We start from the raw sequence: 127,378 nt of genomic DNA on the forward strand, positions 1-127,378 counted from the left end.
TGCAGCACTGTTTACTCAACTTTTACAGTCTATATGTATGTTCACGCGAAACTGTCTTGAGGCGAAACTGAGCACGGGGCTACATTGCGCATGCGTCGAACCGTGCGACGCACACATGAACACATGGTGGTTTTCCATGTACCGTGCCACCCCTAATATATATATATATATATATATATATATATATATATATATATATATATATATAATATGACCCGTCGTTTTGGTGCAGGAACGAGGATCCGCTGATCTAAACATGTGGTTCATTCAGTTCCCCAACCTTTTAACAGGAAGAGAAAGAGGAGAAACAGTGCATTTAAAACTTGGGTACCTGAAAGACTAAGACAAGCCTTGTGCTGTTCATAAAATAATCCGCATAACATACACATTTCATATACAAAATATATCAAATAATGTCTTTTAAATTATATTATGCACCAAATAGTCTACTTCATGTCCAATAAGGCACCGGATCAGCGTCGGAGCGCTGACGTATTTGCACTTCCGGTCTGCTGTAGAATGAGTTGTTGTTCTCAAAATGGCGCCGCTGGACCTGGACAAGTATGTTGAAATCGCAAGACAGTGTAAATATCTTCCGGAGAACGATCTCAAGGTTAGTTGGACATTTCCGCATGCTGGGCGTTTTATATTAACTGTATAGCCATTCAAATTCAGCCTTCAGTCTAATCATGGGGTAAAGCATGCCAAACTGCTAAGTATTAGCTAGGAGCTAGTTAGCTAACCGAGCTAACAAAATGCTAGGGTAAGACCGCTTTCGTATTTTTTCTCACCCGTATTCTTATACAACACCGCCTCTATCACTAGGCGTATAAATGCCTTCGTTCTCTTATTGGATGATGTTTCCGAGTAGCCAATCCCACCACAGGGGCGGGACACTTACAGCCAATCCGAAGTAGGAGGTGTTTTTTCGGAATAGGGTTGGGGTGAAAAGCAAGTTAGTAAGCGCTTTTTTTAATGGTTGTTGTTGCTAAAACATCATTCCATATGACAGTACGCCTACAAAATTAAAGCTTTAAAAAAAGTCTTAGTTTATGAAATGTTTTTACATTTGTAAATAGATTAAGCACGTTTAAATAGATAGCATTAGCTAACACTGTTACAGGATAGCTAGTTAACCAGTAGTAAACCATCGGATCCATGTGTCTTTCAAATATATGACCACACAGCTGCCTGGTTTTGTGTTAACATTGCCGCTTTTTGTGCTTATCTACAGATAAACCAGCATTGTGCTTTTGGCTGTCTAGGTAGCTAGCATTAACTGTATAATGAATTACCGACACACCTTTCTGTCCCCTTTCTGTTCAGCAGCATCACTGACCCTAAAAAAGTCTGGGCAGTCCGCAGTGTAAATACAACCACAATTGAAACCTGTATTTGGACTAATACATCTGTGATCTCGCTAATGCAACCCATCGTTTATATAGTATTTACAAGGTGATCGCACATGAACGCCAATATAAAGTCGTAATTACAACGTGTCTTTTTCGACGAGCTCTGACTTACTGAGTTAGGCGCGGGTTAGTCGTGCTGGCCAGAGGAATTGTGACCTGATAATGTTGCGATTCCCCTTAAAAAGAGAGAATTGGACAATTTTTGACTCCCCACTAATATAGACAACTTAGCTTTCCAACTCCTGCTCGGAACGTGAGTTTTTTCGACAGCTCCGATTTTTCTCAATTGTGAGTCCGTGACGCCAATTCAAGATGGCAGCGCTCATTGAAATGCAGAGCAAACACAATCAGACTGATCTAACTGGCTTTAAATAGACTTTTTTTGTTATTAGTAATAAAGCAATTTGCCCCCTTTCGGTTGTTGGATATTTGAAAAGGGTATACAATCTAACGGAAGGCTTCTTTAACAGTATATTTCCAGTTACAGCACTTCTGTGGTCTGGTGTTTTCTGCTACTGTTAGAGTATAATAACACTTATGGAAGATTATAGACTGATATTGCAGTCTATGTTCAGATTTAACCAAGTACTGTATATGTATATTAACTAAGCAATAGCCATTTTTGTTGAACATAGTTTACACTTAACAAGTTAAAATGATTGTACAGTGTCCACAGTGCGCTGAGACGAGATGGGCATACAGAGGGCAAGTTCATTGCACGAATGACACATATTTACATTTTCATTCACACCTACCATCTTGGTGTCTTAGATTCTTCTGACCTGCATATTGTTTTATTATGGGGGAAACGGATGATTTGATCTCTGATTTGATTAACAATTAATGTAGCTACAGATGCTGGTTGCATGCTGACACTAGAGCCTGCTGCGAACACAGGCTAGAGTTTTAAATCATTCATAGCCATTTGTGGCTTTGCTATTTCAGTTTAACGTCTATTAATTGCACCGCATTACCCCATCGATGTCTCAGAAGTCAAACTGTGGCAATTTAAATGCCCACTAAAGGTATTTGTTAAAGATTTAATGCATTAAATGTTTTTCCATAGTCATCTAAATGCCACTTTTAAAACTCTCACATTTGTAACAATGATTTTTCTCATAATTGTAATGGGAAACTGAAAGCTAAATAATTTTCTCAATTTCTTTTACTCCATTGAATAGTCTTGTAAGAATTCACATCTCGTATTAAATTATTGTATTTTTAAGACTTTTAAACAATCTTTAGTTGCAGTGACTTATACCATGATGTTTGCATTCTACTAACTGCAACATTAAAATAAATGACCATGATCAAGCTTAGTTATGCAAGACAGTTATGCTAACTTTTGTGCTATTTGTGTTATTGCTATTGGTTTGTGCATGTACAGTGGGGAAAATAATTTGTGATCCCCTGAGAGAGACAGAATATAAAACATATAACAAGTTGTAATGTATAAAGGTTATAAATAATTTGTATATGATCGAGTAAAATAAGTGTTTCATCCCTGTACCAAATTAACAAGAATTCTGATTCCCACAGACCCTAGTTAGTCCTGTCTCTTTAAGTTCTTCTAAAATCAACTCGTTATGTGTATAAAAGACACCTGCCACAGAATCTACCTGCACAAGGCTGGAATGGGCTACAGGACCATCAGATTGTTGCCTTGGCTGTATGTTTTTGGTCATTGTCTTGCTGGAAGACCCATCCACGACCCATCCTTAGTGTTCTAGCCAAAAGATTCTCATCCAAGATTCTACAGTGCATGGCCCCATTCATGTGGTGAAGTCTTCCTGTACCCTTAGCAGAGAAAGACCCAAAGCAGAATGTTTCTTCCTCCATGATTGACAGTGGGGATGGTGTTCTTGGGTCCATATTCAGCATTTCTCTGCCTCCATCTGACCACATCACATTCTCCCAAGCCTTTTCTGAATCATTCCGTCTGCAAACTTCAGACGGGCCTGTTCATGTGCATTGAGTAGAGATACCTTAGTGTGTTACCAATGGTTTTCTTGGTGACTGTGGTCCCAGCTCTCTTGAAATCATCAACAAGTTCCTCCTGTGTAATTCTGAGCTGATCTCTCACCTTTCTCAGGATCATCCTTACCCAATGAGGTGAGATTTTGCCTGGAGCTCCAGAGTGAGGGCAAATGACTAATCTTTTATTTCTTCCATTTTTGAATTATCGCTCCAACAGTGGTCTTTTTCTCCCCAAACTTCTTGCTGATGGTCCTGTAGCCCATTCCAGCCTTGTGCAGGTCTACAATCTTGTCCCTGACATCCTTTGACAGCACTTTGGTTTTGCCCTGGTGGTGGAGAGGTTTGAATGAAAGAGATTAATTCTGTGACTGGTGTCTTTTATACACATGACTTCTTTCCTTAAGGGACAGGACTAATTTTGGTGTGTGGGAGCCAGAAGTCTTGCTGGTTGGTAGGGGATCAAATACTTTTCACTTGACCAAATACAAAATAAATTATATAAGATTCTTTTATTATTATTTATTAAATATTCCTTCTCTTTCTGTTAAAATAAACCTACCATAACAATTCTAGACTGTTCATTTCTTTGTACGGGGGTAAATTTACAAAATCAGTTATCAATATAAACAATATTTTGACTGCAAATATCATGTTAGTAATGCTGGAATTGAATGTAGTACACATTAGAAAGCTAGTGTTTGGCATCAATTTATACAAATTTCTAAAGTAACTTTTTTTTTTTACATTTTGCCCTTTTCAGAGATTGTGTGATTATGTATGTGACCTGCTACTAGAGGAATCAAATGTACAGCCAGTATCCAGTCCAGTCACTGTTTGTGGTGACATCCATGGACAGGTGATCACAAGAAATCTATTGTATTACATCTTGCTTTGATTTTTTTATGCTAATTTGTGTGTTTAATGATACTTATGGTGAATTCTCTCTTTTTTTGCATCCCTTAGTTTTATGACTTATGTGAACTTTTCAGAACTGGAGGACAAGTACCAGACACAAACTACATTTTCATGGTATGATGTCAAGGGAAATAATTTCATAATACTTCACTTTATAGCAAAAACTAGAATTCCCATGAGTTGTTGCATTAAGGGAAATAAATGTTGCATTTATATTTACCATAAACAACAAACCCGATGGACTATTACATTTATTTTAAAGTGTATGATGTAAACTAAAAACTTACCTGCAGTGAGCTGTATTCTAAAGATGTTCTGCTTATTAACTGTGCAGATTTATATTTGGAAGGTTGTATTATTCTTCACTGCAAAAATAGCAGTATATAAACTAAAATGAATAGGGTGTGATGCATTCTTTTGTATTTATCAGGAAATATGATGCAGTGAATTATTGCATACATGACATGTACATACATGATTTGCATGATTGCAATGTCACTTTAACACTGGACTGGCACAGCATAGTGCCACTTCAATACCAGCACATGAACACTTTAATACAAACACACTGGAACACTATAATCTGTATTCCTGTCTAATTTATATATATTGTATTATTCTTAAACTGATCATTATACTTTAATTATACTTATATTTTTAATATACATACATTTTTTTAATTTTTATTTTATTTTTATATTCTATTTCTATTTTCACGTTTGCATGTTGGAGTTGTAAAAAGCATTTCACTACATGATGTACTCTAAGAATGTGTATGTGACCATAAAATTTGAATTTGATTTGATAAATGTCCTTTGCTGATGTTATCTTTTTATAAACCATACCTTAGTTTCTGTCTCATGTCAGCTATGCACACCTTATTGAGCATGTTTGATAAATACATAATCTTATCGATAATCTAAGAGATTGCACAATTGTGTATAAATCATTATGGATAATTAATATATATCTCTTCTTTACCAGGGAGACTTTGTGGACAGAGGGTATTACAGTTTAGAGACTTTCACATACTTGCTAGCACTTAAAGCAAAGTGGCCCGACCGCATCACACTGCTTCGTGGGAATCATGAGAGTAGGCAGATTACACAAGTGTATGGCTTTTATGGTAAGTATTATAAAAATCTTAAATATGCACTTCAGAGTCAATACATTCTCAATACATACTCAATACTTGTTTCTTTCTACAGACGAGTGCCAAACTAAGTATGGAAATGCCAATGCTTGGCGATACTGCACTAAAGTGTTTGACATGCTGACTGTTGCTGCTGTAAGTACAAAGTTTTCCTGTTTGTAATTACCTGGATATGTAAAAGTTGTATAATCTTTACCGGGGCTTGTAATGACAACTAGATTACATCATAAAGTGCGTCTTCTTTAAAAACTATTGTCACTTTTAATAAGCTGATAGTAAACATGGCTGGTCATTTGCAATGTCAAATACCTCTTTATGTAAAAGTAGCCCATGTTGAGTAACTAAAATGACCAGACCATGTAGTGACAGCTGATTCTGGCCTGCAAGAGTGGAGGTTATAGAAGTGCATGTTTTTTTACAATTCACTGCACAATACTGACAAAAGTTCTTGCAGTTATATTGCTATGTGTGGTAATGTAATATGCCATAAACCTTAAAAAAAAAAAAAAAAAAAAAAAAAAACTTTTCTTTAATGCAGCAGATTAATATAACACAATAACCAAATGTAGCGGTATAAAAAATACATTAGGTAATAATGTTTAAATGTATTCATTAAACAGTGTAGAGAAGCAATAAACTTTATGCATGTTGTTGTTCTTGCCAAATTTTCCAGACGTTTCTCTGACTTCTTGTGTAGTCTAAACTGTTCAACAATGCTCCTGAAGTTTAGCCCATCTATGAGAAGTAGCATTAATTACACAAAAAGAATGTGGAAATATTTGTTAGCAATGGTTTAAGAAAAAAAACAAAAAGGTGTCACACAATAAAAATTGTCACCGTAATTCCCGGACTATTAAGCACACCCAAATACAAGCCGCACCCACTGAATTTTACAAAGATTTTTATTTTGAACATAAATAAGCCACACCTGTCTATAAGCCTACATTGAAACTAATGACCTTTACACAGGCTTTAATGAAAGACCGAAACTAACACGGTGTAACGGGTAAAATATGTTGTGGCTCCTTTAAGAGCAGAGCTGCATTTTTGGGAATAGCCTTTTTCCGGTATTACTGCATGTGTGCAAGGCCGAGGAATATGTCCTTATTATTTTCTGATGCTAATTTTTAATTTTCTTTGACTAACCCGTAACGCTGTTGCCAAGAAAAATAAAAAAGCACGAGTTTTGGAAACCTGTCTGTGCTTAGATGATTTCTGTTGCAACTGGAGTTAGCGAGCTCTCCCTTCACCCAGACTCAACGCGTTACAACGGCTTGTATCTAAACAGTAGCCTACCAAGAAAGTCATTGTTCACTGTCTTCCTCCTTCCTTTCACAACTATTTATCTCTTTAGTTTATCTTTTGGCATCGTCGTGCGTTTAAAAATCATAATCAGTGAAGCTTTTCCCCCGATGCCGTGCAGCTCAGAACACAGGTGAAGTGGGGTTTTTTTCATGCTCGGTTGTTTTCAGCGCGACGAATGATTCACATTTCCTGTTGACAGTCCAAATGAGCGTCAGGTCAAACGCCAGAAGAACATCATCCATATTTATGTGGTGGGAGCGCGATTTAATGAGTTTCATTGGTTCACCTGGCCCCGTTCGGCAATTTCATTGGTCTAATGTTATGGGGTTCAGTTTTTTTTGGCTTGAAGTTTGTGAAACCGGGAAAAACCCAGGAAAAATCCATAAATTAGCCGCTTCGTTGTTTAAGCCGCGGGGTTCAAAACATGGGAAAAGGCGGCTTATAGTCCGGAAAATACGGTCATTTTTTACCACCCATTTTCTATCCACCCTGTTGTCCCCAATTTTCGCTTATTCCTCTTTATTGTTTCTGATCCAAATAGTGACATCCACAGAGTCACATGACAGACAGTTCCTGGTTAATAAATTATCAATTATCAATCAGCTAACCCTGGGCAAGTATATTGTTCTCAAGGATTTTTCCAATTTATATTGTCTGTAAATCTCACATTAAAAAAAACCCTTAAAAATAGACATTGAAAATTAAAAGCATTACAAATCATTTAACTGAATGATGCAGTCATAGGGAAAGAATGTAAACTCTCATTAATTCTATATTTTTTATTTATCAGGACCTTAATAACAATTGAATGGGTTTCCCAAACTCTATAATAAACTTGCTTAGCTCAGATGACAAAAAACAACAGACTTATCTAGTCATGTTTTTCCGAAAAGTAAACCAACTCTTATACAGGTTTTGCAAGTCATTTCAGGAGGTCATCAAATTTAGTTTTTTGCTTAGAGATGGAAGAAAAAAAAAAGAGCGACATTATTTGATCTGCATGACCCTGCAATCACAATAAATGTTTGTTCACTATAGCACAAGCACAGAGACTAAACAAGTATTGCTTTTATAAAATGATGGCAAGAAAAATGTCCTTTCTCTCCACAAAGAATAAGCAGCAGTAATTAATTTGCTAAATTGTATCTGAATAAAAGTCAGAAAAGTTCTTTGGTATGGATGTTTGGTTATAATGCAGACTACCAAACACAGTGCAAAATCATCAAAACTCTCATGGATCCTGTGGTTGGGGTGAAGTTTTTTGCTTATTTTTAAGACATTGACCCCAAGCACCCTAGCATGCAAACATCTAAATGACTAAATGAGGGCTAAAAATGATGGTGGTTAGAATGGCTAATTCATTTCCAAACCGGAGCTGTTTTTGGATCTTAAGAGAGCTGTAAATAAACAATTATCAAATTTCAACGAACTGAAGCATTGTTATAAAGAAGACTTGGCTGAAACCTTTGGAAAAACTAAAAGATCCACAGAGAACTTTGAAAATGTTCCTCTGTTGTTTTCTAAAGATGGTTTTACATTTGACTAAATTATAAGATGTAATTATACCCACCTGGGTTTTAAATGTTGGGAAAAAAAACAGCTGTTGTATTTTTGCATTTTCACGTTATTTGTCTACAATCTCTGAGCTTACAAATCTGTTTTCCCCTCAATATATACAGTATAAAGTTTATAAAGTAACTTGAGTGCTAGAAGAATCTATCAAGTTGCATTATAATTTCATCCCTTCACAAAAGGCCGTCTGAAGTGAGTGAATGAACTGATTTTCCTTTAAGAAATGAAACAGGTTCGGAAATATGTATTTTTCCAAACCACTATATACATTTCCACTGTTTTGCATTGATTATGTGCTGCTCTTAATCCACAGTTAATAGATGAGCAGATCCTTTGTGTGCATGGTGGCCTTTCACCTGACATCAAGACTTTGGACCAGATTCGCACCATTGAGAGGAACCAGGAAATCCCTCACAAGGGGGCATTTTGTGACCTTGTCTGGTCTGATCCAGAAGATGTTGACACTTGGGCTATTAGCCCGAGAGGTGCTGGATGGCTTTTTGGTGCCAAGGTCACCAATGAGGTAAGATTATTCACTCCATCTTTAATGATAGTACCTGATTTCCACTAATATATATATATATATATATATATATATATATATATATATATATATATATATATATATATATATATATAATATATATATATATATATATATATATAATGTCACTGTTCAAATATTTCTGGGCCTAACATATCTTTATTATATTTAGAAAATACGTGTGTGTGTGTGTGTGTGTGTGTGTGTGTGTGTGTGTGTGTGTGTGTGTGTGTGTGTGTGTGTGTGTGTGTGTGTGTGTGTGTGTGTGAGAGAACGACAGACAACATTCCTGCCTGTACGAGGAATGAGGATGAATACACACGTGTGTGTGTGTGTATGTGTGTGTGTGTGTGTGTGTGTGTATATATATATATATATATATATATATATATATATATAAATGATGTTTCCTGATGATTTTATGGAAGTTAAAACACCACAATTACTTTAAAACATTTTGACAAAAATATTTTGTCTTCATGTTCTATGTTGAGGCTGGATTCACTAATAATAAACATGCATTTGCTGAAAGCATTTGTTTGTCCATGCTCATGTTGTTTAGACCAGTGGTTTCCAACCCCCAGGCTGTGGACCGGCACCGGTCCGTGGGCCAATTGGTACCGGGCCGCACAGAAATAATAATAAATCATTTCCGTTTTATTTATTATCTGATTCTGAACAATGATTTATTTTGGAAAATTACCGGATTTTCTCTGCCACATCTGTCTACGACTCACTCTTGACGCATGTCAAGATGCTTGCCTTGGTCACATGTTTTACCTACACCCACTACCTTCTGAAAGGGGCCGCGCTGGCCGGTAACACATAATACATTACTGCTAAATTAAAACCCCCAAGCTAGCAAAATGAACAAAAAAACAACACAGTGGATTCACATTTAATATTATATTTAGAAAATACCAGTTTTATGCCACACCTTAAAGGCCGGTACCTGAACATTTTGTCTGACATTAAACCGGTCCATGGCACAAAAAAGTTTGGGGACCGCTGGATTAGAGTATTAAAAACTTGAAAAGTCTATTTATAGCAGGGCAGTGTTTGATACATCTACTTTAAATACGTATTTCAAATATAAAAAAAGGATTTTGTAATTTGTATTTGATAGGGTTGGTGAAAATGGCTTTTTATCGTATTTGTTTCAAAATATTTTATTTTTGTAGTTTTAAAATACTTTGTAAGAAATCTACATGATATCATAAAAACGTGTTCCCTGATTGGTGCCTACTCAGTAGTTTGCCCAGACTTGTTGAGATCAGAACAGGAAATTGATCCATATGGAAGAATGTGGTGAAGGTAAGAAGCGTGCAGGCTGCCAGCGTTCAAATAGTTGTCCAATGATTGTTAAATAAATATTTCATTGCCAAATATTGTACCCTAATAGAAGTAGCTGTTTAGTAGGATCATGATTTTGTATACCATGAATGACTGCATGACACATTATTATATTTATTATTACAATTAAATTATTAATTAGTTAGAAACTAGTTGCTATGAATACGGGTGCCATCTGTTGTCTTCTTATGAATGACTTGTTTGTCACTGAGTTAGTGTTGCTGATGTAAAGTAGCCCTTTGTTACCAAACACCAAGTAACTAAATTAGGATACAATTATGAGTCATTCACAAACTATTAAACATTAAACTGTTGGTTACTTTAAAAAAAACCTTTATATGGGAGATCACAGGGAAACATCAGTGTGATGATGAAGTGGATCAAATAGGCCAATAGATTAATTGTTTTGTTATGCTAAATTGTAAATTTTTTTTAGTATTTTTAAAATACTAAAATACAGTGGTTTTATTTTGATACACTTAAAGATAAGGTACTTAGATTTTATTTTAAAATACATTTTGATGCATCTTTGCCCAACCCTGAGTTAAGGTACATTTAAAACAGATTTTAAAAAATGTGATTAAGTTGCGATTAATCATAAGTTAACACATGACAATCATGAGATTAATCGTGATTAAACAAGAATTTGCAGAATTGGGACTAAATGGCTTTGGCCTGTTGAGTTGATTTACATCTCCACTCTGACCAATGTTTAAAGAAAAACCTGTATTGTACAATATTAATACTGTTTGCACTCTTACTACCATTTGTCCGATCTCAGGTTTTCTGTGCTACTAACAAAGCAAAAAAAGAGCAGATAGTCTCCGTTTAGGCAGTGCACATGTGGCATGTGTGGTCACATGACTTTTTTCGGTTTGCAGTGCGGAGACCAGGTGAAGATGGATGTAGCAGACCGACACCGAACTGGTAGCCAAAAAAAAAAAAAAATGCTACCTCTTATGTGGTGATATTTTAGCTTTAAGATTACCAACACTGAGCAGAGAGAAGTACTGTGCAAGATTTTGCTAAATTAAAGTTGCTACGTCATGTAGCAATATGACAAATCTGTAACAGGTTTTACTGATTCTGGGTCAAAGAGACAATTTATTTTCCATTTACTTTTGCCCCACAGCTTTTCTTCCCTCGGGACAGCTAATATAGTTTAGCAAAACTATATGTATATATTATATAATATCTGGTGTCTGTTAAATCCAGTGTAAACAGGACCATTTCTAACCATTTGAAACTGCGGGCAAGATCCCCATTGTCACCCCCCAGTGCTCTGCTGTCCCGTCACAATGCTCCACTCACACCATACAAATCATTATTTATTTTTATATAGAGATAGCTAAAGGTAAAACTAATTTAATGATAATGAATGGAAAATTGCCTGAGATCCATGTATATAAACATATACTGTATCTTAAACTTCAGCAGAAAATCGGGTAAATAATTGAAATTGTCGAGGGCAGCGGCAGGGCGTTCCCTGTTTGTTTGGGCATAATGTTTCAAATATCTTACTTTTATGAATATATATGTTTTTATTTATTGCTTTATTCAATTCAGCTGTACCTTGGAGAATTTTTTTTTTTGTTTTTTTTTACTTTTTTTACAGTTATGCAAATGTTTTTTCATTTTTTTTTAAACCTTTTATAGTTGAACAAATACACGTTTCAGCATTATCACTAATCTGTGCAATTTCCTTGATAACCAATCAAATGGACTCATGATAACATTTATTATATTGCTATCGCAATAATGACGACCAATAATCGTAATAAGACATTTTTCCCAAAATCGAGCAGCCCTACGCACACACATTTAGTTACACACCCTTTTTGCTTTGATTACGGCACACATTCACCATGGCATCGTTGCAATAAGCTTATGCAATGTCCAGATTTAATTTCATTCAGGGTTTTAATAATGTGTTGGACAGTTCTTAAACCAACTTAAGAAGCATCAGAAATCTGCTTAGTTGTTTTCCCTACTTGATGCAACGCCCATAATTTGTCCCTTCTGAAAGAGTAACATCTTTTCTATGACCACAAGATATGTCTTCCAACATGGTTGTTTTAGAACATAAGAAGCTACTCACTGTATCAGTTAGGGTAAAATGACTTGATTATATATTATTTTACAATTATTGCTTTATTTTTATCTGAGGTTTATGCATTTAATGTTAATTAATTACTTTCTTTAATTGCACATATCGCTTAATTGCATCTAAATTTAGTTTTATAACGTCCATGTTTTTTCCCTCTGTTTTTGCAGTTTGTCCATATTAACAACTTGAAACTAATTTGCCGTGCACACCAGCTGGTTCACGAGGGCTACAAGTTTATGTTCGATGAGAAGCTTGTGACCGTGTGGTCAGCGCCCAACTACTGCTACCGCTGTGGCAACATTGCCTCTATTATGGTGTTCAAGGATGTGAATACACGGGAGCCCAAACTGTTCCGTGCTGTGCCTGATGCAGAGCGAGTCATTCCACCCAGAACCACAACGCCCTACTTCCTCTGAGGGCAATGCTTACTGTGTCCACCCTCCACTCTTTCTCATCTTGGTCAACCTCTCTTTGTTTGTTTGCTTTTGTTAATGAAATTTTTTTTTTTCTTCAAAGAATATGCATGCCCTTTCACTACCCCCCCACTGAAATTAGATTATGAGAAACCTTGAAAATATTGCTAGCCCTTTTCATGAGAAGTGCAAGCTTGTCATGTAGAAATTTGATGTAAAGTAAGCAGTACTCCTTTTGGTGCTGTTTGTTTGTTTGTAAAATAAACATACATTGATTTTATTATATGTGGTACTACAACTCCTTAAAAAAAAAGTCCACGACTATATTAGACTAAGAGTGTAGGCCTTTTGACTTAAATGGTTTATTCTGGCCCTGTTTCCTTGAAGTCTGTGTAATGAAATTACAAGATTGGGTGAGGTTGGACCAGGTGAAGACATGGAGGAGGCTGTGATTATTTTGTACATTTAAAATTGTATTGATAATTTCTTTTTTTTCTTTTTTTTTTTTTCTTCAGATATGTTGTATTTTATTATTGTAGAGATGGTGACCCACATACCAATTAAATATTGAAAAATAAACCCCTTTATTATTAATTTAAATATTTAGGAACCTGTGTGTTTTTTCTTGTGTGACATCTTTTACCAAACCTCAGATGTGTCATATTGCGTGTTGTGTGTTTGTAAGAAATGACCCAAAATGGTCATAAGGTGGCGTGCGTGAATATACCAAAATACGTGTGTATTTGCCCCGCCCCCTGGCGGGTCATTTGTTTGCCAACCCAAACAGCCAATGAAAAGCTTGGCTGTATGCGACGTCATCGAGTTCGGTTGAGAAGCACGTTTGTGTGAGAGGTGTTTTTCAATGGAAATTGTACAGAAACGGCGAAGTCACCGACAGCGGTAATCACACATGCGCCGACGGAATAACCCCAAAAATAATCCTCATTTTGTGATTGCAAGTAAAGATGAATTAAGTGGCTGGTAAATGCCGCAGACGGATCGAGTGTGCATTGGTATTTCTAAGATTTCATACAACTGCATCAACGCAGAACAGCGTTTCCCCCCCTTAAGGGCTCGAAGAAGAAAATACAATACACAGGTGATGTAACGTTAGCGGTTTTCTCTCTACCTGTCAGAGACAGGATTTTCTTAGAGCGGGTAGCATCTTAAAAAAATCTCATCACTTCCGCTTGTACAGTTGTTAAAACGTGTCTGTCCATTTAGCGAAACCTGTGCACCATAACTGATCATTAGGAAATCATTTCTCCCGTTAAACCTGCACGAACACACTCTTTTATGACCTGCATCAATACCGAGCGAGCGTAATATACTGTAGCACAGCCCGGAGACGAGGCGTTATAACCGCGACAGGAGAAGCTCGAACTAGTTAAAGTGACTTTAGTTAATTCCCTATTGATCGATTTCTTCTCAATGTACAGTTTTCTTCAATTTAACTTTTCCGTTTTTGACAGATCCACAATCTCCGGGACATTGCCGAGCTGTGAGATCTTTGCAGGCGATTTGAAACAGGTATAAAGGTAAGTGCCTTGTGTGAATTTTATTTATAATCACAGTCATAGTGTTTAACTGTGAGAAGGCACATCTCCGTGTTGGTTTGTACCCAGCATTAGTGTGCCATTGAAAGAAAGAGCTCTGTAATATAGGGTCAAACGATTGTTAGAGCATTTGTGTAAATGGAGTAATTGTGCATGTGCCTGTATAAAAACAGAATTGTACATGTGCATGTTGAGATTTGAACAGCCTCCTGACGGGGCCACTTCCAGACAGTATACTATTAGACTAAAATAATGTAAAATAATACGCCACATAAGGCACAAAGCATTTAGTGTAATGCTATTCATAATGTCTAATCGCAGACTCATTGATAAATAGTGACGTCCTTTACTGTCTTATTGGTTCAATAGTATGCAGTCACCATTCAATAAGCAGCGGATGTGGGATTCATCAAACCCAATCGGTTACGTCTAGTAACACACTATTTCGACTATATTTAGTACTCTCATGGGCAGATTGGGATGTTGGATTACTTCATGTGTCCTCTGTTTTGATATCAACACGAAAAAACATTTAACCTTTTAATGAGACTCATTAAGGTCAAGGCACTGAAATAGCAGGGCAGGATTTGGAGGATGCTGAAGACACTATAGACATATTCACTATACACAGCATGGTGTTTATCTTTATTTAAAACCAACATAAGTTAGATATGGTTTCAGTGCCATTACTAGAGACTTTGCTATGTGTGTGTGTATGTGTGTGTGTGTGAATATTTGTAGCAGAAAGTTTCCAGCATGCTTATGTGACTTCACCCATTCTGCTTATGTTATTAGCTTAATTGTCACTGAACATGACATATATTGCACCTAGGAATAAAAGATTGGTGAAGGGAACAGAGGTGATGAGGAGGTGATGGGTAGATATGGCCTTAAGGAGAGGAATGTGGAAGGGCAGATGGTGGTAAATTTTGCTAAAAGGATGGAAATGGCAGTGGTAAAAAAATTTTAAGAAGAAGGAGGAGCATAGTGTGACATATAAGAGTGGAGGAAGGTGCACACAGGTGGACTATATTTTATTCAGTAGAAGCAACCTGAAAGAGATTGGAGACTAAGATGTTGGCAGGGGACAGTGTAGCTAGACAGCATCGGATGGTGGTTTGTAGGATGGCTATGGAGGTGAAGAAGAAGAGGAGGAGTGTGAGGACTTTAGGAAGAATAAGATGGGGGAGACTGAAGGCGGAAGACTGTAGTGTGAGATTCAGGGAAGAGGTCAGACAGGGGCTCAGTGGTGGTGAAGAGGTGTTGGATGATTGGGGATCTACTGCAGAAGTGATAAGGGAGACAGTTAGAAAGGTATTTGGTGTGACATCTGGGAAGAGAAAGGATGTAAAGAGACGTGGTGGTGGAAAGAGGTAGTGCAGGAAAGCATAAGGAGAAAGAGGTTGGTGAAACAGAATTGGGATCGACAGAGTGATGAGAAAAGTAGGCAGGAGTACAAGGAGATGTGACAGCAGGTGAAGAAGTTAAACATTAAGGAAGGAGAAAAGGATTAATACCGATTGGCGAGGCAGAGCGACAGAGCAGGGAAGGATGTTCTGCAGGTTAGAGCAATAAAGGGTGCAAATGGAAATGTTGACTAGTGAGGAAAGTGTGTTGAAAAGGTAGAGGGAGTATTTTGAGAAGATGATTAATGAAGAAAATGAGAGAATGTTGGGTGATATGGAGATGGTAAAGCATAGGTGGTAGATGGTAAATAGGATTAGCAATTAGGAAGTGAGAGCAGATTAAGAGGATGAAGAGTGGAAAGTCAGTTGGACCAGATGACATACCAGTAAAACAATAAAGATGTTTAGGAGAGATTGCAATGGAACAAAATTTGGTGCAGGACATTCATGAGGACAGTGTGACAGCATTGAAGTGTGCAGTAGAAAAATAACAGACTGGTTCAAGGTGGAGTTTGGATTGCATCAGCAATGATCGTCTCTAAGCCCTTTCTTGTTTGCAGTGGTGATGGACACGTTGATGGATGAGGTCAGACAGGAGTCTCCATGGATTATGATGTTTGCAGATGATATTGTGATTTGTGGTGAGAGTAGGGAGCAGGTGGAGAAGAGCCTGGAGAGGTCTAGGTATGCGCTGGAGAGAAGGGGAATGAAAGTCAGTAGGAGTAAGACAGAGTACATGTGTGTGAATGAGAGGGAGTGCAGTGGAGTGGTGCGGTTACAGGGAGAAGAGGTGGAGAAGGTGGAGGAGTTCAGGTAACCGGGGTCAACAGTGCAAAGTAATGGAGTGTGTGTTAGAGAAGTGAAGAAAAGAGTGCAGGCAGGGTGGAGTGGGTGGAGAAGAGTGACAGGAGTGATTTGTGATAGAAGAATATCTGCAAGAGTGAAAGGGAAAGTTTATAGGACTGTGGTGAGACCTGCGATGATGTATGGTTTGGAGACAGTGGCATTGAGTAAAAGACAGGAGGTGGAGCTGGAGGTAGCAGAGCTGAAGATGTTGAGGTTTTCGTTGAGAGTGATGAGGATTGACAGGATTAGAAAAGAGTTTATTAGAGGGACAGCGCATGTAGGACGTTATGGAGACAAGGTGAGGGAGGCGAGATTGAGATGGTTTGGACATGTGCAGAGGAGGGTATATGGGGTATATCAGTAGGAGAATGCTCGGGATGGAGGAGCCAGGCAGGAGGAAAAGAGGAAGGAAAAAGAGAAGGTTTAGGGATGTGGTAAAAGAAGACATGCAGGTAGTTGTTTTGAACAGATTGGTATGAAGACGGATGATCCGCTGTGGCCACACCTATTGGAAGCAACCGAAAGAAGTGGTCGTCACTGAACATGGCATATTAACATATATGCACTATAAGTATATAGACAGACTCATCACTGGATACCTTATCTTTTTTATCCATATGTGCTTGTTGAACAACCCATGACAGAATCAGCTTCCTATTTGCTGTAGTCATAACCACCACTATTCTGAGAGGGCTTTCTAGATTCTAGACTAGATTTTGTAACATGTCTGGGGATTTGTCCATTCAGCCTGAAAGCATGCGTGAGAAAAGTGTAGTCAGAGATCTAGTTCAACCTAAACGTGTATGATAGTTCTGGGCTTTGTGGAAGCCACAACTTTTTGTTGTGTTTATGGATGCTTTAGCACAGGGGCATTGTCATGTTCAAACAGTTTTCGGCTCTCACTGTAATTCCTTTGAACGGAAAGTTTAATGCTACAGCTGAGAAAGACATTTTAAAGAATTGTGTTCTTCCAAATTTTGGGTATGGGTGTAAGGGTTGAGTGTTCACATACTTTTACCCATATAGTAAAAAAGTATTGGGATACACCTCTTAATTATTTAGGTGTTTCAGTCAGACCGATGGCCACAGGTGTATAAATTCAAGCCTCTAGACATGCAGTCTTCATTTATATTTGGAAGAAAAAAATGGGTCGTTCTGAAGGGCTGTTAATTCATGTGTGACACTGTAATAGTATGCCACCTTTGCGATAGATAGATAGATAGATAGATAGATAGATAGATAGATAGATAGAAAGAAAGAAAGAAAGAAAGAAAGAAAGAAAGAGAGAAAGAAAGAAAGAAAGAAAGAAAGAAAGAGAACTTTATTGTCATTGCATTGTACAGGTACACAGCAACAAAATGCAGTTTGGCATCTACCAGAAGTGCAAAATGTAGAAATAGTGCAGATAAATATGTAGCATATTTACAGCATGTGATATATACAGTATGTGAGCATATGTACAGTGAATAAATATAAAGGCTAGTACAGTGCAAAGATGTGTGGACATCATTAAGAAGTACAGACAAATGGTTTTAAGGCTATGGCATTGAAGAGCAAATGTGCAGAAGTGAAAGGTTATAAGATTATGGCTTTTAAGAAATGTGCAAGCTGAATAAACAGTAATATGTGTACACACATTATATACACATATACATGAATGTGAAATGTTGGGCAGAATGTACAGTAGGGATATAAAGATACATAAAGATAAAAAAATAGTGCAGATGTAATGAGGAGTAAAAAAGATATACTATGTGATATGTACATGTATGGTACAGAGGTTATTTACAGTGTTTTGTGGGCTTTTTTTTTTAGTGATCTAGCGGTGTAGTGTAGAGTTCAGTGGTGTGCACTGCTGGTTCTTGTGCGTAAGTTCCTGTATCTCCTTCTTGATGGAAGGAGGTTAAACAGTTTATAACTGGGATGTGAAAAGTCCTTGATAATTTTGTGAGATCTGTGCAGACATCTGCTGTGGAGAAGGTGTTTAATGGCAGGTAGTTTGGTGCCAGTGATGCAACGTGCGGTTTTGACCACCCTCTGCAGGGCTTTATGTTCACACACAGTGAAGCCACCTTACCATATAGTGATGGAGTTGGTCAGGATGCTCTTGATGATGCAGCGGTAGAAACTCGTTAAAATCCCTGGGGACAGATGAGATTTTTTGAGAATTCTCAAGAAGTACAGGCATTGTTGTGCTTTCTTAATCAGAGCTGAAGTGTTCTTCTGCCAGGACAGCTCCTCATAGATGTGAACTCCCAGGAACTTAAAGCTGGATACTCGCTCTACTTCAGTTCCATTGATGTTGACTGGAAGATGTCTCCTGCTGTTGGATTTCCAAACGTCCACAATGAGCTCTTTAGACTTTGTGGCTTTGAGGGTCAGGTTGTTGTTGGCACACCATGTTGTCAGACTTTGGATCTCTTCCCTGTAGGTCGATTTGTCATTGTTGTCGATCTGGCCGACCACGGTGGTGTCATCTGCATACTTGATGAAGATGTTGGAGTTTTACAGAGGAGCACAATCATGGGTGAACAGGGAGTGGAGTAGTGGGCTCAGAACACAGCCCTGTGGGATGCCAGTGTTCAGAATGAGGGTTGAGGATATCTGGTTGCCCAACCTAACAGATTGAGTTCTGTTGGTGAGAAAGTCCAGAATCCATCTGCAAGTGGAGGTCACTGAGCTTAGTGATCAGTACAGTGGGGAGGACTGTATTGAAAACTGGCAAACTGGTGTGGGTCCAGTGTAGGTGGTAGGTCCGCAGTGAGGTGATTCAGGACCAGCTTCTCATAGCGATAGGGGTGAGTGCAACTGGGTGAAAGTCATTCAGACATTCGACAGCTGAGTGCTTAGGCACAGGTATGATGGTTGTGGTCTTCAGGCATGTAGGAACCGTGGCTTGGGCCAGTGACAGGTTGAAAATGTCAGTGAAAACCTGTGCCAGTTGTCCAGCGCATGCTCTGAGAACACGTCCTGGTATCTCATCCGGGCCAGCTGCCCTGCGTGCATCCACTCTACTAAATGCTGAATAGACGTCCTTTGTTAAAAGTGAAAGTGGGCTGTAAGCAGTAGAAGAGTCCGTGGTTGAGGTGAAATGTCCTATGCCTTGATCGAAACAAGCAAAAAAGCGATCGAGTTCGTCCGGTTGGAAGGCACTGCTGGTTGTTTGAGCTGTAGGTTTGTAGTCTGTGATGGTCTGGATACCTTTCCACATGCGTCTGGGGTCAGAGTTGATGTCCCTCCTCTGCACATGTCCTAACCACCTCAATCGCACCTCCCTCACCTTGTCTCCAAAACATCCTACATGTGCTGTCCCTCTAATAAACTCGTTTCTGATCTGTTTATCCTCGTCACTCCCAACAAAAATCTTCAGCTCGTACAGTAGTGTAATTACCTCTACCTTCAGTGAAGGTAAAACTCACTGTTTCAGCATGCCAAGACATTTTGGACAGTGCTATGCTTCCAACTTTGGGCTAATAGTTTGGAATTAATAGCTATTCCAGCATGACCGTGCCCCAGTGTGAAAAGCAAGGTCCATAAAGACATGGTTGAATGAGCTTGGTGTAGAAGAATTTGACTCACCTGCACACAGCCATGATTTAACCTCATCAACACCTTTGGAATGAACTGGAACAGAGAACCAGGCCTTCCTGTTCAACACCATATTAATGTCTGAGTATTTAGAATGCAATGTCATTACGGTCCGTGCTGGTGTTAATGGTCAGGTGTCCCAATACTTTTCTTTTTATATAATGTTGTCTAAGTATATACTGGTTATACTTCATATGGTTAGTGTTTCAAAAGCAAATAATGACAAATTGATCTATATTCTATATATTCTATAAATCTATATATTGATCTAAATTATAGTATGGACATTTTAATAATGTTTGATTTAAGAACAGAAATTCTACTTCTGCATGATGCACACAATTCACCTGCAAGAATTTCACTATTAGAATTTGATCATCTTATTGGTGACTTTTGTGCTTTAGTTGCTTAATACTATGGAGATTTTTTTTAAATACATGTTTTTGTTTAGCTATTTAAGTATGCATATATTGAAATTTAGATCCGTTAATATTAGTAATGTAGCTCCATTTAGTTAATTGCAAAAATAATTTCATATCTTTTCATCATTGCAGTGTTGGTGTTTTTTTGTTTTTGTTTTGTCTAATTTCTTCACATTTTTTAACATTAACTGAAGCGTTTGATCTGCATCTGCATGATATTAGGCATTGCAATACTGCCATGTGATTTTTTTTTTTTTTTTTTTTCTTTTCTTCTATTGAATAAATGAGTTGTACAGATGATCCTGTTCACCTCATTTAGCCATGTTTTCCTTTTTTCTTTTTTTCTTTTTTTTGAGAAGACTTGTGCTGTGAGATCTTTGAGCACTTTCTTGTGAATATAGTAAAGTAACAAAAATACTTGTATGTGTTTTTTGTATTTGATAATTGCCTTATTATTATTGTTTGTTAATCTTTCCCTTCTTCTTTGTCCATCGCCAGAACTGTTAATGTAGATTCTACAGACATAAAATTTGACCAGTATGTAAAAGAAAAAAAAGAGCCTTTTACTTGCCACATGTACATTAAAGCATGGTCACATTGTTTGCATATTCCAGCTGGGTCAACCTTGATACAACATATTTGGAGCATAGAGGATTAAGGGTTAAGTGCTTGGTCTAGAAAAAAATCCATTGATGAATAAACCTAGTCATTCAGTACATTCAGTTAGTCAATTAACTAACTGATTATTAACTAAACAGTTTAGCCTCACTAGTAAGCAGTTTTCTTAAGACTTACACCACTTTTTAGTCCCATTCTCTTTAAGTTCTCTTTGCATTATATGTGTGGAAATGTGTGGAAATTATCGTAGTTAATAATCATAGTTCTACTGTTTTTGTATTGTTGTAATTTGATTTGACTAAACAAATTAATCTCCAATTATGATCATTTTTATGATCAAGATTGTCTTCTGGCCTCATTTCTTCCACAAAGATCCTTTCAGGTTTTAATAATGTGTTAGTGTTTGATAATGGGTTCTTAACTCAATTTGAGTAGTTTCAGCAATCACCCTAGTTGTTGGAAAATAATTGGGCCCTTCTAAGACAGAGTAATATTGTTTTCTTGACTGCAGGACATATATACCAACAAAATGAGAAGCAAAAAAAAAAAAAAAAGCCCAAAAAAAGAGTCAGTTTGAATTTTTTTTCCAAACTCAAGAAACCTGATCCTAATGTGTGACCTGCACTTGTGTGTTTGAATCAATTAAGATTTTACTTGGGTTTAATTGGGATTAGGATCTACTAGCTCTAAAAACATAGCGGTCATGAGCCAGTAACATACACACGAACACACTTCCAAGTTTTGGCTGTAAGCTACCTTCATGAAATTTTGAACGTTTTATGCAATAAAGTAAGAACTGGCTACACGTGGTTTGCTCGGCAAATGGTGCGGGCACATGCAGATTGCTGCTTGTGACATTGTTTGTTTGAGTGTTGATTGATTTCTCTGTCTGTTAAGGAAAGATACTGACTAGCTAACTCATGCTTTAATTCAGGTTTTGTCATTAGAAACAGTCCATTAACTCCCAAGTATATTGTTTGAATCTGTAAGTACATTTTCAAGTATTTTAATACTGTTAATACAAATTGAAAATGCATTTTTCTTTTAGGTACAGCAATTTTTGTCTCATTAACTTTTTCCAGTTTCACCTACATTTATGAGCTGATAAGTTTTTACTTAAGTGGCCGAGCCTAAAAACCTCTCGAAACCTTACTCCTTCATACCTGTAGGTCCTGTGTGAAGCACTTTTAACTTTGGACATTGTCCCAAAGCAGCTATCCCAAAAAAAAAAAAAAATAGGTTATTAAGTTGGAATGTATAAGTTTAGTTTGTTTATTATACTGTAAGTTTATACCCAATGAGAAAGCCAGTGGTGACTGTGGCAGGGAAATACTCCTTGACCACCTTGAAAACCATTCACTGTGGTTATCTCGGGTCACAGCTGCTCTTAGAAAAACCTTTCATTGTGCCAGTTATTCAGGCCACCTCTAAATGCACAAACAATGCCATTTTTCATGAATCTATAATTATTATTATTGTTAAAAATGATATCTTGAATGAGTAATGATCAGATGGTGTGATGAATACAAACTAGTTAACTGAAATAACTAGAAATGGCTAACAGGAATATAGGACATGCGGACATACAGACATGCAGAGTCCCTTTTAATGTTAAAAAATAAGGTGGATTGAAGTGGCTAATGAATTAAAGGAATGACTGTACAGTACTGTGCAAACGGTTTTGGCAGTTGTGGACAAAATGCTATAAAGTGAGAAAATAAAAACAAATCAATATTTGTGGTACCCACCCTTTGGCTTTCAATTCTTACTGTTGCACACATTGTACACTTGCACAAATTCAGGGATTTTGTTGGATTAGATTCAGGGATCTTCTTTTGGCTGCTCCCATAATGGGTCGCCACAGCGGATCAACCGTCTTCATACCCCCCTGTTCTCTATATCTGCCTCTTTCAAACAAACTTCCTGTATGTCTTCCCTCACCACATCCATAAACCTCCTCCTTGGTCTTTCTCTTTTCCTTCTTCCTGATGGCTCCATCCTCAGCATTCTTCTACTGATATACCTCATATCCCCTTCTCTGCACATGTCCAAACCATCTCAATTTCTCCCTCACTTTGTCTCTAAAATGTCCTACAAGTGCTGTTGCTTTAATAAACTTATTTCTAATCCTAATTTATTGCTCTAACTTGCAGCACATCCTTCCCAGCTCAGTCCTTCTGCCTGGCCAGTCGGTACAAATCCTTTTCTCCTTCCTTAGTGTCCAACCTCTCATACAGCTCCTCATATGCCTTTTCCTCAGCTTAAGCTACATCTCTCTTCACCTGCTGCAGCATCTCAATTCATTTTTATTTGTATAACGCGTTAACAATGAACATTGTCACAGATAATGCAGTGATAAAGAATGAATAAGATTTTCTTTATATATATATATATATATATATATATATAAGTTTGTCCCTGATGAACGAGCCGGTGGTGACTGTGGAAAGGAAAAACTCCCCAATCACTTTGTACTCCTGCCTACTTTTCTCATCACTCTGTCAATCCCAATTCTGTTTTGCCAACCTCTTTCTCCTTATGCTCTCCTGCACTTCCTTATTCCATCACCACGTCTCTTTGTCTTCCTTTCTATTTCCAAATGTCACATCAAGTACCTTTCTAGTTGTCTCCCTTATCACTTCTGCAGTAGTTGCCTAATCATCCAACACCTCTTTACCACCACTGCACCCCTGTCTGACCTTTTCCCTGAATCTCACTGGATTAAATTCAGGTGTAGGATAAAAAATACATAAAAATTACCCACATATTAAATTGATGAACATAAACAGCTGCTTTGTATAATTTTGTATAATTCATGTATGATAAAAAAATTATAAAAAGCAGCTGCAGATGATCATTAATTTTATATGTAGGATGAAACACAGTCAACTGAAACAGAAACAGCCAATGGGGCCAGTGAGGTTGTGGAAGACATGTCTGGTTGTGGAAGTTTCATGTCACTGGTCACACAATATCAAGACTGATCACAGCAACAATACATAAAGTAATTATACTGCATCAGCAAGGTCTCTCCCAGGCAAAAACAGACTGGGGTTTCAAGATGTGGTGTTCAAGCTATTTTGTAGAAGCACAAAGAAAGGTTGGCAATGTTGAGGCAGACCTATATCACCATGATATCTTTAGCAGAAAACGAAGTTTGAAATCTGGTCTCTGAGACATTTCTGTGTTCATTCGAGTTTGTTCATTGGTTTATTCAGTCACAGCAACCTACTGATTAGCAGGTGGCAGCACTGTGCCTTTCTTCTTTAGTGCTGCATTGCGGAGATGGTTTCCTTCAGAAGAACTCTCTTAGTAATGAGTAGCAGAACTGCCAGCTCCACGATTCACAATTCACACTTTTTCCTTGCTGCTTTACTGAGTGGATTGTCCTCAGAATAGCATTTTGAGTGAGTACTCAAGGAATTGCAGACCCCACTATTCATAATACGGCTCCACAAAACTAAAGTTTAATCTGCAGAACTATTTAATGTGTACAGTATCTAAGCTTTTAGTTGTCTAAATAAACATTTTATCCACATTAAAGTTGATACCAACATATCACAGTTGCCAGTTTGTAGAAGTGAAAGGGTTTTTTCCTGTTTCTTATCTGATGAGAAGATACTTGCTGAGCCTGTCAAAAAATCAAAAGATTGCTGTGGCATCAGAAGTGGCTTAGTCAAAAGTATCTGTTGGCGGAGAGCTCAGTATAGCAGGAGAACATTCTGTCTCCTGATTCATTCTTTTTCTTCAAGCCTTTCTCCTAGTGCAATGGATACAACAGCTGTTATGGGCACCTTTGGTTACAGACGTGTCTGGTGCAGTTCACCTAAACCCACATGTGCTTATACTTGGCATTGCTTGTCTGTATACCTGACATTGTTGATCACAGCATATGATTTGTGGTTTGTAAAGATAAAGGTCTATACTTAGTCACGCAATACCAAAGCACAGAATTGGCTGTTATACACATCGTGCACTTGCTTTGGAGTAAGTATTATACTCAATGATGAGGCATTGATTGAGCTGATCAAAGTCTCGTTCTTGGCATTGAAATACTTAGGGCAATACATATTTCCACTAATTAGACTTATGGACCGTTAACCACATTTGCTGCAATAAACCTCTGAAGGGTATCTGGAATTAAGCACCTTTCAGAAGTATGTTCAACCTGCAGTTAACCCCAACCACTACAGATGGGCAAATATTCTCATTTCAAGGATGAGAAAGCAAAGGAAAGCCATATCTGCTTGTAAGAATTTAGAGCAGCCTGAATAGCCCCAAAATGTGTCCAAATCTTGTGACGCTGACATCTAATGAGTCATTTATGACAGTGTGTCATTATGACATTATGACTGCCATGTGTTGATGTAAATCACTAGAATAGAATAAGTTAAAAAAAAAACAATTCTGTCCTGGATTTAGCCATGCCTCATACAAAGTGACTTACCCACCAGATCAGTATTATGGTGCAACAGTCTTGATTTTGAAGGAAGTGCATATTTCCAGGAGGGTGGTGCATACATCTTGGTGATACAGCAGATGTGGGAAAATTTCGAAGAGACAACTTTTTCTAAATGCAAGTATGCTTATTTTTAAGGAGACAAAATATGGTCCACAACTCACTTTATGACCTACTGTATGCACTCCCACATCCTTTACTGACTCTGAACATGCTGCATACCATTAGAAAATTACTCTGCAGTGGTCTGCTCAAGGCTTCAAATGGGATAAAATAAATTTGAGCTCTGCTGCTGCTGCTGCTGCTGGAACATACTTGGATTTTTTTCTCCAGCCAGAAATGTTACAGAGGAGCATAAAATTATTGTGGCTTCCCTGAAAAATAAAATATACATGAAAACTTCGGGAAATAAATTTAAATTAGAAAGGAAAGCTATAGAAATGTGTGCATTGCATACATACATTAGATTCATAAGTGTTTGCACAGTGATGCAACACTGTTAATATGTACATCGCCTCAACAGAATTCAAATTGAACCAATCAAGATTTAAGTTTACAAAATATTAAATTAAAAATTGCAGTATTTTTTTTATCTATTTACTCCACAGACACACACTTAAAAGCAAATGATTAACATGATTAAAAATAAATATTACCTAACAGAAGATAAAAATATAAAGGGTTAAATCAGTTACCCTTAGTTGCTTGAGAATTAAATGCCAACATAAAAACGAAACAAGAATTCTTTAGCCGACCAGCTTCTCATGTGAGTAACCATAAAAAACTGTAAAACTAGGATTTTTCGATTAGACCTATTCAGCAGATCATTTTTGTCATTGTTTTGACATGTATTATGCTCTTTAGTGCTTAAACCATATGCCTCACTCTGCAACAAGTCCGTTTGCATGGCCGTCATCCCAGAAAAAAAGCCTCTCCTGAAGCTGGCTCACAAGAAAGCCTGCAAACAGCATGAATTACTTAAACCATGTCCTGTGGTCTGATGACACTAAGATAAACTGATGTGTCCAGCATGTGTGTGTAGTACAGTGGTACCTTGAACTACGAGTTTAATTCGTTCCGTGGTCGAGCTCGTAGCTCAATTTGCTCACACATCAAATCAATTTTCCCCATTTAAAATACTTAAAATGCACTTAATCCGTTCCAACCCTCTTAAAATGCCACCCTATTTTTTGTTTTTAATGTTATTAAATAAGGAAAATACATTTCTAAATAACAAATATTCGGTGCAACCCAGATTAGGATGGGTTCCCTCTTGAGTCTGATTCCTCTCAATGTTTCTTCCTTATGCATCAGGGACAAACTTACTTATAAAGAACATATTCACTTTTCACCACATTATCTGTGTAAAGCTGCTTTGAGACAATGTTCATTGCTAAAAGTGATATACAAATAAAAATGAATTGAATTGGATATTGTATATAAACATAATAGAAAGAGTATGTAAAAATATAATAATAGCCTCTGTTACGCTAGTTCCTGCAAGCTGCTTCTCCGTCATCTTTTCATGGACAGACGTCCGGAGCTTAGACATTATTTTTACACCTTTGGCTGGCGTTATAACCTTAAGCGACTCCTTCTGCTTTAAAATCTTGCAAATCGTAGACGTTAAACGTTCGTATTGCCTGGACAAGTCTTTTACTCGCATACCTTGTTCATGTTGCTCGATAATTTCACGCTTTAATTTAATGGACATCATCCTCCTCTTCTCAGCATTGTCACTAGAACCTAGAACATTTAGAAAAATGAATTTGCACAAAACATGAAGCACAAAGCAAGAAACCGCAAGCACAACAAATCAGTGTTTACTCTACGAGGTGAACACGTGAAGAGAATGAGAGAGCGTGTAAACATAACAAAGCAAATAATTGACGGAGTGACGTCTCGTACCTCGGAAAACTTAATTACAGTAATACATTAATTCACTCGTAGATCAAGATACCACTGTATATCTTCTTATTGTGTCCCATAGGAAGATATACTACAATGGTTGCTGAAATGTGAGGGGTGTACTCACTTTTGTGAGATACTGTAGCTGTTATGTGCTACAAAAGGAAAAATGGAAACGGGCTTTTAGAAAAGAGCTAAAGCATTAAAAGCTAGTTGTGTTGGGGTCAGAAAATCTCCAGAACTACAATCCAGCAAAATCTACATCACCACAATTTGTTTGGAAGTGTTTCAGAAACAAAGCATTCAGCCTGATCCAAAATCAAACATATTCAGCTTGCCAGAGAGTACTGATTCTTCGAACATAGAAGTTTTATGCATTAGACTCCAGAGGCGGATGTATTGGGGATTTTTTTTAGGCGAGGACCCGGATATTTTCTTGGTATACATGGCACCATTTTATTCTATCGATCTATATATACAGTATACACTGCCCGTCCAAAAAAAAGTGGCACCACCTGGATTTAAGTAAATAGGTAAGAGCCTCCCTGCATGGATGATTATGTTTCAGTTGGCAACAAGTAATTTAACCCTAAATGATGCAGTGAGTAGATTCTCATTTCTTAAACAACCATGTCGGAAGGGTCAAATTATTAGCATGCATCCAAGGACATTGCTGAAACTACTAAAATTTGGTTAAGAACTGTCCAACGCATTATTTTAAACTGGAAGAATAGTGGGGAACCATCATCTTCGAGGAAGAAATGTGGTCTGAAATAAAACTTGAATGATCGTGATCAGTGATCACTTAAACGTTTGGTGTAATAAAATCATAAAAAAACAACAGTAGAACTCACGGCTATGTTTAATAGTGAAAGTAAGAGCATTTCCACACGCAATATGTGAGGGAGACTCAAGGGATTGGAACTAAACAGCTGTGTAGCATTAAGAAAACCACTTATCAGTGAGGCTAATCAGGGGAAAAAGGCTTCAAAAGGTTTTGCTAGGGAGCATAGCAAGATTTAACTCTGGAGCAATGGAATAAGGTAATGTGGTCTGATGAGTCCAGATTTAGCCTGTTCCAGAGTGATGAGGGCATCAAGGTAAGAAAAGGGGTGGATTAACTGATGCACCATCATGTCTAGTGCCTACCGTACAATCATGTGGGGGCAGTGCTACGATCTGGGGTTGCTGCAGTTGGTCAGGTCTGCGTTCTGCAACGTAATGCGCCCAAAGAATGAGGTCAGCTGACTTCCTGAATATACTGAGTGATATAAGGGACCAGGATTCTTCAGGCTCAAATTGTGAAAGAGTGGTTGAGGGAGCATGAGACATAATTTTCAGTCCAGACCTTAACCCCATTAAGAATCTTTGGGATGTGCTGGAGAAGACCTTGTGCAGCGGTCCGACTCTCCCATCATCAATACAAGATCTTGGTGAAAAATTACTGCAACATAATGCGTGCCGTAATCAAAGCTAAAGGCAGTCCAACTAAATATTGGAGTGTGACTGTTTTTTCAGACGGGCAGTGAATATTAGGGTGGAAAAACATAATATACAAAAATAATTGTTTCAGAGGTTTTGCTTTATTCATACTAAGCATTATCTTCACACACATAACATCATCCTTACAGGCCTAGGCATCTGGAAACAGTTTAGAATCTTCAGCATCGAATTGAAGTTAAACACACAGAGACCAAAACCATATAAGTCCAGCAAACAAAAAGCCAACCAGAACTCCATGCTTAGTATGTGAATTATTGTTTTGATAACAGCTTGGTAGTGACTCTGCATGCGTCAACAGTTGGCAGTGACATTTTGGTGACAGGCTCTCTGAAAGTGAGGTTCTTTCCTTTAATATTACAGCTGTCATGACTGGGGTGGGAGCTGATGATGACATCCCACTTGGTGAGAGGAAAACTGTGACAGACTTCTGCTATCTGCTGGACAAGTCCAAACAGCTTTTCAATGGCCTAAGGTCTGTATGATGGAGTACTTTATTTCTCTTCAAGTACTTTTTACTTTGAACACTACGTTTGCTTTTCTTTTTGTATGCTCTCTCCTTGCACCTGAAGCGAGCATCCCACTGTTACTGTGACTGAACTATAGCCTTGATCAAGGTGGTGTTGACTTTCCTCCCAGCTGCTTCACACTTATCATTAAGATGATTGTGGCTGTGTGTTGGAGGTCTGGTTTGGGTGGTGTCAAAAGAAAAAAACAATATGGAGATAATATAAATATTATCACTCGCTCTCCCTACTGCATAACAAATGTAGCTCTATTTTGTTATCCTGTCTATAACATAAAATAGTTGTCTACCAGACACTCAATGGCATTCATATATCTCTCAACTGAATCAGATAAGGCTCATTACTTTGGAGGCATCAACTCACCTTGACCATCTGCCAGCCACAGACACCATCAGCCTTGCTGTAACAGCTTCATGTAGCTTCCTCTATTCATTGGTGTTTCAGTGTCCTTGACCTCACTTGGTGCAAGAGAGAAGTCCTTCTACCAGTGCTTACTTGCACTAGAAGGTTCTCCTGGGTTTACTAGGTAAATATGATGCTCTGTTCATTAAGACCAACTGACCACCAAGTGGTGATCAGTAGACAGTGCTATGTCTCTCTCTTCACCTGATTGTCAAAAACATATAAACTGATGTCTAATGATACAATCCCACAAATTCTCAAGTTCTTACACTGCCTCTGTCTCTGTTGCAGTTTTCATTGTGTCTCTGTGTGCTTAAGCCTGTTATCTGTTTTGTGTAAATGTGAGGATAGGTGTATGTGTGTATGTACGCGGATAAGTGACTGTCTAAAAGCATGGATTATTTTAGAGTAATTAGAGAGTTACCATCATTCTCCCTTATATAGCCCTTAAGTGTTTGTCTGTATGCCTCTACCACCCCTGTGATACCAGTGCAGCCTAGTGTCCTAAAAGAATGGGAAAATGATTGAGGTAGGATCAGAGAGAAAGAATAGAAAAGGCAGAAGAGAATAGTAGTGCCAGAGTTACTACATCAATTTTCACACATATCTACCTTTCTTGCTCTTACACTTTCCTCCACATCTGTGTCTTCTTTGTTAGTCTTCTTGCACTTTTCTTCTCTGACCTTCACTTTATTAACATGTTAATCGGACTGATAAAATTGGCAGTTTATGTACACACTCCCCATTAGCCGCTGTATTGCCACATCCAGAGTGCTGTGTATTTTTTATTTATCATGGTGAAAGAGAATTAATTTCCCACAACTGATTCAGAAAATAATTTTAATAAAATAAAATTGATAAGGTAATTTGACACACAGTCTTGATGCCTCTTTTTGTTTATTTATAGTTCTCTGACTTAAACTATATGTTGTGAGACATGATTAATGTTTGTGGTACAAACTAATGTTTTTTTTTTTTTTTTTTCCCCCATTTCTAAAGAGATCTTCCTCAGTATGGACACAAACAATGGCAGTCCTATTTCGGCCGTACTTTTGACGTCTACACTAAGCTTTGGAAGTTTCAGCAGCAACACAGGTCAGTGATTAATTCCAAATAGTAAATAATACTACAATACTAATGAACATGTGCAGTAAATTATTTTTCCAAAAAATTACAAACAGCATGAACATCAGAATATTGAAGACAATTACTAAGCACTTATTCATCATTCTATATTGGCATCCACTGAGCTAACCACCAATTACAGTATCTCACAAAAGTGAGTACACCTCTTACATTTCAGCAACCATTTTAGTATATTTTCTCAAGAAACAATAATATAGACATGAAACTTGGATATATTTTAGAGTAGTCAATGTGCAGTAGAGATTTACTGTCCTCTAAAAATAACTCAACATACAGCCATTATTGTCTAAATAACTGCCAACAAAAGTGAGTACAGCTATACATCGCTTAACTATGTAAAGCCACATGTCCAATTCATCATTTTCGTGTTTTTGTCTGCTTGACAGACCATACAAATTTGTTTATCTTGTGTATTAGAGCAGTTAAAATTTGGTGCTTTGTGTACAATGCTCTCATATTGATCACTGGAGGTTCAATAGGACACCATGGCAAATAACTTTCTGAGGATTTGAGAATTAAAATTGTTGCTCTCCACAAAGATGGCCGAGAGTATAAGAAGATCCATAACACCCTGAAACTGAGTTACAGTACAGTGGTCAGGGCCATACAGAGGTTTTCCAAGATAGGGTCTAGTCCGAACAGGCTTCTCAAGGGTCAATCAAAGAGGTTGAGTCCTCATGCTGTGCATCAGGTTCAGAAGCTGGCTTAAACAGCATCATGAGTGCTGCTGTACTGGGAAACTGTGGTGCATTGAGGGAAACGTACTGTGACATTCTGAAGCAGAACATGATGCCCTTCTTTCAGAAACTGGGCTGAAGGGCAGTAACATAAAAACAACATAAAACAACCCCAAACACTCCGACAACATGTCATCTGTCTTGCTGCAAGTGAAGATGATGGAGTGGCTAAGTATGTCTTCAGACCTGAACCCTATTGAGCACCTGTGAGGTATCCTCAAGCAGAAGGTGAAGAAGTGCCATGTGTCTTAACATCCAGCCGCTCGTGATGTCATTATGGAGGACTGGAAGTGGATCCCAGCAACAACCTGTGCAGCTCTGGTGAATTCCATGCCCAGGAGGATTAAGGCAGTGCTAGATAACAATGGTGCACACACAAAATATAGACACTTTGGACACAGTTTTGACATGTTCACTTGGGGTGTACTCATATTTGTTGCCAGCTATTTTGACAATAATGGCTGTATGTTAAGTTATTTTTAGAGGACAGTAAATCTGTACTGCTATACAAGCTGCACATTGAATACTAAAATATCTCCAAGTTTCATTTCTCTAGTATTGTCCTTGAGAAGAAATGGTTGCTGAAATATGAGGGGTGTACTCACTTTTGTGAGATACTGTAGGTTACATTTGCTAAAGTTAGATTTAACTCAGTATAACAACTGAATAGTGTATCTTTTACAAATGTATAGACATCACCAGCGAAGTTCATACACAATGCTCTCTATATACAAGTTATATGGCATTACTAATATTGGTAAAATAAAATAGAATAACAAAAATGTCACTATTTGCACCCTCAAAGGTAGTATGTGTGTGTCTGTTTGTGTATTCAATGGGAGCACAGACAGGTGCTGGACAATCGATATGGCCTCAAGAGGTGGCAGATTGGTGAGGTGGCCTCCAAAATTGGCCAGCTCTACTACCATTACTAGTAAGGCTACTTATCCTTAAAATCTTAATTTTGTTCAGGCAAGGACTGCAGAATGTTCTGATAAGTGTATTTCTCGTTTCTTTCCTTCCTCAGCCTCCGTACCTCAGAAACAAGCTACTTAAATGAAGCATTTTCCTTCTACTCAGCCATCCGCCAGCGCTCATATTACTACCAGGTCAACAAGGAGGACAGGTGAGAATAGACTTCTTAAAAAAAATCATCCAATAGAGTTATATTTTATATTATATATGTATATATTTTATATTATATTTATATTCATTTTATGTATATAATATTTATTTAAATTATCATCTGAACAATCATTAGCATAAAATACTACCTTCAAACTTTTGATAAGATCCCCTACTGGAGGGTGTAATATTCAATATTATATTGAATATTCAATAATTTTTTATTGGTACAGTGCTATTAACAATAGATATTGTCCCTTTATAGATTTATAATTGTAGATCATAGAATATCCTAGTTTATATTCATATACCCTAATTAATCATATCGCAATCATGACGTATAATCTTGTGCGATTATATGACGGGTTTTCCGCACCGTTAACAAAACAAAAAAAGGCACCCCTGAGATTTTTTCAGAAAAACAAGTATTTCTCACAGAAAAGTATTGCATTAACACATGTTTTGCTATGCACATGTTTATTCCCTTTGTGTGTATTGGAACAAAACAAAAGCAAATTTGACATAATGTCACACAAAACTCAAAAAATGGGCTGGACAAAATTATTGTCAAAAATGTGGATAAATAAGATTGTTACATGCATGTGATGCTCCTTTAAACTCACCTGGGGCAAGTAACAGGTGTGGGCAATATACAAATCACACCTGAAAGCAGTTAAAAAGGAGAGAAGTTTACTTAGTCTTTGCATTGTGTGTGCCACACTAAGCATGGACAACAGAAAGAGCAGAAGAGAACTGTGTGAGGACTTGAGAACCAAAATTGTGGGAAAAATATCAACAATATCAAGGTTACAAGTCCATCTCCAGAGATCTAGATTTACCTTTGTCCACAGTGCGCAACATTATCAACAAGTTTGCAACCCATAGCGCTGTAGCTAATCCCTGGGCGTGGACGGAGGAGAAAAATTGATGAAAGGTTGCAACACAGGATAGTCCGGATGGTGGATAAGCAGCCCCAAACAAGTTCCAAAGAAATTCAAGCTGTCCTGCAGGCTCAGGGAACATCAGTGTCAATGCAAACTATTCGTAGACATTTAAAAGAAATGAAACGCTATGGCAGGAGACCCAGGAGGACCCCACTGCTTACACCGAGACATAAAAAAGCAAGACTACAGTTTGCCAAAATGTACTTGAGTAAGCCAAAATCCTTCTGGGAAAACATCTTGTGGACAGATGAGACCAAGATAGAGCTTTTTGATAAAGCACATCATTCTACTGTTTACCGAAAACGGAATGAGGCCTACAAAGAAAAGAACACAGTACCTACAGTCAAATATGGTGGAGGTTCAAAGATGTTTTGGGGTTGTTTTGCTGCCTCTGGCACTGGGTGCCTTAAGTGTGTGCAAGGCATCATGAAATCTGAGGATTACCAAAGGATTTTGGGGCGTAGTGTAGGGCCCAGTGTCAGAAAGCTGGGTTTGCGTTAGAGATCTTGGGTCTTCCAGCAGGACAATGACCCCAAACATACTTCAAAAAGCACCCAGAAATGGATGGCAACAAAGCGCTGGAGAGGTCTGAAGTGGCCAGCAATGAGTCCAGATCTAAATCCCATTGAACACCTATCGAGAGATCTTAAAATTGCTGTTGGGGAAAAAGCACCCTTACAATATGAGAGACCTGGAGCAGTTTGCAAAGGAAGAGTGGTTCAAACTTCCAGGTAATAGGTGTAAGAAACTTATTGATGGTTATAGGAAGCGACTGATTTCAGTTATTTTTTCCAAAGGGTGTGCAACCACATATTGGGTGTCCACTACACACAAAGGGAATAAACATGTGTATAGCAAAACATGTGTTAATTCAATACTTTTCTGTGAGAAATACTTGATTTTTTGAAATAATTTCAGGGGTGCCAACAATTTTGGCCATGACTGTATACTGTTGGTATATGCAGTGAGGAAAATAAGAATTTGAACACCCTGCTATTTTGCAAGTTCTCCCACTTAGAAATCATGGAGGGGTCTGAAATTGTCATCGTAGGTGCATGTCCACTGTGAGAGACATAATCTAAAAAAAAAATCCAGAAATCACAATGGATGATTTTAAAATATTTGTTTGTATGATACAGCTGCAAATAAGTATTTGAACACCTGAGAAAGTCAATGTTAATATTTGCCTTTGTTTGCAATTACAGAGGTCAAACGTTTCCTGTAGTTTTTCACCAGGTTTGCACATACTGCAGGAGGATTTTGGCCTCCTCCACACAGATCTTCTCTAGATCAGTCAGGTTTCTGGCCTGTCGCTGAGAAACACGGAGTTTGAGCTCCTCAAAGATTCTCTATTGGGTTTAGGTCTGAGACTGGCTAGGCCACGCCAGAACCTTGATATGCTTCTTACAGAGCCACTCCTTGGTTATCCTGGCTGTGTGCTTCGGGTCATTGTCATGTTGGAAGACCCAGCCACGACCCATCTTCAATGCTCTAACTGAGGGAAGGAGGTTGTTCCCCAAAATCTCGCAATACATGGCCCCAGTCATCCTCTCCTTAATACAGTGCAGTCGCCCTGTCCCATGTGCAGAAAAACACCCCCAAAGCATGATGCTACCACCCCATGCTTCACAGTAGGGATGGTGTTCTTGGGATGGTACTCATCATTCTTCTTCCTCCAAACACGTTTAGTGGAATTATGACCCAAAAGTTCTATTTTGGTCTCATCTGACCACATGACTTTCTCCCATGACTCCTCTGGATCATCCAAATGGTCATTGGCAAACTTAAGACGTGCCTGGACATGTGCTGGTTTAAGCAGTGGAACCTTCCGTGCCATGCATGATTTCAAACCATGACGTCTCAGTGTATTACCAACAGTAACCTTGGAAACGGTGGTCCCAGCTCTTTTCAGGTCATTGACCAGCTCCTCCCGTGTAGTTCTGGGCTGATTTCTCACCTTCCTTAGGATCACTGAGACCCCACGAGGTGAGATCTTGCATGGAGCCCCAGTCCGAGGGAGATTGACAGTCATGTTTAGCTTCTTCCATTTTCTAATGATTGCTCCAACGGTGGACCTTTTTTCACCAAGCTGCTTGGCAATTTTCCCGTAGCCCTTTCCAGCCTTGTGGAGGTGTACAATTTTGTCTCTAGTGTCTTTGGACAGCTCTTTGGTCTTGGCCATGTTAGTAGTTGGATTCTTACTGATTGTATGGGGTGGACAAGTGTCTTTATGCAGCTAATGACCTCAAACAGGTGCATCTAATTTAGGATAATAAATGTAGTGGAGGTGGACTAACAGGCAGACTAATAGGTCAGACTAACAGGTCTTTGAGGGTCAGAATTCTAGCTGATAGACAGGTGTTCAAATACTTATTTGCAGCTGTATCATACAAATAAATAGTTTAAAAATCATATATTGTGATTTCTGGATTTTTTTTTTTTTTTAGATTGTCTCTCACAGTGGACATGCACCTACGATGACAATTTCAGACCGCTCCATGATTTCTAAGTGGGAGAACTTGCAAAATAGCAAGGTGTTCAAATACTTATTTTCCTCACTGTACATGATATGTGTATTATCTTGGGTACTGATGTAATATGTATAAAATGTTAAGTCTATTTTATTTTCATTGCAATTATAGAATATTTTCTTTTTTTATATTTTCATTTATTTATTACATTTCACTGCATGTTGAACTTTGTGTGGTTTTGTATGTGACAGATAACATTTGGATTTAATGGTATACAGTAATGAGGAAAAAGAAACACCCTCTTTTAATTCTTTTACATTTTTCTTTTATAACAAATGTTTGCCCCTCACAAATTTCATGTAAAAAAAAATTGCAAAAAACCTCAAGTGACACAAAAAATACATAACAGATCCACTGAATTATTGGGTGTAGAATTTCAGACACAGTTTCAGACAGTTGGTTTACTTTTAGAAAAAGAATAAATTTTCCTTTTTCCTATCCATTTTGTCAGTCCGATTGATTCTGTAAGCTGTCACCTTTCTTTTCTCTTTTTCTTGTCTCTGTCCTTGTCTGTTTCCTTACTCTCTTCCACTGTCAACTTCTCAATTCCTCTCTCACAACGTTTCATTTCTGCATGCTTTTTCCCTCAGGCCTGAGTTAGTGGTGAAGAAGCTGAGGTACTATGCCCGGTTCATTGTGGTGTGTTTGCTGCTCAACAAGATGGACCTGGTGAAAGTTTTGGTCAAGGTAATTTCCCAACTGTGGGGCATTTCAGCATAAACCTGATTCAAATGCAAATACATTTTGCCATCTTGTTCAGCGTTAGGTCAATATAGGGGTGGCGATATATTGGTATGAACGTGACTACCGGTATTATGTTATACCATGAGATGGATTTTGCTATACCGTGGATACTTTTACATATTCATGAATTCTAATTTTGCATATATAATGTTTTGTTCAATTTGGTACTCACTTACACTAATATCCATACGACAGAGACAGAACAAGAACAAGCGTGCACAGGCAACTGCAGTTTGCAAACTCATGAGATTTTACAATTGAGACGGCAAAAGTGAACGAGGCCTCTTTGGTCATATGGAGCTGGTTTGGGTTAGAAATCTCTGACTTCGACCAACAAATAATACTGTGCAATTTGTGTTGCTTGTGTTGTTGTAGCTAAAGGTGGAAACACCAGCAATTTCTTTAACCAGTTGAAAACCATGTCTGCGAATATGGGGAATGCACCCAAATGCGTATAACAGATATTCCTGGAGGTGGAGCACACCCGAAGATGAGCATACTCATTCTTGCCAACAAGCTCTGCCACTGATTCGACATGCAGAATCAGCCAAGAAACAGCTGAACAACAGATTCCGTCCAACCAAAGCCAACGGTGCAGGGAGAAAAAAAAAACAAAGCCCCCCCAACATTCCCCAATGGCCGACCATCAGCTTGTTGTTTCCAGAGGAAAACCCATATCGGTTGACCTCAAGTCAGTATCTATTAAAAGTTGTCTAATTAAGGAATAGTGGTGAACCGGCGACAGGGTCATGGATGGCCAAGGCTGAGATGATGATCACGGCTCCCATTCAGCAATTAATAAGGTCATCCTTCGCTGTCAGTACTCCTTATGACAAGACCAGCAGAAAAGGAAAGGCATAAGTGTAACAACACATGACATAGCGAAGGAATGTTTGAATTGAAGAAAGAAGGTTTCAGAAAGTTGATTCAAACTCTGGAGCCAAGATGTGAGATTTCCAGCATAAACATTTTAGTAAAAAAATTTTAAAATACATATTTTGCCTGCAATTTAACAAAGGTCTATAAAAACTGATTCCAAATTCCCAATATAATATCGATATCATCTGGACAGTGGAAAATATAATGATATGAATTTTAGCTCATATCGCCATATGACGTTTCCTGCGTTTAGACTCCTCCTCATCATTTTGCTCCTCCTTAAACTGTTATTGTTGGTAGAGCTCAAAAGATATTGCTTTGTTTAATGCTTGTACAGGAGCTTTCTGAAGAGATTGAAGACTACACACAGCGATTCAATACAGAGGATCAGTTAGAGTGGAACCTGGTGCTGCAGGAGGTTGCTGCTTTTGTGGAGGTAAAGCTTTTGGATAAAAATGTTTCATAAAGGAAGTTTCTGTTTTATTACAAAAAATCATGTAAAGACAGGTGTAGTATAATTATTATTTATAATTTATCAATTGTAACGAAAAATCTTGAAGTGTATGTAAGTTAAGCAACTGTGGCTAATCTTAAATATAATGTGGGTAAGGAAATAGTTGACATGCAAACTCGTATCACTTCCATAAGTATATGTGTATCTAAGTTTGTGCTATGTTGCTGATCAACGCAACAGCTACAAAACAATAAGGCATATATTTTAAATTTGAAATAATTATAATAATAAAAAGTACTACATTTAAATGGGGGTGAGAGTGAATACTAGCATTCTTGTATAGACCCATTTCAGCTTTGTGTCCTTTTTCCCCACGTTCCCCCATCCTAAGACAGACAGCTTGCATATGGAATTAAAGATTTTTATGTTGTGTAATATAGAATCCTTTGAGACATGTTTTAAGTACAGCTGGAAAATCAGATTTCCACAATAATATAATGTGTTTAGCAGTTATCATGCCATATGTAATGGTTGACTGAGCAAAGTTGGAAAAGATTTGAAATGACATTCTGAAATGAAATTCTGAGATAATGTTAACATAACTAAGTATAACTTCCTGAATGGGTTTTAAGTTCTTTGTAAAGCTGAAATGCCTCATATAGTCATTTATATGTAATGGATTTGATGATGACCCATGTGTGCCATGTATATAGCATTGATGCCATAATGGCATTAAAGCTTAATAAAAAAAAAAAAAAAAAAAAATAAGTATATCTGTATAATCTAAGTATATTTAAATAACGATTATATTAACAGATAAAAGCATATTTTTGTAAATACTTATTTTTGCCTGTGGTTTTCTTCTGTTGTTGTAGCCAGTTCATGGTGCATGTTTTATATTTATGGCATTTGTCAAGCACCCTTATACAGAAGCACTTTGAAGTCTCTGGTTCACTAGGGCTAAAAAAAAAAAGAAAAAAAAAAGAGGAATTTATGTAATGTTATACCTGTTGTTCTTTTAAAACAGTTTCATAACTGGTAATTGTGTGTTTTTTCTATTTTGCTTTTGTGTGCTGGGTGGCCACTGTGCCCTGTGGAAACATTTTATTTGCATGTGCTACAAATCCTAAAATCTTGCAAAAAGTTATAAATGCTTTAGCCAATTCAATAGGTTATTTGTTTTGTATTTTTGGATAATGTGTTTTTTTTTTTTTTTTTTACTTTACATGGTTCGTCAGGCAGATCCAGTTATGATCCTGAATGACGACAATGCAGTAGTGGTCAAGTCCAATCGCATGCAGGAAGGGGGTGTGCCCCAGCTTGAGCCAGGAATGGTGGTTGGCCAGCTGACGTTGGCTGATGCCCTCATTGTTGGCAATTGCAACAGTCAGGTAGGGCTTGAAACATTTACATTTCGTAATTTTTCCATTTGGAAGCTACTCATTGTAAGCAATGAGTTTTTTGACAATGCAAGCTACTTTTATGAACAGACAAATCTAATGCCTGCTTTTTGGCAAGCCTGTCTCCCAGCTATATGACCGAATAAATGACTAATGAAACAAATGGAATGGAATTGCAAGGTGTTGAAATATAGAATGGTTGCCATGTTGGTTCAGTATTATTTTCACCCGGAATAAGTCTCAAACCTTCTCTGCTCTAAAACAAACCCAAACCTTTGAGCTTCAACATCCATGTTTAACTGTGGGTGTGAGATCTCTGTATTACAAGTTATTTTATTAGAGCCAACAAGGTCAGATTGGGACTCGTCTGACCACATAACTTTTTTTCTATTGTGTTTTTGCCTTTACATGTGTCAAAAAGAAACATGCATTTGTGCAAAATAAAAAAAATAGGTGTTTCCAAACTTTTGACATGCACTGTACATTTATGCGCTTATCTCCTTCTGAAAAGTATCTCTACCTTAGTATTCTCATTGGAGCATCGAAGCCTTAATAGGCCTTCTGTTCAAGTGAAAATATTAAACATATGGTCACATCTTTTTTTCCTAGATGCAAAACCTATAACCAAAACTGAATGGCTTTTATACCTTAGGGAGGCAAATGATGATTTTATGGGGTCTCTCGTTCATTTTCAGCCCTGGGGTGCAGTTTGCAGCTGCTCTTAGAAAACTTGCCTGTTATTAAGACATCCCATAACTGCACTAGAAATATCAGTTATCTCTGAACCCATAATTATTTACTATAATGGGAAATGTTTCATTGAATCAATTGCGCAAAAGCTTCAAACATGCCAAGTTATTTGGAATGTTTAAAATAAAGAGGGTGCCAGTAAAGTTGTTTTCGAAGTTGTTTTATGTAATTATTATTTGTATTATGCTCATATAGAAAAATATAGTTTAAATATTTTATAGTTTTCAGTTGATTTTTTTTTTCACAATTTGCAACAAATTACCAGAATGAACTTTTAACATCTTATATTTAGTAGCTTTAAACTTATTTAAAAAAAAAAAATCTTTTTGCTCAGGTGAAGTTCAGCGAGTTGACCATCGACATGTTCCGCATGCTCCAGGCCCTCGAGCGAGAACCAGTGAATCTTGCCACCCAAACCAACAAACCAGGGACACTTGTAAGAGAAGACTCTTGCACTCTCCCCATCTCTCTCACCGTTGAGTGTTCTTTTTCGTCTCTTTATTCCTCTCCCTTTCATCACTTTCACTCTTTCACTCTCTTAGGCTTTCATCTCTCTCTTTTTTCCAGGAGCCCAGTGAAAAGCCAGCCAAGCGGGAGAACCCTCACAAATACCTTCTATACAAACCCACATTTAGCCAACTTTACACGTTCCTTTCAGCCTCCTTTAAGGTCAGCAGTAATTTCCTCTACATATTAAGTATAAACTGAAGTAAAAGATTTCTTTATTTGCTCACAAGTGGAATAAATTAAAATGGACTTGTGAAATCGCTGATGTTGGAATAATAATGTGCTGTGGTTGTACACACTAACGAATGTAACTTGATGCAACATATTTCCAGCTATACTTATCAGCAATCTGGTAATGGTGTGGCATCATGTCAGCCTGTTGCCTCGTGTGTGTGTGTGTGTGTGTGTGTGTGTGTGTGTGTGTGTGTGTGTGTGTGTGTGGCACAGTTGGGTGTGATAGCACATTACTAGCTCTCATCTGTTGTATCCTAACACCTCTAGTTAAAGAGCAGAAGGGAGACTTTTTTCCCCATGTGTGACCCATGTGTTTGCTACTGCTAAGGCATATATTTGCAAATACTGTCAATACATTTCAGTTAATCCAATGAGTTGGTTTCTTTTCTTTGTGATTTGTCATCATTGACAGAGAGCTTGCTCTGTATTTCTTTACATTTTTTTGAAAAAAGAAATTTTGTTGACATGCAGTATGCTTGTAAGATTTTTGTAATAGATCTTTTGTTGGATAAAAATGGATCATTTTTAACTTTTTGCTTTGTTGCTTTGTAATATGGTAATGAAAAGAAAAAGTCAAAAACTACTAAATGGGTACATGGAAATTTGACTTTGCAAATCATCAGAATATTATACATGTATGTAACAGTAAAAATATATATATTTTTTTACTTTAAATATTAAACCAATTTAGTATTTAATTGCTAACAAGTTTATAATTTTAAAACACCAGAGAAAGTGCAGTAGCACGACATTAACTCTGCAGCATGTTTTTCTATTACCAAAATGTCTTAACATTAAAATGGTGTCTGTGTACAGCTGAGAAAGTAAACAGTAACCTAGCGTTTTAACTAAAATAAGTATTTCAGAATCTTATACATCTTGTGATTACTAAATGTTTCAGGGCCTTTAATTGTTGGCTGTTTTAAGATATTTAGGATATTTATCTATACGTTGCTTTTGTATGTGAGAGTTGTAATTTTTGGTTTCTTTTTTAGGAGCTACCTGCCAATAGTGTTCTCCTGGTATATCTGTCAGCAACCGGGGTCTTTCCCAGTGGACGTGTGGAATATGAAGGTATGTTCTTGACACTGTTTCGGTCATTCTGTTTATTGCTTTCTCTGAAGAAACCCTTATTTATATATATAATAATTTAAATTATTGTTGTGGGATCATTTAAAATTCATGCAAACGGTGAGACAAAAAGCAAGCATGATAATATGCTTTGTAACCCAGTAATATTGACAGCTTATAAAAAGTTAATTAATTGTCTATCATCAAGTTTCTCTTTGAAATGTGGCCAGTCAGCCACACAAACACATACACACCATCTCTCACTCACTCATTCAGCGTATGATCAATAATGTTCCCTTGCATATATTAGACAATGTTTCCTTGCATAGAGTACACAATGTTATAATGAAGTTCTGTTCACTCGTCTTACTCGGCTGTTCTATAACATAACGAGGTCAGAGTTTTAAACTCCTCAGAGACCCATCCTCTTTTGTGACCTAAAAATTCCTTTTCCCAAAATGCTGCTCTGAAATTAAGTTCTTATAAGCCAATGGAAGAAAAGTTGGAACAAATGCTTCATTAGTTCCTTATTCTTTCTGATCTCCTCAGGACCTTATGATTTTGGAGGAGTTCTAACCAACACTAATCGTGACGTAGTAAATGGCGAGGCGGGGCAGAAAAGAAACCAGGCCCAGAAAGAAATGCACTGGTGAACAAATCTACCCAATCACTGGATACACAGCATGACTCCTTTAACTATCTTTAATTGAAAATGTGCCCTGTTAACATTTATTAACATGCAGTTATAATAATGCTGTGTGCTTTCATATGTGCAACCGTCAGCCTTCACCCTGGAGACCTGTATCCCTTTACCAGGAAGCCGTTGTTTATTATTGTTGACTCATCCAACAGCACAGCCTACAAGGTAAATTTCATTCATTAATGGCCTACAGAATCATCTCGAAACCATCATTTGGAGTTTTATAAATATTCATAAAGCTGCATTTAAATAAAATGAAATATTATTTAAAAAAGATATCTTAAATATGAAGCTTAAAAATAGTGAAATGATTGTCTCCATTTTTCAGGGATTGTTTTGAGAAATATTGACAGCTGCAGAAGTGTGCATTTATGTGGCTTAAAACCATGATAAAGTTGTTTCAAATATGAACAGTTACTTTAATGTTACAATATTTATTCATGAAATTATTCAGTATAATTAAACAGGTACTAATGTGTGTTTTTTGTCTCCCTCTTTCTCTCTGTGTAGAATTTCTGTAATTTGTTTGGCCAGCCTTTGGTGTGCCTACTTTCCCCCACCATGTATCCAAAGAGCATTCAAGGTCTTTTTCATGTATCCTATTAGTGCAACATATGGGTTTTTTTTGTAATAATACAAAAAAGAACAATCTAGTTTATTAAATCCTAAAGGGAAAATTGGGTAGACAAAGAACATTGTTTACTGAATACAAATAATAAATGCATATAATTACACATACTACACATATTTGGTCATGTAATTAATGCAACATGTGTAAGATTACAGGTTTATTTTGAAAGAAGTTTTGCACTAAATGTGTTCAAAACAAAGCATTAAGCAAAATCTGCTCATTTGGTGTAGTACACATACAGTGTTTTGGGATATGTATATTATATATAATTTAGGGCTGTTAATCAAAAAAATTATTGTCGTAAGTTAACTCGTGAATAATTGCAATTAATTGCACATTTTTATCTGTTTTAAACGTACCTTAAATTAATACTTATGTTTTTAGTACTCAACATGGGCATGGACAAATATAGAAGCTATTTGCCAATGTATATTTATTATTAGTGAAACCCAATTCAACATAGCGCATGAAAAAATATATACTTGTAAATGTTTTAAAGTAATTATAGTGTTTTAAATTACGTAATTTATCAGGACACCAAACAGAACTTTTGCTGTGTTTTCACATGGACAGTTTTAATTGCCGGATTTGTGCATTATGTGGATTTTGGTGCTAATTTGAGACTTTTTGAGAATTTTTTCATATTTATTCATTTATATTTGTAATAAACATGGTCAAATTACATACATGAATATTAATCGCACGTTAATAAAATTAGTGATTAGATAGTATTTTAAAAGTGACATGTTATAATGTTTGTCAGGAATAAATTAGACTGTTTATATTAGAATGTATCAAATTATAATAAATTAGACAGATTGTTTCACGTTTCATTTATAATCAAAGCTCTGCTGTGTAACTAAAGACTAATTTTTTGAGGCAACCAACTTGGACAACTGAAATTATTCATGCAGTTTGATATGTTAAGTTAGAAAAGTAATGTGTCTATGTGTTGTGAACTCATTACCACTTTTAATGAAATGGACCAAAATTATACCATATTTCATGAAACTACACTAAATATCTAGTATATGTATACACAAGTGAAGAACATTTATATATTTTCTTACAAATAAAAATATATATGTTCAAGTACAAATGATTGAATTCCCTCTCACTGCTATGAAAACCCTAAATTGTTTTTTAGTGTAACTACATTTAATTCTGTAATTCCCTACAGAATACACCTCTTCCTAGATAAAAATCACATCTTTTAACCTCCAATTTTAAAAAATTTAATTCATTATTTACAAAAAGAAAAAAAGAGGCTGTCAAACAAGATTTTTAAACTGGGTGATGATACCATTAGTCGTACTAAAGGAACTGTAGTTCCACTCTAAACTAAAATTTGTAAAAGCAAATATTTATTAATCTTTTGTAAAGAGATTCCAAAGCTATACGATGTCATTTGAGAAGGAATTATATTTGAGGTTCAGGCAAAATTTGATTTTTTCTTTAAGACTGATCTCTACATAATTATAATAACTTTTTGAACAACAATATTGTTGTCTGTATTTTAGACCAGTCTCAGAGGGGGAGTCTCTTCACTCTTTTTCTCTACAACCCCTTAATGGGCTTTCTCTCTGTCTGCGGACTGACCAGTGTGCGCCAAGGCTTATGGGAAAAGGCCCAGGAGCTTTTGCACAAAGTTTCTCACGACATTGGCCAGATGCTTACCAGCTCCCGAGCCATAGGTAACTACAGACCATTAAAGTTATTTAGTATTTAACTGTATATAACTGTAGCAAATTGATTAAAATCTTATATGAACATGAATATATAGAAATGTCTTATTATTGTGTTTTCATCCCAGATCAGGCTTTTTTGCAGTTCTATGGTGATGAGTTTTTGAGGCTGGTGATGATCCGGTTCGTGTTCTGCTGTGCCACTCTTCGACTACACAAGCTCTTCCGTGTAAGACAGCATTCCAGTTTGAATATCCATCTGAACACACTTTATTTATCTGTATATTTAGAATATTTATCTGTCTATTTTTCATGCAGTATTTATATCTGGGCCTAAATGTAAGACGTTTTTAGAGTGTTATGCAGCATTTTGTTCTTTAGGATGAAAACCTGGCAAGTTTTCCTTTTCTGTGCTACATATTTCGGCAGATGAAAATAAACCATCGGTCTAAGTGCATCTGAGAGAGATGATCATTATTATGAAGGATGCCATATTCAAAAATGTTAAAATGTGAACCTTTTATTTCAGTATATGGGGTCGACTCATATTAGTAACTGCAAGTAAACAATTCTGGTAACTTTGTCTACTGCTACATTTATGAAGAATTATACAACACTTTTAAGGGTTCACAAACTTTCAAGCACATATGTACAGCATAGATAAGAAAATGTACACAGAGCACTGTAGATTGATTTGCATGTATCGTCCATATTGTTTAGTTTGCAAAAGTAGGTTACATTAGTGTTTATGTATATATAAATAGTACATAATAATAAGAGAATACTGTGCAAAAGTATTAGGCAGTTAACATATGAAACGTGTGAACAGAAGAGAAATCCAAATTAAATCGGTATTTGTGGGACCACCCGTTTGTATTTTGTAGGATCAGATTCAGGTGTATGATTAAACAATTATACCAAGTAGGTTATATGTAGGCTGAACCAGTTATTACCTGAAACAGAAACAGCTGTGTAGGAGGCTTAAAACTGGGTGAGGAACAGCCAAACTCTGCTAATAAGGTGAGGTTATGGAAGCAGTTTAATCTCACTGGTCATACACCATGGCAAGACTGATCACAGCAACAAGTCTCGAGGAAGTTCTACTGCTTCGGCAAGGTCTCTCCCAGGCAAAGATTTTAAAGCAGACTGGGGTTTCAAGATGTCGTGTTCAAGCTATTTTAAAGAAGCACAAAGAAATGGACAATGTTGATCACAGTACTGTATATGCAGTGGTTGACCAAGGAACTTAAGCCAAACAAAAGAGACATAATGCTTACTTCCCAACATTGGAAGATGTCCACAGTGCCATCAGCAAAGAACTGGCAGAAACCAGTGGGACCCAGGTACAGTACATCAATTTACTGTCTGGAGAAATCTGTCCAGAAGTGTTTTTTATGGAAGAACACTTCTGGACAGATTTCTTCAGACAGTAAATTGATGTACTGTACCTGGGTCCCAAGGGGCTGGAGAGCCGTACAAAAATAAGTCTTTGCAGGCAACAGTGAAGCATGATGGAGGTTGCTTGCAAGTTTGGGGTTGCATTTCTACAAATGGAGATTTGGTCAGGATTAATATTGTACTTAATACTGAGAAATACAGGCAGATCATGCATCCATCTGTATCCATCATGCACTACCATCAGGGAGATGTCTGATTGGCCCCAAATGTTTTCTGCAGCAGGGCAATGACCCCAAAAACAGACAACCAATGTCATTAAGAATTATCTTCAGTGTAGAGAAGAACATGGAGTCCTGGAAGTAATTGTTTTTGGCCCCCTGATCTCAATGTCATCTAGTCTGTCTGGGATTACATGAGCATTTTGTGCCTAAAACCTTTGCACAGTACTGTGTAAGTTTAGCTCAAGCACAACCTGTAACTTGTTTTTATGTTTTCTTTACATTGGCTGTGTGTTTTCTTTGTAAAATAGGAAGCACAGAGTTTTCCTGAATCGTACCCTCAGCTGCCCAAACAGGAGATGTTGGAGAGCAACCTACTGCAGAAACACATACTGGAGCTGGCAGCAATGTTGGATGTGCAAAACCTCTTTGTCGATGGCATGCTGGATAACTACTGACTGTATTGTTGCACAAAAGCATTGTGCTGACATTCATGGGCTCAGTATGGGTGCGCACACACATCCGGTCTGTAGGTCATCCCGAATGAAGTTGTTGGTACCTAGTTTAACTTAACCTCTATATATTTAGATCTAGATAGTTTTAACAATTTAAGAAGTGTTTCATCATTGTGGTCAGGTAGTTAAATTTATTTTTATTTTTTTTTGCCATTTTCACATACCTTTTAGAGTTACACAGCTACATGTCAAATAGCTCCCAAAGAACAAGATTGGATATTGTTTAATACCTGCATGTGGTGGTGTGTAGCTACAGAGGCATAATGTCTGCTGAAGGTAGCTGCTGGTTTTAGAAAGGGAAAATGAAGGAAGAGAAATATGAAGCACTTAAGCTCAATCAAGAAAGACTGTATAACTTAAAAATAATACTGACTGGTAGTTTCTTCACAGATTCTTCCATAAGTAATTCCAGTAAGAGCTGGGAGACATGACTAAAATATCAAACTGCAATATTCAAAAAATTTCAACGTTTATCACAATGTTTAGATTTGCTAACAAAACTGCCAGTAAACATTTTTCAAAACTGTTTCATTTTTAATCTACAAATTATTATTTAAAAAATAACAAAGAAAATAGTTACCACAAAAACAGATGTTAACTTGTTATTGTAATGCTGAAGTCTGTGTTACAGAGGTACTGAAGATACCTGCAATATCTCAGTAAACCCCATCTCGCTGTAGTTTGTCTTTTACACATCTTGACTTGTTTATTGGGATGTTTTGCTTACAGTCTACATGTGTAACTTGTGTCATGTGTACTGTGAACTCAATCCAGGCCTTCTAAAGATCGTTTAAAACTGAATGCCCTTTTTGGGTCAATAGCAATTGAACAAATTAAGAGTTTTGCATGTCTTAGTGTGTGGTGTACCTACAGATTTTTTTTTAAACCAGTGTGAGTGATTCACACGTATATGTAAAACTTACTGTGTATACACATGAACAGTCACTGTCCATTTTTATAGGAACACTTGTACACCCTTACATTCATGTAGTTATCCAATCAGCCAATCATGTGGCAGCAAGAGAATCTATAAAATCATGCAAATACAGGTCAAGCGTTTACATCAAACATCAGAAAGGGGTAAAATGTGATCTCTGTAATTTAAGTCTGGCGTGCTGCTATATGGGCTAGTTTAAGTATTTCAACTGCTTATCTCCTGGAATTTTGTACACTATAGTCTCTAGAGTTTACACACGATATTGCATAAAATGTAGCGTGAGCAGCATTTCTCTGGAAAATTAGTATAGAAATGACCTGGTCTTTTCCAGTCGTGAAATGTCCAGATACTGTGAATCTGTGCCCACGATTTCCTGATGTTTGTTTGATGTGAATAATAACTGAAGCTCTTGACCTCAGTATGCATGATTTAAGCGCTGTGCTGTTAACATGATTGGGTGATTGGTTATTGACATACATAAACAGGTATACCTATTCATTTTTTATACATTATATCAAACTCAAGATGCAAACCACTCATCAATAATAAGAGTCAGCAGGCAAGAAGGGAATTGACAAATACTGGGATGATGCACCAAGATTAACTTCTGTCACAGTCATAGAAAATAGAAATGCCAAGGAGTGAAGAAGAAAAGGACCTTCTCATGATCTAAAGATTACAAACTCATTAGTCCAGCATAGTTGTGTCATCGCTTTCGGAGCTCACTAGTCTTAGAAGTAACTTATGTTAGCAGCAGAATGACTTCAGAAGTGTACCGCAACATTCTGTCTGCAAATGTATAAAAAATGCATCCAATCTAATTGGAAGGAAATTTGTCATGCAGCCAAATGACAATACTTAAACCATAATGCCAACAGAAGGGGAGAAGTAGAGTGGCAATCACCAGAACTTGAACGTTCATTTCACTTTCTGATGGGAAACTGAAGGGGGAAACCCCTACCAAAAAAACTAATAAAAGAAAGGAGAATGCAACAGTTTGCTGGTCAGTGGGTCTCTGGCTTAATGCAGCTATTGCAATCAAGGAATTTGCAACCATTGATTACATTTTATTTAACGAAGTTGGTAATAAGTTAACTGGGTGGTTTGACATATTTGTGTACATTTTTAAATGTCTATCAATCAAACTAATTTTCATAATCACTAATTTGTCATTTTGTCACATGCAATGATTTGTAGTCAATGACTGCATTAAGTCTAGAATCCATAATTATCAGATGCTGTGTTTCTTCCCTGTTGGTGCTATCTTCAGTTCCTGCTTATTCCTGGGCTGTTCTATGTTCAGTTTATGTCTTTTAGCATGTGGAATGCATGCTTACTTGGAACATTTCAGGTGTATTTTCCATCTTAACTTAAAAAAAAAAAAGGTCTTCTTGTGAAGTATGTTTTTGGTCATTGTCCATCCGCACTATAAAGCACAGTTTAATGAGTGTTGAATCTGTGCAGAAGAAATAACCTTAAACACTTCAGAATCCCTCCTGCTGTTTTTATCTGCAGGCAAATGATAAATAAATACAAGGGAAACAATTCCACTGGCAGCCATACCTGCCAATGTAGTAATATGAGCTGGTATGCATCAGATTATTAGAGTATCTACCGTTCTTCAGCATGCTGGTACAAGCTGATCTTTCTCATCTGTTCATGGAATGTCCTGGAACTGTACAGACTTTGTACTGTAAATATTTTTCATAAACTCTAATCTGGTCTTGGGGGGCATACTAATGGTTTATATTTTTACTTAAAATCACTTCATTTTGGTAAGTCTTTTTTGATTGTTCACTTTTGACACATACCTACTAATGATTGTTCTTGATCTGGCCCACTCTTGTGAACAAATGATCAAAAAAAACAATTTTTGTCCATATACAAATAATTTCTGTACCTGATTGTATATAAATAAATTGTGATGCAGAGAGCAATGTCCATCCAATTTATAGGTTGTTCCTGATGTGTGTAGTGGTTGGGCTGGGCGTGATGACCCATTGCATGTTTGTGCAGTGTTCATGAATGGAGCAGATGAAGCATTAGTGTCTGCCTATCCTCTGATATGAACATTATTTTGTTTCTCAATTCGCAGTCTTAATAATGATATTTATTGTGATGATGATGATGATGATGATAGCACTGCACTTTATGCTATTTGAGTCTGACCTTGTGGTGATGTGGTTTGTTAGTACATCTGTAATGACATTGTGTGGCACACTTACTTTTATTTTATTCATATGTTTAACACAATTATGAGACATGTTCAGCAACATTATGGTTTGCGTCCCCTTTTGTTGATTTTGACCGTATGTGCAATTATTAGTTGATCAGTAGCACATTTTACCTTAAGAAAAGCACAAGGCCCCAGAAAATCTGTTCATTATTGAATTATGGAGCCATTTGACTATTATCCAAGGCATTTAAAAGACTCTTGCTGCATGTGCTTTAAGTGAGGCACTGGCCATGTATGAGCAGAGCAGGTTATTTCTTAAAACAAACAGTGCATTCAGAAAGTGTTCTGATCTATTTATTTTTTCCCACATTTTGTTATGTGGCATAGTTTTTCACCTCGATTTACACGCCATGCCTCATAATTACAAAGTAAAAAAAAAAAAAAAAGGCATATGGTCTTTTGTCATAAATCAGATCAGATTTTTTTACTTTGGAATAAAAGAAATAAAGGCATTTCAGCATGTCTTAACATGACTCATTGTGCCTCTGACTTTTTAAACACAACTCTTGTCTGTGACACAAATTTTAACCTGCCTGCAAACTTATTTTACATTTCTTAAGTATTTTAATTTCTTAAAAAAATACGTTTTTTCCAAAAGTGTTGAAATGGCAGAGTCCAATTCCATTGTTTTTGGTTTACACTGAAGACATTTGGGTTTGAGATCAAAAGATGAATATGAGACAATTGATCTGAATTTCAGTAATTACATCGTGTAAAACAACATGGCAGGTTTTTTTCTTCTCATGTTGGTCCTTGAGATCAAATTACAGGTTAATCTGTGTTTTGAAATGTTTCATCTCTGTTTTTCTTTTTTTGCCCTTATGATTCTTACTGCTGATGAGTGGTTTGTATTCAGCTGTTTGGTCTCTGTATTACTGCTCTCAAAGGTAGATTGTGATACCTTTACCCCAGCCCTGAGGGGGTTATTACTAATGTTACTGAATGTTGGTTTTGTGTTTTTCATCACAGCTTTCGCACTATTTCTGTTGTAAATGTGTGTGTGTGTGTGTGTGTGTGTATATATATATATATATATATAATTTTTTTTTCTTTTTTTTTCTTCAGTTTGTTAGTAAACAAATGCTTTTTCAGGACATTGCAAATTGTTGATTTATCTATGCCCAATGCTTATACTATAGCTTGAAATTCAAATTTTCCTGCTTTCTTTCATAGACAGCTCTTTGGTCTTCATGTTCATTTAATCTTTGTAAACAAGAAATACAGTCTGCACAGATGAAATCTAGGGCACCATAAAAAAAAAAAGAGCAATGTCATGTTTCAAAATTTTGGATCCCTGAAAAAACGAAACTGTTTAACGCATGATGTAAATATCAGGAACTAAAAGCTAACCTTTCGTCTTTGTGTCATCTTTGGTTATCAAACCCAAATGTATTTGTTGTTTTAAATCTTTTAAAGGGCCACGTATCTCTAAATAAAGAACCCTCATATTATATGTACAAATCACTGCCAAACAGATCATGCAGCTCAGACAGATCTGCTGTGTAAAATGTTTTAATTGAGCCTGTAACTGCCAGGTTTACTGAACCCACTTTGTACACCAAACTTTCTTTAATTGAACTAACAGTAATTGTTTAAAGAGCACTGGGAAACCGATAAAGGGCATTTTTGTTTCCTCCACTTCCACATGGTCATATCTGCTTGACATTCATTTAAATTTAATTTGTTTGTGTGCATGTGTTGGTAGTGTTGTTTTAGCATGTTGGATACTGACAGTATATGATCCAGCCCTAATATTGTTTGGAGCATCTTCTGACACTTGTAGCACTTAGTGAGTAAGAGGCATTAAGATAAGAAAATCCGGACAGGGACTAACTAAAGCACATTCCCTAACTGGCTAATCCTATATCTGATTATTGAATTGGGCTAGTTATATTTTGGGTGTTTTCCTGCCAAAACTGTGACATATGTGGTCATAATATCTGTGATAACTAGCTACCCACCCTATAGAATTGTTAATGTACATATAAAACATGGTACTGAAATGACAATGTGCCATTTATGCCTTTGTAGATGCTTGTTTGTAGAGACAAAGTTGAAGGATTGCTTGTTTATTTATTTTTTTCTTCTGTAGCACTTCCTACTGTTGTGAGGTGGGATGATTTTAGTGGTAACAAAATGATTTCAATACTCTTTCTTTATAAGTTAAGGGGTATTATAGTTTTGTCATTTAGCTTGAATTGTATTCTCCAAATGTCATGTTTTAATAACTTTTTATGGTTGTCTTATCTTTTGCCACATTGTACTTGTTCAGAAAAAAAGGACAAGGAAAAATGTAATACCAAACCATGCAAGCTTTTTGTTCTTCAGAATGCTATTTAATAATATTAAAATATGATTGTTTTGTTTAATTTTTGCTGAGTTGACATTCTATTAGCTTGAAGAAAAAGTGTGTAGTTTTCTGTTAGGCCTGTTGAGTTAAACACTCACAACTTGACCTCTAATGAAGGGAACAGTACTTTGTCCAAATGAAGGAAAAGGCACCCCTTTCAACATCTCTGGGCTAGAACATTTTAAATTAAAAAAAAAATGCAGAGGTCTAGTTGAGAAATCAAAGGCTCTGATCACACAGAGAAAATCCAATAACTTTATTTAACAGGCACTTCATAATGATCCCCATCACCTCTTTTGGTGTAAACTCTTCTTTCAAACAAAAAAGGTTTCTAAGAGGAAGCCCAAACTCTCTCTCTCTCTCTACAATAGAGAGGGGACAAAAAAGGAAACAAAATATAATGAATATATCCAAATCTGATACCAGTTTCATGCATAACACTCACTCAATATACTTTTTGAAATTCACTATAACAGAGCCCCTTCAAATGCAGTGCTGTCTTCTTACAAGATCACATTATCTTCTTTGAACTCCTCTATGAATACACACATAAAATAGTCATACTATCAAAGTCATAATATTAAAACCACCTGCATAATATTTTATAGGCCTCACTCATGCCACTAAATTGATTGATGCCACAAGACATCTAAAAGTGTGCTGTGGCACTGGGCACCAAGACTTTAGCAGCAAATCCTGTAAGTTGCAAAGTGGGGCCTTCGTGGACCATGGACTGCTTTGTTAGATTGAGATCTGGGGGATTTGGAGGCCAAGTCAACCCCATTCATAAAGATAATTCTCCCATGGTGCTTTATCCTGCTGAAAGAGTCCATTGCTTTTAGGGAGTACAGTTTAAGGGTTTTTACTATTCAAAGCATCCCAGCACCCAAGGCTTCTTAGCAGGACATTTGCTCTAATGGCTTTTATTTTCTTAGTGTATGCTGGTAGCACCCAGCCGTACACATTAAATAAAAGAAAACATGATTCATAAGACCAGGCCACCTTCTTCCATTTCTCCATGGTCTAGTTCTGATTCTCAGATTTCCAGTGTTGGTGCTTTTGGTGGTGGACAGGGTTCAGCACTCTGACCAGCTGCATTGCACTGTCTGTTTTTTTACTTGCCCATTGTTCCTACTTCAACACATCAACTTCAAGAACTGACTTTACTACTTCACACATATATTTCAGATCTTTGCAGGTGCCTTTGTATCTGGACAACCAATGTAATTTAATCTCTTAGTGGTTTTAATCTTATGGTTGATCAGTGTGTGTGTGTGTGTGTGTGTGTGTGTGTGTGTGTGTGTGTGTGTGTGTATATATATATATATATATATATATATATATATATATATATATATATATATATATATATACACACATACATACATGCATGCATATGCCCTCCACTCCACTTAAATGAATCACAGACGTCTCCATTCAAGAATGAATCAGTAAGAACCCTCTGTAAGACAGTTAGCCTTTTCTAAGGCAGTGTTCGTGACTGACTGTCATACAGTCTTTCTGGATGTCATAACTCGGATGATGGAGCCAAGTCCTCCAACAGCAAAGGCCTGGAGAAAGTAAAAGATTACAGTTACATTACAGAGCAATATATTGTCACAAACAAATGAGCATGCTCCTAAATAATTACTTTGATATGAATAAACATGCTCCCATATAATCTGATTTCAGAGTGCTGTGTGTAGAAGTGTTGTTATAACAAAATAAGCCAACGTTTATAAATGGAAACAAGTGCAGTGTGTCTTATAAGTAGAAAAAACACGAGGGTTACGCTGAAGACTATTGTGCATGAAAACCCCATCAGCCCATATGGCATCCACCATGTATGCATTTAAAATAGCATGCCAATTGAAAATTTTTTTTTGTTTTATTGTTTTTCAGTTTTCTATTTAATCTCCATTTTGGATTCCATTTAACAGATGAGCAGATTCCTCTCATCATATAGAAGGTTATTTAAGATCAGCAATTTGTTTGTAAATTGCTGCTGAGGTAAACTACTACCTTACTATAGCTAAAAGGCCTTAAAAGGTGGCCTGCACTACTACTAATTAAAAAGAAATAAAGAACTAAATCAATTACTGAATTATCAGTCTCCTGGAGAACTGGACTGACTGGAGGACTGATCAAGAATTTAACTGATCAAAGAACTAACTGTTGCAATTATATATATATATATAATTTTTATTTATTTGCTGTACAGGAGGCAGTAAAGTAATACAAATTCATATATAATAAGAATAAATATTTAAATGTTCTTTGAGTTAATACAAATGCATTATTATTATTATTATTTAATTTATTTGATTGGATTTTGAATATGATAATTGCAAACAGAGAAAAATTAGAGCAAGTGTCAAAGTGTCTTTTTCACATGCTGACCAAATATAAAAGTAGTTACTAGTCAGCTGAAAGTTTCCACACTGCCACCTGTTGGTTCTTTGGCTGTACTGCAAAGCCAGTTTGTGTGCTGTGTTGCAGGGTATACTACTCTGTGCTGCAGCAACCATGAGCAAATGTAAATTCAAATTCACACATAAGTGTTGAAATTATCTACTTAAAAAAGTCACAAGTGGGTTTATTAAACTAAACTGACATGTTCACACATTATTATGAAAGGAATTATGTTTAAGATTTTCAGCAATAGCCAAGTTTTTTTAATGGTTTCTTTGTAATCCCTGAATCCATCATAAATGTTTAACATGTGCAAATGAAACCTTTTAGGCAACTACCTGATTCTGGCCTCTCCCTAACTTTCTGAACAGTTTCCATCATCTAATGCTTGATATTGATCAAATAATCTACACTGTAATAAAGATTTAACGCTAAGAGAATGTAAAATAGTGAAGGTAAAAATCCTGTAAATTATAAAACATTACATTACTGTTTATTTAAGTTAAATACTTGTAAAGTACAAACAAGTAAAGCTTATTACTGTTTGCATTAATGCTTTGTAAAAATTATTCCCTACATTAGCTTACTAGTATACTGTAGCCCACTTGACAGAGTAAACGAAAACAAATGAGCAGAATCACTAAAGAAGAAAAAAACGTGAAACAAACTACAACTGCCATAGTTACAGCCTTAGATTAAATGAACTGAATGAAAACAGGATGATTAAACAACTCCAAAAACATCATTATCAGCTTTAATTATTACAGTTTGACTTTGTTGCTGTTGCATATCTACAAAACATTCTTTGGGACTTAACAGGGGTTTATATTTAAAGATATGTTGTTTGCATTTTGGAGATCAGTGGTTGCTTTAGTTGGGTTCGGACCCTTTGACTCTTTACCTTTAGTTTTTCACTGACTGTTGTTACTGTGTTTGTAAAGCACATTTGTTATGTATTGTAATTTGTAAAATAAATTGAACAAATTGTATTTTTGTGATTTTGGTTAACTAATAATGGTGATAATCATCTAATGAACTTGTCTTTTGAGTTCTAATCAATTTTATATTGTTTATGATTGCAAAATGAATCTCCAAGATAACTTGAAAACTATTATTAAGGATTTTAAAAACATTTTATGCATTAAACCTTTAGAGATACTGCACTATTTAGACATTATGCATGCTGGGTGCCAGTATAGTACAAACTCCCGACATGCATTGCAGCATGAATAAATTGGCCAGCTGCATGTTTATTTACTTACTAGTTTCATGGTCTGAGATCTTGAGAGATTTAATGTGTTTTCTTTTCAGTTGTTTTTATTTTTTCATCTGCTTCTTCACGTGTTTATCACTAATGTTCAATCCTCATTTAATAGTCACTTCCTTATCTCATTAACTTCATCGTGTTCTTTTAAAACTGAAGATTTTGCTGTGAAAAAACACTGTGAAATGTATTTTAACAGTAACATACTATGAACTTAATTTACAGAAGCAAACTGTAAAATAAAACAAACAACCAAAAAAACCCCCCCCCAAAAAAACAGTAGATTACTGGCAAGTTATCAAATTTAGTCGATTTAAGTCAGGGATGGAGAGAGAAATCATGATGTTATGTGCATGTTGCTTTATATAAAGACAGTAACTGTGTAGTTACTGATGCAGTGAGAATCTCTTCACTAATACCAATTACACATGAATGTGTGCTGCTTTTATGTGCAAGAGATTTGAGTTGAATTGATACTTTTACTGATTTGATATATATAATTAGTATTTGAACAAAAATGGCTGTTTTTAAGAAGTTTGCAAATAAAATGAGTTAACTTGAGCTGCCAGTATTTTACCATTAATTTACAGGACATTTTTTATACTATAAAGTACAGTTCAACCGTATTTTCTACGGTAGACTTCTATAAACCACAGCTGCGTGGTTTTTTTTGTAACCATAAATTCTACAGGATTTTTCCTTTCTTTCTTTCTTTATTTTTTTTACAGTGTACTTGAATTGTCATTAATGGAAAAGTGAATAACCTGTGCACCATGTTCCTGATTGATGAGTGATTCAAAGTACATTGCTAAAAATACTGTATCTGCCTCAACCTTGTATTGACTGATACAGGAGGTACAATGGAAGCCTCTGTGATGGATTGATAACGTCCTGTCTTCCTGTTGGACGAGCATAATACGTTCTTGGAAATTGCTCGTAGGTCCATTTGCTCGTACGTTCGAACTGATTTTCCCCATAAGAATGAATGTAAAAGTGATTTAATCCGTTCCGAGACCTCATTCGATCACTTATTTCTGCACTTAAAAAGTATTTGTAGCCTGTTTTAACAAATACACCGCAAATTACTGTAATGTAAACATAATTTAACACTTACTCATGTGGAAGTGGTTGATTATAAGTGTGAGACGCTGCACTGAACAACGAGAGCAACCGAGCGATACGTCATCAACTAAGCGACTGATGCCTCCCTCCACCGAAAACAGAACCAGCAGCGTGGGTTTGCTCGTGAAACAGGGTAAAATTTTGCAAGCGAGTTTGCTTGTATCTCTATTTGCTCGTACAACGGGGTTTTACTGTATAAAGCAGCTTCATGTCTCTCATCAGAGCACACTGATATCACAAACATATTGCTGTATTGCTTATAACTTGTATAGCTGTATTAGGCATTGAACTCTACTGTATGTTGGAATTGTTTCTATTTTTTTATTGCACTATACGTTTTATTGAACTAGAAAGCTTAAAAAAACTTAGTTAAGCAGATTACAGAATAATATTTATTTATTTATTAATATTATGAAATAATAAATGATGGAAACCATGGCAACATTAATTTTAAGATAATACAGTTTGCATAATGCAAAAACCCTACTCGAAGAGGCAAAACTTCTGTCCCATGGCCCTCAATCAAGATTTTTGGCCCTTCAGAGGAAAATGTTTGGGCACATCTGCTCTAGATTTTTGAGTCTGAGATTTTTGAGCTTTGACCCCTTTTGAGTCTGGTTCCTCTCAAGGTTTCTTCCTCATAACATCTAAGGGAGTTTTTCCTTGCCACAGTTGCCACGGCTGCTCATCAGGGATAAATACACACCACATACCTTAACTGTTGATTTCTGTAAAGCTGCTTTGAGACAATGTCTGTTGTAAAAAGCGCTATAGAAATAAACTTGACTTGACTAGATGTTTATAACTATTGTTTGTGGCCACATTCATGATGTAATGTTTTATGACTCTGTTGCAAACCCTGAGGATGTTATGGCACAACAAAGTCAATGTGTTGATAAGTCAGACAGCATCAAGTCATTCGCTAGTTGAATAAAGTTAGCTAGTTAAATGTGCTATTTAGAGGCAACATAAGTTATCTAGAGTCTTCTTTTTTCAGCTGCTCCCATCCACCACAGCGGATAATCCTGTCTCCATACCCCCCTGTCCACTACATCTACCTCTTTTAACCCAACTACCTGCATGTCTTCCCTCACCACATCCATAAACCTCCTCCTTGCTCTTCCTCTTTTCCTCCTTCCTGGCACGTCCATCCTCGGTATTCTCCTACTGATACACACCATGTCTCTCCTCTGAACATGTCCAAACCATCTCAATCTCGCCTCCCTCACCTTGTCTCCAAAACGTCCTACATGCGCTGTCCCTAACAGTTATCTAGAGTAACTAGCTTTATTGTTGATATATATTTGGGGTTAGCTATATAAATGTATTATGCAATATAATTTTGGTTTGTGGGCTAACTAGCAAACTAAATCTTTTTTTAGCATTCTTAGTACTCTAAGAATTTTTAGTTATCAAGGCAACTTCACTTATATAAATTAATTAGATCAAAAGAAAATGACACTGCAAAGATAGAGATACTTTGACCATAGCTACAGCTTGCCAGTCTATTTTCGTAGAGAGATGGGACACCAATTAGCACAACAGGTCATTTAAAAACTTTTTGGCTTGCTTTTAAAAATTACTAACAGTCTGCTTTGCTTTTACAACCAGGAGGCGTTAATGACATTGCATTGATACGATTACATCACACAGAGGTGTATTGTCTAAATCAGACTGGTTGAAAATTAGCTGAACACTCTGAACACCACAACTTTTCAAAGGAGAATGTGTTTGCTCCCTTCTTCATTATTTATCAATCAAACTCCAACATCCCTTGTTCAAGCAATGTTTCAGAGTGCAAACAGATTCTTTATACACTAGTTAAGAAAATAAAAAAAACCACAACCTTTTCATGCCACTGCAGCAAAACGGCACTGCTGCTATCTGAAGGTTTCTCAAATCCCCTATAGATGTACTTCATAAGCAGATCGACGCCATTCTTGTCCAGGGATTTGACTGCAGGCTCTATGTCACTACTCCTAAATGACATCAGCACCTTCAACATGACTGCCTGAGCTTTCTCCTGAGAGACAGAGTCAGAAAGTGTAACAGAGAGAAAACAACGCTTTAGGCCACAATCAGAAAATAAAAAATGCTTTTTAATTGAATAGATAAATGGAGAAGACTGTGAAAATGTACCTTTATTGCTAGATCCTTGCTGTTGATTGGGGGGTTTCTAAGAGCAACATGGAAAGCTGTGATCATGTCTCCAGTACATTGCAGCAGGTTAAGGAACCAGCTAATACGGTTTTACTCAAGAATATAATTAATTTTTTTATTTCTTTCTAAAATAAATACGTGATTTATTTATTTCTCTCAAGATTAAGAAATAGGCAGTTTGCCATGTTTAAAGCCCCGGCATTTGCGTTGCGAGTTGCCTTCTCTTTTAAAGAAAAGAGGCAGAGCTAATCTAAGCTCTGCCTACTGATTTAATGACAGAATAATTGTTTCTGACAGGGTGGTAAAATATAGTTGATGTATTTGTTAGTCCCTTCACAAAGCTCCTGATATATAAAATCAGCAAATTTAGAGTTTTGGTCATGAGTAAACACTCACATTTTCCAGAGCATAAGTAAAACATAAATCATAATGCTAAATAATCATGTTCTAAGCATAGAGAACTAGTTATGAACAGACAAAATAATAATAATTTTCTATTTATTCTTCAAAATATTTCAAATTTGAAAATGTCCCCAAAGACTATGAAAGCTCACCAAAACCCTAATCATTCTGCTTGACAAACTACTACCATAGTGGTGCTCCTTTATTATAAATATTCTCACCTGTGACACTGACAATAATTTCACTTCGTTCATAAACATTTTGCCATCTAAAAAACATTTCATAAAAAGCTTAAAGGCAAAGTGGAATAAGGAAGTCTAATGGTTTTGATTGGTAACATTTAGCTTGCAACAATTAGTTTAATGTACAAACTGTATTTTAAAATACCAAATCTGCAGAGTGCAGGGAAAATGCAAATGCTGCAAACCCGACGGTATAAACAAGAAACCCAGTGGGACCCAGTACACTGCCCTGAGGGACCTTGTATTTTAGGACTAATTTAAATCAACAGTGCAGCGTCAACACCTGTGAGTTCTCTAAGACTGTGCAGCTGTGTGACTTAAAAGAAAATGAGAAAGAAGGAAACAGTTTTTGTAACATGTGCATGTAGAGCATTATTATATTTGAGGCCTGACAATTACTTGTTTCTGAAAACATGCGATACTCAAGTGTAGCTCTATCTATAGCTAAATTATCTAATGCCAACTGTCAAACTGAACGTCTTTTCTGTAGCAGCAATGGCAATAGCTCTGGCAACAACAGAAATAAATATTCAGTCTCTATGAGCACCAGCTACAAACAAGGAAACACATTCACTCTGTAATTAAATCTCCTATGGGGAATATTTGTTGTTTAACTTAAAAAAAATTTAAATAAAACCACAGCTAAACAGTTTCCATTATATATGAGACTTATGCTGTAATTAACCACATACTGTCAGCATTATCACAGCAAAATTGTCTTTTCATTTTTTAATGAATTAATTAACCCACTGGGATCTCATTCAGGGTTGATATTCTCTTTTCTTGTGTTACCGGAATTGTCTTAAAGATCTGCCACAGTTGTACCAGCATAAATTTGCTACTAAAGATAGAAGCAACATTCATCATACTACAGTATCTGTAGATTTAAAGGCATGAATCAGCTTAAGACATGTTTCAGAAATACATGAATTAAATGCATTCATTCAGCAAACAAATGCAGCTGGCTCCACAAGCAAACCACAGGGTATGTGAGGTTGTGGGTTTCAAACTGATTTGTAAGCCAAATACTTATTTGTGAAATCCAAAACTATGTGTATCTCAATTTAAGGATCTCTTTTTATATTTGTGAATCACAAAAAAATTAAAATGGAGCAACAAATATTCTGCCATAAATCTTGAAACACATCTGACTGTTCACATCTAAAACTAGAACTATTTTGAAAACATTCACAGGCTTTGTTTTTAAAGTAATAAGCAGCTGATGGCAGTCTATCAACTGCTGTGCAAGTTCCTGTGCCATTATTAATAATATTAATTGTGCAATTAACCATATTTAGACACATTTCAAACAGCGTGAGTGGTTCATACAATGGGCCCTTTTCTATCCCTATCAATTCCATTCCTTAAGGAATATAATCCAGACAGCCTTTAATAAAATAAACAGGGGCTAGATTGCCACAAATCTTCTTTCTTCTCTTTCTGCATTCTCTAGTCTTTGCATGTGATCTCACTTTTCTTATTATCACTCATTCAGTGATCCAATCTCCATATTGTTATTCCCATTAGCATTAAAATGCTTTGCAACTTATTTTCTTATTCTTTTGCTGGGAAAACACAGCATGCATGCTATATTTCTGTCTCTTATTGCTCTCCTTGTTGCACATACCAAGAGGTACGATCACATATCTCATGTGGTTGGTGGATATTTAGTTTTTATAAGATCCAGAAACAATCTAAAACTGTAATCCAGAGTGGTTGAGCACCAATTTAACCGACTGACTGTACTATAATTTTTATGCATATTATTAACCGTTCTCAGGTGCAAAAGGAACTACTGCTGCATACTGCATGTGATACTACATGAGCATGAGACAATATATATTAGATTACACCTTGAACTTGCACAACACACACTACCTCAGCCTGTTTAAGCATGTGCACAAATCTTGCGCACACCTGCGCGCTATTCAAATTAATTATTCAAATAAGTCATACTGTTTTTCTTTTACTCCTCTGTAACCTCTGTAGTTCACATATTATATTTGCCATATTTTTTCCTTCCCTTGTGTACAGGATTTCCAGTGTATACAAATTCTTCTTCTGCACATGTACATTCTACTATGATGTACATTTCTTTTTATTATTATAGCTTTATGTCATGGACAGTAGATGAAAGGATTCCACTACACATACATGCTGTCTATTGTTGTGCATGTGCCCATTCTTCACAGTTCAATATCAAGTTCAGTAGATGCTTTAAGCAGAAAAATAATCTGCCTGTGGCATCTGTTTTAATGTTATGACAGTAACATACAACATCAAACATTGTTTGATGTTCCATACAAACATTAAACAATAAAACCTGAACGAGATTAAAACAGTTGAAATCCAAATGTCGTGAGACCAAAGTTACATCAAAACAATGATCATCACCTGCTTTAGACAGCATAATGAACTCGACTGTGCAGTTCGCATGCTGAACAGGTTGTGCTCATTTATAATTATATATGTATAATTATTTAAAAGGATATTTTCGGATAAGATTGTCCACCTCCGCTATGTCTGGTCCTCGCTGTTCTGCCGCTTCGTCCTGCTGCTCCTCTACGAAACGATTCTCATCAAACTCGTCCACGTCCACCTTCCTGAAACGGAAGGAAAACGTGTTCTTCGCCATCGACCCTGCGCTTTAAAATGGTTCGAGTTCAAAAAAGCAGCCGCGGCTCAAACTTGAAGCCCTGTGTCCCGGTGTAATGCAGGTCACTCCAGAGGTCTCAGGCGCATGGAAAAAGTCAAGCTGCCTCCATCACGCTACTGTTGGCTAAAAACAAACAAGTTTGACATGAGAGGCGCAAGAAGCCGGACTGCGCCCCCTGCTGGACGGAGTGTAGTAAAGTGTTATTTACAAAACCTTATGGGTGAAGGGGCGCTTTTTACTTCTCACGGGAATTTATAGCACAGTGAAATATCTTCGCATATCCCAGCGATATTTGGACAGCTATAATACAGCACCCCTGAAGCACAAAGGGTTAAAGGCCATGCTCAAAGTCCCAAGAGAGGCAATACTGAGGCTTTAATCCCCAACCTTCCAATTAGTAACACAGATCCTTAACCACTAAGATACCACTTCCCCTAGGGCAATTTACTCAAATAAATCAATGGCATGTGATTCCCCCTGTTTGTTGTCTTTGACTTTTATCTGCTTTGTTAATGCTGAGGTGAGCTTACAGTCATATGCCTGTTAACAACAGTTCTATCAAACAAATGGTAAAAAGAGATTGTGTGCAACTAATTACTTTAAAACTCTGAGCATGGGTGAGTGCAAAAGAACAGTGTTGGTGTAAATATATAGCCAATATTTGTCAACAGCACATTCAAATCAATCAAAACTGGTGGAGTTTAATTCTGTAGTTCTAATTTTCTAATGTTCTAGGTGTCAGTCCTCAGTAGCTGCTTTATTACAGTCAGCTATTATATATAATTAATTCAATCAATTCAATTCATTTTTATTGGTGTAGCACTTTTAACAATATACATTGTCTCAAAGCAGCTTTACACAGTTAATGTGTTAATGAAGAATGAATAAGATGTTCTTTATAAGTGTAAGTTTGTCCCTAAAGAGCAAGCCGGTGGCAAATGTGGCAAGGAAAAACTCCCAGAGATGGCATAAGGAAGAAACCTTGAGAGGAACCATACTCGAGAGGGTACGCATTCTTATCTGGGTTGCACCGAATGTCCAATTATTACAGATAAACAATGTTGAGGTGTGCAGTAATGGTGATCAGATGCAAACTGTAGTCATGATTCAGTGTAGCAGACTGTTGACATTAAGATGGGTGACAGGAAGAGAAGAATATAGATTATTATGTGTCCTTGTTGTTGTATGAAAGTTAATATCACTGTGCAGTTTGGACTCCAGCAAGACTCGCTATGGCAGCATAACTAAAAGGGAGAACCAGAAGGTAACACAGACATGAGGGATCTCTGGGATAAGAGACGACCCACCACACCACCGTCAACAAACCCAAGTGAACTTATAAGAGTGAGGGGACGACAGCATCCAAATATCCCAGTTCACTAAACACTCTATATCCATGATCCCTCCAGATCTGCTCTTTTACCTAAGAAAAATGTACTGATTAAAGTCTTGACTAAATAAATATGTTTTCAGCCTCCACTTGAACACTGAGACTGTGTCTGAGTCCCGAACACTGATTGGAAGACTGTTCCATAACTGTGGGGCTTTATAAGAGAAAGATCTGCCCCTTGCTGTAGTTTTCATTATTTAAGGTACAAACTAATTTTGCACCTGCACCTTTTGATCTAAGTAGGCGTGGAGGATCATACTGGTACAGAAGTTCACTTAGATACTGTGGTGTGAGACCGTTAAGTGCTTTATACGTCAGTAGTAGTATTTTATAATCAATGTGAGATTTGATTGGGAGCCAGTGTAGACTGATTAAAACAGGAGTAATGTGGTCATATTTTTTAGATCTAGTGAGGACTCTTGCTGCTGCATTCTGAACTAACTGAAGCTTATTTATGCACTTACTCGCACACCCAGACAGTAAAGGGTTACAGTAGTCTAATCTAGATGTAACAAAAGCATGAACTAGTTTTTCTGCATCCTGTAACGACATCATATTTCAAATTTTTGCAATATTTCTAAGGTGAAAGAAGGCGATACTGGCGATATTATTCACATGAGCCTCAAAGGAAAGACTCGGGTCAATAATCACACCAAGGTCTTTGACTGCTGTACACACTGAGACAGAAACACGACCCAGGGATGCCATGTAATCGGAAAAAAATTTACTTCCAGCTGCAAGTGGTCCTAGTAAAAGTATTTTCGTCTTATCCCAGTTAAGCAGAAGGAAGGTATCAAACTGTCTGTCCTTTACACACTCCTTAATATTTTTAAGCTGATCTCCCTCATCTGGCTTTGCTGAAATATACAGCTGTGTATTATCAGCATAGCAATGAAAGCGAATACCATGTTTATGTATAATTTCACCCAGAGGCAGCATATATAAAGAGAAAAGCAGTGGGCCTAAGACAGATCCTTTCGGAACACCAAACATCACCTCAGATAGTGTGGAGGACTCACCATTTACATCAACACACTGATAGCAATCAGTCAAATAAGACCTGAGCCAAGAGAGAGCTGTTCCATTAATTCCAAAAACATTCTCTAATCTAGCAAGTGAGATAGTATGATCAATGGTGTCAAAAGCTGCACTAAGGTCGAGCAAAACAAGTAAAGAGACAAAACCCTGATCAGAGGCCAATAACAGGTCATTTACCACCTTAACTAGCGCCGTCTCTGTGCTCTGATGAGGCCGAAATCCTGACTGATACATTTCAAAAATGTTATTCCTAAGTAGATGTGAGCATAACTGCTGTGCTACAACCTTTTCTAGAATCTTGTAGATAAAAGGGATGTTTGATATTGGCCTATAGTTAGTTTTTAATTAATGCTTTGTCTAAAGAAGTAGCTAAATTTGTGATGAAATCTGCAAATTCTATAAGAAAATCAGAGTAGGGCCCTGGGGGTTTATAAATAATAATTAATGGAATTGACTGACTAGACCTACTTTCGGACACTGAATATTTTATGTTGGTGTAAAGAACTTTGAATGTGTTACATTTGTGTTTTTTGTGTGACATTTTAGATTTATATATATATATATATATACAGTGGAACCCGGTTATCTCGCCCTCGGTTACCTCGACAACCCTATTAAGTCGACGTTTTTGAAGTGAAACCGCCAAATTCTCGCTTTTTCTAAGCATTTTTTATCAGTTATGTCGACTTTTTTCATGTCGCCGAACCCTGATATCTCGAGCACAAGGGGGGAAAAATTTGCCATTTAACGTCGGTTATCTCGGTGCAGCCGCAGAAGAACACGCGAAAGTGACGGAAAAATTAAGCCTTACAGATGCTACAGGTGTCTCTGCTGTTAGTTAGTGCACATATGCCTTTTGTTGTTAAATGTTATGCGATGAACGGGGGGCGAAAGTAGAAGCGCAGCGCTGAACAGCACACGGGGGAACGTGAGATGAGCAGCAAAAGCATAAAATGAACACCGGCAGGATCGGGGGGGAATCCGTGGTGCGCTTTGGGAAGAAAAGCGCAGCCGTTGAGAGAGTGCTGGTGGGAAGGGATACGCAACGACCGCCGTGAACCAAAATATACCAACAATAACGGACAGTGAGAGTGTGGAAGTTTAAATAGGAGCTGGTGATGATGCTAAACGAGCACCATATGTGCGCGATTGAAGCCGGGAGCTTCAGAGAAAGCGGCCGAGAAAGCACCTGACACGCCGAAGGGGGCGTGGCAGGTGGATTCCTGACAGATAAACATGTACTGTATGTATTTTTATAGCATGACTTCATCAAACAAATCGCGGCAACGCTGTTGTGTAAAAAAAACCTTCAAAAACACGTGCATGCACATTCTCATTTATTAACGCACATCATGTACATAAAGAAATTTCAAGCACGTTAATATATTGCCGCCATTTTGATTTTCGTTTATCTCGAACATCGGTTACCTCGATGCTTTTTGGCGACCCCCTAGGACATCGACATAACCGGGTTCCACTGTATATAATAGCTGCGACTTCACCTCCTCTGCTATTTAGACGGGGCTGGTGTATGTAAGTCTACCCAGGAGGACTCGCTTTATTTAATGCCAGATATTTGTTCAGTTTATTCCACGTTTCTGTCAAACACGCTTTTGACATGAGGGATCTAATATTACACAATTCTAACTTTCGATCAGAGCTGCTGGCTGTGCATTCAGTCTTTTTTTAATTTAATGTTAATCAACTTACTTAAAAAGACTTTCTGAAAATTTCTACATTTTGTAGCTCAGGATACAGACACAGTCTACACTGCAGCAGCATTCATTGCGTGTGTTGCTCTAAAATTTGTAAAAATGTTTTAGCATAGATGCAGGATGCCTTTCCACTATGCAAAACAAACACTTCACAACCTTAAGTGAAATGTTATTTTAATAAAATCCTAAATCAAAAATGTTAATTTAAAATTGTGTATTGTCCTTTTTGTAACTGGTCTATGAAACATGACTTCTGGGGGAAAAAAGTCTGTTTTTTCTTTCACTTATTACGTATTTATTCATTGTTATTGTGTGTTTCGTGTCCGTTTCCTTATAAAAATAAAAAATACATTAGACTCATCGTGCAATTTTACTTTTGTAAATTGTTAAAAACTCAATTCATTCTGTCCTGGGTTTTTAATGGTCGCTTTATAGGGAATTAAAACAATCCACCAGAGAACACTGTACACAGCGGTAAACAAGATTTCAGAGCATGCGCATTGCGACCATGATGCGCTCACAGTATATCCTGCTCTCGGATTGGCTGGCGGACGTCGGATTTCCGTGTTCGTCATTTGTTTGCGTCGAGTTAATGAACTGTGGTGAGATTTGTTAAATTTTTCCCTCGAATTAAATATTTGATCTTTATATTACCCAGCGAATGTGTCTGGTAAGAAGCGCTACAAACTTGTGACTTTGCGGAACTAGAAGAAACTCGGATGTGAGAAGTCAATTAGAGTAGGAATTTCAAGTTGGGGGTGCGTTTTCTTTATCGCTGTAGGAGAAGTACAGTAGGGATAGGGCTCCGTTTAAAGTCGTGGTCATGTTAGATACCTGTTAACATATCTTTCTGAAACATTACACGTGTTGAAGAGGAATGGGAAAGCGCTATCACTGTGATTACTGTGATCGCAGCTTTCAGGACACATTACACAACAGAAAGAAACATCTGAACGGCGTTCAGCACCACAGAGCCAAAAAAGCCTGGTTTGATCATTTCCGAGGTAAAACATGAACCCAGTCATTTCCCCGCTTCTCGATTCCTGTGTGTTTTATCTGATACTCAGATCATCTGTATTCTAGATGCGGCTGCGATTCTTCAGGACGAGAGAGCAAAACAGCCATGCAGGAAGTTTCTACAGACAGGTAAAATCGTGTAACCAGACAAAGAATGGACAATAAAAAGTCTGAACTATGTAACAGACTTTATTGAATTTTGTTATGCTGTACTAATTCTGGATCGACTGGCGCTCATTGTGTGTGTAATCCATTTTTCCCCTCGGGGCTTGCCATAGAGAGGTAAGGGACATGCGCACTTGGGGGTGCTAAAGGGTCGATGACCTCAGGCTGAAGGTGTTGCTGTGTTAATAAAGTGTGGAAGAGTTTGGATAATCTCGTTTATTGTTTTTACTCAATATAAAGTGTTTAGGCGAACCCTACACGAACGCTCGGTTACAACAACATAAAATTTAATAAAGTTGAAAAATAATGTTTTATAGTTTTCTGCCTTCATTGTGTTTCAGCAACCGAAAAATTTAATTTTTAATAGGTAAAAAAAACCTTAAAGAAAATCCACATCGTTCACTACTGCTTTTAAAATAATTTTCATTTTAATTCAATTGTATTTTTATAGCAATTTTAACAATTGACATCGTCCCGTAGCAGCTTTACAGCGATAAATAGATTTATACATTTATAATAATACGAGTTTAATTTGTAAATGTCTGTCACTAATGAACAGTTAGTGCTGACCTGAAACCTTGTGAGGAAGCAAACTCAAACAGGAACCCATCCTCCTCTGGATGACACCTAATTCATTCTGGTTTCATCATTGTTGAGGTGTTGAGGTGTGCTGTTCAGTGATGGGAGCTTAAATGTAGAATTGGGTGCAATCTTAATGCATCATGATTTAATTTGAAAACAAAATAAAATATTCCCTGCAAAGACGCTTCTGATCTATCAGCGAGAAGATCGTTTGTTCAGCTTTTCATTTAATCCCACAGAGTAAATTGGATTTAAGATCAGTGCTCTGACTGAGCCATTTTAAAGTGTTGACCATTTGTTTTGTTTTTTTACTTTGGGTCAGATCGGAAGGTGGGCTACTGTAATTTCAGAGCTCCAGATGTTTTGTGCTAAAATAGATGTAGCAGTGCCACCAAGCAGTATCATGCGTATGGTTTTTGGGAGGTACTCGTCTGGTTTTGGTCAAACATATCTTTTAGAATTGTGTCCAGAAAGTTCTTCCTTGGTCTCATCAGACCAAAAAACATTTAGATGGATTAAGGTGGGGTTGGATTTTATTTACTCAATTTTAGCCAATCTGACCTTAGCCCAGACATGAACAATATGAAAGATTATTGTTACTTGTTGTGACCAGGACCTACCAGATATTTCTTCAGCCTCTTTAATGTTGCCATAAGTCTCAGACATCCTGCTAAGTTTTCATCTTGTCTTCTTTTAGTATTGATGGTTTTTATAACTGCCTTTGAACAGTTTGATTGTGATGATTTCATTCTAAACAAAGTCATACCCTATCACAAAAGGAAGTGCACACGTTTGCAAACAGGTTATAGTATGTTTAGTCTTTTTCCGATTTTTCTAAAATGTTTCAGTTTGTATTTCACTTGAATTTTGTTGGTTGCTATATTATTAAAGACTGTAAAAGTTCTCACATGATTTATCTAGATGTGAACTTTTTGCTGTTTTAGCTTCAGTGCAAAACAAAACAAGGCCAAACATATCTCAAGTGGGAACAAGTGGGAATTGTGTAACAACTGTGTGGTATTTTGTTGTGTTTTATTGTATTCTAATATTGAACAATATTCCCTGTCTCCCTTTCAGGTCAGTGTGTATTCGGCCCTAGCTGCCGGTACTCACACATGTCTGAACAGGATATGAAAAATTTGGAGCAACATATTCACAGTGAGATTCTTATTTTTTTTTTATTTATCTTTACCCTCTACAAATAATCTGAGCTAGATTTTGGAGTGTGGCTGTGTGGACCTGACCTCATTCAGCCACAAGAGCATTAGTGTAGTCTGGCATTGTTAAGTCAGAAGACCTCATAATTCCAGTTCATCTCAACATGTCTTTATTGCTTTGTGCACAGCGGCCTGGCCATTCTAGAGTATGCTTAAGCCTTTTATTTCGAGTGCAGGGAAAACCATATGTTATTACTTTTAAAGACAATTGTATAAGTCTGTCAACCTTTTTGGGAGAAACAACAAACAGGTGTCAGATGTTTAAATACTTTTGGATGATGTATCATCCAACTTGGTGTTATTTTTCATTTGAAAAAGGCCATTTAGGCAAATGTGAGTGTTGTGAGTGGGGTTGAGCGCAATATAACTAAACCTGCTTTCACTGGAAGAGAAGAACATGACTGTGCAGACTGAGAATTTTGGGTTTGAATGATAATTAATCATACTACAAAGTCACTTTCATAGTTGCATCTGTACTAATTTAAATATGTAGAGAGTCAAAAGGAGATTATTTCCGTATTTCTCTTATGTACTTTGTTGCACCTGAAAAGTTTCTGGTGTCTGCCACTCAGCAGCTTCTGTCTGATCAGACCATCTGCTGGCACACACTCCCAGTTCACAAGAACTCTGTCATTGCAAAATGAATAAAAGCAACTTGAGACCCATTAAGTCCTACAAGTTGACAGGTGATGCATAAAATTAATTGGTCCAGATGGTTACACAGGTTGGAAATAAGCTTGACAAGCTGATTTGTATCATGTACCACTCTCAATAATGTCTGGTAGCAACCTCAAAATGTAAAGAAATTACATTTTAAATGCAAAATAATAAAAGTTGAAAATGATAAGATAGAATTTACTTCTGCCTGAAAACAAATGCATAATAAATGTTTGACACCATTCCTCCAGCAGAAATAATGCGTGAACTCTGATCACAAAGGTCATGGTGTAAGTGAAATATACAGCTCATTCTCACAGCTATTCTTTATTTGATGGCAATATTTGTAATGACATTTTAGCACCTTGGTGAAATTTTAACAATTAATATTATATTAAAAGAACAACTTATGAAATCATAATATATTTATTGTAATAAAATAAGATTATATTGGGCTTTGTATAGGGTTTAGACAAGTACAAATAATTAGAATGTGGCTGCATTGAGATGCAGGTGGCTTTGTTAAAACTTAAAGATAAGTATTGGTCAGAATTGCTATAGCTTTCGAGACATCGAGTGGGGAGGTGAGAGCTACTGTTTAGCAACTTACCAAGGCAGAACACTGCTTCTGTTTTTTCTCCTGTATATTAAAAAAAACACTGACGGGTAAATAAAATTGTTTTCAATTTATTATCAGAAGAAAGACAGCAGGGGGAGGATGTGGACCGAGAGGAATCCACCACTTCACTAGAGGAATGGCTGTCCAGGAGAGAGAAGAGGGCAGCTCAGTCATCAGGAACGTATGTACGGCATTTCATGGAAAAGCATGATAGTATGACATGTCAAAGTGCAACTGAATAAAGTCAATGTGTTGGTAGAGATTTTAATTACTAGAAGGCATTTAGAAAGGTCTCAATTATATTTTGGCAGTAGCATTTACAGTTTTATATTCAGAAATAAAGGAGACACCTGAACTGACATGGCCTGGAGCAGATTTTCCATGTACCAGCATACCATGTACTACATCTGAACATCTGTAGATCAAGTTCGTTAACTTAAAAGCAGTACAATGATCAGCTTTTCTTTTTTTTAGCATTTCTTTTAAAATAAATAAAACAAAAAGGTTTATATAATATTAAATATTATAAGAAGATATTGATTACTTCTATTTGGATACATTACTGGAAGTCATAACATGATTTTGGGAGGCTTGTTAACATACATTCCAACTGATAATTTGCTTTTGTTTGATTCTTTGTATACTTATACTGTAGGAACCACTTATTTACATCTAATTAATATTTAATTGATCTTAGCAATAAGTTCATTGAACAAATGGTGTACAAACACACTTATTTTCATGTCTCCTCATTGGTAATTTGCAGATCAAGTGTTTAACATGACCTTTGTCTTTTTGTGTTTTAGTGTTTTAAAAGTGGAGGAGAAAACGGTTAATAAAGGTGTTGAAGTTCCAGCATTTCTGCTTTCCATCCCAGATCTCCCTCTATCCCTTCTGCCCCTGCATCCTGGAGGATGGAGAGACGAAGTCTATACTGACTGGGGCTGAAATCAAATGAATGTGTGTGTCCAATACAAATGTAATACATTATATGACCAAATGTTTGTGGCCCCCTGACCATCACACCCCAATCCATTATTACAGACTTGCCCCCCTTTAGGTGCTGTAACAGTCTCCACTCTTTGGGGAGGTTTTACAGTATGGCTCATTCAGTCAAGACAGCATTACTGAGGGAATGATTGAGCTTCTGGCTCTAGTGTCCAGTAAAGTCAGGGCTCTTTGCAAGCAATTATCATATATGGTTGTCATGGTGAGGTGTCCATATATGTTTGGTCATACATCATGTGTGGGTTTTTTGTATTTTTTTTTTTTTACTATTTTGTAATAAATATTGTTTCAGATTTTAGACTGCAGGGTTGTTTTTGGAATGTTATAGTTCTATAATTTATAGTAGTTCTAAATATTAGCTCTGTGGGTAAATATGAAAGAACAGAAAAGAGAGAATTTATTAAGAATATGTTGATACATAGGACTGGGGTGTCAGTAAAAGTCTAGTAGCAGTCTACCTGCTTTTAAAGTCGAAGTGCCTTTTCCTGTTGTGTGCTGTGCATTTATTTCACCACACATAAACTGTCCTGCTCTACAGCCGCTACAGCTTAATTGACCATTGTTTCAAGTGCATTTCAAAGGACATTACCATGCTTTGGCAATTGATTTTTTTTCAATGTCTTGTGTAGCCGATGCCTCTGATTAAAAGTCCAGTGTTTCAATTTACCCTCAGTTGTTTTAAGGATCTGCTTGGCTGGTTTACTTGCATAATATTGCAACCACCACCTCTTTGCTATAATATATAGACATATACAAGTATTATTTTCATACATTTAAAATGAACCTGAAATTAATTATAGTCTGCAGGCCTAATTGGAACAGACTAAAGATAAACTATTTCTCAGATAAACATCGTATATTTGCTAATGAATTGTTATTCAGGCTTATGTATTTATGCGCATGGTTAATGATGAACAGTAAGTGCTAAAATGTATTTACTTGTTATTTTTAATGAGGTTTTTTATTATATTTTAAAATGCTTAAAAAAGTTCCAGGATAGCTTTATTGTCATGCAATAATTCAGTAAAAAATTCAGTCAATAAAAACAACCGATGAACACCACCAATTTAATAAAGTTGCTCACGTTTAAAAGTAACATTGCCACAAATTAGCACACTACATTTCTCACACACTACAAGATTATAGTCCTTATGTGTATGTATCCATACTGTTTACACACATCAGATGTACATGGTGAAACAATACTGTCATATTTTTACGTGGTTATATTAACATGGTGAGCATATAATGACATCTTTGTTAATTTAAAGATGTTATGGATTGAACTCTATATAAAACCTGATCACATTTGCAGCTAAATATATAGATTGAAATGTATGAAAAAACTAGCCACTGCATTTTATATGATTTCCTAAAGATTTTCTGCCAACAACCATCTCACCTGTTTAATTAAAAAAAATATGCATGTTTAAATAATATTGCTCACATTAATGAGGAAAAAAACAGTAATATTATTACTATTGAATGTTTGGAAATGAATTAGGATTTTGTTGTCCTGACATCTTTAAAATAAAAATTTATTAAATAAAGCTTCACTGTACTTCACAGTAATTTGTCATATAAGTTGCATATTTCAAACACAAATGCTAATTGTGACAAACATTACACAATATATTATATTAGTTCAAACATTACATACACGTGCATCTGCAAAAACCTTTTGATTGATTGCATCAATCAATAAAACCTCAGTAGTATAGTATGATCACTATGTGGAGAACAGCACATGTAATTCATGGTTTGCTAAACTATTTTTATAGTTTGCTAAACTAAACTATTGTTTGCACCTAAAATGTTAGGCATGTTGTATAATTAATTTCAGCAAGTAACTTAGAAAAATATAGGAAAATATTTTTAAATAATCAATAAATAATAATAATATTATTTATAAAGTAAAATAGTGGATAAACAGTGCATCAGAATTTGTTATTACAACCAGGAATCTCTGTGCTAATATTACTTATACATTGTAACAAAAAAAGGAAAAAATCTTGCTATGCTTTAAACTGGTCCCTGAACTATGTTTTGAGAACCACTGTTCTAGACATAATTTGACTATAAATAGATTTTTGTGATGAGAAAAATTAAACCATGTTAAACAAACAACCAGAAATTAGAGAAAACAAAATAAAAAAATCAGCCCATTATATTCAAACTGATGTTAAATACTAATTGGTACAGTAACAGTATTGGTGTGTCTTGACTGCTTAACCCCAAATTAAGTAAAGCTAATCCTGTAGAATTTTGACATCTTGGTCAAATCAGAAAAAGCCATGGACTTTTAAGAACTTAAAGTTGTTAAATAGTAATAAGACAGAATATTTGTAGAAAGACTGATTAATTCATAGTTAACACAAAGTAATACTGAAGGAAAGGCCAGGAGAGCGGCTACCAAGAAGTCTATAGCAACATTACAAAATTGCAACTCATCACCAAATGAAACATCCTCATGGTGAAAGCATTATGTTTTGGGCTGCGTTTCTCCAGCTGGAGCTAGTGCTTTAAAAAAAAAAAGGCTGGAAGGCATAATAAATACCTCTATACTTTATGCCTGTCAATTCTGACATAAAACCTTAAGGTTTAACTAATACCCTTAAAATGAAAAGAATTTCACTTTTCATTAAACAGCCTGAGGCACATCTCCAGATCAAGAAATTACGTCAACAAACCAAGATCAAGATTTCAGAATAGCCAGATTAAAATCCAATCATAAACCTGTAGAATGACCTGAAGAGCTCTGTGTCCATCCATTCTGACATACTAAGCATGCATTTGCAAAAAGGGAATAGCAAAATATTAGATGTGCTCAACTTCTTTTTTCACAATTTAGGTTGCAATTTCACAAAAGTGGAAGTGAAGTAAATGTTCTGGATTTAGCTTGGTTTTTATTTTTAACATTACAAAAACATTGAATCAGAGTTTATGTCTGCTGTATGCTGTAGATCATACAACCTACTTTAATCCATACTGCTTTATTGTAAGTATCTCACTCTTATATTTGTTGCTCACAGATATTTCTCAGGGTTACTGATATATACATTATAATTAATACAGATTTGTACTTAACACAGTTCCTGAACACCCTACAAACATTACACAGCACTAACTAAATTATTCGAGTAAGAACTAACTAGTATTTGTGGGGAAAAAAACATGACAACACATTTTTTAATAAAAATGTGGTTGCTAATGTAGATTGTTAGGAAATGAGAATTGGATGTTCAGTTTTAAAACTTTACACTGCAAGTTTTAAGTGTTATGGTGATCCAAACCAAAACATACTTTGCTCAATGATTCACAGGTAAAACTTAAACCAGGTTCCAGATTCTAGCTTCTAGTGGTTGCAACTAAGTACCTAGAACAGTTCTGTAAGCTACTCAGAGGTAGCACCTTCAAGAAAAACCTTGCTAGTATTTCTGTATGCCATACCTGAGCTTTACAGTTACTAGCTTAGAAATGTAACGCTGTGATTGTGAACATTCTTGAACTGTCTTCTATTACTCTACCTCAGCCACCTGACAAATAAGAATAAGGAAGTTACTGCATACTTATACATTACATACAGTGAGAGTGACTGCAGAAGACATGCTTTATAACGTAATCTACTATGACTTCTATGCATAAAAAAGTGTCTTTTTATTTAATCACAAGCAATTCTCGGTAAGTTACTAAGTTATTAGACATAATATATAGGACAAATTATATAGTTCCCTCTGAAAATATTGGAATTGCACAGCAATAATTTTTTTTGCAATACACATTTGAGTTTGAGCCCAAAAGTTGAATAAGACAGATCAGAATTTTCAGCTTCAATTGCACTACTTTATTGCACTTGTGCTAGATCACACAACTTTGAAATTTAGTATAAACAGTTAATAGCTCTGATGTCTACCATTCGATTAAAAAAAAAAAAAAAAAAAAAAAAGGAAAACAACATAAAGCCTAGCAAGCTGTGGTTTTAATGCATTTGCAATATTTTCAGTGGGGACTGTATAAGCACATTGTTCTCTTTAGTGAGGCACTGAAATTACAAGAAACTAAAATGACCAAAATTACATACAGATAAATAAGTGAAACCTGCATTTTAAGCATTAGACTGAGGTGAGGGCTGGATGCATAGACATTATTAGACAAAATATTGCTTCTGTATATATTATTAAAAAAAAAAAAAAAAAAAAAAAGCTTTTATATGATGTTAATCCTGCTTCTATTCATTCATTGATCTTTTTTGACCATTTCAGTGGGTTTCAAGTAGGTATTAGGTAGTATTTCGTCATTACAGTCTGTTATTAAATATACAGGCCAAAGAGTAAATAGACTAAATAGCTTTGGCCAGTTTAACAAGGATCCATTAAGAAAGTAAAATAAATCATATTAGTAAGTTATATTAAGCCTGTCTCATAAATCTTCAATTGATTCTGCTAATTAATTCAGAAATTATTTAATATGTTTCACTGTTTTTATTTACGTTCTGCATCTCTGCTGATGCAAATCTCAGTCTTTATAGCTTTAAATATGTTTTTATAAAAAACACAATTTAACCTCATCCATTTCATTTAAATTAGTCTGTCATGATTCAGAAATCAAACAAAATTGACTGGAAGAACTATTTATACAGGAATGGAAGATCTTAATTTAGTGCATTATAATGTTTATTCTGGCATATTCAGACTGGTGAATTTTTACAAAAATAATTCTGAATATTAATGAATTTAATATAAAGCACTCTTCACTAATTTACTGTATTTATTTTCTAATAAGATTATTTAATGCTTCAATTGAAATACATCACACATGATTACTATTTACTGCCATTTAAAATTTATTTTATCAGAGAAAGTTTTCCCCTCATTATATGTTGCTTGTAATGTGCCCTTAACTTTTAATACCTAGCATAAATATTAGATACAAAATAAAGATATTAATATGTGGAGAAGAAACCTGAGAATCAATATTGGAGAAATTATTTTGGTTAAAAACAATTATTGCATATGTAAGGATGTAATGCATTGTAAACTGGCCAAAAATTTTTAAGTTTATTATCAGTACACCCTAACTAAGCCCATTGAACTGGTTATGCAGTGAGAACCATCTTGTCTGGGCCTCTGCTTGGTTACCTGTGAACATGCCTAAAGACAGAGTCATCCAACCAAGAATATCCTGCTCAAGGCTGAATATGAGCTATGTTATATATGTATGTTATGTGCAGTATCTCACAAAAGTGAGTACACCCCTCACATTTCAGCAACCATTTTAGTGTATCTTCTCAAGGGACAATACTATAGAAATGAAACTTGGAAATATTTTAGAGTAGTTAATAGTGGTGCAGCTTGTTTAGCAGTACAGATTTACTGTCCTTTAAAAATAACTCAACATACAGTCATTTTTGTCAAAATAGCTGGCAACAAAAGTACAAAGCTGTATGTTGCCTAACTATGCAAAGCTACATGTCCTATTCGTCATGTTCATGTTTTTGTCTGCTTGACAGGACCATACAAATTTGTGTATCAAGTATTAGCAGTTACAATTTGGTGTTTTGAGTACAATTCTCTCATAATGACCACTGGATGTTTAACCTTGCACTTCATGACAAAGAATTCGCTGAGATTTTAAAATGTTGTCCGAGGCTATAAGACTATTGGTAACATTCTGAAATTGAGTACAGTACAGTGGCCAGTGTCGTACACCGGTTTTTGACCGGTATTCAAGACAGCCCTGGCAATGGTCAATCAAAGAAGGTGCACAAGCTAACTTTATAAAAACAGACGCATGAGTGTTGCCAGCATTGCTTTAGAGGTTGCAGAAGTGGAAGAAAGCCTCCTTTGAAGCTGACTCACAAGAAAGCCCGCAAACAGTTTGCTGAAGACAACCTTTCCAAAAGCAGGATGCTGGAACCATGTCCTGTGGTCTGATGAAACTAAGATAAACTTGTTTGGCTCAGATGGTGTCCAGCATGTGTGGTGAAGCCCTGGTGAGTAGAACCATTGCGAGAAAAATAGTGTCTTGCCTACACTCAAGCATGGTGGTGGTAGCATCATGGTCTGGGGTGCATGAGTGCTGCTGGTACTGGGGAGCTGCAGTTCATTAAGGGGATTCCAACATGAACTGTGACATTTTAAAGCAGAGCATGATGCCCTCCATTCAGAATAAACTGAACAGCAGTTTTCCAACATAATAACGACCCCAAACACACCACCAAGATGACAAATGCCTTGCTGAGGAAGCTGAAGATGATGGATTGAACCGTATTGAGAACCTGTGGGGTTGAGTTATTTTCCAAGGACAGTAAATCTGTGCTGCTATACAAGCTGCATACTGACTACTCTAAAATATATCTAAGTTTCCGTTCTATAGTATCGTCCTTTGAGAATATCTACTAAAATTGTTGCCGAAATGTGAGATGCTGTATGTATGTTTTGTATTATTTGACACCACATACATCTTTCTGTTTGCATTGTAAATGTTATTTAAATAAATTCCTTAAAATGTAGATGTAGAAATGCAAAGGTTTATATTTCAGCAACAACACCAGAGAGATGCTGACTGGAATTCCCTGCACCCAAGAAGATCCTTGTAATCCACTAATCATAATTTTGATTACCACCTGTTTTTTGTTATTTGTCTTTTTTTTGTGTACTTTTAACTGATTTGTAGTGTATTTACCTGGATTTTTGTGGTTTAGTTTACATTTGATTTCATGAGTTTTAAAAGTTTTTAAAAGTCATTCATGTGTTTGTGCAGCAACTCTGCGCCAATTGTTTGTTGTATCCTTGTCTTTTTCTTAGTTGAGTTTTATATTCCTTGCTTCATGTTCAGTGTGTGTTCTGTGTTTGCTGGTTTTGACCTTTGGCTGTGCTATGATTTGGATAGATCTACCCTTGCTATCCCTGTGTGCCAGAGTAATGACCTCAACTCTGGATTACTACCAGGGTTTCCAGAAAAGCCCTCTGAGATTCTGCAAGTCCATGACAATTTATCAAGCTGCCTCTCTTTGTCTGCTACAAAACCATGAGTCACTTCAATCAGGTTTAAGTAAAGTATAGATGTTGTGTCTGGTCCATGATAAAAAATAATACATACATACTATAATATGACTATAACTATTTGCATTACTATTCACTAATTTTTTATTATAAAAAATTAGTTAAGGGTTCAAGACTACATAAAGCCTACACACATCCTTATATCTCGTTACAACAGGGTCAGTATGTTAGCAATTTAATAAACAACAACATGGGGAACAAAGAAGTAAATGTTAAAGATTTTCTGAAGTGAATACTAAGATGGGGAGGTTGACTCACTCACTTCATCCCACGTCGAAGCATCTGATTTGCTGCAATAAGCATGACACTGATGATGAATGCAATAGCGAAGGCACAAATCAAGCTCTTTCGCACACATGTGTGCTTGACTTGCTGCATGGGGCTTGCTATGAGGGAAGAGAGAGACAGAAAAAGATCCAAATTGTACACCAATATATATATATATATATATATATATATATATATATATATATATATATATATATATATATATATATATATATATATGCTTTTTGAACATTCCATATTCCACTTGTAACCCTCAACTGCTTTTATGATAACTGCCACTCATCCATGTTTGTGCTTAATTTAATCTAAATTGTGCTCATATATATACACCAATCAGGCATAACATTATGAAATTAAACCATTATGTCCGGTGCAGTGAATAACACTGATTATATCTTCATTATGGCACCTGTTAGAGGGTGGGATTTATTAGGCAGCAAGTGAACATTTTTACCTCAAAGTTGACAGACAATGTGCAGTGCTTTGTATCATGAGACGTTCCTGTCCTGCTCTTGCTTTATTCCTGCTAATCTTGGTTTCATTTGTCCAAATAATCTTGTCTGGGCAGATTTTTGTTTTTCCAGTAGTTTAATCTAAGAGATTAATAAGAAGCCTTTTTGTTCTTTCCAGCATCAACAGATCAGGCTTTCTTTCTGACTTCTCAAAACCTTCCTTCTCTTCCTCTCTCCAATGTTGTTTTCTCTACTTTTCATCCCTTCCTGACTCTTACCCTCACCACTGGAGGAATGTACAGATACCTTTGTTTCTTCCATTTTCTTATCCTTGGACCTTTTAAACCGAGAAAGACATCACACCCTCTTTCTTGTTATCAGAAGGTAACATAGTGAAAGTGTAAGTGATAACATCTTTACATTGATCTGGTCTTGTACTGTGCTTTTCCTGTCCAAATTCTCACCTGACTGTTTTCTACAAACAAAAGCTGGAATCATCAATTATGTGGAATCATCAAACTCCACATATTTTTCTCTGCTTAACCCACATAATTCTCCTGCTCCTGCTGCATCCTCTCTGACAGTTGAACATTTTGACACCTTCTTTGAAAAAAATCTTCCAGACCCTTACCTCTCCCTCAGCTCCTACACAATACTTTCAGGTTTCACTTCAAAGAGACTGCAATCCTGGCAGTCACTGAAAAGCTGCAAGCTGTTAGATATGTCAAGCTGTCATCAGTCCTTATCCTCTATGACCTGGCCGCAGCATTTGAGATGGTCAACCACATGACTCTTATCAATCTTTGGGAGTTTTTTAATTTAAAGCACAGCTTGACAATAATTTCTTTCTACCTGGAAGATCGTTCATATCAGGTGACTTGTTAGAGTATCCACATCGGCTCTATGAAGACTCTCCTCTGGTGTTCCACAAGGCTCAGTACTCAGTCCTCTACTGTTTATTTATACACAATCTCTTGGCAAAGTAATTTCCTCACAAAAGTTTTCATACAATTGCTATGCATATGACACTCAACTGATGCTTTATTTTCCCCTCTACAGAGTCTCTTGTTTCTGCTTGGATCTCAGCATGTCTCACACATATCTCATCATGGATGGCAGCTCATCATCTGAAGCTTAATCCCAGAAAAAAACAAACTGCTTTTCATCCCAGGTGATTAATCTCCACTTCATTATTGTGTTATCTCTATGGACACCTCTCTGATCTCGTCAGTAACGACACACAACCTTGGGGTAAGCTCATGTCCATTTCGCCTTTTCAGCATTTTATATAAAAAACAGAGTTTTAGACAGATGGTATTCTTAGTCTGTGTCTTAATTAACTGGTATTGCATGTATTTACTGATGGGGACTTCAAAGCACTTTGTAAGTCGCTCTAAATAAAGGCATCTGCTAATAAGTTATGGCACCTGCCATAAATTAAAATAGAAATGTATCAAATTCATATTTTAAATGTATTTTTCATTTGTTCAAGGGAAAACTGTTCAAACATTGCATCCTGTTTGACATGGGTATTAACATGTGGTATGCCAAACATATGCCAAATTCTTCAGGATGGATAAGAACTTAGATTTGTAGTCTTACAAAATGAAAGTATCAATTAAAAAAATCACAGTCCCCAGATTTGAACCTGATAGACAACCTATGGTGTAAACTAAAGAGTGCCAAGAATGTTACATAACACAATAGATTAAAGCCTTAGGGGTATCACATTTTGAACAGGATGGTCATGATTATTTTGTCAAGCCTGGGAAACATGAAGATACAGCGGGGAAAATAAGTATTTGACACATCAGCATTTTTATCAGTAAGGGAATTTCTAAGTGGGCTATTGACACAAAATTTCCACCAGATGTGGCCATCAAGCCAAATATTGAATTCATACAAAGAAATCAGAACATTTAAGTATACAAGTTGAGTCATAATAAATAAAGTGAAATGACACAGAGAATAAGTATTGAACACATAAAGATAACAAGGTGTAAAATGGTATAGAAAGCCAGGAGATCACCTGAAATCTGTCAGTATTGAGAGAGAAACCCTGCCCCCTATCAGAACTAATTGATATCAGCTGCTTTAGTCCTAACTGATGGCCTATAAAGGCTTCTCATTACCCAGGAGGCACACAGGAAAGATTTCATGATGGGTAAAAACAAAGAACTCTCTCAAGATCTCTGTAATCTTATCGTTGAAAAGCATTTTGATGGGAATGGTAAATACTGATAAATGGTCAATACTGATAAAAATGCTGACGTATCAAATACTTATTTTCCCCACTGTATGTATGCAAGTTTTGAAGGGCAATACTAAAAGAAAACATTTATGGTATTTGAAAGATGCCATTATCCAGAGCAAACTACATTTATCTCATCAATTAACTGAGCAGCTATAAGGTTAAGTGCATTGATCAGGAGCCCAGGAAGGGCAGCTTGATGTGGCTGGGATTTTAAGTCACCATCCCATGATACAAATGCCAATGCATTAACCACTATGCTACTACCTCCCTATGTATAATGCAATAGTGTTTGCAAAAAAACCCAAAACAAGACAATGTGTCACTTTAAGCACATTAATAAAGTAAAATAATAATTAATAATTAAAAGGAAACATGGTGGTGGCAATATCAGGGTATGATGTTAGGACTGGGCTAAGATGGATAGAGAGATATAAAGATAACTTTAAATGGCTGAAGATGGCTGAATAAAAAACACCTTCCAGCATGATCCAAAAACACAAACCAAACTAAATAAATCATGTTAAAGATGGATTTCTCATAAGAAACACAAATTGATCATTTAATTTGGCAGAATGGCATAGAATGGCATAGGTCAGAATGTGATCATATAAATATTTATTCATCATAAATAGCAAATAGCTAATTATTAGGTTATTTTTGTATGATTTTTATGATGGAAATTCATTGTGTGCAGGCTTACTGTCAATATTAATTTGACACTCTGGGCTGTTCATATGGCTCTCCTCAGTCATGATGATGGTTTCAATGTCTTTCATTGACAAATGGTCACAGAATGTCTCGTACAGCAGTCTCTTTAGTTCATCCACTGTCAGCTTCTGCATATCACACTGATAAAATAAAAAAAGAGAAATTAAATGAGGTTTTGAGTCATAAATGTTAAAACAATAGCGCTAGTAAATATATAATATAATATAATATAATATAATATAATATAATATAATATAATATAATATAATATAATATAATACAAAATTAGGGAGCAATATACTAATTCTAAAATGCACTAATCAAGCGATTGCATTTGGTGATTTAAATAAACATTATAATGGCAGGAACACTATCATAACATGAGCTAAGTGTGCATAATGTACATATCAACCTAAACATTATAGAAGTCTTCATGTATAAAAATGAGGCATAACTGATGCATAATATTAATTACAGCACTGACATAATTGGATTCAAGCTTCCAAGTGCAGCAGTCCATACCTTCCAGAAAATGGAGTCAAAGTCTGTTCCGTGAAACTTGTCAGGCATGCCAGATGCAGTCAGTTTAGGGCCAAGCAGAGTTACAAACTCCTCAAAACCAACCTGTCCATCACCTTCAGATAAAACAAGAGGCCACACTGACCACACTGCTGAAATATTGCTATATTTATTGTCACATGACTAACACTGTGTGTGTGTGTGTGTGTGTGTGTGTGTGTATTAGATGTTTAGAATCTGTGTCATATATCTTTTGATGCTGAGCATTTCTGCCTTTTATATTCTTTGTTAGCAGCTGCATCCAACAGAATGTGAGTGGAAGTGCTGATTGCCACATTATAGACCACAGGTTCCCAAATATGGTCTTCATTTTCCAATCCTGCACATTCTAGTGTTTTCTTGTGACTTGTTTAAATGAAAAAGAATGAAAAATCAATCAAATGTGATAAAGAGGGGTATTCTAGGACCTCCCCTTAGGCACCTCCAGCATTAAAGTCCACAACGGGACAGCCCATAGTCAGCAGCATAGTTACAGTACCAGACTGCACTAAACATGAAGTGCATTTCCCTGTATATTAACAGCACAGTATAGAATGAATAGGTTTGTAGTATAGTATATAGTACATGTGTATAGTATAATATAGATTGATGAGTTCTTCTTCCTACCTACATCATAATTGTCATTTTACAATGAACATACAATAAAGACTCCTTCCATAATAAATGTTTAATATATGTCTCCTAATAAAAAACTTCACCACATCAAGCTATAATAATTATTTGTTAACCCTATAAATTCTGACACACAGATTTTTAAAATATTGGCCTTTAAATACCTATTAGAATGGGCTTGTTTATATTAACCCTGTGTTCGTGTTATTGTTGGAACTACTTGTTTTTTTATGAGAAAATACCACACGTGTTCTGAGCAGTCAGACTTGAGCATGCAACTGTGCTGTGGCATTTATACCCCAGTGCAGCTGAATAATTAAATCAGACTTGTCAGTAGATGTGGTTTGTTTAGTTTTGCATTACAGCATCACTTGGACAGTAGTTCTGGTTGTAATGTAAATTATATATGCAATTATTCTAATACATTATTGTTTCTACACTAACAGCTCATACACAGGGGCTTAAAGCAGACTGTCAACATGATCTAAAACTAATAATAAATAGATTTTAACAAATTGTTGTAGTAATTTTTTAACAAGTATAGAAGAAGTGTTCATTGTAAGTGCTTGGGCAGTCACATGCTTTGCACAGTCTAACATTATTTAATTCTGTGTAATGTGTTAAAACTTTTGATACATATTCTAATGGTTAGCATACTTTGTGCAATCTTGAGAAATCTTGGATGTGACAAGTGGCATATAGTGGCATATAGAATAATTCCTCAGAGGTTTTTAGATTGTTAAGGATAGTAAAAGGTTACAGACTTATATAGAACAGTCACAAATATACACATTCATGTTCACTTGCATAAAAATTGTAATTAGTATTGGGTATATAAATGTTATTTTTCTTAAATCATAGTAATAAATACATTTTAGTTATTATTATTTTTTTCTTTCATATTTCAACTATAATAAAAACTATACCATACAATAGTAATCATCATTACTATAGTATAACAAAAGTTAAATAGAATAATAAATACATAAACATAACATAAATAAACATAAACAAACAAAATAAATAAAAAAAAATAACATTTTGAAACCATCAATCAATATCTGTTTGTAACATATGATTGTTCTGTTTCTGCTTCTCAGTGTGCATAATGATCAGTGAACTTTTGTAAATATTTAATATTTTTCATGCTACCCTTCAACGCATATGACAGACTTTAGTGAAGTCTTGATAGTTTAACACTGATGTACATGAATCTTTAAGTGGTGTTAAAAATCCTGGTATAGTTGTCACATGGGACTCTTTTTATTTCAGTGAAAATGCAAAGTATTCATTAACAATATGGTGAAAACTGAGATATGCCATGACTGAGATATGCTCTAAAATGATAAAATAGCTAAATATATTTGTGCCAACTTGCAAAAAATTTTAATCACTGTACAGACTTACTGCCAGAGCATGGGCAGTATACATTATATGGGACAGTAGACTCTCGCTAGCTGATATCAGTGACACAGTTCTTGTTCATGTCTATTGAATATTACTTGTAGTGAAACTAAAAATGGAGCATCGGCTAACAAAATATTGGCTAAACTTACCAAGATATTTGTGCATTAGATAAGGTTATTCACTGTGACAGCCTTGGTTTAATTCATTGCTTTATTAATTCATGTTGGTTTACTAATTATAATATAAATAAAAAGGCCAGCATATTAACAATTTATAATAAAAAACTGCATAGACTCCCTGCTGAGTGTCTGCTCGAACATGCTTGATCATAACAATAAAATTAAAGAAATGCATTAATTAAAAAATGAAGAAATATTTAATGCTAGGCTCCAAACACACCAGGTAATTATTTGCATTATAACTTGGAGTACAATATTCAGTACAGCAAATCAGACCCAATTTATTTTTGCCATATGGACTTACAATTGATTAATAAAAGATCAGTTTGATTACAACTGATCTACTGATTTTTCAACATAAACATAAAGTATTTCATTCTTTAACTTTAACTCTTTAACTTTCTTTAACTCTCTCTATGCAGATGACCTCACTTCATTATTTCTGCCAATCATCCAAATTCTTTATTTGTTTGGCAAATATTTTGGTTACAAATTTAATCTTCAAAAGAGTGAGCTCTTCTCAGTAAATCTAGCAGTTGAGACTGTCTAAATATCCTTTTTAAGATGGCTCTGGAAGGAGTCAGATATTTAGGTGTATTTGTCACTAAATCAGTCACAGTTGTTTTAGAAAATTTTTTTATGTTTATAGGGAAGATATGCAGAGATGGTCCTCTCTTCTATTGTTGCTAATTGGCCATAGTAATTGAGTTAAAATGACAATTCTGCCCAAATTATTATACCTCTTCAGCATTTATATCCATTAATATTAAAGTCTTTTTTGTGAGGGTGGCAATTAAGCACGAATAGAAGTAAGGTTCGAAAAGGGGACTTGCCTTACCAGATTTTCAACAGGATTACTGGGCCTATAATATTAACAAGCCTTTGTACTGGATACATGTCTAGAGTTCCTGAAAGTCCTATCTGGGCCCAAAATTTCCTCATCCTCAAAATTTTCTCTTCATTCAATGACTTGCTCTCAGCTTCCCATAAATAATAAAAATGTCTCAGACAGTATAAAATATGGGTTAATTTTAGGAAACATTTTGGGTTAATCAGTCCATCAACTCTTATAGTACCACCTATAGCAGGGGTGTCAAACTCAGACCCGCAGGCCAAATCTGGCCCGCGGTGTAATTATATTTGGCCCTCGAGATCATATCAAATGTGTATTAGAGCTGCCCGCCAGTGTATAGCGCATACACCGCTAATACTACAAATCCCAGAATGCTTTGTTAGTGCGTTGACGCATCAGTCGAGACCGCTAAAAAACTTCAAGCTGAAAAACTCCGTGTACTCAGCGCTGAATTTACCCGGAGATTTACCGACTTTGAAGCCCAGAAATGCAGATTTGAACTGCTCAGTAATCCGTTTGTGATTGAAGTGGAAAGCGCACCAACCAACCTCCAAATGGAGCTGATTGAACTCCAGTGTAGAGACACGATCAAGTAAGGGTGTTTTCACACCTAGTTCGTTTTAAAAGAACCAAACCCAGTTCACTTAAAGTGAACCAGAAAGTGATCTAAGCAAATGTGAACTCAGTCCCTTTCGTGTTCACAATAAAAAAGACTCAAAAGAGAACCCAGTTCTCTTTTTGGTCCTCTTCAGTATTGAAGTGATCTCAGACCCTTTCGTGTTCACACCTCAACCTCATAAGAACTCAGAACACAGAATTGTGTGAAATTTTATCACGTGTGTTTATGTACTTCTGTCGTAGTTTTTTCACTTGTACGTGACATTGTGGTGCTGTTCTGTTGTAGCCCCTTTCCTTCAGTTTTTGAGAAAACAGAAGAAATACTTTTGTTTTTATGTATTGTGAATAGTTGGCGTTTGCCATCCTCTTTACAAATATTAATAAGTGCACAGCTCTCTTCATAAGACCACACGACTCCGCGACCTGCCATGTCAAAAAGTTTTGTGTTTCAGCAGTGACGGAACACGGCTGCAGGTATGGCAAGCCTCCAGGGACATTTGGCGAAACGAAATGCAAAGCGGACCGGGACCACATTGCTTTCACATGTCACAAACAAATCGAACCACAAACGGACCCACAAACGAACCGTACTCAGACCACCTCCGGAGGTGGTCTGAGTACGGTTCGCTTCTGGGTCCTTTTAAGGGGTCTGAGATCACTTGGTTTGTTCACATATACACACTGAACCGCTCCGAGAGCGTTTGGAGGGCTTAAACGAACTAGGTGTGAAAACACCCTAAAAGTACGACTCTGTGTGTGCTGCACAGTTTCCATGTTTCTCCCCGACACACTGCTCCAACTCCGTGCCCAAGCTGCTCACACACTTTCTGTGTGTGTATCTGTTCTCTTTAATGAAGATTAACAAAACACCACTAAGGAGTCTCACTGATAAACATCTTCACTCAATCATGAGGATTTCCTCAGATCAGAGCCTAAACCCAGACATTGATGCACATTGGCTTGAACCAGAATCAGAGTAAATCAGAGTGTAAAAACTGAGCTTGAATGAATGATGTCTTTATGCACTTTTTCTACTTTAAGGCATGGACTGGTAATAGTTGAAAGATTGCTTTTTTTTAAATTGAAGGATATTATTTATTTATTTATTTATTTATTTATTTGGTTGTGTTGTTGCCCTGTGAAAAAAGATTTACATTAAAAAGGAGCTAGGTCTATAGATAGAGAGAGAGACATAATAAGAAACGAATATCACTGATGTGTGTTTTATTTCAAATTTAATTTCTCATGTGTTTATAATATTAACCTTTGGTTGTTCCAGATTCAATATGTATGCAAAACCTAAGTTTGTTTCCATATGAAAAGGTTCAACATTACACATCTGGAGAGACGGAAAACATGCACAATTGCAGTTAAATATCCAATAAATATTGAGTTTGGCCCACGATTTCATCCCAGTTTTTAATTTTGGCCCACTGTGAATTTGAGTTTGACACCCCAGACCTATAGTAATTTTTATTTAACATCATGTTCTGATTCAGTTTTTTGTGACTGGCCTTCTAGCGGTCTTAGTACCATCAAGTACTTGTACAATAAGGTATATTCATATCATTTTCAAATTTGTCAGAAAAGTTTCATCTTTCGAAAACCCATCTTTTTCGCTTCTTTTAGATCAGACATTTTGTACAAAATCAGTTTCCTCAGTTTCCTAATCTTCCTCCTGACTCAAAAATGGACATACTCTTTCTCTTAGCCCAGATAGAAGAGGGTTAAACTCTGTCATTTATAAATCAATAAATTAAAACCCCTCTGAATCACTCAAGAATACCTGTGAACATGAGGTGGGGATCAGCATAAGCAAAAAAGGGTGGGATTATATATTTGTTTTAGTACACTCTTCCTTTATATGTGCCTGACACAATTTGATGCAAGATTATTTACAGAGCACACTACACCAATTTAGCCAAAATATACCCAGACAGAAGTAACACTTGCAAATGGGGGCAGACATTCTCCAGCAAATCACACTCAGATGTTTTGGAGTTTTGGCCTAAAATATTTAATACTTAAAAAAACCTTTAACAAATCAGCCACTCCAAACTTTTTCACTGCTCTGTTCGAAATTCCTTTTAAGCCAAATTTGCCTTCAACTGTACAAAACACTGTTGCTTTCATCACACTATTGACTAGGAGACTGTGGGATTGGGGGTGGGATGTAAAGCAGAATTGTAATTTACTAGTTTTTGAAGATGTATCTGCACAAAATATCTCTAAATACATTTAGGAAAAAAAAAAAAAAAAAAAAAAAATATATATATATATATATATATATATATATATATATATATATATATATATATATATATATCATGGTGTTATTCTTATTGTATTCTGCAAATCTTGCATTTGAAATTTTAAAACACAATAAACTGTATATGATCCACAAGGTGAAGTAGCGAGACTTTATTTATCTGTGGTTCCCTCCTGCCTGTGTTACCTTCTGGCTCACTCTGTAAATGATGCTGTAATAGCTACACCTGCTTGGATTTAGATCACACTGCACATGCTTTTAAACCACTTTCGGTTGAGACTATACTTAATATTTAGATCTCTCTCTCTCTCTCTCTCTCTCTCTCTCTCTCTCTCTCTCTCTCTCTCTCTCTCTCTCTCTCTCTGCTGAGATGTATGTGCCTCCTGCTTTGTGATGTGCTTCTGGCACAGACACATTTCTGTTGAAGTGGCTGCTCTCTCCCTTTGAACCTGCCTGATTCATCCTGATGCCCTACTTCACCTGTTATTTAATATGGAGCTTTCTGCATGTGTGACTTATTTCTGGCTACAGTGGATGGTGTCACATGGATATTTGCACTTCCTCAAAATCCCAAATGCCCAAAATTAGATTGTGCTTTAGTGAACAATGTTATTAAACTATATATATGCTTATGGGGTATAATCTATATACCACATACAAACTATGTAACCCTATTCGTAACTCGGTACTGTACTCTTGCTACCAATATGCTTAAAGGAATTTTTTTTCAATACCTGCTTAATGTAATGATTTTTAATTCTATTGGCTGGGTTCTCTTTTATTTTTCTTTGGTACTATTCCCTGTGGTTTATTTGGTTCAATTGTTAAAACTACTTTAAAATAAATAAAATAATAAAATAAAATAAATAAAATGGAACCGAGTTAAATGAAAGAGACCCTATTATATTCATCATTTTTGGTTTCTACAACAGCTCAAGTTGTACATCAAAATGACTTAAAAAAAAAAAAGTTTAAAAAGTGAAGTATATACCATCCATGTCCAGTCTCTTGATAATGACCTCCAGCTCCACCTCATTGGGCATATAGCCGAGAGACCTCATGGCCATGCCCAGCTCCTGCTTTGAGATGAATCCATTTCCATCACGATCAAACACTTTAAATGCCTCTCGGATTTCTGTGGAGGAGTCACAAATATGGTCAGTTTCTTACTTCTTTAGAGTCTGATCTTGAATAGCACTATAACTATTCATGTAAAGATACATTTAACTTTTTTTCTTCCTTTTCTTTTAAGTGACTCAAACTATGCCAAGTGTAGATTTATGTGACTATATTTAACATATGCTTAATATTTGTAAGGTAAAAGCTCTAACCATGACTCATAAAATGAATTATAGATTCAGTGATTTCCAAACGCTTAATTACAGTGCATCTGGAAAGTATTCACAGAGCTTCACTTTTTCCACATTTTGTTATGTCACAGAAGTTTGTTTGTAATCTTGTAATCAAAAAATATTACATAAATGTACATAAATATTCACAGCCTTTGCCATGACACCTAAAATTGAGCTCAGGTGCATCCTGTTTTCACTGATCATCCATGTTTCTACTACTTGATTGGAGTCCACCTGCGGAAATTCAGTTAATTGGACATGATTTGGAAAGACACACACATGTCTATATGAGGCCCCACAGTTAACAGTTCATGTCAGAGCACAAACCAACCCATGAAGTCCAAGCAATTGTCTGTAAACCTCCAAGACAGGATTATATCGAGGCACAGATCGGGGGAAGGGTACAGAAAAATGCATTGAAGGTTCCAATGAGCACAGTGGCCTCCATTATCCGTAAACAGAAACATTTTGGAACCACCAGGACTCGATAGCCAAACTGAGCAATCGGAGGAGAAGGGCCTTAGTCAGGGAGGTGACTAAGAACCTGATGGTCAGTCTGAAAGAACTCCAGCATTTCTCTGTGGAGAGAGGAGAACCTTCCAGAAGAACAGCCATCTTTTCCGCACTTCAACAATTTAGCCTGTATGGTAGAGTGGCCAGACGGAAGCCACTCCTCAGTGAAAAATACATGACGTTGTTTTTCAGCAGCAGGAACTAGGAGACTAGTCAGGATCTAGGAAAAGATGAATGCAGCAATGTACAGAGACATCCTTGATGAAAAACTGCTTCAGTGCATTTTGGATCTCAGACTGGGGTGATGGTTCATCTTTCAACAGGACAACAGAGCACACAGCCAAGATAACAAAAGAGTGGCCCAGCCAGAGCCCAGACTTAAACCTGATTGAACATCTCTGGAGAGATCTGGAAATGGCTGTGTACCAATGCTTCCCATCCAACCTGATAGAGCTTAAGAGGTTCTGCAAAAGAGAATAGGAGAAACTGCCCAAACATAAGTGTGCCAAGCTTGTAGCATCATACTCAAAAACACTGGAGGCTGTAATTGGTGCCAAAGGTGCTTCAACAAAGTATTGAGCAGAGGCCGTGAATATTTATTTATTTATTTATTTATTTATTTATTTATTAACTTATTTGCAAAGATTTCAAACATACTTCTTTCATGTAATCATTATGGAATATTGTTTCCAGAATTTTGAGGAAATTGTGAATTAAATCCATTTTGGACTAAGGCTGTAACAACAAATTCTGGAAAAAGTGAAGCACTGTGAAAACATTCTGGATGCACTAAATCTGCATTTGGTTATCCTGCCTTTTTACTGTTTAGTCCAAAGGTGCTTCTCTGTGTATACTGTACAATATGAATGCTTGTAAAATAGTAAATGTCAATTTGAGGATCTGTTACTCATGTTTGTTTTCTATTGAAGTGTGGATTCTTCTTGTTTTGGTTATGTCAAATGTTAATCCAGAGCTGAACATTTATCCAGGATTAACATTTATATTATATGTTCCTGGTCTTACTGGGTATCACCTGTCTGATGCAGTCAAGTCAAGTAAAGTGGCTTTATTGTTTTTCAAACCAAATACATAAAAGTAAAGTGTAAACAGTGAAACAGAACAATGTTCCTCCAGGACCATGGTACTGTATAAAATAAAACAGAACACAAGGCTGCACCAAAATAAATAATACACAAACTTACACACAACCACATTAAAAGCATGTGTGCAGATGTGTGCAAACAGCACAAAACATTACCAGAACAGAACAGAGCAGACGTACCAGGTTGTGCAAAAAAGATGTAACAATATAATAATGCTGTAAATGCAAATATGCTATGACTATAAAATACTATAGTAGTCAGCACATAAGCATATAATATATATATATATATATATATATATATATATATATATATATATATATATATATATATATATATATATGGTCATGTAGTCAGCATTATACCCAACAAGAAAACCAAAGTATTAAAATATGATCAATACAGGATTTTGGTTTTGTCTGAAAAATAGTCCAGTATCGGATCATTAAGTCTCATGGCCTAGCCAAAGAAACTGTTACGCAGTCTGCCTGTGAGTGTCCAAATGTTTCTGTGCCTTATGCTAGAAGGCAAAAGGGTTAAGTGTTTGCATAAAAGGTGCGTAAGGTTATACAGTACACAGTGCTGTACAAAATAAATTGTCCTGTAAATTAACGGTTAAAGACTGGCAGCTCGAGTTAACTCATTTTATTTGCAGAAACTATTTGTTTATTAACCAACATGGACACAACATACACAACAGAAATTGACTGTTAGGTTTAACACTATTAAGCTTTTTTTTTTTTTTTTTTTTTTTACGATAAAATACTGGCTGCAGGGTTGCCAATAATCTAATGTTTTTTTACTATTAAAATAAATGTCACTGTTTTATTATTTTTTCTATTTTACACATTTAAACCCTTTAATTCTACAGCAAAAATCTCAGTTTTAAAAGAACACATACAGGTGCATCTCAATAAATTAGAAAATCATAAAATAGTTGATTTATTTTAGTATTTCAATGCAAAAAGTGAAAATCATATTATATAGATTCATCACACACAGTCTGAATATTGTAAAAAGGTTCAATATTGGAGACTCATGGTGTCTCACTCTAATCAGATAATTAGAACCAAACACCTGCAACAGTTTCTTGAGCCTTCAAATTGTGTCTCAGTCTGGTTCAGGCTACACAATCATGGGGGAAGACTGCTGACTTGACAGTTATCCAGAAGACGATCATTGACACCCTGCACATGGAGGGTAAGACACAAAAGGTCATCGCTAAAGAAGCTGCTGTTCACAGAGTGCTGTCTCCAAACACATTAATGAAAAGTTGAATGGAAGGAAAAAATGTGGTAGAAAAAGGTGAAACGAAGCCCATTCAAGAATTTGGGGAGATTCACAAAGAGTGCAGTGCAGCTGGAGTCAGTGCTTCAAGAGCCACCATGCACAGACGTATCCATTGGCTACAACTGACGCATTCCTTGTGTCAAGCCACTCCTGAACCAGAGACAACGTCAGAGGTGTCTCACATGGGCAAAGGACAAAAAAGACTGGACTGGACTGTTGCTCAGTGGGCCAAAGTCGTCTTTTCAGATGAAAGGAAAGAAAATTTTGCATTTCATTTGGAAATCAAGGCCCCAGAGTCTGGAAGAAGAGAAGAGAGGAGAAGCACAGAATCAAGCACAGAAAGGTGCTTGAGGTCCAGTGTAAAGTTTGCACAGTCAGTGGTGGTTTGGAGATCATCATGTCATCTGATGTGTTGGTCCACTGTGTTTTATCAAGTCCAAGGTCAGCACAGTCGTCTACCAGGAAGTTTAGAGCAATTCATGCTTCTCTCAGCTTTATGGAAATGCTGATTTTATTTTCCAGCAGGATTTGGCACCTGGCCACACTGCCAAAAGCACCAAAAGTTGGTCAAATGACCATGGTGTTGGTGTGCTTGACTGTCCAGCAAACTCACCAGACCTGAACCCCATAGAGAATCTTATTGTCAAGAGAAAAATGAGAAACAAGAAACCAAAAAATGCAGACGAGCTGAAGGCCGCTGTCAAAGAAACCTGGGCTTCCATACCACCTCAGCAGTGCCACAGACTGGTCACCACCATGCCACGCCGAATTGAGGTTAAAGCAAAACGATCCCCTAACAAGTATTGAGTACATATACAGCAAATGAAGTAACTTTCCAGAAGGCCAACAATTCAATAAAAAATGTTTTTTGATTGGTTTTATTTCATTTTTTGAGATATGAGAATTGGTGGGTGTTTGTTAAATGTGAGCCAAAATCATCAAAATAAAAGAAATAATGACGGAAAGAGAAAGCATGAAAACAAGGGAAAAAACAAGCAAAGAAAAAATATATATAATCAACTCTGAAAACCATGAAACAGTCTGGTGAAATGTCACAACAAATCAAACAACATAATAAAAGCAAACAAAAAAAACATAAAAATAGTAAGAACAATCAGCTGGATAAAGTATTCATCCTGCAATGCATGTTGGGATTTTTGTATTATTCTTACACCCATAGCATAAGAGTTTGTTAATAGTCACCAATTTTGAGTTTCATGTGCTGATTTTTTTATGTCTGTATGAGACTGATGTATTTCTAAAGTTTTTTTTGCATAAAATGTTTTTAAAATCCTTAATAATAGTTTGTTATCTTGGAGACAAATCATAAACATTATGAAATTAATAAGAAAATGACCCAAAAAACCATTAGTTCTTTAATTGTTTATATCACAATCAACAATTAACCAAAACCACCAAATTCCAATTTTGCTTGATTCTTCATATTATAAACAATGTGCTTTACAAATACAGTCATAAAAATCAGAGGAAAAACAAATGTTAAAGAGTCAAGGCTCAAGAACCTACATCAACCACTGATCTCCAAAATGGTGAGGTCAAAACATTTTCAATCAAATATAAACCTCTATTAAGTCTCAGAATGTTTTGTAGATATGTGATGAAGCTGTTAATGCTGTTTTTTGGAGTCGTTTAATCGTCCTGTTTTAATTCAGTTCATTTAATCTAAGGCTGTGGCTGGATGTCAGTTGTAGTTTTGTTTCTTGTTTTTTCCTTCAGTGATTCTGCTTGTTACAGCAGGTGATCATCAGTGTCTGAATTCACTCATTTGTTTTTATTCACTCTGTCAAGTGGACTGTAAATACTAGTAATGTAAGGGAGCTAATGTGGTGAATAGTTTTTACAAAGCAATAATGCAAAAAAGTTTACTTGTATTTACATTAACAGTATTAAACTGTGTGCTTAGGGTTGTTGTTGTATAGGAAGGCAAAGCTTAGTCCCAGACATAACGTTTAGAATTGAGGCAAAACAGTTCAAAGCTTAGTTTCATCAGAACAAAATCTTGTTCCAAACAGTCTGAGAGTCCTTTAGGTGCCAGGGGTCTGGCAACTGTCATAAAGCCTAGAGTAGATCAGTTGAGATCTCCAGAGCGCAGTTAACTTGACCATCTTGTTCTTGGTCACCTCTCTTACTAACCCGCTTCTCCCCAAATCGCTCAGTTTGGTTGAGTGGCCAGCTCTTGAAACTGGGGGGCCACTGTGCTCTTGGGAATCTTCAGTGCAGCAGCAATTTTTATAGCCTTTCCCAGATCTGTGTCTTGTAACAATCCTGTTTCTGAGCTCTGCATGCAGTTCATTTGACCTCATGTCTTGGTTTTTGCTCTGACATGCATTGTCAGCATTGAGGCCTTCTAGAAAGAGGTGTTTGCCTTTCCAAACCAGGTCTAATCAGTAGATTTTTCCACTGGTAGACTTCAGTCAAGGTATAAAAAAATCTCAGCACAGATCAGGAAAAATAGGAGGCGCCTGAGCTTATATGAAAGTGTTGTTTCATAGGGTCTGAATACTGATGTACATGTGATATTTCAGCTTTTTTAAGTTTAGAAAATGTACATATATTTTTGTATTTTTATATTTGAGTGTAGATAAAAATAAAAAAAAAAAACAGTCTGATTGATTGCAGAATCAGGCTCCAAGGGGGTCTGAATACTTGCTGAATACTTGCTGAATGCATTGTATATATATATATATATATATATATATATATATATATATATATATATATATATATATATATATATATATGCATACTATATGTATAATATATAGAATTACCATATAAGTGCCTCCATATGCTGTACATTAAGGTTTGAAGATATAAGATTTCAGTAGTTTGTACCAGTAACCTCACCTGATTTTTTTTTTTCTGAATAGTCTGTAGCTTTTTCTAAACTTAGCCTTACTCAAGGTTACGTACATTAATCTATATACCAAATAGTTTAAAAGTTATGGGCATAATCACAGTAATAATAAAACAGGCAAAATACAAGTATTTATACATACTAATTGCTATGTATAACGTATAACGTGTAGGAACTCTCATGAACATATATGCCAAATTATTATTATTATTATTATTATTATTATTATTATTATTATTATTATTCCTATTACGATTATTATTATTATTCCGAATATTATTATTAATATTATTATTGTTAAACATTATTATTAATATTAATATGATTAAATATTATTATTAATAATAATTATAATAACTACAATAATAATTTTAGTCTTTGACTGCCATCTAGTGGTCCACTGTCAATAAAACATCTTTGAAAGATAATATTTCCCCTTGAAAATCATAAATTTGTTCTTTTAAGACAAATATGAAAGTCTAATGCAGTGTATAATGATACTGCAATAGAATTGTGCTGAGCGAATGCTGATTTTATTTATATATATATATATATATATATATATATATATATATATATATATATATATATATATATATATATATATATATTTATAATCAGCAAGACCGGGGAAATCATTCTAGAAGTATCTGCATTTTGCGCTGGTGGATCATAACCAGGTTGTAAGAACTGCTTCAAAATGTCAAAAGAAATAAAATGAGCAAGAGACCAAAAAAACAGAGATTAGCATTTTATTGAAAACTGCATTTAAACTCAAACAGTTGACTGCTGCAGTTGACAGACCACTGCCCAAAAATTTGCCACAACAGAACTAAAAGTGTCAAAAAAGGATTCGGTAGTGAGTAGCCCCACCATTGTTGTTAACTTCAAACACTAGTTTCAGCATGCTTGATGCAACTGTTTCCAGGAGGCTGGTGGGAACGTTGCTCCATGTAGTAAAGATGGCTTCATGAAGGGAATCCACAGTCTGGAACTGACGTCCGTTTTTAGAAACTTCGCTTGCCATCCATCATCAAATATTCTTAAGGGTATTTAGAAGCCATCAGGACCATCCAGGTTAAATTTTTTCTCATACGAAAATAAAACTTTTCTTCATCTTATAATCTCCCATGTTTGGTGCCTCCTTTGCAAATTCCAAATGGGCAAGTTTGTGGTGTGGGAGGAGACGTGGCTTTTAAAGACGGTTTTTGTTCTAGAAGCCTTTCTCTCACAGATGCTGTCTTATGGGTATTGGACTGCAGTCAGCATCAGTAAGGGCCTTAATTTGGCTCGAGGTTCGACCTGTGTTTGGCCTGTCGAATCCTCAGTGCAGGTGACATTTTTTTGGGTCTACCACTAGATTTTTTGTCCCATAACTCTCAGGATCTTTTAAGAAATTTAAAATGACTGTCTTACTGCATCCAACCTCAGCAGCAATGGTGCGTTGCGAGAGCTTTTGCTTGTGCAGCTCAACAATCCTGCCACTTTTAAAACAGAAAGCCTTTTTGCTTTTGCCATCAGGAGATCATGACATTGTGGTGGTCTGAAGGACAATGACATTAAAGCCATATTTTTGCACAGATTTAAATTTTAAAGGCTGTGGTCTTAAACTTTTGAACAGCTGATAAACAGCCTTTAAGTTTAAGTGCATTTTCAATAAATTGCCTACTCTCTATTTTTTTTGTCTCTTGCTGTTGTTTCTTCTTTTGGCATTTTAAAGAAGTACTTACAACCTGGTTATGATCCACCAGCGTGAAATGTGTATATTTGGAATGTTTCCCACGGTCTTAAGATTTTGTCCAGAAGTGTATATGTGTATATATATATATATATATATATATATATATATATATATATATATATATATATATATATATATATATATATATGTGAGAGACATAATCTGGAAAAAAAAAATCCAGAAAACACAATGTATGATTTTTTAACTATTTATTTGTATGATACAGCTGCAAATAAGTATTTGAACACCTGAGAAAGTCAATGTTAATATTTGGTACAGTAGCCTTTGTTTGCAATTACAGAGATCAAACGTTTCCTGTAGTTTTTCACCAGGTTTGCACACACTGCAGGAGGGACTTTGTCCCACTCCTCCACACAGATCTTCTCTAGATCAGTCAGGTTTCTGGCCTGTCGCTGAGAAACACGGAGTTTGAGCTCCTCCAAAGATTCTTTATTGGGTTTAGGTCTGGAGACTGGCTAGGCCATGCCAGAACCTTGATATGCTTCTTACAGAGCCACTCCTTGGTTATCCTGGCTGTGTGCTTCGGGTCATTGTCATGTTGGAAGACCCAGCCACGACCCATCTTCAATGCTCTAACTGAGGGAAGGAGGTTGTTCCCCAAAATCTCGCAATACATGGCCCCGGTCATCCTCTCCTTAATACAGTGCAGTCGCCCTGTCCCATGTGCAGAAAAACACCCCTAAAGCATGATGCTACCACCCCCATGCTTCACAGTAGGGATGGTGTTCTTGGGATGATACTCAACATTCTTCTTCCTTCAAACACATTTAGTGGAATTATGACCCAAAAGTTCTATTTTGGACTCATCTGACCACATGACTTTCTCCCATGACTCCTCTGGATCATCCAAATGGTCATTGGCAAACTTAAGACGTGCCTGGACATGTGCTGGTTTAAGCAGGGGAACCTTCCATGCCATGTATGATGTGGAGGTGTACAATTTTGTCTCTAGTGTCTTTGGACAGCTCTTTGGTCTTGGCTATGTTAGTAGTTGGATTCTTACTGATTGTATGGGGTGGACAGGTGTCTTTATGCAGCTAACGACCTCAAACAGGTGCATCTAATTTAGGATAATAAATGTAGTGGAGGTGGACATTTTAAAGACAGACTAACAGGTCTTTGAGGGTCAGAATTCTAGCTGATAGACAGGTGTTCAAATACTTATTTGCAGCTGTATCATACAAATAAATAGTTTAAAAGTCATATATTGTGATTTCTGGTTTTTATTTTTTTAGATTATGTCTCTCACAGTGGACACGCACCTATGATGACAATTTCAAAACCCCTCCATGATTTCTAAGTGGGAGAACTTGCAAAATAGCAGGGTGTTCAAATACTTATTTTCCTCACTGTATTAATAAAAAATAATAATAATAAAAATAAATAAATAATATATTTATAGATTTATAAATAGTAACTGGTTTAAATGTTTGTAGGGCCTACAAACATTGAGATTAATTTTTAAGATTTTTAAAAGATTAAATTAAGATTTTATTTGTATTCCTTCCGTGCCATGAGGTGCACTGGGTGGCAAGGGCCTGATGGCTTACTTGTCATTTTCGGAGCAGTTTTGTTACAGGTTGGAGGATGTGGCATGGTATTGTTAATAGAAGGGCTGGTCTGAGTATTTTAAAACACACAACAGACTGTAGAATTGTAAAAGAATGTAGAGAAAACAAAAATAAACACTCCAAGTGTAAAGGGTTTGCAGGTTAAAACCATTGTTTAATGAATTAATATCAGAGAGGAATTACTAGATTAGTTTGGAAGCTATAGGAAGTATAGTATTTTAACATGTATAAACACTCTTTACAACCATGGTGAGCACAAAAGTGCCTCAGAGAACACAACACCTCAACCTTTGAGATTCCACTCCTGTCAGCCGAGAACAAAAATCTATGATTATCGTGATTTACCAAAACCAACGAACTGGAAAGATGTGAATTAATTTTTAATTTTTTAATTTTTAATGTTCAGCAGTAGGAGGTTGTAGCTCAGTGTTTAAGGCATTTGACTTTCTCATCCAATAGTCTTCTTCTTCTTTCGGCTGCTCCCATTAAGGGTCGCCACAGCGGATCATTCGTCTCCATACCACCCTGTCCTCTACATCTGCCTCTTTCACACCAACTACCTGCATGTCTTCCCTCACCAAATGCATGAACCTCCTCCTTGGCCTTCCTCTTTTCCTCCTACCTGGTGGCTCCATCCTCAGCATTCTTCTACCAATATAATTCATGTCCCTCCTCTGCATATGTCCAAGCCATCTCAATCTCGCCTCCCTTACCTTGTCACCAAAACATCCTACATGCGCTGTCCCTCTAATAAACTCATTTCTAATCTTGTCCATCCTCGTCACTCCCAACGAGAACCTCAACATCTTCAGCTCTGCTACCTCCAGCTCCACCTCCTGTCTTTTACTCAATGCCACTGTCTCTAATCCATACAACATCGCAGGTCTCACTACAGTCCTATAAACTTTCCCTTTCATTCTTGCAGATACCCTACTATCACAAATCACTCCTGTCACTCTTCTCCACCCACTCCACCCTGCCTGCACTCTTTTCTTTACTTCTCTTACACACTCTCCATTACTTTGCCCTGTTGACCCAAGGTACCTAAACTCCTCCACCTTCTCCACCTCTTCTCCCTGCAACCGCACCACTCCACTGCCCTCCCTCTCATTCACACACATGTACTCTGTCTTACTCCTACTGACTTTCATTCCCCTTCTCTCCAGTGCATATCTCCACCTCTCCAGGCTCTTCTCAACCTGCTCACTACTCTCGCCACAAATCACAATATCATCCGCAAACATCATAGTCCAGGGAGACTCCTGTCTGACCTCGTCCGTCAACCTGTCCATCACCACTGCAAACCGGAAAGGGCTCAGGGCCGATCCTTGATGTAGTCCAACCCTCACCCTGAACCAGTCTGTTGTTCCTACTGCACACTTTACTGCCGTCACACCGTCCTCATACATGTCCTGCACCACCCTCACATACTTCTCTGACACACCTGACCTCATACAGTACCACAGCTCCTCTCTCGGCACCCTGTCGTACGCTTTCTCTAAATCCACAAATACACAATGCAATTCCTTCTATATACTTCTCCATCAACATCCTCAAAGCAAATAAGGCTTCTTAAATCTGTGGTGCTCTTCCTTGGCATGAAACCATACTTTTGCTCACAGATGGTCACCTCTTCTCTCAGCCTGGCTTCCACTACTCTTTCCCATAACTTCATGGTGTGACTGATCAACTTAATTCCCCTGTAGTTACTGCAGGTCTGCACATCTCCCTTATGCTTAAAGATCGGTACCAGCACACTCCTTCTCCATTCCTCAGGCATCCTCTCCCCTTCCAGAATCTTGTTAAACAATCTGGTTAAAAACTCCACTGCCATCTCTCCTAAACATCTCCATGCTTCTACAGGTATGTCATCTGGTCCAACCGACTTTCCACTCTTCATCCTCTTAATCGCTGCTCTCACTTCCTCCTTACTAATCCTATCCACTTCCTGCTTTACCAACTCCACATTATCCAACCTTCTCTCTCTCATTTTCCTCATTCATCAGCTGCTCAAAATACTCCCTCCATCTTCTCAACACACTCTCCTCACTAGTCAACACATTTCCCTCTTTATCCTTTATTGCTCTAACATGCAGCACATCCTTCCCAGCTCGGTCGCTCTGTCTGGCCAATCGGTACAAATCCTTTTCTCCTTCCTTAGTGTCCAAACTCTCATACAGCTCCTCATATGCCTTTTCCTTGGCTTTCGCCACATCCTCTTTACCTGCTGCCGTGTCTCCTTGTACTCCTGCCCTCTTTTCTCATCACTCTGTCTATCTCACTTCTGTTTTGCCAACCTCTTTCTCCTTATGCTCTCCTGCACTTCCTCATTCCACCACCACGTCTCCTTGTCTTCCTTTCTATTTCCAGATGTCACACCAAAATCCAATCACACTTTCTCATCCAATAGTCATGAGTTCAAATCCCAGCCACACCAAGCTGTACTCCTGAGCCCCTGAGCAAGACCCTAAACCCCACATCGGCTCAGTTGTATGAATGAGATAACTTTTGGTCACTCTGGATAAACATGTGGCAAATGTAGTAAATGTAACCGTGTGTCCATTTGAAGTGAGCCATGGATGTAACACTTATGTCAGTTAAAAAAAATATATATTTGAAAAGCCTTGTACCAAGCTGGCCATTCTCCTCCAATCTCTCTTATCCACAAGGAGCATCCGTTCAAAGAACTGCTGCTTAGTCAGTGTTTTTGTTTTTTGCACCATTTGATGTAATCTCTAGAGAAAATTCCAGAAGATCAGCAGTTTACACTTGGTAGCAAAATCCATGACACAAACAAAGTTAAAGAGATCAAACTTTTTGTTGACCTGTTTCTACTTTGTTTTTGTTTGCATTGAGCTGATGCCACATGCTTGGCTGATTAGGTAAGTGAATGACTGTGCAGATGTACAGTGTTACTAATAAAGTGGACAGTGAATGGAGGTTTCAAAATCATTCTTGTGCATATGCAGGTTTCTTCTTTTTGACAGTAACAGTAAGTTAACAGCGGTGGACATTTCTGATTTGCAACAAGCATCTGCAGTACATGGATATTATGAGCCGAATCTGCTTCTGCAAAATGATATTTGTTGTTTAAATCATAGGTGGATGACTTCTGCCATCTTGTCATACATTGCTTGGACTTGCTAGACACCTGAGTATGCAGTAAATGATGCAGAGCTGTGACTATGGAAAGCCAAAAGGGTGAGACAGTTTTGTATGTTATTAAGTAACATTTGCAGCATAGTAGATTAGTTTATAAAGTAAATATAATTTGTTTAGGGCTTCAACTAATAATTAATCGATTAGTCAGATTAAAAATAAATAAATAAATAAATAAAGTAAGAAAGAAAGAAAGAAGAAAGAAAGAAAGAAAGAAAGAAACTTTTTTGATGTTAAGATGATTAAGATGTTTTTCTTAATGTAACAATATAAAACCCTAAATGTGTACTTTAAAAATGCAAAAGACATACTGAGTTTAACTATCTTTAATTTTGACATTTTATAAAGCTTATAGTGGCTGCTTGTTGTTTCTCCTTTAAACAAATTCCCTTATGCTGGTTGTTTCTGTAAAAAAACAAAAAAACAAACAAACAAAAAAGCAATTGAGTATGCAAGGTGAAACAATTTGTGTAAATCATGTGTATGGTTTTAATTACATTTGCAGATGGCAAGTTGAAAACCATGCATAAAATATCTATATCAAATATAATACAACAGTGCTTGGACAATTATAAATGTTATGTTAAATGTAAAAAAAACAATACACAGACATTTTGTTCAGTTGTGAAGTTATAAGCATCTAGAATATATAATTAATTTGATTTTGCATAAAAATAAAATTTTATATATACATAAATGTAATATACAAACATTGAAAACTAACATTTAAACATAGTAAAGCCACAGTAAATCAAGTATGAAAACAGATAAGTTACTGTTGTAGTATACAAATGCTATAAAAGAAAATGATACGGAGAAACGCAGCAAACTAACGGCTTAATTAAAGAAAAAGAAAAAATATACATTGGTGTACAAATGCGTAAACATTTGATAAAAACCACAACAGTGGGTAAAAACACCAATACCTGCCTTTTGTAAACCACTTATGGCTGATATGAGCCAAATATCCATAAGCACACTTTAAAATGTAGTGGAACATCTTCCCAAAAGAGTGGAGGGAATAAAAAGAGCAAATTGGGACTAAATGTGGAATGCAATGCTCAAAAATCACAGACCGTACTTATGACCAGTACTTCCAATACTGACCCAATACATGACTTTTGGAAATATAGTGTAGTTACAAATTCTATTATATGATATTTATAGCTATAATAACACAGGAATGAATATGTGGTTGTTTTCCTAAAATATAGAACATACAGAAAGCAGGTCGAGTTTTAACGGTGAAAGAATGTAAAAATAAAAAAGAGTAAAAACCTGTAAATTATAAAACATGAAATTTCTGTTTATTTAACAGTACTGTTAATGTAAATACAAGTAAATGTAATACTTTTTGTGTTATTGCTTTGTAAAAACTATTCCCTACATTAGTTTACTAGTATGAAAGAGTGAATAAAAACAAATGAGTGAATTCAGACCCTGATGAACACTGCTGCTGCTAACAAGCTGAATTTCTTTAAAGGAAAAAACAAGAAACAAAACCACAACTGACATACAGTTACAGTCTTAGATAAAATCAATTAAATTAAAACAGGATGAATAAACGACTCCAAAAAAAGCATTACCAGCTTTATTTATTACAGTTTGACTTTATTTCTGTCAAATATCTTCAAATTATTCCTTGAAACTTGACGGTTTATATTTAATAAAAAAAATTGTTTGACGGTTTGCTTTTGTGGTTGCTTTAGTTGAGCTCTTGTTTTTCTCTGGTTGCTTGTAAATTACATTTACATTGTGGCATTTAGCAGATGCCCTTGTCCAGAGCCACTTACGAAAGTGCTTCAAGTCTCTATTATGAATAAATCTACACTGGTCCACTAGATTTCAGACTTATGATAAATCAGCCTGAATTTTTTATTTATTTATTTATTTTTAACAATGCATACTTGGAAAGTATTTAAATAATGCAAACGTATTAGTCCTCAATGTATTTTATTTAGGTCAAAGACAAAAAACTTACAGAATTATGCAAAATTATTAAAAGTATCAATTCAAATCAAATCTCTTACAGATAACAGCAGCACACATTCATGTACAATTGAAATTATAAAAGGGATTCCCACTGCATCAATCCTACACAGTTACTGCCTTTATATAAAGCAACATACAGCATGACATTCATATTTCTCTCTCTGTCTTCGACTTAAACACAGGCTCTACTCTACTGCACAATGTTAACCCACAAAATACACAACAGGAATTTGACTGTTAGGTTTTACAGTATTTTACTGTTTTTTTCTCTTGATTTTATGGTAACCCAGCAGGGTTGAAGTGACAATGAAGTGACTGATTAAATGAGGATTGAACTTAGATGGACACCTGTGAATAAGGATCACTGAAGGGAAGAGAACAAAAGCAGAGAAACACAACTTACAGCCGAAGATGAAATCAAATGAAAATAAAACAAATTAAATCTCTTAAAAAATTTCAGCAGAGGATGATGGAACAACCCCCAAAACAGCTTTACTTATTAAAAAGCTCTAATTGAGATTTTAGGTGTTTAGGTGTGTTCATATGAAGGCACCATAATGGAGATCAGTGTTTGCTTTAGTGCTGCTCTGGAACTGTGCCATTTTAAAACTAGCTTCATAAATAAAAAAACAAACAAAAAAACAACAACAACAACAACAACAATGCAAAACAGATCAACTCTGTGCACTGTAACACGGTCTACTAAAAATCATAAATCAAATATACAGTATAATATAAAATGTAAAAAATAGTGGATAATTTATTTTTACTGCAATGCATGTTGGGAGTTTTTGTACTATTCCGGCACCCAGCATGCATTACAGCATGAAAATTTGTTAATAATTACCATTCTAGAGTTTTATGTGCTGATTTTTTATGTCTGTGTATCTAAATGGTTGTATAGCTCTAAATGTTTTTGCCATAAAATATCTATAAAAGAAATCATTAATAGGTTGAAAAGTTGCCCTGAAGTTATAATACTATAAAAAATAAATAAGAAAGCTTATTAGAAGCCACCCATACAAAAAATTAAGATAAGATCATTAAGTGATGATTATATCATTACAAATCATTTTCCAAAACCACCAACTTACAGCACATGCGCTCTTGACTTTTCCTGTAATAAAAAATGTGGTTTACAAACGCAGTTAAAACAACCAGAAAAATAAGAAAATTAAAGAGTCAAAAGTCAGGAGCCCAATGAAAGCAATCACTGATCTAAAAAATGGTGAGGTAAAGTCATAGTAGAGTCAAACTTTAATAAGTGAAGCTGGTAATTCTGTTTTTTTCTGTGTTGTTTAATCATCCTGTATTAATTCAATTGATTTGATCTGAAGCTGTAACTGTCTGCAGTTTTGATTCTTGTTCTTTTCTTCAGTGATTCTGCTTGTTAGCAGCAGGTGTTTGTCAGTGTCTGAATTCACTTATTTGTTTTCATTCACTCTGTCAAGTGAACTATACTAGTAAACTAATGTAGGGAATAGTTTTACAAAGCAATTACGTTTACTTGTATTTACTTTAACAGTATTTATTTGTTAAATAAACAGTAATTTCATGATTAATGATTTACAGGATTTTATTGTCGCTATTTTACATTCTTTCGCTGTTAAAACTACAAACATTTTTACAGTAAAGACAGTAACTGTGTAGTTACTGATGCTGTGAGAATCTCATCACTAATATAAATTGCACATGAAAGTGTGATGCTGTTATCTGCAAGAGAATTGAGTCAAGCTGATACTTTTAATGATTTTGCATAATTCTGTAATTTCATGTCAAGTCATGAACTCAATAACTCAAAAACACAATCTCAGTTCTAATATGCTTACATTATTTAAATATGAGTTTATAAACAAATAAATGTTGGCCAATTTAGGTGCAGTTGGTTTCTGCAAATAAAATGAGTTAACTCGAGCTGGCAGTATTTTTGAATTTTTACAGGATTTCTTTTACAGTATACGTACACTCTTTCATAGTCGTTGAGAGTAATTATCAGTCATGTGTTACTAATAAGATGAACAAGAATCATTAAGGATCAAGAAATCTGATTACCTCTATAAAAGCAAAAGTAAATGTGACTGTTAAGGATGAAATTGGCAGTGGTAAATACTTATTTTAAGAAGGAGGATCATAGGGTGAAGTATAAGAGTGGAGGAAGGTGCACACAGGTGAACTATGTTCTATGTAGGAGATGCAACCTGAAGGAGATTGGAGACTGTAAGGAGAAAAAGGTTGGTGAAACAGAATTTCGATTGACAGAGTAATGAGAAAAGTAGGCAGGAGTACAAGGAGATGCAGCAGCAGGTAAAGAGGGAGGTGGCAAAAGCGAAGGAAAAGGCATATGAGGAGCTGTATGAGAAATTGAACACTAAGGAAGGAGAAAAGGATTTATACCGATTGGCCAGGCAGAGGAAATGAGCTGGGAAGGATGTGCTGCAAGTTAGAGCAATAAAGGATGCACATGGAAATGTGTTGACTAATGAGGAAATTGTGTTGAGAAGATGGAGGGAGTATTTTGAGAAGCAGATGAATGAGGAAAATGAGAGAGAGGAGGTTAAATGATGTGGAGAGGATGAAGCAGAAAGTTTAGATTAGTAAGGAGGAAGTGAGAGCAGCGATTAAAAGGATGAAGAGTGGAAAGTCAGTAGGACCAATGACATACCGGTAGAAGCATGGAGATGTTTAGGAGAGATGCAGTGGAGTTTTTAAAAAAGACTGTTTAACAAAATTTTGGAAGGTGAGAAGATGCCTGAGGAATAGAGAAGGAGTGTGCTGATACCAGTTTCTAAGAATAAGGGAGATGTGCAGTCCTGCAGTAACTACAGGGAAATAAAGTTGATCAGTCACACCATGAAGTTATGGGAAAGAGTGGTGGAAGCCAGGCTGGAAGAAGAGGTGACGGTCTGTGATCAACAGTATGGTTTCATGCCGAGGAAGAGCACCACAGACGCATTATTTGCTTTGAGAATGTTGAGGGAGAAATAAAGAGGAGGTCAGAAGGAGCTGCATTGTGTGTTTGTGGATTTCGAGAAAGTGTACGACAGGGTGCCAAAAGAGGAATTGAGGAATTGTGGTATTGTATGAGGAAGTCTGGTGTGTCAGTTAAGTATTTGAGGGTGGTGCAGGACATGTATGAAGACAGTGTGACAGCAGTGAAGTGTGCAATAGGAACGACAGACTGGTTCAAGGTGGAGGTTGGACTGCATCAAGGATCAGCTCTAAGCTCTTTTCTGTTTGCAGTGATGATGGACAGGTTGATGGATGAGGTCAGACAGGAGTCTCCATGGACTATGATTTTTGCGGATGATATTGTGATTTGTGGTGAGAGTAGGGAGCAGTTTGAGAAGAGCCTGGAGAGCTGAAGGTACATGCTGGACAAAAGGGGAATGAAAGTCAGTAGGAGTAAGACAGAGTACATGTGTGTGAATAAAAGGGAGGGCAGTGGAGTGGTGTGGTTGCAGGGAGAAGAGGTGAAGAAGGTGGTGGAGTGATTTGTGATAGAAGAGTATCTGTAAGAGTGAAAGTGAAAGTTTATAGGACTGTGGTGAGACCTGCGATGTTGTATGGATTAGAGGCAGTGGCATTGAGTAAAAGACAGGCGGTGGAGCTGGAGGTAGCAGAGATGAAGGTGGAAAGATTTTCGTTGGGAATGACGACGATGGACAGGATTAGAAACAAGTTTATTAGAGGGACAGCCCATGTAGAATGTTTTGGGAACAAAGTGAGAGAGGTCATGTGCAGAGGAGGGACATGGGGTATATCGGTAGATGAATGCTGAGGATGGAGCCACAAGGAAGGAGGAAAAGAGGAAGGCCAAAGATAAGGTTCATGGATGTGGTGAAGGAAGACATGCAGATAGTTGGTTTGAAAAAGGGCAGATGTAGAGGACAGAGTAGTATAGAGACGGATGATCCGCTGTGGCGACCCCCAATGGGAGCAGCCGAAAGCAGAAGAAGAAGAAGAAGAAGAGGAAGAAGAAGAAGAAAAAGTTATTATGGAGCACTTACTGTAGGTACAGTATGTGTGTACATCATGCCAAAAAGAAAGGATACCAGCTATGCTCTCTGAGAAGCAGTTGTTGCTGCTCATCAATCTGGGTAGAGTAATAAGACAATCTCCATACATTTTAAAATTCACCATTCTACCGTGAAAATTAATTTTTACAAATGGAGAAACTTGTTGACAATCTTTCCTGTAAGTGTTCCAGCAAACTCTGTCCAAGGTCAGACCATTCCAAATTGGTCAAATGATGTGATCTACAGGCTGATTTAAGCACATAGCACAAAAACAAACAAAAAATGTTTCCTACTAGTTATTGAGATTGTTTTCTATTTTTTACACCAGGTTTCTGAATGTTGATTTACTTTTTGGGATAAACTACATATTGAATCTGTTGTGTTTTTGTCACCAGAAAATATATTTTGTTTATAGAAGTTAGTGACATCAACATAATGATCATTAAGGCCCTGATTAAAAAGAAACTGATTTAATTAAATGAGGGAGTACTCTCTTTTTCTCCTGTAATTTTACTGAATCTGAGGAGAGGATGGGGTTTTAGCAAGATAATAACACCAAATATACAGCCAAAATAACAAAAGAATAGCGTAATTAATCTCATAAATCCAAATTAATCAGTTATGAATATTGTGAAATCTGAATGTTCCTTTTAACCTTGACTAATAGAAAAACAATTTGCCAGGTTAAGGGATTTGCACAAATTGAACCACAAAGCTGCAAAAAAAACTTTAAGCTGTAATAGCCGATAACAGATTTGCAACAAATTACTAATACTTTTAATGTTTATTCTTATTAAAACATAATCTTTTGGTAATATTTATAAGTAAAGATTTAGAAGACTGTGTGTGTAGGTGTAGATTTAATTGGACATATGAACAAAACTATCTACTCATTTCCCACACATAATTATTACACATAATTTATTTATAAAAGGTCCACAAACATTAAGGAATTTGGACTCAAATAAATTACAGAAGATAATGTAGGTCTTTTCTCAACAAAGACAAGATTTTAGCTGTGTACAACACATTTAACAAATTTAAATATTATCAGCTAGATTTGTAAAACCTTACGTGAACATTTCAGGAACTATAAAGTACTAAGAAATACATTCATCCTGTGAATGATGTTAGCCATCAGACCATTCTTTCTCAGGAATTTTGCAATTTAACCCTTAAAAATACATAGCCAGAAGAAAAAGTCACACACTGATATTTTGTTGGAATGCCTATTGATTTGTTTACGGTATATATATTACTATATATACCATATATTATTACCTACTGCGCCTTCTGTACATTAATCATCCCTGTATATATGGACTTCATACCCTATTTATCTTACTCCTATTTATTGTAAATAGGCCACTTATGCACTTCTGGTTAGATGCTCGCTGTACCTTGCACAATGACAATAAAGTTGAATCTAATCTAATCTAATCTAATCTAATCTAATCTAATCTAATCTTTGCCATGGCATCCTTCTGATACGATTGATGTCAACTTTTATTTCTATGCACTTTTTTCACTAGGATCTAACATTAGTGATGGGCGATGGGCTCTCTTGTAGCAAATTCTTGTGTAAAATGGACTCTTTCACAATTCAAGTCAATGAATCCTGCCACTGTCATTAAAAAAAAAACCAAATCTTTAAGATGACCCATTGTTTTGGGCACATAATGTTGCTGAACCTAGGCCTGACCAACTGAAGCAACCCCAGTTCAAAACACTGCCCCTGCAGGCCTGTACAGTAGGCATATAGGTGCCATCACTTCATCTAACTTGCTGATGCATCCATCACTTTGGAACAGGGTAAATCTAGACGCATCAAACCACATTAACTTTTTTAACTGCTCCAGAGTCCAAACACTGTTCTGTAGCGAATATAAGGTTTTTTAAATTAACCTTAATAAGTGTTTTCCTAAGGCTGCACAGCTGTTTAATCCCAGTCCCTTGAGTTCTTCCTGCATTGAGCATGTGGAAATGCTGGTACTTTCACAATTATACAAAGCCATGAGTTCTACTGTTGTTTTCTTCTGATTTTAATTCACCCACTGTTTAAGTGATCGCTAATCATGACCATTCAAAAATTTTATCTGACCACATTTATTCTTAAAAAAAGACCCTAAGCTGCCCTTTCAATTTTTAATAATGTGTAAAACAGTTTTTAGACCATTTCTAGTAGTTTCAGCAATCAACAATTTTTCTGTCTGTGTGATGCATGTCAATAATTTTGACCATTCATTTTTAAACACTCAAAAAAAACCAAATAGTTGTTTTAAAAATGAAAAGCTACTCACTGCATCAGTAAGGGTTAAACAACTTGTTGCCAGCTGAAACATATTAATCACTGCAGTAATTATCCAGTGGAAGGCTCCTACTGATTTTTTGTTAAATCCAGGTAGGGATTTGTTTGGCCAGGCCGTGTATATCAGTGCATTGCATCAGTGAGGACTTGTAGTCAGGATTGGAATAACTAATGCAGTTAACATTAGTTAACATTAAACAAGCGTTTTTAATAAATAGGGTCCAGTTATTAATTCTGATTTGATGTTAATTAATGGTACACATTGCACTATTGGAGACCACGATGCACGATTTACTGAATTATTTTGTACACCTGAAGAAAAATATCAGCTAAATATCTCAAACAAGGCGTGTTCTGAATTAAATTCTTCTGTTGCAGCACACTTGTGTAATCACAAAGCCATCTGTAAATGATCCAACAGTAATTTGATGAGCCAGATGGATTTGGGAACTCTCCATGGGGATGGAAACTATCATGTTCTACTTTAGCAAAGTATCGCCAAAATTAAACAAACAAAAACTAAACAAAATTGTCAACAACAAGAAAAAAAAACAGGAGTTCCACTCACCTTCCACTTCATCTTCGGGGAGGGTAACAGGAGATCCGTAAGAGAGGATGTCTGGCACCGAGCACAGTCCCCTGTACATGAACCTGGAGGGCACAGCGCGCACTGGCATCTCTGCGATGACAAAAGCTCGGACTTCACACAGCGCGCCGTCCTTTGGACACTGCGGATTCCCTACATGGCGCACAGTGGAAATTCCACAAAACAATGATTCACTCCTTGGTTTTTTATTAAGAGAAGACGCATCGAGGAGCGCTCACTCCATGGAAGTGACTGGTGCCTGTGAATCTTTCAGGTTTCAGTCCCATAAAATGGCGAAGGGATGCACAGAGCGATCAGGATTGAGAAACAACCCGAGCGAACCTGCGTGTTGCTCAGATGTTAGCAAGGTCCAATTTGTATCACCAGATAAAACATTTTTTATCATAAGATAAACGTTAAATGCACCGCGGAAAGTACTGTACACGTGTGGTTAATATTTAGCTCTTTTTTCCTTGAACCGCTGAAATCCTACAGGTAGTTAAATGTCCTCTAGTTGCTGCGGTTCGAGTGGATGAAATCGCTCCAGACGACCGTGTTGAATCAAGTTTTCCCAGCAGCCGTCTTAAAGATGTTCTTTCATTTTTAGATGCAATAAAATGCTCCGCGATGTGCACGCCGGCTTCCAAATAAGGCGCTGGCCCTGATGGTGAAGGAAAAACCGCTGCGTCTTGCTTGCATTATATTGCAAGACTGAGAGTCTACTCTCAGACCGCTCTCGTCTAATGCGCACAGGTCTCTGATCGTGGCGCGTGCGTTCACGCGCACGTTTAAAAGGGACGCGCACTTACCTTGAAGCATTCTGTGCAATTGTTGCAATTGTTGCACGTGAGAGGATTAGAGTATATATATATATAGAGAGAGAGAGAGAGAGAGAGAGAGAGAGAGAGAGAGATTGTATTTGGGGTGTTATGCATTTATGGTTTTAAATCTACCAAATAAAATAAAAATGTGCTTTTTATTTTTAAGGTAAGAAAATAATAATAAAAAATTATATATATATATATATATATATATATATATATATATATATATATATATATATATATATATATTTATTATCATATATTATTATTATTATTATTATATATATATTGGGGATATATAATAAACAACCTTAACGAAATATATGACCTCTAAAATAAAATACAATCTCCCACAAGATAGAGCTTTTTAGAGCCCACTGGAGGCATTGGCCTGAAGCTGCAGTTAAGTGTGCTCCTGTCATGCCCTTCATTACTCTATTTGCTGTAAAGCCCTGTCTCAGTGCCAGCCTGCTTGACAGCATATCTTCCCACGGGCTAATCTTAAGGTTTTATCTGCACCTGAAGAGACAACTGCAAGTAAATATACTGAAGTGCTTTAGCACAAAACTTTAAGGTTTTCCACAAGAAACTATTGTTGAGAAGCACACTGGAAATTGTAATAAATTATTTTAGCCATATATTTTAGTTTACTGCCCTGATATGGTCATAATGGTCTGATAACTGCAAAACATTGCATTTTGTCAGTAATTCATCCTAAGGATTTACATGCTTTTAGAGAATATTTACTAATGGGGAAATGACTTGTCTACAGTCAATAAACCACTTACAATAAATGCAAGGCAGTTGAACCTTTGGTAGAGGAAAGAAGATATAATTAACAATGAATATGCACAAAATAATCAGATTATAAAAATCTTTGGTTTATTTAATGAATTCATCAGACTTCTTTACTGTCTAAATCAGAATTAATGTGTTTTCTTAAAGTTCTATTTATTTCTATCAGATTTTGAATAATCATGTACTGCACATGATTATTTGATTATGGTTTGTAAAATGTGGTAACTGCTGGACATAGGTTTTATGTGTCTATAAACACATTGATTTTTTGACAAATTTCTGATTTCACTGATTATCCGCCTGACAGATTTCACTGCAATTTTATTCAGTTTTATTCCATGTTTTTGAATGTCAGAATTTTACCCTGTGACAGTATCCCAGTCTCATTTATACATTGATGCTATTAATTCTCTATATCTTTATCTGTCATTTTAAGTAATGAATAAGTCAAGTCAAGTTTATTTCTATAGCGCTTTTCACAACAGACATTGTCTCAAAGCAGCTTTACAGAATTTAACAGTGAAGGTGAATGGTGTGAATTTGTCCCTGATGAGCAGCCGTGGCGACTGTAGCACGGAAAAACTCCCTTAGATGTTATGAGGAAGAAACCTTGAGAGGAACCAGACTCAAAAGGGAAACCCATCCTCGTCTGGGTAACATCAAGAGTTTGATCATAAATATTTCAACAATACAGAACACTGGAGAGTGAGAACTAACATGAGCACTGGAGTATAAGATTATAAGTGATGTTCTTTCTGCAGTCTTAATCAGTCTATATGGTTAGTAGCTCCGAGTTTTATGAGCTCAGTATTTGTGATCATCACAGATCCAGCATCAGCTTCTCCATGCCAGAGCCTTTAAACACTCCAGGAGGTCCAATGTCAAAACTCCACACATGTAGCGGGATCCAAATGGCACTGGTACGTCTCTAGATGGTTCGGGATGTTTGCGAGTTCGGCATCTACTTCTTCAAAGGTCCGTAATCATCACGAGGTGGGAGGTGACTGGAGCTGGCCAAACCTCAGGGTGTCTCGGGATGGGGAGAGAAAGAGAAGCAGTGGAGAGGAATTAGCGTAGCTGCTGTTCATGATAGTAACAGCACAAGTTGATAATGTGCATGTGATCAGATGTTCTGGAGCACAAGGTTATGATATGTGATGTGTGTTATGTGTAGGCTTTGCTAAAAAAGATATGTTTTTAATCTACACTTAAACTGGGAGAGTGTGTCTGAGCCCCGAACACTGTCAGGAAGACTATTCCAGAGTTTAGGAGCTAAATGTGAAAATGCTCTACTTTGCTATTCTACGAACAACTAGAAGCCCAGAGTTTTGAGATCTCAGGGAGCGTGGCGGATTGTAGCGTGTTAAAAGACTGGATAGATACATGGGAGCCAAACCATTTAGTGCTTTATAAGTGAGAAGTAATAGTTTGTAGTCTATTCAAAACTTAACAGGAAACCAGTGTAGGGACGATAGGATTGGGGTTATGTGATCATATTTTCTTGACCTTGTAAGAACTCTTAAGTATAAGTAAGCAATAAGTATTTGTGACCATTGTGACAATTACTTATTAAATAATTGCTATAGGTACATTTTAGAGGTCAGTTGCTTTTTGAAAAATAAGTTTCTATATAAATCTTCTCTTAAATAAATTCTTCTCTTCTCTGTGTTTTTGTATTGTTATGGTTTTAAAATTTAAAAGGAATTTTTTCTGCCTAAAATAATTTATTTTATATATGAAATTATTAATATAATGCTAAACATATTAAGTCAGTAAATAGAACCATATATCCTAACATGAAATAAATATTATCTTTAAACCAACAGGGCTGACGCTGCTGAAAATCTCATCAGAGAAACCCTGCTGGGCTACAGGTTACTCTTCAAAATTCTATTGGGGATATTGATTGCCTCTGAAATTGCCTTAGGCAATGTCTATGTGGATGATTGTTCATTGTGGCTGTTTTCATAGAAACTTGTGAGGGATCAAAATGTAATCAGTTTATCAGCCACAGTGGTAACACAATGTACACAATGTTGAACCTTTTGATTTGATCTGTCCAAAGTGCAAGGAGCAAAGACAACAGGATAAAAGCACAACATTTAAACTAAAGGTAAAACAAAAAAGAAGTGTGTGTGTACATATATAAATATATATATATATATATATATATATATATATATATATATATATATATATATATATATATATACAGTGAGGAAAAGAAGCATTTGGACACCCTGCTATTTTGCATGTTCTCCCACTTAGAAATCATGGAGGGGTCTGAAATTGTCATCGTAGGTGCATGTCCACTGTGAGAGACATAATCTAAAAAAAAAACCCTGAAATCACAATGTTTGATTTTTTTAAACTATTTATTTGTATGATACAGCTGCAAATAAGTATTTGAACACCTGAGAAAGTCAATGTTAATATTTGGTACAGTAGCCTTTGTTTGCAATTACAGAGGTAAAACGTTTCCTGTAGTTTTTCACCAGGTTTGCACACACTGCAGGAGGGATTTTGGCCCACTCCTCCACACAGATCTTCTCTAGATCAGTCAGGTTTCTGGCCTGTCGCTGAGAAACACGGAGTTTGAGCTCCCTCCAAAGTGTCTCTATTGGGTTTAGGTCTGTAGACTGGCTAGGCCATGCCAGAACCTTGATATGCTTCTTACAGGGCCACTCCTTGGTTATCCTGGCTGTGTGCTTCGGGTCATTGTCATGTTGGAAGACCCAGACTCGACCTATCTTCAATGCTCTAACTGATGGAAGGAGGTTGTTCCCCAAAATCTCGCCAATACATGGCCCCGGTCATCTTCTCCTTAATACAGTGCAGTCGCCCTGTCCCATGTGCAGAAAAACACCCCCAAAGCATGATGCTACCACCCCCATGCTTCACAGTAGGGATGGTGTTCTTGGGATGGTACTCATCATTCTTCTTCCTCCAAACACGTTTAGTGGAATTATGACCCAAATGTTCTATTTTGGTCTCATCTGACCACATGACTTTCTCCCATGACTCCTCTGGATCATCCAAATGGTCATTGGCAAACTTAAGACGTGCCTGGACATGTGCTGGTTTAAGCAGGGGAACATTCCGTGCCATGCATGATTTCAAACCATGACGTCTTAGTGTATTACACAACAATAACCTTGGAAACGGTGGTCCCAGCTCTTTTCAGGTCATTGACCAGCTCCTCCCATGTAGTTCTGGGCTGATTTCTCACCTTCCTTAGGATCATTGAGACCCCACAAGGTGAGATCTTGCATGGAGCCCCAGTCCGAGGGAGATTGACAGTCATGTTTAGCTTCTTCCATTTTCTAATGATTGCTCCAACAGTGGACCTTTTTTCACCAAGCTGTTTGGCAATTTCCCCGTAGCCCTTTCCAGCCTTGTGGAGGTGTACAATTTTGTCTCTAGTGTCTTTGGACAGCTCTTTGGTCTTGGCTATGTTAGTAGTTGGATTCTTACTGATTGTATGGGGTGGACAGGTGTCTTTATTCAGCTAACGACCTCAAACAGGTTCATCTAATTTAGGATAATAAATGTAGTGGAGGTGGACATTTTAAAGGCAGACTAACAGGTCTTTGAGGGTCAGAATTCTAGCTGATAGACAGGTGTTCAAATACTTATTTGCAGCTGTATCATACAAATAAATAGTTTAAAAATCATATCAAATCAAATCACAGTGGACATGCACCTACGATGACAATTTCAGACCCCTCCATGATTTCTAAGTGGGAGAACTTGCAAAATAGCAGGGTGTTCAAATACTTATTTTCCTCACTGTATATACACACTACCAGTTTAAATGTTCTTTAATTTGATTGGTAACATTGTATATTGTATATTAATCATGAAGTCACTAAAATTATGACAGAACAAATATGGAATTATGTAGTGAACGAAAACTTATTAAATAATCTGGAATATATTTTTTGATTCTTCAAAGCAGCCACATTATGCTTTAATGACAGCTTTGCACTCTCTTGCCATTCTCCCAGTCAGCCTCGTGAGATTCAATTCAATTCAATTCAATTTCATTTGTACAGCACTTTTTACAATGGATATTGTCTCAAAGCAGCTTTACACAGATAAAGCGGTAATAGGGTTATATAAAAGAATGTGTATGTTTTTTGATGAGTGAGCCAGTGGCAACTGTGGCAAGGAGAACTCTGAGATGGTATAAGGAAGAAACCTTTACAGGAACCAGACTCAAGTCAGAACCCATCGTCATCGGGTGGCACCGAATGTGCATTTATTTCAGTTACATTATTGAGGTGTGTAGTAATAGGTGCGTAAATGTAGAACTATTCATGCAGCCTGTGGTCCTGAGCTATTGCAGTGGACTGTTGATATTAATTACAGTCTGAATCAGTCCTCCAAGTTCTTGAGTTGCTCAGCAGCTTCATGGATCGTTAAGCTACACAATGAGACAGAAAGACCATACAGAGATGCTACGTAATCGGAAAGTTTACTTCTAGCTGCATGTGGACCTAGTAAAAGTACTTCTGTCTTTTTCAAGTTGAGCTGAAGGAAGTTAGCAAGCATCCACTGTCTAATGTCCTGTACACACTCCTCAACATTGTTAAGCTGATCTCTCTTATCTTCATTGTATGAAACATACAACTGTGTATCGTTCAACATAACAATAAACGCTAAAACCACATTTACGTATAATTTCACCCAGATGCAGCATATATGAAGAGAAAAGCAGTTGGACAGCTGACAAGGGTCAAGGTCAGATTTTTTAATTAGCCAAGTGTCATCAATTCTTTGTCTAAGGAAGTAGCTAGGTTTGAAATTAAATCTGCAAGTTCTACTTGAAAATCAGAATAAGGCCCTGGGGGTCTATAAATAATAATTAATAAAATTAACTGATTAGACTTGTTTTTGGAAGCAAGTTTTTTGTGGCTGGTGTATGTAACTATACCCAGGACTAGCTTTGTTTAATGTTAAATATTTGTTTGGATTAATCCATATTCTGTTAAACACAGTGCATTAAATTCTTTATCTGTAATAATTTCATTATAATAAGTGCCTTTGTCAGAAGAGATCTAATTTTCAGCAGTCCTATCTTTAGATCAGAGGTGCAGGCTGTGCATTCAGTTGAATATATTTTAACGTTAATTAAGTTACTTAAACAGACTTTCTGGGATTTTTTTTAAATTAATGTACTCCTTGATCTTGATCCAGGTAATAAACACAATTTCTATGAAATGGGCTATGCGTGTACTTGTAACATTTAGATTTGTTTTGACAGTTATCATAATTTAGATTTTTATCATGACTTACTAGTCAGATGGTGCACAGCATCCTGGAATTGTTGTCTACCGTGCTGGGGTGCACGCCATCAGGGTGGAAGAGCCTAGAACGCTCCCAGAAAACATTCCAGTTATCAATAAAGAGCAGTTTGTGTTCTCAACAGCATGACTGTCACCAGCCTTTTATTTAGCTCAAAAACTATACTGAACGTCTCAATTCCTCGCTGGTTTGTGGGAAGCGGTCCTGACATGATGATCACCCAGAATGGTTTTCCAACAATCATGCAGAAGTTCCCACAGGTGTTGCATATTTGGCGGCTTTTCTGTCACTTTCCAGCCCAATTTATCCCAAAGTATTTCAGTTGGATTTAGATTAGGTGATTGTGGAGGTTAGGTCATCCGATGCAGCACTCCATCACTGTTCTTTTTAGACAAATAACTCTTATTCTATGAATTCTATGATTTTACATATCAGGACCTAATAAAATCATTTGATCCTTATCAAGTCCTAAAATTAGGTAAACACAAAAAAAATTTTTTTTTGGACAAATATCAAGCTGAATGGAGAATCCATGAAAACCTATGCACACCTTTCTGTTTCCATAGAATTTAAGAAGCTAAGTAGCAGTCAAGAGCTGTCAATTAAATCACCCTTTGTTTAATAAATTATCAGCAAGTGTGACCACCTCTATAAAAGCCCAAGAAAAGTTGCTGGAAAGTCTGGAAAGGGTTATAAGGCCAATTCCAAATAATTTAAAGGTTCTCATTCTATCCTGAGGAAAATTATTCACAAATGGAAAACATTCAAGACAGATGCCAATCCTCCAAAGAGGATCTTAATAATCCTTATTTCTCTCATCCTGGTAACCCTCTACTCTCTTTCTTTCTCTCTCACTTTCTCTCTCCTGAGGTACCAGTAACCAGTAACCACTTTCTTCTTTTCTCGTCAATTGGAAACCACTCTGTAAAGCTGGGAAAGTTCCTAATCAACATCCTAAAAATTAATAAAATTACTGAGCAACTCAAGAACTTTGAGGATGGATATGGACTGAAATATCAATGACAATGGCTCAGGTTGCATTTAATCACACACCTTAACAATGATGGAACTGTAATGAATAGACACTCACCAAATGAGGATGGGTTCCCTTTTGATTCTGGTTCCAGTCAAGGTTTCTTCCTCATGTCTCAGGGAGTTTTTTATACTTGTAAGTTTGTCCCTAATGAGTAAGCTCATAGCGACTCTGGCAAGGAAAACCTCCCTGAGATGGAATAAGGATGAAATCTTTCGAATTCAGACTCAAGAGGTGACCCATCCTCATCTGGGTGGCACACAATGTCTATTCATTAGAGTTAAATGTTGTTGAGTTGTGCAGTGATGGTAAAATGCAAACTATAGTCCTGGGTCATTGTAGCAGACTGTCCACATTAAGTAAAATCCATCCAAATCCATCCTTAAAGTTTCTGTTTTACTCCGTAACTTCATGGTTTCCCAGGCCATTGATGTGAAACCATCCCCAGCTACCCAGAGAGGCTTCCAATCAAAGAGAACACCATACAGAGGCAGGCCTCAACAGATCCGAGGAGAGGGGCAGGAACAGTGGTCACTGGTACCTCAGGAGCACCTCGACTGAGAGAGAGAGAGAGAGAGAGAGAGAGAGAGAGAGAGAGAGAGAGAGAGAGAGAGAGAGTGAAAGAGTAAGAGATGGATTATTAAGTGTCCTTATTGTTGTATAAAAGTTAAGGACACTGTACAGTTGGGGACTCTGGCAAAACTCACTATGACACTATGACATTTTTTTTATGCTGCTTTGAGACAATGTCCATTGTTAAAAAGACTATACAAAGAATTCAATTAAATTGATTTGGACGTCCCTGGAAATTCACCCCAAGATCAGGCCATGCAATGCTCAGGAAAATTGCATGATAACAGTACAATAAAAAAAACCTGAACACAGATTGTTTGTTTTAAAGAATTATCAAGAGAAAACCATTTTTTTATAAAAAGAACAAGAAGCACAGCTTGGGTTTGCAAAGTTGCATGTGAACAAACCACAAGACATCATGTCCTTTAGACAGATAAGACCAAAGTGGAGATTTTTGGCCATAATGAACAACACTATGTTTGGTAAAAACTATACCCAGCATCAATCAGCACAAACACCTCATACCAAATGTCTAGCACGGTGATGGAGGGGTGATGTTTTGCAGTCATTAAGTTGACTATGAACTCCTTTGTTTACCAAAGTATTCTGGAGTTGTGAGATGTGAGACCATCTGTCCAACATAAATTGTATCATGCAATAAGACAATTATCCCAAGCACACCAGCAAATCTACAACAGAATGGCAGATATCATCTCTAAAATACTATGGCAGGACCTTAAGAGAGCTGTGCATAAACAAATGTCTGCAAACCACCATGAACTGAAGCAACATTGTAAAAAAGAGTAAGCCAAAATGACGTCACAAAGGTGTGATATACTGATAAAATCTGACAGAACATGATTACCTAAAGCTATTGCTATTTAAGGTGGCTCTACAAGCTGTTAAATTATAAAGTGCACATAAAGTGTACTACTAGTTTGTTTTTCACACTAAGTTTATCCATTTTGGCTTTTTTTTGCTAGGTAAATAATGAACCGGTGTAATATGTCATGGTGTTGTTTGTATTTGAGGTCATAGTTACCTAATTCTAAGACCTGATAAGGACCAGTTGATTTTTATTATGTTCTGATACGTAAAATCATAGAATTCAGAGAGGGTGTACTTTCTTTCAAGTGTAGCCTGTAGCCTATCTACACATATGACTTTATAAATACACATGATACACTTGCAATATAACTGTGTACCAAACCAGCAAGTGAAATAACTTTCAATGACACTACACTGTAAACAAATTTTGTTTGTTAATTACTTTTGGTTTCCCTGAAAGTTTGCAAAGTGGTCCTTAATGTCAAATTAAAATGTAATTTCAAACATTTATAAACATGCTTATCTAGACTAGGTTTAGGACTAAAATAGAGAAAAGTAAAGGCCTATAATATAATATAATATCAGTTAGATCAGGGATGGGCAGTATCTAGCTCGAAAAGGGATGGGCAGTATGTAGCTCGAAAATACTATAAAATACTTTGTAAGGTGTCTACATGATGACATCATAAAAAGGCGGCCTTTGATTGGTGCCTACTCAGTAGTTTTCCCAGACTTGTTGAGATCAGAACAGAAATTTGATCCATATGGAAGGTGGTCAAAGAAAATGGAAGTAACATGCAGGCTGCCAGCTTTCTAATAGATAATTGAATATTTATTTAAATAATAGTGATTGATAAATACATTTTGTTTTCTCAAATATTCTACCCTGAGTGAAATAGTTGTTTAGTAGGATAATGATTTTGTGTTCAATGGATTTTTGCATTCATTGCATGAATAACTGTCTGACACATAATAATATAATTATATTCATGATTACAATTAAATCAAGTCAGGTCAAGAAGTTTTTATTGTAATTTCTACCATATATAGCTGATGCAGTACACAGTAAGATGAGACAACGCTCCAATTTGCTATGAAAACAGGTATATATATATTTGAATATTTAATCTGTTAATTGGTTGCATATGTCAAATTATTTGTTTGACTCGCCAAGAGAAAAGCTGCTGCTATCAAACATTGTTTACTTAATCAACTGAGTCAGTGTGATGGTGAAGTGGATCAAATAGGCCAATAGATGGAAGGTTTGCAAGGAAATGTTATGCTCCCTTGTAAAAGTTTTTTTTAGTAGTATTAAAATACATAAAAATACAATAGTTTATTTTGATACACTCAGGTATTTAGTATTTTCTTTTTAAAAAGATTTTGATGTATCTTTGCCCAACCCTAAGTTAGATACAGAAATTAATAGTGGGTTCAAGTTTCAGAAAACTGGTACTAATCTGGGATGATAGTCTTTCATCACCCACAACGAGGATCATAGTGTCAGGACCTCTTCCCACTTACCAGCGAGGGGCTGAGAAGTTTAGTAGACTTTTAGCTCTAAATGAATGGTTACAGTCATGGTGTCGAGAACATAAACTTCTCTTTGTTAATAACTGGAACTGTTTCTGGGAGCGTCCTAGGTTCTTCCGCCCTGATGGCCTGCACCCCAGCAGAGTTGGAGCAGCAGTGCTATCAGATAACATCTCTAGGATACTTCACACCATCTGACTGGTAAGACATCAGGAAATCTTCGACAATGAGAACACGCATACAACAGACCAAATAGTTACAAGTTCACACACAGCCCAGTTTATAGAAACTGTATCTATTCCTCGTGTAGCAAAACCAAGAAGTAAATACACAAGATCCAGAAACAATCTCATTGAAGTTAAAACTGAAAAATGCCAGATAAACAAACACCAAAAAGTTTTAAAGTTTGGTCTTTTAAACATTAGATCACTTGCACCCAAAGCACTTATTATAAATGAGATGATCACAGAGAATAATCTCGATGCACTCTGTCTCACTGAGACCTGGATTAAACCAGGTGATTATATGGGTCTAAACGAGTCGACACCGTCAGGATATGTTTATAAGCATGAGCCCCGTCAGACTGGTCGTGGGGGGGGTGAAGGAACCATTTATACTGCTTCTCTTAATGTTAGTCAGATGTTAGGATTCAGCTTTAAATCATTTGAAGTGCTCGTTCTTAAAGTTGTACTTTCAGACATACATAGAAAACTCGCTCTGGTCACCGTGTACAGACCCCCATGTCCCTACGCTGATTTTCTTCAAGAGTTTGCTTGTTTTCTATCAGATCTCTTGATCAATTTTGATAAAGTGCTGCTTGTAGGAGATTTTAATATTCATGTAGATGATGTAAACGATGCTCTAGGATTATCATTTGTTGACTTATTAAACTCTTTTGGGGTTAAACAAAACGTCACCAGACCAACTCATCGCTTTAACCACACACTAGACTTAATAATATCCCATGGAGCAGACGTCACTGATATAGATATTTTACCTCAGAGTCATGACATCACAGACCATTACCTCATACTGTACACACTACCGGTAGAGCAGATTAGCCGTGTTGCACCACGTTATCGACTTGGTAGGACTATTGTTCCAACCACTAAGGACAGATTCATAAATATCCTGCCTGATTTATCTCAATTTCTCACTAAACCCATAACTACTAATAATCTTGATGAGATAACTAAGAACATAGACCTTATCCTCACTAGCACATTAGACACCGTTGCCCCTATCCGGTTAAAAAAGGTTAGAGAACAAGCACCTGCACCTTGGTATAATAGTCATACACATGCCCTCAAGAGAACAGCACGTAATCTGGAGAGAAAATGGAGGAAAACTAAATTGGAGGTATTTAGAATCGCGTATAAAGACAGTATGCTCAGCTACAGACGGGCGCTAAAAGCTGCTAGAGCTGAACACCTGAGCAAACTTATAGAAAACAACAAAAACAATCCCAGGTTCCTTTTCAGTACTGTAGCTAAACTAACTACAAATCAGGGCTCTGAAAATTGTGTTCCATCACAGTTTAGTAGTGAGGACTTTATGATTTTCTTCACTGAAAAAATAGATAACATTAGAAAAACAATTGTGGCAGTTCAACCTCTGACAGCATCTCCTGAGACAGTGTTACCTTCAACTCCACAACTCCACTGTTTTACATGTATAGGACAGGAAGAGCTGTATAATGTTATTGCCAAAGCTAAATCGACAACATGTCAGTTAGATCCAATTCCTACTAAATTACTGAAGGAAGTGTTATATACAACTGGTGAACCTCTTCTAAATATTATTAACTCCTCACTATCTTTAGGTCACGTCCCTAAATCCCTCAAGTTAGCAGTTATTAAGCCCCTCATTAAAAACCTAATCTGGATCCAAACACGTTATCAAATTACAGACCAATTTCAAATCTCCCATTTATGTCTAAGATTTTAGAAAAGATTGTCGCTGCACAGTTATGTTCCCACCTGCAAGAGAACAATATCTTTGAAGAATTTCAGTCAGGTTTTAGGCCCCATCATAGCACAGAAACTGCTCTAGTTAAAATAACTAATGACCTGTTTTTAGCTTCAGACCAAGGCTTCATTTCGCTGTTGGTTTTACTAGATCTTAGTGCTGCATTCGACACTATAGACCATGATCTCCTCCTAGATCGCTTACAAAATTACATCGGCATTCAGGGACAGGCATTAAGCTGGTTTAAATCCTACCTGTCCGATCGTTACCATTTCGTAGATTTAAATGGAGAGCTATCCAGGCTAATGCAAGTAAATATGGCGTGCCGCAAGGTTCAGTTCTAGGACCCTGCTCTTCACAATATACATGCTTCCGTTAGGAAATATTATTAGAAGGCATGGAATTAGCTTCCATTGTTATGCTGATGATACTCAGCTATATATTTCATCTAAACCAGGCGATACAGCTCAATTAACCCGGATAACTGAGTGTGTTAAGGAACTAAGAGATTGGATGACCCATAACTTTCTACTTTTAAATTCTGATAAGACTGAGATTTTGCTCATCGCCCAAAAACTAGTATACAGACGCTCCAGCATCTCAACCTGCATTTAGACGGATGTTCTGTAACCACTAGTTCAACGGTAAAAGACCTGGGTGTTATTTTAGACAGCGACTTGTCTTTCAAAAATCACATCAATCAGGTTACAAAACAGCCTTCTTTCACCTTAGAAATATTTCTAAGCTAAGAAATATGTTGTCTATATCCGATGCAGAGAAGCTCGTCCATGCGTTCATGACCTCCAGAATAGACTACTGTAATGCGTTACTAGGTGGATGTCCTGCATCATTAATAAACAAGCTTCAGTTAGTCCAGAATGCAGCAGCCAGAGTTCTTACAAGGTCAAAAAATATGATCACATAACCCCGATCTTATCGTCCCTACATTGGCTTCCTGTTAAGTTTCGAATAGACTACAAACTATTACTTCTCACTTATAAAGCACTAAATGGTTTGGCTCCCATGTATCTATCCAGTCTTTTAACATGCTACAATCCGCCACGCCCCTGAGATCTCAAAACTCTGGGCTTCTAGTAGTTCCTAGAATAGCAAAGTCCACTAAAGGTGGTAGAGCATTTTCACATTTAGCTCCTAAACTATGGAATAGTCTTCCTGACGGTGTTCGGGGCTCAGACACACTCTCCCAGTTTAAGTGTAGATTAAAACATATCTTTTAGCAAAGCCTACACATAACACACATCACATCATAACCTTGTGCTCCAGAACATCTGATCACATGCACATTATCAACTTGTGCTGTTAATATCATGAACAGCAGCTACGCTAATTCCTCTCCACTGCTTCTCTTTCTCTCCCATCCCGAGACACCCTGAGCTTTGGCCAGCTCAGTCACCTCCCACCTCGTGATGATTACGGACCTTGAAGAAGTAGATGCCGAACTCACAAACATCCTGAACCATCTAGAGACGTACCAGTGCCATTTGGATCCCTCTACATGTGTGGAGTTTTGACATTGGACCTCCTGGAGTGTTTAAGGGCTCTGGCATGGAGAAGCTGATGCTGGATCTGTGGTGATCACAAATGCTGAGCTCATAAAACTCGGAGCTACTAACCATATATACTGTATAAGACTGCAGAAAGAACATCACTTATAATCTTATACTCCAGTAATCATGTTAGTTCTCACTGTCCAGTGTTCTGTATTGTTGAAAGATTTATGATCACACTCTTGATGTCACCCAGATGAGGATGGGTTTCCCTTTTGAGTCTGGTTCCTCTCAAGGTTTCTTCCTCATAACATCTAAGGGAGTTTTTCCTTGCCACTGGCTTGCTCATCAG

At 36.5% G+C, this 127,378-nt stretch overlaps 5 protein-coding genes across 11 annotated transcripts; 3 read left to right on the forward strand and 2 right to left on the reverse strand.

Annotated features, from left to right (window-relative positions):
• Positions 1 to 472: 472 nt before the first annotated feature.
• ppp6c (protein phosphatase 6, catalytic subunit) lies at positions 473 to 13,351 on the forward strand. The gene is made up of 7 exons (XM_046839305.1): positions 473 to 613; positions 4,150 to 4,245; positions 4,353 to 4,418; positions 5,289 to 5,430; positions 5,513 to 5,592; positions 8,648 to 8,857; positions 12,506 to 13,351. Exons 1-7 carry the CDS (start codon positions 539 to 541, stop codon positions 12,752 to 12,754), a joined length of 918 nt encoding a protein of 305 aa, XP_046695261.1. The 5' UTR covers positions 473 to 538; the 3' UTR covers positions 12,755 to 13,351.
• Positions 13,352 to 13,569: 218 nt separating this feature from the next.
• On the forward strand, positions 13,570 to 53,194 carry scai (suppressor of cancer cell invasion). Of its 4 annotated transcripts, none has more exons than XM_046838781.1 (18): positions 13,570 to 13,651; positions 14,224 to 14,289; positions 29,418 to 29,529; positions 30,983 to 31,078; positions 32,714 to 32,800; positions 32,894 to 32,992; positions 37,057 to 37,153; positions 38,427 to 38,525; positions 39,782 to 39,934; positions 41,028 to 41,168; positions 41,261 to 41,362; positions 42,430 to 42,508; positions 43,055 to 43,154; positions 43,289 to 43,370; positions 43,716 to 43,788; positions 45,357 to 45,530; positions 45,650 to 45,750; positions 47,449 to 53,194. In XM_046838781.1, the coding sequence occupies exons 3-18, from the start codon at positions 29,423 to 29,425 to the stop codon at positions 47,593 to 47,595; spliced, it is 1,737 nt and encodes a 578-aa protein (XP_046694737.1). In that variant the 5' UTR covers positions 13,570 to 13,651; positions 14,224 to 14,289; positions 29,418 to 29,422; the 3' UTR covers positions 47,596 to 53,194. The 4 variants fall into 4 exon arrangements, with proteins under 4 accessions (XP_046694737.1, XP_046694736.1, XP_046694739.1 ...); XM_046838780.1 differs by having other exon boundaries at positions 13,581 to 13,850; XM_046838783.1 differs by having other exon boundaries at positions 13,581 to 13,850; positions 41,028 to 41,129.
• A 222-nt stretch (positions 53,195 to 53,416) lies between these two features.
• On the reverse strand, positions 53,417 to 63,593 carry arpc5lb (actin related protein 2/3 complex, subunit 5-like, b). The gene is made up of 4 exons (XM_046838784.1): positions 63,270 to 63,593; positions 60,113 to 60,185; positions 59,820 to 59,996; positions 53,417 to 54,746 (listed from the first exon to the last, which is right to left on the reverse strand). The coding sequence occupies exons 1-4, from the start codon at positions 63,410 to 63,412 to the stop codon at positions 54,684 to 54,686; spliced, it is 456 nt and encodes a 151-aa protein (XP_046694740.1). The 5' UTR covers positions 63,413 to 63,593; the 3' UTR covers positions 53,417 to 54,683.
• Positions 63,594 to 68,108: 4,515 nt separating this feature from the next.
• Positions 68,109 to 73,507, forward strand: zmat5 (zinc finger, matrin-type 5). 2 transcript variants are annotated; one of them, XM_046839239.1, is made up of 5 exons: positions 68,109 to 68,580; positions 68,660 to 68,722; positions 70,418 to 70,498; positions 71,915 to 72,014; positions 72,640 to 73,507. In XM_046839239.1, exons 1-5 carry the CDS (start codon positions 68,454 to 68,456, stop codon positions 72,779 to 72,781), a joined length of 513 nt encoding a protein of 170 aa, XP_046695195.1. In that variant the 5' UTR covers positions 68,109 to 68,453; the 3' UTR covers positions 72,782 to 73,507. The 2 variants fall into 2 exon arrangements, with proteins under 2 accessions (XP_046695195.1, XP_046695194.1); XM_046839238.1 differs by having other exon boundaries at positions 68,110 to 68,580; positions 71,912 to 72,014.
• Positions 73,508 to 73,641: 134 nt separating this feature from the next.
• cabp7b (calcium binding protein 7b) lies at positions 73,642 to 113,391 on the reverse strand. Of its 3 annotated transcripts, none has more exons than XM_046839235.1 (6): positions 112,637 to 113,391; positions 91,116 to 91,259; positions 84,130 to 84,242; positions 83,600 to 83,747; positions 80,168 to 80,291; positions 73,642 to 76,377 (listed from the first exon to the last, which is right to left on the reverse strand). In XM_046839235.1, the coding sequence occupies exons 1-6, from the start codon at positions 112,743 to 112,745 to the stop codon at positions 76,365 to 76,367; spliced, it is 651 nt and encodes a 216-aa protein (XP_046695191.1). In that variant the 5' UTR covers positions 112,746 to 113,391; the 3' UTR covers positions 73,642 to 76,364. The 3 variants fall into 3 exon arrangements, with proteins under 3 accessions (XP_046695191.1, XP_046695193.1, XP_046695192.1); XM_046839237.1 differs by having other exon boundaries at positions 80,164 to 80,291; XM_046839236.1 differs by lacking the exon at positions 73,642 to 76,377 and having other exon boundaries at positions 79,402 to 80,291.
• Between the last annotated feature and the right edge of the window lie 13,987 nt (positions 113,392 to 127,378).

This window comes from Silurus meridionalis, chromosome 25, assembly GCF_014805685.1.
Source record: "Silurus meridionalis isolate SWU-2019-XX chromosome 25, ASM1480568v1, whole genome shotgun sequence".
Lineage (NCBI taxonomy): Eukaryota > Metazoa > Chordata > Actinopteri > Siluriformes > Siluridae > Silurus > Silurus meridionalis.

What these genes read in the sequence shown, in the direction of transcription:
- arpc5lb (XM_046838784.1), bottom strand. Translation starts at nt 63,412, where the DNA reads ATGGCGAAGAACACGTTTTCCTTCCGTTTCAGGAAGGTGGACGTGGAC. An exon ending in GTGGACAATCTTATCCGAAA is followed by an intron (nt 60,186 to 63,269) that starts ATATCCTTTTAA and finishes GCTGCAATGTAC; the next exon opens with TGGAGACATGATCACAGCTT. An exon ending in TGCTGCAGTGGCATGAAAAG is followed by an intron (nt 54,747 to 59,819) that starts GTTGTGGTTTTT and finishes TACTTTCTCCAG; the next exon opens with GCCTTTGCTGTTGGAGGACT.
- ppp6c (XM_046839305.1), top strand. Translation starts at nt 539, where the DNA reads ATGGCGCCGCTGGACCTGGACAAGTATGTTGAAATCGCAAGACAGTGT. An exon ending in GTGGTGACATCCATGGACAG is followed by an intron (nt 4,246 to 4,352) that starts GTGATCACAAGA and finishes TGCATCCCTTAG; the next exon opens with TTTTATGACTTATGTGAACT. An exon ending in GTGCCAAGGTCACCAATGAG is followed by an intron (nt 8,858 to 12,505) that starts GTAAGATTATTC and finishes CTGTTTTTGCAG; the next exon opens with TTTGTCCATATTAACAACTT.
- scai (XM_046838781.1), top strand. Translation starts at nt 29,423, where the DNA reads ATGACTGGGGTGGGAGCTGATGATGACATCCCACTTGGTGAGAGGAAA. An exon ending in CAGGTCAACAAGGAGGACAG is followed by an intron (nt 32,993 to 37,056) that starts GTGAGAATAGAC and finishes TTTTTCCCTCAG; the next exon opens with GCCTGAGTTAGTGGTGAAGA. An exon ending in GCCCAGAAAGAAATGCACTG is followed by an intron (nt 43,155 to 43,288) that starts GTGAACAAATCT and finishes TGCAACCGTCAG; the next exon opens with CCTTCACCCTGGAGACCTGT.
- zmat5 (XM_046839238.1), top strand. Translation starts at nt 68,454, where the DNA reads ATGGGAAAGCGCTATCACTGTGATTACTGTGATCGCAGCTTTCAGGAC. An exon ending in CAGGAAGTTTCTACAGACAG is followed by an intron (nt 68,723 to 70,417) that starts GTAAAATCGTGT and finishes TCTCCCTTTCAG; the next exon opens with GTCAGTGTGTATTCGGCCCT. An exon ending in TTTGGAGCAACATATTCACA is followed by an intron (nt 70,499 to 71,911) that starts GTGAGATTCTTA and finishes ATTTATTATCAG; the next exon opens with AAGAAAGACAGCAGGGGGAG.
- cabp7b (XM_046839235.1), bottom strand. Translation starts at nt 112,745, where the DNA reads ATGCCAGTGCGCGCTGTGCCCTCCAGGTTCATGTACAGGGGACTGTGC. An exon ending in CCCCGAAGATGAAGTGGAAG is followed by an intron (nt 91,260 to 112,636) that starts GTGAGTGGAACT and finishes ACTCCTCCACAG; the next exon opens with AAATCCGAGAGGCATTTAAA. An exon ending in GTGTCAAATTAATATTGACA is followed by an intron (nt 80,292 to 83,599) that starts GTAAGCCTGCAC and finishes CTTCCCTCATAG; the next exon opens with CAAGCCCCATGCAGCAAGTC.